The 104,585-nt window shown below is 54.6% G+C and overlaps 9 protein-coding genes across 21 annotated transcripts; 4 read left to right on the forward strand and 5 right to left on the reverse strand.

Annotated features, from left to right (window-relative positions):
- The first annotated feature begins 21,726 nt into the window (after positions 1 to 21,726).
- TNMD (tenomodulin) lies at positions 21,727 to 30,431 on the forward strand. Its single transcript, XM_009560934.2, has 7 exons — positions 21,727 to 21,843; positions 21,971 to 22,105; positions 25,359 to 25,499; positions 26,272 to 26,373; positions 28,243 to 28,396; positions 29,568 to 29,740; positions 30,039 to 30,431. The coding sequence occupies exons 1-7, from the start codon at positions 21,796 to 21,798 to the stop codon at positions 30,246 to 30,248; spliced, it is 963 nt and encodes a 320-aa protein (XP_009559229.2). The 5' UTR covers positions 21,727 to 21,795; the 3' UTR covers positions 30,249 to 30,431.
- Positions 30,432 to 33,192: 2,761 nt separating this feature from the next.
- TSPAN6 (tetraspanin 6) lies at positions 33,193 to 38,692 on the reverse strand. Of its 2 annotated transcripts, XM_054075510.1 has the most exons (8): positions 38,536 to 38,692; positions 38,255 to 38,443; positions 37,908 to 37,982; positions 37,194 to 37,292; positions 36,769 to 36,924; positions 35,989 to 36,072; positions 34,141 to 34,234; positions 33,195 to 33,929 (listed from the first exon to the last, which is right to left on the reverse strand). In XM_054075510.1, the coding sequence occupies exons 1-7, from the start codon at positions 38,620 to 38,622 to the stop codon at positions 34,166 to 34,168; spliced, it is 759 nt and encodes a 252-aa protein (XP_053931485.1). In that variant the 5' UTR covers positions 38,623 to 38,692; the 3' UTR covers positions 33,195 to 33,929; positions 34,141 to 34,165. The 2 variants fall into 2 exon arrangements, with proteins under 2 accessions (XP_053931486.1, XP_053931485.1); XM_054075511.1 differs by lacking the exon at positions 37,908 to 37,982 and having other exon boundaries at positions 33,193 to 33,929.
- Positions 38,693 to 40,307: 1,615 nt separating this feature from the next.
- SRPX2 (sushi repeat containing protein X-linked 2) lies at positions 40,308 to 45,911 on the forward strand. Its single transcript, XM_009560946.2, has 10 exons — positions 40,308 to 40,875; positions 42,708 to 42,794; positions 42,887 to 43,078; positions 43,200 to 43,376; positions 43,749 to 43,875; positions 43,977 to 44,098; positions 44,210 to 44,389; positions 44,534 to 44,667; positions 44,742 to 44,863; positions 45,117 to 45,911. The coding sequence occupies exons 1-10, from the start codon at positions 40,806 to 40,808 to the stop codon at positions 45,295 to 45,297; spliced, it is 1,392 nt and encodes a 463-aa protein (XP_009559241.2). The 5' UTR covers positions 40,308 to 40,805; the 3' UTR covers positions 45,298 to 45,911.
- A 421-nt stretch (positions 45,912 to 46,332) lies between these two features.
- On the reverse strand, positions 46,333 to 54,513 carry SYTL4 (synaptotagmin like 4). Of its 6 annotated transcripts, none has more exons than XM_054076062.1 (17): positions 54,414 to 54,513; positions 53,601 to 53,751; positions 53,268 to 53,483; positions 52,632 to 52,741; positions 52,369 to 52,483; positions 52,099 to 52,206; positions 51,705 to 51,828; positions 51,508 to 51,598; positions 51,237 to 51,340; positions 51,039 to 51,125; positions 50,534 to 50,712; positions 50,246 to 50,348; positions 48,845 to 49,006; positions 47,966 to 48,071; positions 47,467 to 47,566; positions 46,725 to 46,933; positions 46,333 to 46,604 (listed from the first exon to the last, which is right to left on the reverse strand). In XM_054076062.1, the coding sequence occupies exons 2-17, from the start codon at positions 53,708 to 53,710 to the stop codon at positions 46,462 to 46,464; spliced, it is 2,067 nt and encodes a 688-aa protein (XP_053932037.1). In that variant the 5' UTR covers positions 53,711 to 53,751; positions 54,414 to 54,513; the 3' UTR covers positions 46,333 to 46,461. The 6 variants fall into 6 exon arrangements, with proteins under 6 accessions (XP_053932037.1, XP_053932034.1, XP_053932035.1 ...); XM_054076059.1 differs by having other exon boundaries at positions 53,601 to 53,756; positions 54,414 to 54,463; XM_054076060.1 differs by lacking the exon at positions 54,414 to 54,513 and adding an exon at positions 54,161 to 54,397.
- Positions 54,514 to 57,302: 2,789 nt separating this feature from the next.
- On the reverse strand, positions 57,303 to 60,943 carry TRMT12 (tRNA methyltransferase 12 homolog). Of its 2 annotated transcripts, XM_054075927.1 has the most exons (8): positions 60,921 to 60,943; positions 60,096 to 60,205; positions 59,825 to 59,972; positions 59,557 to 59,746; positions 59,318 to 59,468; positions 59,131 to 59,240; positions 58,174 to 58,331; positions 57,303 to 58,101 (listed from the first exon to the last, which is right to left on the reverse strand). In XM_054075927.1, the coding sequence occupies exons 2-8, from the start codon at positions 60,158 to 60,160 to the stop codon at positions 57,697 to 57,699; spliced, it is 1,227 nt and encodes a 408-aa protein (XP_053931902.1). In that variant the 5' UTR covers positions 60,161 to 60,205; positions 60,921 to 60,943; the 3' UTR covers positions 57,303 to 57,696. The 2 variants fall into 2 exon arrangements, with proteins under 2 accessions (XP_053931902.1, XP_053931901.1); XM_054075926.1 differs by having other exon boundaries at positions 59,131 to 59,746.
- CSTF2 (cleavage stimulation factor subunit 2) lies at positions 60,944 to 68,234 on the forward strand. 3 transcript variants are annotated; one of them, XM_054075923.1, is made up of 15 exons: positions 60,944 to 61,036; positions 61,448 to 61,526; positions 62,249 to 62,418; positions 62,732 to 62,868; positions 62,985 to 63,104; positions 63,207 to 63,362; positions 63,498 to 63,621; positions 63,939 to 64,001; positions 65,235 to 65,294; positions 65,923 to 66,064; positions 66,430 to 66,581; positions 66,887 to 67,164; positions 67,602 to 67,712; positions 67,847 to 67,972; positions 68,099 to 68,234. In XM_054075923.1, exons 1-14 carry the CDS (start codon positions 60,979 to 60,981, stop codon positions 67,967 to 67,969), a joined length of 1,773 nt encoding a protein of 590 aa, XP_053931898.1. In that variant the 5' UTR covers positions 60,944 to 60,978; the 3' UTR covers positions 67,970 to 67,972; positions 68,099 to 68,234. The 3 variants fall into 3 exon arrangements, with proteins under 3 accessions (XP_053931898.1, XP_053931899.1, XP_053931900.1); XM_054075924.1 differs by lacking the exon at positions 65,235 to 65,294; XM_054075925.1 differs by lacking the exons at positions 65,235 to 65,294; positions 65,923 to 66,064; positions 66,430 to 66,581.
- Positions 68,235 to 68,847: 613 nt separating this feature from the next.
- NOX1 (NADPH oxidase 1) lies at positions 68,848 to 73,851 on the reverse strand. The gene is made up of 13 exons (XM_054075768.1): positions 73,716 to 73,851; positions 72,568 to 72,663; positions 72,008 to 72,118; positions 71,818 to 71,902; positions 71,595 to 71,740; positions 71,335 to 71,516; positions 71,012 to 71,150; positions 70,812 to 70,904; positions 70,409 to 70,644; positions 70,166 to 70,328; positions 69,896 to 70,042; positions 69,571 to 69,695; positions 68,848 to 69,388 (listed from the first exon to the last, which is right to left on the reverse strand). Exons 1-13 carry the CDS (start codon positions 73,758 to 73,760, stop codon positions 69,262 to 69,264), a joined length of 1,695 nt encoding a protein of 564 aa, XP_053931743.1. The 5' UTR covers positions 73,761 to 73,851; the 3' UTR covers positions 68,848 to 69,261.
- A 4-nt stretch (positions 73,852 to 73,855) lies between these two features.
- XKRX (XK related X-linked) lies at positions 73,856 to 86,718 on the reverse strand. Of its 2 annotated transcripts, none has more exons than XM_054075769.1 (4): positions 82,529 to 83,765; positions 80,354 to 80,672; positions 77,594 to 77,853; positions 73,856 to 76,026 (listed from the first exon to the last, which is right to left on the reverse strand). In XM_054075769.1, exons 1-4 carry the CDS (start codon positions 82,710 to 82,712, stop codon positions 75,281 to 75,283), a joined length of 1,509 nt encoding a protein of 502 aa, XP_053931744.1. In that variant the 5' UTR covers positions 82,713 to 83,765; the 3' UTR covers positions 73,856 to 75,280. The 2 variants fall into 2 exon arrangements, with proteins under 2 accessions (XP_053931744.1, XP_053931746.1); XM_054075771.1 differs by lacking the exon at positions 82,529 to 83,765 and adding an exon at positions 86,602 to 86,718 and having other exon boundaries at positions 73,887 to 76,026.
- A 1,961-nt stretch (positions 86,719 to 88,679) lies between these two features.
- Positions 88,680 to 94,532, forward strand: ARL13A (ADP ribosylation factor like GTPase 13A). 3 transcript variants are annotated; one of them, XM_054075602.1, is made up of 9 exons: positions 88,680 to 88,804; positions 89,145 to 89,244; positions 90,315 to 90,385; positions 90,822 to 91,065; positions 91,528 to 91,633; positions 91,708 to 91,853; positions 91,946 to 92,030; positions 92,263 to 92,885; positions 93,203 to 94,532. In XM_054075602.1, exons 1-8 carry the CDS (start codon positions 88,696 to 88,698, stop codon positions 92,626 to 92,628), a joined length of 1,227 nt encoding a protein of 408 aa, XP_053931577.1. In that variant the 5' UTR covers positions 88,680 to 88,695; the 3' UTR covers positions 92,629 to 92,885; positions 93,203 to 94,532. The 3 variants fall into 3 exon arrangements, with proteins under 3 accessions (XP_053931577.1, XP_053931578.1, XP_053931579.1); XM_054075603.1 differs by lacking the exon at positions 88,680 to 88,804 and adding an exon at positions 88,836 to 88,888; XM_054075604.1 differs by lacking the exon at positions 88,680 to 88,804 and adding an exon at positions 88,895 to 89,064.
- The last annotated feature ends 10,053 nt before the right edge of the window (positions 94,533 to 104,585 follow it).

Raw genomic sequence — 104,585 nt, forward strand, 5'->3', positions numbered from 1 at the left:
TAAGGAAAGCTTTTAATTAAAAGCAAGCGGTGCAGGTTGCAGCCCTTTGTTTGAGCGCTAATGTGAATGACTTTCCTTTCCAGCCCAGCATTTATAGCTGTCTCTCTTGTACCTGTCAAAAAGTAAATCTCAGGATCTAAAACATGTATATTTAAAGCTACAGTATCAGCAGGCTGTCAAGCTGGGGTTTTTTATTAAACACTCTTTGTGCAGGGAGTGAGAGGAAAGGACAAAGCGCAGGATGAGGCCAACAGAGGCATCACCCACACCCAGGGCAGTGTGACAGCCTCTCCTCCTGCCTCTGCCCCTGCATCTCTTGGGATGCGCTGCTGCTACAGCTGGTGGGCTTTGGAGGCTCAACCCCTCCCAACGTAGCAAAGGCTTCGCACCAGTACCCTTCTCTGGCTGATGGTACCCGAGCCACCACTCGTACCCTCCGCTGCAGCAAGGGAGGAGCACAGCCCACTCGGACCCAGCTCCCCCAGCACCCCATTTCTCCAGGTGCAGTGCACAACTGGAGAAAAAGTACAAAATAGTCTGAAATTTTGAAATTTGTTTTTAACATCAAAGAGGAACTTTATCTTCTTAATTTTTCAGAACCTTTCTTTTAATTTCACATTTCTGAAGTGTTGTTTTTCCCCCTTTCTGGCACCTTTTCCTTTTAGCTACTAGGTGAAGTAAAATAAATGATGTAGGTTTATTTTTTCCCTTTCTTTGCTTATCCAGTTCTGCAAAACTTGAAAGCTTTTCAAAGCATCCGGGTGTCGGGAGTTACAGTTTAGGTTTGTGCTTTTTTTCTTCCCCTAGCAATGTTTCTAATATCACAGCAAAGTAAAAAAAAACTGTAGCATAGAAATGGGAAACAAAGAAGTAGGAAAACTCAGAGAAAAATCCCTAGACCATTCAGCCATCAGACATCTGCCATGTGTGGAGAAAAGGAAGACCTACAAAGGAGAAAAATACAATATTTTGTATTTGGGAGGTGTTTGGAAAATAAGAGAAAATATTCAGCTTAGAATTAAACACACAATATTTTCCCCCATCATGTGCGAATTCAGTGCATGCTCATTCTCAAAGGTTTTGGAGCGAGAACAGCCTGGCCAGCTCTGCCTGACAGCCGTCTGAGAGCCAAACTTTATTGAGCATCCGCGGGACTTGCAGACATCTGTCCATGTAACTCTGTTAGCAGTTTGCACATAATGCAGATAAGAGCCCGCTGCTGTAAAATATTGAGTCTTTAGACTATAAAAAACTGTCTTTCTAAGCTGAAATCTAACTTTATTTGTACTCCCACGATTCCACCCAAGTCAGCAGGGTTTCCTGGCTGTTAGCAAGGCCAGCGTCTGGCACAGTCCTTCCACAGGAGAGGTTAAAGTGCCAAAGAGAGGACAGCATCACTCTGAGGAATTCGATAAACTCCTATCAGTCAATAGTTTAATTCACTTTTACTGATGCAGCATCTTTTATCAAAGATTACATAATGCTGAATAATCATGAAGCACATAATGCAGAGCCAGACAGGCAGTTATAATCAGATTTAAAGCCTATATTAAAAAAGTGACAGGTGCAGGGCTAATTCTCCACTCCCGCACTGGTGTCGGTCCAGAGGAAGCCCGCTGGAACCACTCCTGATTTACACAGCCTGCCTGGCGGCAAAACATGGGGAGGGGAGAGAAATAATAGGATGGGGCTTTCTGGAGATACCGAAGGAGCCAGACAGGCACATCTCATGCAAACGAAGACAGTGCAGTGCCCAGCGAGGAGCTGGACAGAAACTGGCTCTCAGCAGCCTACACGGGGCAATATTGAGGCAAAAGGCAGAGAGTATTATCAACCTCTCTCTTCCCAATGTGTTTTATTAAGATGCAAAGTGAAAAATGCAGCACGATTCAGGGCGCCGTTAAGAGGTGATGCAGCCTTTCGCCCCGCCAGCTGCTGCCAGCGTTCATTACCCAGCGCCTACTCGATGGTCTGTGGCAAAGAAGAGCGATGGTTCTCAGGCCACTTCCCAGAGGGCTCATTATGGAAAGCTACCACTGTAATCGGTATCTGTGCTGGCTGGGTCAGCTGAGAGGCCAGGGCCAAGCAGGATGGGGAGGTGTCACCCCCCGGGCAGGGGACCCACAGTGAGAGCCATGCACACTGCTGAGTGAGTCAGTCCCGCAGCTGGCACAGCCTCGCCGTGGCCAAGGTCAGCATCAAGCACCAAGCAGCATCCTCATAGATGACTGACAACCATCCTGCTGTCTGCTGCAGGATCACACCAAAAACCATGCGGCTTGGTTGATTTGATCCCATATTTTACAAGAAAAGCTGATCTGAGGGTCTGAAAAGAGCCTGCGTCCTGGGGTCGTTGCAGCACCCAGAGGTGCTGAGCGCAGCAGCGTTCCCAGGCGGTGTGGTTCCAGTGTGTCTGTGCAGTGGAGAGGAGCTGTGAGCAGGTCCTCACTGCAAAGGATGATGGCAGTGCCAGGGATAGATCCTGGCTCCACACATGCTTGGCTGCTCATACCACTGTGCCCCCAATCACATGGGCATAGGGCCACGTTCATCAAGATGCCCTATGCCAAATTCCTGCGGCACGCTCAAAACACAGTGAAAGGAAAGCAGACTCATCCTTGCTGATGCTGCAAAGCTCATGGTGCACGCCTGCACGGTCCCCACCTGGAAGCCAAGCGGGACCACCAGCCTCGTGTGCAGACTGGGGTCACTGGTCACCTTCTGAGATGTTCCCCCGGCCCCTCAGGTACAGCAGCACACCTGCATCCAGCAGCCTGTGGGAAGACACACGTTTCAGCCGTGCTGGCTAAATATTTCCCATGCAATCAATTCCAGCGTATAAAACCATCAAACAGCATAACCTTGTGATCAAATGGCCAACAGAGAAAAGTGCTTAATATTATCCACTCCAGATAATGAGCTGTATTTCCAGCGCAGGCCCCAAACACACATCACCACGCACTAAATGCCATGCAATTGCCTGCACAACAAGTTAAGCAAAGATTAAAAGCAAGGAGGAGAGAAGAGGGAGAGTAGAAAGTGAAGCACAGGGAAAATGCAATCTGTGCCATCAGCGTGTGCAGAAGCAGAGCCAGGGGAACGCTGCAATGCAGTTCAGTGCACAATTGTGTGGTGGACCTTCAGGATGGCGCTTTGGACGCCTGCCTGGATTTACAAACCGTGCGTGCTGTTACCCACACAGGTGAAGAACAGACGGCCTTAGGGTTTACAAGACAGCAATGCCATGGATGAATTAAGAGGCAACCAAACTTCTCTCTGCAGGAGATCCGCCTGCCGGCGAAGGTTATCCTAGGTGATGGGAGAATCTCCGCTCTTTCTGCCCTGCTTACAAATAGCACATCTTAATTCAGTCTCCAGGTCTTTGTATGAACAAACAGATTGCGAAGGTCGAGGGAATAGAGACACCAGGGGAAGGACAGTGATTTAGAGAAACAGAGCCGTGCAGCCTCTCTGGTCTGAACAGCTACACGGCTAGCACACAGAGGTTAGCAAACTCTGCACAGCCACTCCAGCAACATCCATTCTGCCTTTCAAATACAACTAAATCGCTTATTCCACAGTTTTTCTTTTTTCTTTTCTCCCCTCTTTGCCTTTATTCCAGCATGCTACTTAGGCTGCTGCTGAGCCCATGGGATGGGAAAGAGAGTGCAATGCTTCCCTCTTCCAGCAGAAATTAGATATCTGGCACTGGCAGAGAGCTGACAGTTCCCAAACTTCACTCGCTTTTACACTTGAGCCACAGGCCTCCTGCCCAGCATGCCAACAGGCAGGAGAAAGCATTTCTGGGATATACAGCCTCCTGCCGCAGTGCTGAATGCCAGCTGGGAAATTTCAGCAGCGCTTCTCAGCTGGCGTGATTTGCCCTGGCTCTGGAGCAGCCAATGGAGATGTGTAGCACCAGCTGAGGAGCAGCCGCGGGGCCGGGACCAGGCTCTGGCTCCATCTCACCAAGGTGCCCGTATCAGGGAATCTAGCTGTGCTTCCTCACTGGTATTGACGTAGCAGCATTCAACAGTCTGGTGTTTCAAACACTGCCTGCCTGTATCTTACACGCAGCAATTAGTCCAGGCACCAATCCTGCCATCCTTCCCTCCTCCTCCCACTTCTGCAGTGCAGATGTAGAGAAATCACAGAATACACCCATCAAAGCCCCAGCTCTCCCCCACCCCCAGCATAGCCGTGTGAATCATTTTCACCCACCAAACTGAGATTTGCACGTTATGGCACCCCACCTGTGCTATCTGCGGAGAGCCTGATGCTCCCATACCACAACACAGCCGGGCTACCAGTGGTGTTCCAGCAGAGCGCACGGAGATGTGAATGTCAGGGAAAGCGATTTGTCACATAACATTACCTACAAGAGAAGGGAGAAAAGGCTAGAAAAATGCTTAACAATTGCTGTAATTATGGCCTCTTCAAATGGCTACACGATGTCAGACACAGTGTAGGGGAAAGGGCTGGCATAGCTTATCATAACTGAACCCAGGGTGGATGCTGTTCCGAGCCAGTGATTAATAGTCTGTTAGGATTTGTTTTGGCCTGGCAAAATGGAGTGTAGTGTCTCAGAAAGATGCCAGATGGACAGCCTGGAGCAGACCCCCTGGCCAGCCGCTGGCCACTGCAGAGCAGGTACTGGCAGTGCCGGCACCAGTGCAGGTGGTCACCCAGAGCCACAGGGTGCTTGCTCCTTATTTGTGGGGTAACTGCATCCTGGCAGGGTCCGGCTCCTGCTGCTGCCTCGGTGCTCCTTGAGCTGTTCCTGGCACCTTGCAGAGCAGGCGTAATGCTAGATGCAAAGGCCAAAATGCTGGCAGGATTGCTGGCTCCTGTCCTCCGGGCAGCACCGGTGGAGGCAGCTTCATCATCACACTTGCATCAGGTGCATCTCCACCACAAATTTGTGGATCTCATTTCTGGCAGGAGTGCCAGGATGAAGCCTTTCTCCAGCAGCCCAGGCTGGTCCTCCTCCCCTTCCCCAGCCCACGGACTTCATTTGCTCCAGGGCATTGAGACATCACCCTACCGGCAGCCAAAACAGCAGCAGCAGTCCAAAAGCATGAAGCATGGTCCTTCAAGAGTACACCCCCACCCCCACCATGGAGTGGATGTCCTGCCCGGAATGGAGCTGCCTTCCCTCCAGAACCTCAGGCCAATGTGCCACCACAGCCAGAAACCTCTCCTTTGGAGGCCATGGCAGGGAGACAGCAACTGTTCCCAAAACCATCCAACCACTCACACCACTTGGCCTCTTGGAAAGCAAGAGGCAGATCTTGGCTGTGCATGTGATCAGGTACCAATATCTCAGTGTATTCTGGTGCCAACATATCCTCCAGTGTGAGGCCAAGGATAAAAGTGAGTCCAGCTGGGCCACAAGATATATTGTTTGGATCAGGCTGAGAATCACTTATGCAGTGTTTTATTAACCATAATGGATAGCTGTGCCTAGTAAAATGAGTAATAATCTTGTTTAAGGGGTTGCTCCTGAATCACACAGTGGTGTTGCCAATGCTGCAAGCTTTCCTCACTGGTCTTCGGGCCAAATTCTTTCCTGGAGCAAGTCATCCCCAGAACAAAAGAGTACGAATCAAATACGAACGGCTTCCTGCCTTTTTTTTTTCTTAAGAATTGCAGACAATATGACAGGTAGCATCCCCCATCTCACAGTCCCTCTTATTTTCACACTTCATCTCCTTTCAGTCTGTCAGGATTGCTGTCTTACCCAGCACTTACCAAGCTCGCTGCTCCACATCCAGCTCAGGTGTTTCCCGGGAACAGAGCTCTGCCTGGAGTAAATGGTCAGTGGCTAATGGAAGGAAACAGAGGAAAAAGTAATTTACATCAGCTAAGCATTTATTCTGTACACTGCTGTTTTGTGATCATCTATAATTTTAACCTATTAACAGCAAAGGATACATCTATTCTCTGTGTTTGTCTTGTTTACGGCTGATACGACCCCGAGGGACTGGTCTGCTATTCGAGGGCAATTTTGGAAATTCCATGTTTCCACAATTTTGAGCAACCCCTGAAAGCAAGGGGGGCACCTGGGGAGGGATGCTATCCTATCTGACAGAGGAGGTCTCTTTTAAGCAAGACACGCTCACGAGCAGCAAAACATGCTGCATCAAGACTGCCAGCCAGCTTTTGCAATGATGAGACACACCGGCTCTGGGTAAAAAACAGAAATGTAGAGCCAGGGGACAGCAGCCTGGGAACAGAAGGGCAGCATGCAGATCTGGGACTGGAGACCCAGGCTGGGGGACCGACAGGGAATGCACTGGGATCCCACAGAAAGCGGACACCCGGAGTGAAGCTCTGCATGCATGTCCTCCTGAAACATCCCCTCCCTGGTTCTCCAGCCCACACCCAAGGCTCTCATGAAGCCAAAGCTGCCATTCAGGGCTTCAAGCTCTCCTGCAGCCAGGGAATAAATAATCATTAAAGTTAAGGCAAGTACCGTGTTCAAAGGAAAAAGCAGCAATTACAGTCTAGACCACGTGGCAGGATTACGTGATACATTACGTGAAAAAACACTCTTCCTGGCAGAGGTTTAACATATACCCCAACCCTATCATCATAATTTACTTTAATTAGTGAGCTAATGAGCTGACGGTGCTGTGGAGCTAGGACAGGCACTGGGACATAACTGAGTGTCCTGATGGAGGGAGCCTTCACCGTGAACCATCAGCCACGCACCCCCTGCACACCCTACACGGGGCAGCCCTAAACCTCTGCTAAACCGGGAAAGGTACAGGTGGGGGACTCAGCACCGCAAAGACCGGCTCAACCACCCACTCTGTCCATGGGTGAAGGCCTGAACAACCAGCCCGTGACTGAGATCAGGTTTCCAGCCCTGAAGAATGAAAACACATCTCGTTGAAATTCTGCCTGCCTTCGCAAACAAAGCCCGTGGCTGGTTCTGGGCTGGGTGCCCCAGCCCTGCCTGCGCAGCCCTGCCCACAGCGTGGCTGGGAAATTGGGGACCCCACACTGCCAGAAACACCACTGTTCAGCCTCCTTTAAACAACAAATACAGGGAAATAAACATAAAATAGGTCTCTTGCGATGCACACAAATGCCACGGGACCCCACGTAGCCAGAAACACCACTGCTCAGCTTCCTTTAACCAACAAATAAAGGGAAATAAACATAAAATAAGTCTCTTGCAATGCACACAAATGCCACAGGGACCATCCTCTTTAACACAAGCTGGTCCTCACTGGAAGCTTCCTTTGAACTCTGTTTTCTTGCAAGCCCAGGACCGTATCTTCCCTTTCCTTGCTGCTATCAAGGCCAGCAATGCAGGCAGGCTGTCCCCCACTGCTTTCCCCAAAGGGATGTTCCTGCCTGTGCACAAGGAAACGTGTGTTCTCCAGAAATCACAGCCACCACCGGCAGCTCTGCCCGACGGGGTCTGGCTCTTGCCATCATTCACACGCTGAGGTTTTCATGGCTCCGGGCACCTGCAGAACCTAAGCTGGGACGGACGGAGTTGGTTTAGGTATTCTGCAAATTTGCAGCAATGAGTTTATTGGAAACATTTAGCCTTCTTTCTGTTCATTAATGAAGTTCAAACATACTTTGATTTCCTTCATATTTGCTCATTATTTGAAATTGCAGAGGGATGCTTTAATGGGGATATTTCAGAGCGGGGACTGCATGCCCACTGTTCAAAGGCAGGCAGGCAGCAGCCACAGCACGTCCCTGCTCCAGCCCCGACAAGCTCAGCGGGATGGAAACCTGGCACGGATTCAGGCTCCTACCGCCGCCCCCCAGACCTCCTCTTTCTGCAGGCAGACTTTGCTCCAGACGCAGAAGTGCTTGCTGAGAGCAATTTAAAAGGGTTTGCAAACACCAGCATGGTTCTTATTGAAACAAATATCCACCAATCTGTGCTGTGCTCTGAGAGCACCAGCTCTGGGAAAGAGCACATCTCCCCAGCTGGTTTGGACATGGTGCCACGGCAGCAGTGTCAGAGCCGCTCGGCCACAGGCAGCCTCCTGCCAGCCCTGCCCAGGCTGTGGGGCGCACAGATGCAATGGGACTATGCTGCCAGCACGGGGAGAGAAGGAGGGAGGTGAAGGCAGCTGGAGGGCACGAGAGGACACCCCATCACCAAAACGTCCCCTGCAGTAGGAGAACCCAAGCCAGGGGAGGTCATTGTGGGCACCAAGCACATGCTCCAATCTATACCTGCTTGGATAATAAAGCCCCATGAATGCAAGACCGCTGTGCAGGCAAGGAAGTGCAGATGAGGACCACGAGGCATCTCCTTTCCCTCCTTCTTCAGCAACCCGCCTGACCTGGTTCAGGAGGTCTGAGGTGACCCTGGCTGGTACAATCAAACACACAAACCCCTTTTTAATCCTGGTCACAACAAGGACCATTGGTGACACTGCCACATCTGCCAAACTGCAGAAGGAAGTCTCATCCCATGCATAGTGGAGCTTCCCTGCCTGGCCATGGGATGAGCAGCCACTGCAGGGATTTCCAAACAAGAAGCTGACACGGACCAGCATAAAGCTTTTGTGTGGATGCTCCCGATCACTGCCAAAACTTCTGCGGACTGAATATTCCAGATCTGCTGTGACATTTGGGTATTTCACATATATCACACAAGCCCAGTTTATTTCAGGAATTATATGGTGATGGATAGCTAGATGTAAGGAAAGGCCATTATACGCTATAAAAAGCTGCACAGTCTTCCTGCCTGCTCCGTGCTCTGTGACAAACCATCTGCTTTGCTTGCACCTCCCTTTGTTTATCCTGCTCAGCTCAGCTGAAATTAAAATTGACAAAAGCAATTTCTCCCGATCAAGTTGGAAAGATAAGGAGAGCGGCTGCTGCACACACTGCCATAGAAACCTGGGCTACTCCAGCGTTTCATCCTCCTCCTCCTCTCTGTGCAGCAGCTAAGCCTGTGAAGTGAAGTGCCCAGCTGCAGTGGGAAGATCCTCCTGCTCGTGCCAAAGGAGAAACACAGATGGATTTAGCCACGGGAGATCCATCTTGCAAACGCAGTACTGAGAAGGAGTTTTGTTTTATTCGTGCTCTGATCCCCTCCCCTTGGATTCAGAAGTACAAAGTGGCCCCTTTGATTAGAAAAGCACATTTGGACGAATTTGGAATTATTTCCCGTTTGAAGGAAGGGAGGGAGAAAGGCAGCGTATTTTCTCGGAGAACATTTCTGGAGTGCTTGAGAACCTTCTAGGTTATATTTACACCACTAAAGCACTTTTCAGCTCAAAGCGCTCTGCAAAATACAGGTCCAGGCTGCAGACACAGCTGTAGCTCAGCTCTGGCACCAAGCCTCCAGATTCAGTCTCCCCACACTTAAGCCCAGCCTCCCACAATACACCTGCATGGCGCTGTAAAAGCTGTAGGATGAGAGAGAGCCCCTCATCAGCTCTTCCCAGCTCAGCAACCCTCTGCTCAAAGGGCTGGAGCACACACATCCCCCTTTAAGCCCAGCTGGGTTAGCTCCTGCACCCTATTTGCATTCCACAGTGCCGCACTGCCCATGCAAAAGCCAGGAGCCAGAGGCACAGAGTGCAGCTTTTAAAAGACAGGGGACCTTCATATTTCTACATCCAATTTCTTTAGACATGTTAATAGCACAAGGCCTCTTTTCTCCAAGATTCAGGAGCAGCTGCTAGAGTCTCCACTGAATTAAACTAAGGGCAAGTTTTATGTTTTGAAGGGAGATTTTTGGGGTCTGGTATTTTTTTTTAAAACCTGAGAGCAAAGAGAGACATCAGAAAAACATCAAGCTGCAAGACATGCCATTTTCCCTGTGCTGGTATAACTCAGGAATAGCTGAATAAAACTGCAGTCCGTGCTCCTGACAAATTCCCTGGTGGGCTGAGTAAAGACTGGAGAAATTCTACTCCAGAAGGTAATTGCATTTTTTTTTTATTTTTTTTTTTCCTCCTGAAGTTTTTAGAGTTGTAGGAAGGCCCTGAAGCAGAAGCCCCTTGACTCACAGGAGCAGCAGACCCGTGTGTGCTGGAGCTCACTGACATGGGCTGCACACAGGGCTGATGGGCTGCAGGGACCAGTTTTTGCAGCGCAGCACAGCAAAGTAAGTTGATCATCAGATGTCACACCTCTTCTGCTCACTGAAGTCACAAGTGGAGGGTCGGGAGACCCCCAGGGCCTGAGAAGAGACCAAGGAGCACTCTAGGTGGGAGCAGGAGCCTCATCTACGCAGACCGCACTTTCTTGCAGGCATCCGTGGCTCCATGACCGCCGTTGATAGCAAAGAAAGCCTCTCACAGACCAGGTGAAAAGCAAACAGAGGGTGTCTCGATTCCCAGCCAGCATTTAACCTCCTTCCTCTATTGTGCCAGTCTTATGTGAGAAGCCCCATTGCTCTGCAGTGCTGCAGCCCGAGACACGAGGCACTCACTGCCACCAATTAATCAAGATGACCGCTTTGATTGCATTACACATCAAGGGGCAGATAACACCGATAAAACCCTCTGCAGCAAGGCGGAACCAGAGCGACAATGCCAGTAAATCGATAGAATGATTCTGGATTTGCACAGGATGCGTTACCTTACGATCTGGATCTGTTCCTGGGTTTGTCCAGGATAAGCAAGATTAGATCTGGATCAATCCCGGGCTTACTAGGGCTAAGCAAGATTAGACCACGGATCAGCCTCTGTATTGATTGTATAATTTGTCACTACCATGCTTGGGGAAAAAAATCCCCCGTGCAGCTAATGGAGGCTGCACCAGCGTAAGGGAGTGGAAATGCCAGCGCTGCTCCCCTCGCTATATTCATTAGACATGTCATTCACTCAGCACAGTCATTGTTTTCTGTGATAACTTACTTAAAATTCAGCAGCACACTCTTCCCCACATTTAAATAGAAACAGAGATTTACCCCCGGACATATATTATGCATTAAAACAGTATTTTAGGAATTGGAGTAAGAATTCACCTGACTCCTCATTTATCTGCAGCTAATGAGGCTCCACAAATCAACACTCCGTGAATGCTCCCGCCCAGGCGAGAGCCGGAGGGACCACAACACTGGGATGGCGCAAGCAGAGGGAGCAGCATGCGGTCTGGGTAGTAACTCGGGGGAGAAGCATCCAAGGAAGCCGGGTACACAAAGAGAATGGGGAATGATCCGCAACACCACCTGCTTGACAGCGTCTGCCGGCATCGGCCGATGCAATGTGATGTTTTCGTGTCTGGGATGGAGGACGTGACTTCTTCATCTAGACCTTGCTAAGTTGCCCTGGGATTTTGAAGGGTTTGATGATAATAATGACTGGTTGGGGTTTTTTTCGCATGAGCTGCTTTTTATGCATGCCTGACTGCAAGAGTTAGAAGGAATCAAAGACTTTGCAAACCTTCTGGCAGCTTTAGGGATCGCAGCCCACTGTGAGCAGGGAGGAGAGGGAAGAGCTCTCCTGGCCTCTGAAGTCTGCTCCTCCTCAGGGAGCCACGAACAGTTATTTCTGCAATATTGCAACTGGATCAGCTGAGGAGGAGATGACATGAGATTAATGAAATAATAGTGCTCTGTGGGCTGAGCAGGGCAGGGTATTGCCCTGGTAATGCTCTTGCCAGCTAGCTGAGCATAGGCGGGGGAAACCATGGACACCAGCCTTCTGCTCTAACTTTTTGCCTCCAGTGGAAAGGATTTTTTTTTCTGTCTGTATCTCTCCTGTGCGCTTGTCCCCTCCTGGATAAAGGAAGGTCATTTCCAGGTGCAGCAATGACGTGTTGCTCAGTTCTGGCTGGTGCAGTAGCTCCAAACCACTGCTTGCTTTGTTTGCAGTGTGATGAATACACACAGTGCTTGTGACATATTTATCCAAACAGAAGTCATCCCCAAAATTCCTCTGCAAATTTTCACAAGGTATCCATGTCCCCTTCTTATTGACTGCATTATTGAGAGTGTTATCTGCTGAAGAAAAGCATTCTCACATGCGTGGTGGGTAACACCAATAAATCACTGGGTGATGCTGCTGCCAGGGAGATCCTGCTAGGGAAGGGGTGGGGGGCACCTGCTGCTGGGTTTATCGCCCCCACGACTCCCCCAGTCCCCCTCTTCCATCCCAGACTGTAAGTAAGGCCAGGCTTTGCCCTACCCTGTGCACCTGGAGCCCCTTGAAGGGCTCAGCCACCTTCTGCAGATACCAGCTTCTGCAAGCAACCCCACACGTGGTGTTTTTTTCCCCGCTTATCCCAATAAATACGTTTCAGTTAATCCAATTTGCTCTCACATCGAGTAGTGTCAAACACAGCAGCTGCCAACCAAATATTAAAGATACAAAAAATAAATTAAAAATAAGGCAGCTCCAGCCTCTCGCTGGCGGTTCGGGAGAGGAGGATCGGTGTGGGCATCCGCACATTACGGAGGGCAAGCAATTCCCTCAGCCCTGCGAGGCACAGCTGGGGTACGCTGGCAACCAGCAGCAAATAACATAGGGGCAAAGGACTAAATCACATTTGTACAGCCTCCTCCCCCGTGTTTCTCTGCATTATTAAAGAGAAAACATGTTCTCTTGTAGTTCTTTATTCTTTCCCTTTTTGCACTCAATTCCTGCAGCTGGTAAGGGAACTCAATCAAATCCTCCAAGCCCAGGCTTCAAAGCAATGTGAAGCCATGGTCTGGGACTGATCCAGGTCTACAAAGATGCCCCAGTTCCTGCAGCAGAACAGAGCTGGCTCTTGGATTGGATGGACCTGGAGCAGACCTGGGTTCAGCAGAGCCAACAGTCACTCCTTGACGGAAAGCTCAGCACCCAACACTTGTAGATTTGAAAAGCAAATCTGGGTCCAAACCTTGGGGAAGAGCCATGCCCAGGGAGCGGACGCATGGGCAGCTGTCACTGACTCTGCCCAGGACCATCATAAGCATTGAGGAGGACCACAACAAAGCAAGAGACCAAGGCCACTATGGTCAGGCAGTGTTTGGAGACAAGGGCAGGCACCACACACCACTGTGAGCCCCAGGTCCCGTGTCCTCACTCAAACATCTCATTGGTCTATGGCAATTGCAATGCCACGTGAGAACAGCATCATAGAATCACTAGATTGGAAGGGACCCACGAGTCCAACCATTCCTAACACTCCCTAAACCATGCCCCTCAGCACCTCGTCCACCTGTCCCTTACACACCTCCAGGGAAGGTGACTCAACCACCTCCCTGGACATCGCACCAGGCTGTGTAGATACTTCATGAGCAGCCCATAAGCTCCTCATATCTCATCAGGGCCTTGGAGGACCAGCATCATTTCCCCCAGCAAAGTGACTCCCCACCTGCACCACCTCAGCAGACACCATGGGTGGGAGGAGGTGAGGGGGACAGAGGGGCAGCCCCACATAGGGGCAGGAGGCAGGGAGGGGGTACTGCTTCCCCCCAGGGCACGAGGTTAGAACAGGCGACAGCACCTCTATTGGAGAATGTACCCCTGCAGAGCTCAATTGATTTTTTTTTAAATTAATCTATTTACAGCAGCCAGAGCGGAGCGAGCTTCAGGTGCCATTGAAGCGGCTTTCCCGGCGCCTCACATTCAGCAGTCGCATGGTGGGATTAAGTCAGATAGGGAGAGGAGTCCCAAGCACCTCTGGGTTCTGCCACCTGAGGTCCACACACCCAGAGCAGGGTGCAAGCCACCTCCTAACCCACGATGTGGCATGCCCAAAGCATCTCCCCACCAGGGCAAGGCTGGGCAAGCAGCGAAGGAGCCCCAAAAGCTTTGGTGAGCAGTGTTGGAGGGCCAGACCCCAGCAGCTCTAGGTGCTCCAGCCCAGCAGGACCCCCAGCAGCCTGCATCAGACATCCTTCATGCTTTGGAAAAAAAGCTTAGAGCGGATGATCTCTCCTTTCTGTCATTAACCTGACATAATGTCTTTCCTGCTGACAGCTTTCAGGCTCAGCAGGTTTTTTATAAAATTCATTATCAAATATTGCAATCACAGTCACCTTTATTGGGCTCTGCATTTACAATAATTAGGCCAATAAACACCGATTTATAAAAATGACAAACGGGAACTCCCAGCAAGCAAGAAAAATGTGCTTTCTTGAGTGAGCAGTTTCTCACAGGACAAAAAATAAAGATGTGGAAAGGCAGAAACCAATCATCATAGCTGATGGCAAAGTTAAGCAGGTTCTCCTGGAAATTTGCACGTTCCAGCCAAGACATTGGAAGGGACAGACCCAAGGTGCAGAGCCCACGGCCAAGCAGCCCAGCTCAGGGCAGGGGCTGGAGCACATCTCCCATCCCAGGGGCTGCAGCCCCCTCCTGCCACAGAGCCAAGACAGCCGAGGAGTGCGGGAAACGCTGGGAGTGCAACAGGAGGAGAAAATTGTGGCAGGTGGCATGAAGAGACAAAGAGCAAGGAAAGGGCAGGGGAAAATAGGAAGGAGCAAAGCAAAGGAGGAGAGAAAAATCCGACAGAAGGGAAACGCCTCAGCAGGGAGGGGGAAAAAATCCCTGCCAGGTAATGCAAGAGGAATGCAGAGCAATAGGAGAGAAAGAGGGTAAGATGGAACTTCAAGCCTTGAAGGTTAGGAAAACATATAAGAGCCTCAGGCGCATGGGCTGGGCTCAGTCCGCTGCAGATGGGCTCTGGGGGGCACGGGCTGGGCACAGCCCCTCGAGGGGACATTGGGTGGAAGGTGAGGGCAGGCACTCCACACACAGCAGGAGTGCGCAGTCACCATCCTAAAGGCAAAGACTCACCAGGCTGAGGAAAGAGCTGAGGTGCAGCCAGCCCAGCCCTGCAGCAAGGAGGCAGTGAGTTTGTGGGGTGCAGCGTGGGGCCAGCCATGGCATCGGTGGCCCAGCACCACACCAGGCGTGAGCCAGCTCTCCTGCAAACCCCAGGATGGGTGTGAGGAGAGCCTGATCCAGGCCTGAGGCACTGGGCACCTCGCCACAGGGCAGTGGCTGAGTCACCCAGGTTTTTCCTCAGCCCCCAGTCACAGCGGGACAGCAGCAGGACAATTCGCAGCAGCTCCCAGCACCACCACACGCAGCCCTGGAGTGCCAAGAATCCTTCCACTTGCCACTGGTCAGGCAGCAGCCTCAGGACAGGGCTATCTCTGAGCACCGCTCACACGCGGTGCCCAGGGGCGGCGAAGCCTGGCGGCGCAGCAGGCGTGCAGTGCCCACGGCCCCCAGCAGCCAGCCCGCTCTCGCAGGCAGGCGAGCGGTGCATGCCACGGTACATCACCACCAATATGCTTATCGTCTTCTCTCCGCGCCCCCTTTGCAGCCCATCTGCGATCACACATGGCTGAGGCGGAGAGGAAGCTGCAGAGGAGGAGGAGGAGGAGGAGGAGAAGGAGGAGATCCCCCAGCAGCATGGCAGCATGGGCACGCAGCCCAGCCTGGCACAGGTGCTGTGCCCCTGCGGGAACAGGGCTGGTTAATGCACACAGCGCTGCCGTGACCCCACAGGTCCCATCTCACCTGCATGCCTCACAGCCTCCTCTTTGCTCCGTTTCCCATCTTTTTGTCTGCATTTGTCCTGATTTCGCCTTGCCAATGGTCAGCTTGCAGCACCCCATGCTCCTGGAGCCCCTCAGAGCCCTGCAAACCTCCTCTTCCAGCCGAGGGGCAGCAGCACAGCCCACCTCCCCCTGCAACCCTTCCATCCCCAAGCAGGGGCAGCTGAGCAGCGTTGGTTCCAACTACCTTTGCTCATGAGGACCAGCTGGTGCCCCAGGTGGAAATGTAGCTGGCTGGAACACCTCCCCAACCTTGGCACCCCCAGGGCCCCCCGGCTGCCCGTGAGCATCTGGAGGGGATCCAGCCCATGGCAGCAGCAGCTGATGAACCCTAAAATCCACAGAGTTGCAGATTCTTCCTCTGCTTTTCTCTCTTTGGGGCAGGGATGGACAATCATGCTGACTTTGGTTATTTTTTTTTTATTTTATTGATTTTTAAAATAGCCCTTTTTTTCCTAAAGGACCCTGAAGTCATGAACAGCTTGACAGTATGTATGAGAGCTAAGAGGTAGCAGCTGAGCTTGAGGCACAGGGGAAGAAGGAAAGGCTCCGTGGAAGCATCACTGAGAAAGGACTGAGCAAATTGCCACCTCCTGAGCCTCAGGATCTCTGAAGAAGTCTCAGCACACCTGGGAGGCCAGGGCATTCACCCTCCTATCACTGGGATGCTGCAGCTGCGTGTAGGCTCAGAGGACAAGGGAAAACGATGCTTGCAGCGTCGCAGCACGATTAATTGCAAAGGCCATCAATGGGAGATTTAATAACAATCAAAGAAAAATTAACTGTGTTGAAATTCTTCAGTTTAATGGATTCCTTCTTGATTAGTTGTATTCAGGAGTAATCTCAGCTGTGTCTTTACTTGCTTTAGTAAGTAAACAACATTAATACATCTATCAGGTGATAGATAACTGATTCAGTGGGAAATGTTCAATGTGTTAATAATAAATATCTTAGGCCTACTAAGCAGTGATAATCAACTGGTTATTCCCTTCACGAAATCCCAGCATCATGCAGCCATTTTTATCAAAAATTTTCTTCTTGTCGAGTTCACGATCAAGGTGAGATACAGACCTTGCAGTCCCTCAAAAGGAAACCTAATGCCTCTTCCCATGCAAAGGTCTTCTTGCTGCTGCTGGAGAAAACCGGAGCACCCATCCATCCTGCAACAGATCAACACACCTGCAGCATGACATCTGCACTTCCTCGAGAAACCCGGATGGCCCCATCCGCCTCCTTCCTTCCTCACCTTTGTCAGTCATCATAGATTTACTTGCTCCTAATTAAGCAGGCTGGCAATTTGCTGCCACCAAGGGAGCACTTGCATCCCCCTGAGCATCCATCTGCTGCCACGAACATGGAACCCAAAACCAGCAGCTGTAGAGCAGCTTTGAGCGATGGGGACCAGGCGGATGGTTACTGCAGGGCAGAGGGAGACACCAACCCCATGCTCCCCAAGTTACCCTCTTCTTGATTTCCTTCCTCATACATCCAAGAGGAGCTGTAGACTATTCCTTCAGATCCTAACAACCCTTAAACTACTTTTAATAAAATGCTTTTCGATGCGACACCAATACACACGTAGCTTTCAATTACATTTTAGCACTCCCAGTAGGAAGCAGCTCTTTATTGGGAGAAGTGACTTATGATAGTGCAAGATTATGGGTTTGGTCTTTGCATTACAGATATTTGAAGCTTGGTGAAAATAAAACCTGCTCAGCACATATTCCATAGATGAGCTAAGCCTTGTGCACAGGGAGGCATTTCTGAAGAAGTTAAGTGTTTGAAATAAAACCGTGGAGTCATCTGGTAGAACAGAGACATGAAATTGTTATTTATCAAGATGAAACCAGCATTTGGATAAAATTCTCTGGCGTTGTTAATAACTTCTGTTGATGAGGGAGTCGCAAAGGCAGAAATGAGGTAGACGTCCCCCTGAGCTCAGAGGAGTGGGATTTTTCATGGGCTGTGAGCAAGGAGAAGCATGCATCTTCAGTAATAACTTTCTGAGCGGCTCCATCACAACGACCACCACGCATTTATCTTTTTCTGTTCTCTCCAAAAGCTTTGTCAGCTTTGAATAATCTGCTGTGGCTACAGGCTGTCACATGGCCACGTGCATCTCCAACATGAAGTCCAACTCCCTGAGCAGTTTTATCATAATGATTAAGTTGCTTAACTTAAATCAAGAATGTCTCTGGAGTTCCCTACGACAATGTGAACTTAAGATAAACAATGAATGATGAATAGGCCAATTACTGAAACCTCCCTTCAGCTGAGGCCATATGTGGCTAGTTGATAAGAAGAGGTATGCATCCTCTCATCTGGCAAATGTTACAGAAAATGGGATGGTTTGAAGCAGAGACAGTTCTGCGTAATCAGCCACTGGCTAATGAGCAATTTCCTTTTATAAGTGATTTTTCCTTTCCTCTGTTTGCTGTTCGGGATGTTGGAAGTGAAGAGGGAGCCGGCAGCCTGACCAACATGCATGCAAATGCTTCACCCTGGTATAAACCATTGCTCTCTGCCCCTGCAGCCGGACCCCTTCCAAGGCACAACAGTGGCAGGAGATAACTGAGGGCTGCGTGGTGGTGCTGTACGTGTTTCCTGAAGGTGAGTAAGCCTTTCCTGAAAGACCCACTCAAACCAGGGCAAGAGACCATCTGTAAACCTACCAGCAGCTCGCTGAAAGCTTCACGTGCACAAGAGCAGAGAGGAAGGACAGACACCTTGGACATCTTGGAACACACTGCAGGACCACGGGACAGACAGCTTGAACCGTGGAAGCAGCACCCCAGACGAGCTGTAAGCCAGTGTTCTGGTGATATTTAGGGTCTGAGGCACCTAAAAGAACAAGGGAAGAGGCTTTTCCCCTACTGAGAGATCCCATAACAGCACCCAAGGAGAAGAGGCAAGGGCTGGCAGGGGTGGATCCAGAGGTTCCCCGCAGGATGCTGCAGCTCCATGTTGCTCCCCCCGGCTCTGTCCAGGAGCAGATGCCACCACTGCCACCATACCACCCTGCCGCGAGAGACACGAGGCACCATGTCCTGTGGTAAACAATATGATTTACTTACTACCTATGGAATTGCCCAATTAATTCTCTATCCACATTAATATTATGGCTCATTTTTAACTTTACTGTCTCCATCGTTCCAATTTAGTGCTGCTCAGAGATGCTGCCGCTGACCTTAATGGGTTTTTCATTATAACAAAGAGCATCATATTAATCATGATGCATTTTCAGCTGCAGGTTGCTGCCCGAACCCCACTGCTTTGGGGAGCTGCTTTTTAGTGGTTTGGGGACCTATTTTATTTCTGCCAGGCTTCTCGCCCCTGTTCACACTGTGTACAAACCTTCATGCTGTCCGGGAGGAATTTCTTGCTATTACATTTCCAGGCACAGAGATTTTATGCAGCAGTCAAGCCACACTGCGGATATGATAGATTTTTCTGGGCAAATTGGAGAAAGAAATAGAAAACCGAAAGGATGCACCAGTCATAGCCAATGAGCCTCTTATTGTCCTGTATAAAAATCAAATGCCTTTTAATCATTTCAAATGTTCTTCTGGGTATCAATTAGTCACACATTAATATCAGTATTGCTTCTCTTCCTCAGTTCACATAAGATTAAATTCTCCCCTGTCATACAGACTTGTGCTCATTAGCTTCAAGGAAAATTAGTGATTGTTCCCTCTTCATTGGTACTGATGGGAGATTTCCATCAGAACTGCTTTTTATACAGAGAACCTGATTGCCATCTTAAAGAGACTGAGGGTTTTTTCCTGCAAAACTGTTGTCTTTTCATCAAAAATCCATTATTTTTTTTCCTCTGGAAACCCTGAGTGCTGAGCTTGAGCACTGGGGAATGGGGAAAATAACCCCGTTCCTGACCAGTGTCATCTTATTGTTTCTGTCCCTCTCTGTATCCCAAGGATCTCTCTGCCCTATAGGATCCAGTGGCTGTCACACAGCCCACAACTTGGGTCTCACAGGGTTTTGCTGCCATCATCCTCCCTGGATGAAGACTGGGTATTTATACCCTCTATATGGAGAGCAACAGCAAGAAAGGGTTCCATCCTGCTCTCTGCCCAGCACAGGAGCCGGTGAGCACAGAGCTGAGTGGGCGCCGGAGCTGCATGTGCATGCGTGTGAGCCTCTGCGTGTGCATGGATGTGTGCATCTGTGTATATGGATGAGTGTGCACGTCTGTGTTTGCTCACCCCCATTGCTCCCAATCCCTGCCCAGTTTTGCAGGATGCAGCAAAACAAGGCCTCCAACCCAGCGGCAGAACCTCTCTTTATCCCCCACCCACTCCATCTCCCGCACTTGTCAAGCACTGGAAGGGGCCGACGATATTTATTGAGTTTTATTAACTCCCAGCCCTGGGAGGTTCTCACCTCTTTCAGCTAATTCAGACTCCCGACTCCTGCCGGAGTTACAGTGATTGCCATTAAAAAGCTTGACATTTACCTTACAACAGTAATAAAATAATAATGCCTAATTTGGTTTACAAGTGGTATTTGCAGTGTTTCCTGTGCTTGGAGTGGGGGATATTGTGAAGATCGCTGCTATGCTGATCAATTATATCTGCTTAACGGCACTGCTGTAATTCTTTCCTGTAATCATAACCATCTTTCAGTAGAGCTGCTCCAAAGTTTTCCTTTGAAACTGTAATTTTGACAGGAAAAGCAAATGTTTTCAGATACTTCAGTTTCCAGTGAATAACAAAAGCTTCAGAGGTGAAACTTTCTGGGGAAAAGTGGAGAAAGACAAAGCTGATGTCTGCACAGATTTTGCTGCATTTAGATTTCCAGAGACTTTCAGATGTTTTCAAAGGCTGCCTGTGATTGCTTTCCATTAAAAAGTGATTTTTTTCTCCTCCAAATAACCTGCTGTCTTTCACTCGTCAATATAATTCCCTTTTGTTATTGGCCTCTAAAATATTAAAAAACCCTGATGTGTTTTACGTCCCCCGAGCAACTGCTACAGAGTTAAGGGAAGGGAAGATGGCCCCAGAGCTGCTGCTGGACTGCAGGGTGAGGATGGATCTCCTGTCACCCTGGAGCCAGGGAGACCAACCACCCCACCGCCCCTGCACAATGCATTCCCAACTCCACTTCTGTCCTGCTTGGATTTACCCCCAGGTTGCCAGCAGTGATGCCCCAACACGCTCACAATGCCAGTGCCGGACTCACTAAAAGCAATTTCTTTCTCCATTTCTCACTCTGAGCAAATCTCGACGTGGATTTCCTTCTTTTCAGCACAATTTTAATTAGTGCATGATGTACTCTGGGTTTTTATGAGCGTAAACAGCTTGGAAAAACAGTGCATGCCAGCTCCTCTACACCAGGGAGCCTCATCCTGTTCAGACTAGAAACCTCATGCTGGATTTGAAAGCATTTCTTAAGATGGGTTCATTTTCACGAAGAAATGGTACAATTTCAACAAACGGAAATTTTTTGAAAGTAGAAAAAAAAAAATATATTAGTCAGGAAATTCCTGGCTAAGCCGACTTTGGGGCAAGGATCCGTGGGGCGGGATCCCACAGCGTCCATGGGGAGAGCTCAGGCTTCACGCTGTGTTGCTGGGGGCCAGCAGCAAAGGCGGGAGCTCTGCATGTGCATGCACAGACACGCATACACACACAGGTGCATTTGTGCACACACACTCATGCACACACATGCAAACACGCATGCACATATTGCACGTGTGTTGCACACGATTTAGTAGTGGACAGGTACAGTTGGAATTGATAAATCTGCAAGGTCTTTTCCAACCTAATGGTTTTATATGTATGCATGCACACACATGCACACCCTGCCATGCCCACGTCCCCCTGTCACACAGGCACCCCGACAGCAGATCCCGCGCCGCCCCTGCTGCAGAAGCACCCCAGCAGGTGAAAGCAGAGGCGAGCAGCCCTCGAGAGCAGCAGAACCCGCATCCTGGCAGGACCAGGAGCCCTTGTGCAGCCTGGGTGCCTCCAACCACCAATAAGAAGTGGAGATCAGAGCAGAAGGAGCAGAAGTTAGAAGAAAAACTGGGACCCTAGACCTAGCCAACGCACGCTGCACAGAGTATCCTTGTGCAGGCTTGTCTCCAACAGCATGGGAATCAGTTGCACCATGCAAACAGCAAGTGTTGCGGGAGAGCCCGGGGCCCAGCAGGCTGTGGGGGAAAGCTGGCTGCCGCTGTCATGGGGGCGGCAGTAACCCAGCCTTCCCCTCTCTATGTGCAGCCCAGAGCCTCTGTAACTCCACCTCGGCGCGGGCTGGAGTCCTTGCACACAGAGGAGACCATGGGAGGGACGGCTCGGGAGAGCCCGGAGGACTGCCGCTTTCTGGATGTGAGTACGTGTCTTGCTTTGCCACCGTGCATCTTGTCAGCATGATAAATGTCTGATATGCATGTGTACTCATCCCTCCCCGAATCACCAGCAGACCTCTGGCTATCCCTGTTTTGTCATTAATTAGGCAGAAGCATCCAAGACGCGCAAGAAGACCTGCACCAGATACCAGCTCTGCGGACTGCTCTTCAGTGCGCTGCTCATTTCTCTTATTCTGATATTTTTTGGTGTCAAATATCTCTGGAACCCAACACCCAGAAAAGTAAGTAAAAACTCTCTGATCCAGGGTTTGAGTGCCGCTTCCCCAGTCAGAGCTGTCCCCCTCAACTCAATGAAAGTTTTCACTACCCCCCAAAACCCAGGCAACTTTAGAAAATGCATTTTCTTAGACCACAAGTATTCATAGGACTATAAAATATCTTTGTATTATGCATAACTAGCTTTTACATTATACGGGCTGAGGTTTTTTCTCTGTCACCGCATTCTTTCCCTAACTGACAGTTACAGGGGATGGGAGCTACGCCACGAAGAGTTAAAGTTACTCTTATTTCACCGGCAGCAAATTTTATGACAAGTAAGAAAATATTTTCCATTTCATTTCAATTATCTTGCCAGGAACTGGTGGAAAAGTCATTATGCCACCGCATAAAGAGGAGAGAAAGCCAGGACGCAGTGGTGATTGATTGTCATGGATTATATTTCTTACTTTAATGTGTCTGCAATGTGAGGGGATGGTGAGACGGATTAGCTTTTGGAGGAGCTCCTGCTAACTGGATTGGGCTCGTTTATTCCCAGCTCCTCCGACAGACGCTACTGTAAGTGCTGAGCGTGCCGGCGGCGGCATCTCTGCTTGCTCCGGCCAAGATCTTTGCAATTCTGCCAAACCTCCTTTTTCTTTGTCCTATAACCCAAGCAAATCACTTAACCTTGGAGCTAACAACCTACCCAGCGCTCCTCGTCCTGCTCCCCTTTGAGTTTCCACGCTTGTCCAGCAGGTCCTGCTTTGCACCCTGGCGCCAGCAGGTTTTGCTGACTCCCAAGAGTCTCCAGAATTCCCATGGGCAGCCAAGGCGGTCTCTTTCCCACGGTGGCATCTCTTCTCAACTCCCTGCCCCACACCACAGCGGGGCTGGCCTGGCCAGGCTGCCCTCCCGCTGGGCAGAGGAAGAGCCCTGCTCGCCAGAAACTTTATCTTCTTATCAAATAGAAATAAATACCCTCAAAATAAAAGAAAAAGTAATAAAAGCCATATGTGGCTCCAGGCTCCTGCCAAGACAGTTATAAAGTCTCTACTGTTCCTCGAAACCCAGGGTGGATGCCAGCTGTGGGGGGAAGATAGGCTGTTAACCCCCAGAGGGGAGTTTTGATCTAAGCCAGCAGCACAGAGGCATTGCAGCAGCCTTGGAAAAGTTATCCAGGTTACCAGCATCGGAAAAGTTATCCAGGGAAGAGGCCCTTGGCATACTCACTGGTGGGCACTGTTAGACAATGGAGTCCATTGGTAGTTCCAAAAACCCTTTGCAACTCCTGATGGGCTGGAAAGCAAAGCACGAGGTCACAGGAAAGCAAAGATATTCTCACGGTGAATCTGCACTCTGATGCTCCCGGCGTCCAGCATCACCACATCTTCTGTGGCTGCAGGATAGTGCTTCTCCAGCTGGGAAGAGCAGGATGGGGGACACTGAAAGTTCCTAACACTCGAAAGTATAAACCAAAGGGAATTAACCTCTTTAAAGAACAAAAAGTGCTTTGAGTCCCTTCTTGCAACCAGAGAATGGGAAAAATCTTTAAAGAAGATTTGTTCCTCCAAGGGGTTGCCTTGGACGCTGCGCTGCCCTCCGTGTGGCAGCATCCCTGCTGGCTGGCACAGCTGGAGAGCGAAGGCGGCGAGTCAGCTAGCGAGGGGTTTGTCGCAGCCTCGCAGAGGGACATATTTCAATTATTCGCGAGCAAGTGTCGTCTTCAGCCCTATAAAACATCTCACAGTTCTCTGAGTGGCACGGAGCCGGCCAAGCTGAAATGGGTTAGCTGGCCACTGCGTTGAGAGAAGTAATTATACGTAAATGGAGAGGCACTCGAAGGTAAGATGCCACCTGGGATCCTACCCTCCTAGAAATTATTTATGGCACTGTGTGTATTTTGTCAGTCAAAACCGGCAGCCTTCCAGCCATTTTAGGCTTCAGACTATATTTTCCATACCATAAAATCCATTGACAGCCGTATATCTTTATAAAAGCCTCCTGCTGACTAACAGGAGACGCTCATGGCTGCCAAGGCGCACATTGCTCTTCTAAATTTTAAGCAGGGGTAAAGGTACCTGGCAGTTACCCGTGGCCAGTTCTGCGCCCAGGCTTCCTCCAGCAGTTGTAGATTGGGGGATGCTGATGCTGAAAACGTTCCTAAGACGCTTTGAACCCTCTGACACGGAGGGACTGTGAATCGGGACTACAGGCAAAGCCTTTGCCCCTCCGTGGGGTGTTGCTGCTGGGTCAGGGTGCTCCTTTCCTGCTCTGCAGCTGTGCCAGGAACTAACAAGGGCTTTCCCATCCCTGTGCCTCTATCACTCTCCTCTACCCTGTGGACTTGAGGGGTTTTGCACAAGCCCTTTGCTTCTGCACGGCACCGTTTGATTTAGGGAAGGAGACTCTCCAAGGCTCGCCAGCTCTCACCATGCCAGCAGGATCATTTTTGTGATTCAAATAGCATCTGCCACGACTCATCCTTTAAGGGTCAGGCATCCGCAGAGACTGGAGGGCTGCCGGGCAGGCTGAGTGCGGCGAGCACCTGCGAGGAGGAGATGGCTGCTCCCCTCAGTGCTGTTCACCCCGACTCCCCACGGGGATGAGCGCCGCCAGGAAGCCGGCTGCTATGCCCTGAAGCTCTTCAGCAGCCCTCGAGGAGGTCTTTGATCCGCAGGCAATCCCTGATCTCCTCCAGGCAGCGAGACACTTTTACTTCTGCCTTTCCAGGAAAAATGAAAAGCACAGTGATGGAACAAGAAAGACGGGGATGCAGTGATGGAGCGAGCAAGCTTGGGATGCAATGATGGACCAAGAAAGACAGGGACACAGAGATGGAGCAAGAGAGCAGGAATGCAGTGATGGAGCAAGCAAGATGAGGACAGGCGAAAATGAGGTCCCTTAGGCTCAGAACATCAGTTCAGTCTGGGATGTAAACAGGCTTGTCCCACAGAAAACACTGGCAAGAGCTGAGACACAGCAAAGCTTTTGGTGCAAGTGTGGGATGAACATCTTCTCCTAGGCTCGACACATATTTCCTGCCTAGCCTGGCCCCATCCTGCCCTCCTTGCCAGCCCCAGTACCTGGGAACTGATTGTTGCACTATCCAGACAATCGTCCTGGCTCAGAATCGGGACATGGGGAAGAAGCCAGCCCCATGGCAGAGTACCCAGCAGCAGGGGTCAGGTCCCCAGCAGCAGCCTACTCACCTGCCAGCTGGGGTGTGACATCAGGTGGGAGACTTAGGTGACCCCCAGGTGGTTTTGTCCCTCACAGGTTTATGACATGGAGCACACGTTCTTCAGCCACGGTGAGAAGCAGAAGATTGTGATGGAGATTGACCCACTGTCCAGGACAGAGACCTTCAGGAGTGGAAACAGCAGCGAGGAAATCCTGGAGATCCATGACTTCAAAAATGTGAGTGTGTCAGAGTTTGTCCCCAGGATCCTGCCCGCTGTCTTACAGCAGGACTGGCAGGATCCCTTAGGACACCGCAGGGATGCTGGAGCAAGGCACAGGATGATCAGGAAGAGCAACGCTTATATGCAGACTCTCTAGGGAAGGACATGTGTATCTACATAAGCTTCCACTCATATTTCATAGTGGTGTGGTTCAGTTCCCACAAAATACATCCTAAAACCAAGACCTAGTTATTGGATTTACCCTTGCAAAGGAACACAATCATCGTAAATCTATCCAAGCCCAATACATTTGTCTGTCTGGAGAGCATTAAAACCTTCTGACAATGTTGTAGGCTCTCTCTGAAACCTAATTAAAATTTGTAGGAAAATACCCTGTTCAGTGACATATGGCAAAATTTTCAGCTAATAGCCAAGCAGGAACTGGGGGCTGAATGTTCACATAACCATAATGGTCAGATGCTATTCTGCATATTTTTGACAACCAGAGCTCACAACAGTTATAAGGAGAAGGGAGCGGAGTACAATTTTATGACTATCTGCTTTAAAATATTTGTAAAATGCCCAATTCTCCCAAACAATAAAATGCAATATCCCTTAGGAGAACCTGTTAGTACATCTTAGCACCGCCGCTGAACAGATTTTGCACAAAAACATCAACTGGAAAAATACAACTAAACCCTTATCCAGCTGTACCCACCGTGTGCTGGAGTTATTTATCCTCCTGCTTTGCCCTGACTGCTTTTATGGTGTTTGTTTTGATGCTGCAGGGAATTACTGGCATCTTCTTTGTGGGACTTCAAAAATGTTTCATCAAGGCTCAGACTAAAGTCCTACCCGAGACGACAGAGGCCAAGATCCCTGAGCTTGAGGTAGGTGGATAAAACAGGACACCCCTCTGCCCCCAGTGAAACCCACTCCTCTCGCTAGCGCTGGGAGCGGGGCTGCCATCTCCACCACACTCCATCTGCTTCAGCTTTCCCTGAGACTCTACAATAAAGAAATAATGAGTTGCGTTCGCTTCATAAAATGATCTTATTTCAGAGGATTGCTTCTAAAAACAACAAGTGGGAAGAGACGGGATTAGACAGCCAACAGACACAAACCTCTCAACACAATACTGGAGATCAAGAACAATAATCCTGTCGTAGTCAAAAGGTTGCAAGGCAGCTCAGGATTAGCAGGCACCAATAAGTCAATCAACTTGTTTCCTCCAAGCATTGAGCCTCATGTTCTCAAGCAGAATGAGGCAGAAGTAATGAATTTAAAAGAGCGGCCACATCTAAGAAATGCGATTTGAGAAAGCGCTTGGCGTACAGCCCTGCGAGGCGGAGAGCTCCAGGCTGGGGCCACCTCCGTGATCGACACAACCATTCTCCCACCCATGTGCCTGGTCGCTTCTTACATCCGTTTAAATTTTACCCACTGCATCCTTCTGCAAGAGCCACAGGCTTTGCGTGCTGCATGAAAATAGAGTTTAACTCTATATTTCAACCCCTCTCTGACAGCGTAACCCAGAGTGATGCCTCAGTTCCTCAAAAGCAGTTGTCCCCTGTCCTTGGCTCCATCCCTGAGGCCTCAGTGGTTGCTCAGTCCTGCGGCACAGCCCTTCCATCCCCCCATTTGCAGGATGAAGGGCGTTAGCTGATTGAATCTCTCCTTAAGGAAGCCGTTGCAGATAAAATGCCAGCAGGACACATGTTTGAAACGGAGCGTGGGCAGAAACATTTCCCTGAATCATGACCCAAATTCTCAGAAGCCAATTCTTTGATTATGCCGTAAGAAGCTAATAGATCTTCTCGCCTACTGCCATAAAAGGGATATGTCTTCCTAAACTTTAGCAGAACATAGCCCCAGGTAGAGAGCTGAAATGTAAAACCCAGTGAGATAAATGTAGATTTAGGCTCCAGTCATCTCTTCCCAGAGCCCTCACACTTCCAGGTCCTTCCGGCAGCACCTTTCCAACCCCACGGCTTTCACTGGAGATCCCGAAAAGAACTCAGACTGGGTCAGGTTGCATTGGCACTTTCCTAGGACTTCCCAAAGCCATAAGGAAAAACTCTATAAAAGAGAAATACAGCTCCAGACACCTTCTGGAGAGAAAATTGCCATTTGCCAGCTTGCTCTATGGGCTACCACCACCAACATACACAATGTTGCCTCGGCAGATAGCTTAGCACAACCCATCTAATAATCTTTATATATCTCCTTCTCCAAGTGCCTGCCAAAACACACCATAGAGTAATGCAACGGCAGAGACCTGTGATATAAATTACTGAATAAGGCCGTGCAAAGAATTTCTGCAAGGAATAAATTAAAGTGTTCAATCACAAAATCGAAGTAGCAGAAGGAGAGAGAAACTAAGTAGTAAAAGCAAAAGCATAGAGGAGATGTTTTAATCTTGGGTTTTAAATACGCTGGGGTTCTTCAGAAGGCTCTTTCAGATGGTGAAGACTGTGCAGGAGAAGGCTCTTGAAGCATGATGAACAGAGGGAAGAGAGAGCAGGGTGGTAGTGGCTGGAAGTGGGCAGGAAAGACAAAGCTCATGATGGGTCTCCTTTCGTGAGCACCAGTGGGGTATTGCATGTGCACCCAGTGAGCACCATGAGCTAAGGCAGAGTAAGAGCAACTGCTCTCTGGGAGGAGAGAGATGCATCTGAGTAAACCAAGGGGAGGAGAAGCAGCCAGCAGTGGGAAGAGGGTGCCTCATTACGTCAGGGGAAATCTTGCTCTTCTTCCAGGGAGAAGAAATCACAACCACTTACTTTGAGCAGTCCGTGGTCTGGGTCCCTGGAGAAAAGCCCATTCAGAACAAGGAGTTCCTGAAAAGCTCCAAAATTTTTGACATCTGCAGAAACGTAACCATCTACTGGATCCACCCAACACCAATAGCAGGTACAAGGAGCCCTGAAATTTTCATGAGCCCCCTTGCTGGGACCAGTCTTGCCACCTACCCGTATCCCCTCTGCCATTTATCCCAGTGCAACATAGTGGGAACCCATTTCTGCTGCCTCATTATACATTTCAGACACGAACACAATGTTGGCCATGACCATGAGAGAACATGGCTAATAGGGGGCTGAAGTTTCTCACTACAAAGTGCTCGTCTCTGCTGGCTCCCCACTGCCCTGTACTTTGTAGAGTGGCCACCCTTCTCATAACATGGAAAAAAAAAAATAAATGAAGCCCTTTGTACATGCAAAGAAGCCAGCACTGCTGGAAACTGGGACGCCTAAATCCTCGTCTCCGCACGAACATCAGAGCATGAGCAGACATCTGCATCTAAATCACACAACGGGGTTGCCACCTCCAGCTGCTCACTACACAGCCCTTGCAGAGGTTGTGGCCTCTGAGATCCGCCAGTGTAATTACCCGCTCTCTCTAACCCACTTCTATCCGAATGAGCTAGTTTAAAAACCCCCACTGAGAAAACTCCCTCTGCTCTGCAGCTGCAGAGATACAGAAGCACATCTTGTCCCCCAGGGGTACCAGTCAGCTCACAGACATTGATGGTCCTGGAAGTAAGTGGGCATCAGGGATCCCCAGTGAAGAAGCTGCTGTCCTCAGTTGCTCTCACCTTTCTGCTTCCTCTCTCTCTGCTGTTAACCCTGCTGCAAAGAAAATTAATGCTGCTGTGGGTCTTACCTAAACCACCAACAGGTGCTGTAGTTGAGTGTAATCTGCCTCAAATCATGTTGCTTTGTTGGGGTTCTCCAGGACCAGAGCTCACCATGAGGACATGCTTCCTTGCACCTGCAGCCCTGTGCTGGGGATGCCAACACCACCCACGGATATCCATTACCCGTGGGCACAGGGAAGGGATGGGCCATGTGGTTTCTATCCTGTCCTCCTGCCATATTATCTCCTACAGCCCTTCACCCAGGCTTGGTAAGAGCAGGAGGCAGTGGAATACAGCTGGTTTTCTGGTGGGGTTGCTCAGGTTGGAGTCTTTTCCTCCTCTTCATGTGTCACAGCATCAAATTTTGGTGGAGATATTAATGCCTGTTGCAGCATTTTTCCTCCTGCACCCTGGTTGTTGACAGCAGTGTTTGGGCTCTTCCTGTAGCTCCTGAACTGGCTGACCTTGACGGGGCAGACGAAGAAGACTCTGAGCTGCTCGTAGACAACCAGGACTGGTTGAATGGAGGGAGCAAACATGAGGCGGAGAAAGTTGTGCAGCTGGGACCAAAGCGCCGGGCACGGCAGCTCACCGAGGAGGACCTGCCTGTCAACGACTATGTGAGTGCAGGGAATTGCATCCTGGGATTTCCCCGACGTGTTCTTGGGGTGCCCTGGCCATGGTCCCAGGGCATCCTGGCTGTGCTCCTGGAATGTCCTGATCATGTTCCTGGGGTGTCCTAGCGATGCTTCTAGAGTGACCTGGCTATGCTTCTGGGGTAACCTGGTCATGGTCCTGGGATGCACTGCCTGCGCTCCTTGGGATGTCCTGGAGCTCCTGGAGTGTCCTGGCTGTGTTCCTGGGGTGCCCCAGCTGTCCAGTCCCCCTCACTGCACTGACACTGGCTCTTCTTGGCAGTCGGAGAATGGGCTGGAGTTCCACCCCCTGTGGGATGAGAGAGGCTACTGCTGTGCCCAGTGCCGCCGTGCCAACCGCTACTGCCGGCGGGTCTGCGAGCCCCTTCTGGGCTACTACCCCTACCCCTACTGCTACCAGGGTGGAAGGGTCATCTGCCGGATCATCATGCCCTGCAACTGGTGGATCGCACGGATGCTGGGCAGGGTGTAGCATGTGCTGCGTAGCACCCAGCACTTGAGTACCACTCCATGCCTGCCTGCCGCATCGCCACCTATCCGGATGCACCCTTAAACAGCCGACACGCAGGTCATTACCTGCTTGATTGCTGGTGAGCGTGCAAGCCCACCGGCCACAGCACCTGCATGGTGCACGCGCTGCCTGTCCCCACCCCGCATCCCGCACTGCTCCCGTGGGGCCAGGGGAGGCTGTGCTCCACTGCATCGTCACTGCGCTGAGCAGCAAGAGGCAAACAATAAACGTCTTGTATGAGCGATTGCAAAGAAAATGGAAAGTCATTTAGTCTCAGTCTATGATGCTTAATGGGTCTGAGAAGTGATCTAATTGCTCGGCTGCCTCGTCACGAGCATCCATAACTCAGGTACTGGGACTGCCGGCACTTGACTCGCTCAGAACACGGAGAAGTCCCTAATTTGCTCCCTGATGGCGCTGGTAGTTGTACAGCACATCCTGACCCTCTGTTCTGGCATGCTCTGATGTGTTCGGTAGTTATTAGTGACGGCTCAGGAGTGGCACCAGTCCCTTCGGGAGCGATGTAGAGCACGGCAGTGTGCCCGCGAGGTGGAGGCAGGAGCAGGCGCAAGGAGCCCCCGGGGAACCGAGCTGCCAAAGCCAGAGGGAGCAGAAGCATGGAAGATCCCAAATGCCATCAGCTCTCCCCAACCCTGTGACCAACCAACAGGCAAAACCTGAGCTGCAGGAAGGAAAAAGGAAGTCTTTGACACTGCAGCCACCCTGAGCAGGATACGGCCTGCGCTAGAGCTGGGGGCTAATGGCCAACATCGCTGTGCTTCCCCTCTGCAGCCTTCCTCTGCTCACAGCCTCAGAGCTCGTGCCAAACCCCAGGTTCCAACTTTCATCCCAGGGAGCTGGCTGCTGCCGAGGAGCTTTGACGTGCTGCAGGTGAAACCCTCCTCACGTTACCAAGGGAGCATGCGCTGCCACGGCCAGTGCCCTCCAGGGAAATGCCTGGATGAACGAGCCTGCCCAGCCATACGCACAGGGCAGAGAACAGAGTTTGGACTCTGCTCACTGCCACTCTGCAGGCTGCCAGCCATGGTGTCCCAAGGGCTGCTGAGCCCTCCCTGTATCCATGTAGCTCCCATGGGAATGGGAGTGTGTTTTAAGGGCAGTTCCTTCTATCCCTGTTCATGGCTGTGCTGACAACGTGATTAAAACTCTGGAAGCACGGTGCAGCAGAGCTGCCTGCGTGGCATCCCAAAGCGACACCACAGAATCACAGAACGTTTGGCATTAAAAGGGATTTCTGGAGCTTACCCAGTCCAACCCCCCTGTTAAAGCAGGTTCACCTACAGCAGATTGCACGGGAACGTGTCCAGGTGGGTTTTAAATATCTCCAGAGAGGGACGTCCCCACCAAGCAGCCTTGGGGATACCAAGCATTTCTGACAAGTCCCCCGACATTTATCCCCCTGAGAGAGGAGGTCTGAATGCAGTAGGGGGGTATGAAATCCACGCAGCCACAGCTGCTGCAGGAAACTGGACGTCTGGGGCTGACCAGCAATGCTCATGTCCCGGCTCAGGCGGTCCAGACAGGTCACCAATGTGGATCCAATGCCTTCGCCAGAACCGCAGTGTCCCAAGTCTGCCTGGCATCTCCCCCAGCACACACCTGTACCTCCAGGAGCCTACTGTTGTCTCTCCAAACGAAAGCAAATTGTCTAAATAACCACTATTTAACTAGGGAAGATCTGCACACCCTGGTGGCTGCAGCAATGAGCAGGCTGGACAAAGTCCTCAGGACAAGACAGACAAGTCAGTGCTGGTTTTGCTGCAGCAGCTCAGAAACACCTGGGCTCCCTGTGCCTCCCTCTGCTGGCACCATCTCTGCCCACCTGACATCGCATACCCTGGGAATGAAGCTGCCTGTGAAGGCAGGGGTGAGCACCAGTGCAGGGTCCCTTCCCTCTACACAGGCTTTCTGATAAGGATGGATTTACCAAACGTGGCCCTTCTTCTTCCATGTTCCTACCCAGTCTCCATCCATTCATTAATTGCTGTCAGCCATCTCTTCACCGCAGTTGCCATGCTCTGATGCACTCTGCCTCTCTGGCTCAGCCCTGGAGGCTTTTGGCCTGATTGGTCTGATTTACTCACCCAAGTTAAAAGCAAAGTAAAGATTTTAGGTATTCCCCTCAGGTTCCTCCATCAGCAGCGAGGCTGCCCCGTACCCGGTGATTTGCTGCACCACAGAGCGGTGTGGTTGGGGCAGCTCACCCAGCGCTAGAGCAGCGTTTACTAGAGGGCTGACACTACGCTTAACACCTCCTTTGACATCTGCCTCCTCCCCAGGAGCAGAAACAGCAGCCCCGGCAGCTGACCAGCTGCTCCAAGCCACAGCCCTTGCGAGTTGAGTGCTCCAGACCCCCAAACCCCCCAAAATTCAGCAGGAGGGGAGTTTCATGGCACCACTGTAGCATCACACTCGCTAAGGAAAAGGCTTCCTGCCAAAACAGCCCCAAAATGATCAGTATTAAACGAACATAAAAGCTTAAATCCATGTTTCTTTCTCTGTCGGCGAGAGGCTGGTGAAGAAGGCAGCTCCAGCAGCGCTGCCCTGCCCTTTGCTCCAAGCAAGCGACTGGCAGCAGAGGATGAATGCATTTGCACGGAGCCGAAACCATCCGCCCAGCTCCTGGGCTGGGATGCTCCAGGCCTTCTGCTTCAGCATGGTTACACAACCGCTGTTATGAAGAAAATTCAATTACAGAAGTTATTTGTAAGCACAAGTGCCCCAGTGAGCATCAGAGAAAGGCAAGCTGCGATGGTCCAGAGGTTAGCGGCTGGCCCGGGGCAAGCGGATTACCTCCCAGGGAGAGTTTGCTGTTCTTTGCAGTGACTTCGAGCAGAGGAATTTCCAAGAGATGAAAAGAAAAGCCAAGGAGGTTTCATAGAGCAAAATATCTTAATATTTATTGTGTTTCAGGACAAAAAGAGTTCTACCCGATACACAAAATGAGTTAAAGCAGCATATAATACTGACAATAAAGTCACAGCTGACTCGGTGCAAGGACACCTACCAAGGTAAAGGCACCAGGAGCTACATCACCAAACCTCACTACAGCTTACAAAGAATCACTACAGCCAGTACTTTAAGAAGTAAAACTACAAAAAAAAAGTATATAAAACCCAGGGCAGGGAGGAGAGAGAGTCTGGCAACAAGCCAAGACCTTGCTGAGCTTCAGGCAGGCAGGGCTGTGATTTAACAGCACAACAGCCCCACCGCGAGAGCAACCGTGTCTGTAGAGCAAGGGGACATTGAGGAGCTGCTGGAGATGAGGGAAAGCATTGCTTTCCCAATGGAGGCACTGAAGGCGAGCATGGGGAGTCCCGTGAGGCTGCCAGCACGGTTGGCTTTGGCACGGCACTTGAACGCGCTGCCGAGGAAAGAACCAGGAGCTGCAGCACCTGGGGGAGCGCATTTGCTGTAACCACCACAACTACACTAATTATCCCACGCGGTGGCACAGCAGAGTAGTGTCAGGACAAGTCCCTGAGTGCATCAGGACAGCTGCTGCACTCATTTCTATGAGCTAGTTGAGAAGATCAGTCAGTTCAAAGCAAGATTTCACCAAGTGGCATCCAGAGGAAAACTGGAGGTGGTGGCATCCTCCCCGGCTGCGGAGAGCATACCCTGCAATGCACAAGACAAAGCATTAACAGACAAGGTTGGGCTTATACACAGCTTAAAACAATGTGGCAGGAACAGTTCTGTAGGTGCCTTCTATCCCCACGCACTCCCAAAAGTGGTACCCGCCACTGTGCGGAAGGTCCCCAGGGATGACCAGGCAGCAGCCAGGGATGCAGAGGCACACACCAGCCTCATCATTGATGGACAGACGTACCCGGCCACAGTGTGCTGGGGGCCAGCTACACCATCTCATACTGATTGTTCGTGATGTACTGGGACAGGCAGCAGGAGAGAATGATGCCAATCAACTGAAAAAGAGGAAAAAAAAATCCCATACATCAGAGATAGCCAAAATCAGAACACAGTGTTTTGAGGGAAAATCCTAACAAATTCTTCCACTTCTGTAAAATCCAAGGATGGAAAGCGGGATTTACAAACCACAACACAGGCTGCTGCGCTCTGCTTTGGAATAACTAAGAGGCTGAAGCAGAGGATCCTGGCAGGTATCACCCAAACAAGCTCTTCACAAAAGATGCTCGGCATCCCATCCTGTTGTATTTTGTTCCATGAAGCATCTACTGTTTTATGGTGATTTCAGAGATTACACAGATATCAGATGCGTCACAGCAAATTACACAGCCACTAGAGAAGAGCAGACACCTCTCCCTGTTGCAAGGACAGCAGGGAAACAAGGTTGCTGTTTTCACATCAGCATCCCAAGGACACACTACTGTTAACACAATATCACCTCCCATCCCCTATGCAGACATTTAGGGCCAGATCCTGCAGGAGCCTGACCTAAACAAGTGAAGTCAGAGGCAGATTTGCATGATGGGTCCCTGCCGGCTGCAGGACACAGCCAGGCTTGCTGCAAGAGCAATAAAAGCCAGGAACCAGTTACAACTCCCAAGTCTGGCATCAGCTGAGATAATTTCATGGCTAGGAGCGTGCAGCTCACTGTCTGCGTGTCGGTCACATCTCGGTGACCCCACAGCAAGCAACTGAGGAGGAAAGCGGGGTGAGAGCCTGGGCACAGCAGACGTGCTCCAGCTCTCGGGCTCTCCCAGCCACAAATAAAAACACTTGGTAGCACAAGCTGCAGCCAGGGGCTGTTGAGTCCCACCTCTCTCCCCTGTTCAGCACATCCATTATGGGAAAAACGCGGCAACACATTCATTACAGGAGAAGTATCTTGGCAAGGTTCCACTTTGCAGCTCGTGCCACAGCCTCCATGTGCTGGATCAAGGGGAGGTTGAATTCAAGCCCCTCCAAAGTCAATGCTGGCTGAGCTCAGTCTGCAGCTGCTCAGTGCCAGGAGTCCAGCAAGCTTCCAGCAACCAGTTAAAGGCCACACTTCCTGCAGCTCCCACTGCAGTGCATTGGAAAACCCTCAGCACCTCGGGAAACCCCACCGCAGCATCAGCGTGCCCCGTGTTGCGGAACTGGGGGCAGGGGCCTCTCATTTCCTGCTGGGATAAAGCATGCCGGAGAAAGGGCCAGTGAGCATGCCACTGCCGCGGCTCCTGCAGGAAGTGTCCTACAGGATAAAATAAAGGAGAGGTTGGGGTGCGGGAGGAAGAGGAAGCAATCACAGGGTAAGGCAGCATGCAAGGTGTGAGCTGCCAGAACAAGCAGTGGCCCACTGGTGCTCACAGGCACCCAGCCATGCAGAAGCAATGCCAAAATGCCTTGCTGATAAAAGGGAGGTCGTGGGTAGGAAAAGGATAGGCGCAAATTTGATCCTTGCCAACAGCAAATGCAGGGAGCTTGTCCAGGACAGCTTTGTTTTTTTCTTGAAATCAGTTGTTTCAGATAGGAGCTTTTTGCAATTAACCTGGGCTCACAGAAACAGAGCTGGTGGTTCAGCCCTGGGTTTAAGAGACTGGAGAAAGCACAGTGGGGAGATTAAACCCAAGGGGAATCTGCAGAATAGCTGCTCCTCCCTGGCTGAAACAGGCTGTGCCTTTTGTACACACACCAGACTTTGCACAGAAATTAAATACCTCCGGAGACATTCTAGCTTCACTCTGCACTCCTCCAGTGCCAGGCAAGGGAGATTTACCTGGAAGCACGCAATGCCAAAGGATATTCCAGCCACAACGCTCATTTTTGACTCCATTGTTGATGTCACCAGGAAAAAACAACCCTGCAGAGGAGGGAAATAGAGCATGTGGGTTCAGTGCTTTTCACGCCCCAGGAGCAAAAGCAGCAACTCCCCAGTGCACTGGCAGATCCAGGAGAAGATGCCCTCACACAGGCAGCCCAGGGCTTCTGGCTGCCACCCTCCTGCCTGACCTTGTCAAAGTCATTTCCCTATCGGTGCTGCGCCAACCAGCCTCCCAGCCTGGCCACGCTATCAAGGAGAGTGCTGCCCTTGGGCTGCTCCCAGTGAGAAGTGCTGGGTTAAGCAAAGTGATTCATCAGAGGAACGTCCCATGCATCACCCAGCCATCCCTACTGGATGAGGTCACCTGCGCTCAGTGTCAGGTGAGGACTTTGCACAGCCCCTGGGAGACTGCCCAGATGAACTTCACTGGGGAATGACTGCTTTATTCACTTGTTCTCCAAAACACACAGCCCTGACTACAAACACTTGAGTCCAGCTGGTGCTCGACCCCCAAGGAAGAAGTGAGGAGGAGCTCAGACATGAGGAAGGGTTCGTTCCTCCATGCCCTTCCCCTGCATCCACCCCAGAGAAGTCCCTGGACCACAGAGCATCTGGATTGAGAGAGCAGTTCTCCTTTCAAGCCCTGCAGGGAAGGGCAAGGCCCTCTCCACCTGCCCAGCTCTGCCTTCCCCACCTCCAGGACTGGCAGGGGTTTTTCTTCTGAACTTAACTTACATCCACAAACACTTTCAGCTTGGCTTTGCTCAGGTCTTTCAGATCTTCCTCTGAGCAGTCATCTTGGCTCTTGCAGCAGCTCCGGGGGATGCCGCTTTGAGTGAAGTACTCAGTCTTCTCCCAGTCTGAGTAGTTCTGGACCCCGCAGCAGTGCAGCTGGAGAGGGAACCATGATTGGGGAGCCCAGCCATGCTAGGATAGTGACCTCCCAGTCCTACCACCACTCCCACAGCTCCCCTGCCCTCACCTCTCAAGGAGCCACCCCCATCTTTTGCTCCCACCCAGCATCTTCACCCCAACTCAAAAGCCCATGGTGCAAAAGGACCCTTAACACTGCAACGGCGATCCCAGCAACACAGAGGGTCCCAGTGCCGAGGTGAGAACTCCCATCCGCTGCCAGCCAGACGCCAGCCTGTGGCACTCACGGTTCTCTGGATGGTGTCGACAGCCTCGCTGTGCTGGTTTGCGGTCACATTGTAGTCCCTCAAGGCCAGGTTGAGGTTACTCTCAAAGTTTGTCTTAATCTGCAAAATTAAGAAAGAGACAGGTTTCTGCGGTGGCACCGTCCCCTCCAGCGCTTCGGGACCCACAGCCCAACACCACCACAGCCCTGCATTAGTCACTGCTTGGTGATGGCAGAAATGACTCTGGCCATGGCCAGAAGACATTCCCCTGGCCACACAGGTAATTAAACGCTGTATTAAAGGGCAGACTGGGATGCACTGTGGCAGCAGGGATGCCGAGTACAACAACAAGCATTTACACAGTGCCAGCTTCCTCCGTAAACAGGCTGCTCCGCAGCGCAGGAACCCTCAGAGGAGCCTTAATTACAGAAATTATTGCAAAAGACAGACCAAAGCCAGAAATTAAACTGCAGGGCTATTTTGCCTGCTCTGGTAGACGGGCAGCGTGCTGTGCAGGTGGACCCTCCACCCATCCTCACCCTTATCCAGACCTTATGGATCCTTACAGGGACCAAGTTGCTTTTTGGGCTGGTTTAACCCTATTTTAGCTAAAGTAAGTACCACTCCCAGCAGCGCCTTTGTTTCTACAGCGACACCTGCAACCGCACATGGGTTAAAACCAAGATCAAACTCGCTCTGCAACATCAGGGGACAGTAGTGGCCACCCAGACTCACCTCGTGCCTGAAGACGAACCCCACAACAGCGGCAACCAGGACGATGAGGAAGATGAGGGACAGGAACATGGCATACTGCGGGCAGAAAGGGTGGGATGGGAGGGAGTAGGGTGGAATGGGGTGGGGTATGCTTGATGGGATGGGGTGGGCTGGACGGGATGGAGTGGATGGGATTGGGTTGAGGGGATGGGGTAGATGGGATGGGGTGGGGAAGGATGAGAAGGGAAGGGATGGGATGGGATGGGATGAGACGGGGTGGTGATGGGATGTGTCAGGGTGGGTCAGGACTGGTTGAGATGGGTCAGGAGGGGATGGAACACCTCCCTGCCCCATGCGGGGCCACCCACCAGCTTGAGCATCCAGGTGCTGCCACGGCAAGTGGCGAAGCAGCCGAAGGTGCCCAGGAGGACGACGACGGTGCCGGTGCCCACCAGGACGAAGGGGACATTGGTAGCCTTCTCGTCCAGCAGAGAGAAGTAGACGGCCAGCCCGACCCTGCCCCAGACGCCCACGGCCAGCAGCACGATGCCCGACACCTGCGGAGGGACAGAACCCACCGCGGCTCGCGACTGTCGCGACAGGGCGGCGGCGCGGGGCAGGGGCGGGGCGGCTGCCGCCCGGCGCTCACCCAGAACACGAAGGTGTAGGTGAGCAGGACGCTCTTGAGGCAGGTGATCACCGGCTTCGTCTGCAGCCGCCGCGACGGGGACGCCATGGCCGACACGGGCCGCGGCCGGGCGGGACGGGGCCGCCGCGCCCGCGGGACACGCCCCCAGCAGGCCACGCCCCTCCCGACCCATAGGCCACGCCCCCACGGGTCCACAGTCCGCGTCCCCGTCCTTAGACCACGCCCCTCGCCCTAAGCAGGCCACGCCCATATCTGAATGCCACGCCCCTTCGTGACTCACATGTCAAGCCCCGTCCTCAAGCCACGCCCCTTCACGCCCACAGACCGCGTCCTCCCACTCAGGCCACGCCCCCTCTCCTCCGCCACGCCCCCGGCTGCAGGCCGTGCCCCCACCGGCTCTACCACGCCCCCTCATCGATAGGCCCCGCCCCTCTGCCTCCTCCCCACCCCGAGCGGCGGCGGAGGGTGCCGAGCGCTCTCGGAAATGGCCGAGCGGGCGTGGAAGCGGCTGCGCCTGCCACCGAGGCGCCCCTCCTCTGTGCTCAGCGCCGCCTCCTTCCTGCCCGCTGCCACCTCCTGCCGGGTGCCACCCTGTACCTGCACCGTGTCCGCGCCTGCCTGTCCGATGCAACCCAGTCCCTGCTCTCCAGCCTACGCTGCCCCCATAGAATCACCAGGTTGGAAAAGACCTCTTGGATCATCGAGTCCAACCATTGCCATCTGCCACTAAACCGTGTCCCTGAGCACCTCGTCTGCCCGTCTTTTAAATACCTTCAGGGGTGGGCACTCCACCCCCTCCCTGGGCGGCCTCTGACAGGGCCCCATCACCATTGCTGTGAAACATTTTTCCCTGATATCCACTCTGAGCCTCCCCTGGCACAGCCTGAGGCCATTCCCTTGTCCTGTCCTCTGTCACTTGGGAGAAGAGCCCAGCTCCCTCCTCTCTACAGCCTCCTTTCAGGTAGTTGTAGAGAGCAATAAGGTCTCCCCTCAGCCTCCTCTTCTCCAGGCTAAACAACCCCAGCTCTCTCAGCCGCTCCTCGTAAGACTTGTTCTCCAGCCCCTTCCCAGCTTTGTTGCTCTTCTCTGGACACGCTCCAGAGCCTCAACATCCTTCTTGTGGTGAGGGGGACAGAACTGAACAGAGGATTCGAGGTGCAGCCTCATCAGCACTGAGTACCGGGGCAGAATCACCTACCGGCCACACCATCTCCTGCCCAGGTGCCCGTTGCAGAGCAAGGACCGCCTTGCACCACAGCACATGGCACAACTGCCATGCCAGCCAGCGATGGGCATCCTGCCCGCCATGGGGCGAGTGCCTCATCTTCTCCTCTCAGGGCTGCAGGCTTACCAGCTAGCTTTCCCCATACCTCTGCTCCTGCAGCCCAGGCAGCACCAGCTCTGTACAGTGGCCTCCCAGCAGCCTCCTCCTGCTCAGGACAGCTGTGTTATTAATTAGTGTGCTTACAGGCCTGGCCACCACATAATTAGTGCATTCAGGCAGCGTGTCCGCCCACTACGCTCTGCGCCAAGCCTCCTACCTGTCCATGCCAGGCTCATCACTCCCCTCCCCTCACCCCTGCTGTCTTGTACTTCACAGCCAAAATCCCAGGCATCCCCTTCCTCACCTCCCTCCCCGCCCCTTGGGATGCAGGACGGTGGGTCCTAACAAACGTGTTTCATTACCTCTGCCTCGCAGGGGCTGAACTTAAGTTGGAAAACAGACCCCAGCTGGAAGCATTTGCCTCCAGACCAGTTTCTGAGCCCGTCGTCAGCAGCAAGATCCCTCCCTCCCTTCTGTAAGGAGCTGGAAAAAGGGTCCTGGCTCCTGCAGTCTCGTTCTCGGTGCTCCAGGACTCCCATTCCTAGAGCCCAGCAAGGCTTGCATAGGCTCAGCTATGCTCTCTCCTGCGCCAATACAAGCTCCTGGATCTACTGCTTGCAAAGAAAAAAAAAATCTAACAACCTTTTAAAGTCTCAGAGAAGCAGGAGGCGCGCTGGAAAACGGTCGATCCTGGGATTTATTATTTTTGACAATCTCATCATTTTGGGCCTGACTCACAGCTTTTGAATGTTTGGGACAGAGAGCAGAAAGGAAAAGTAGTTTTGCTCAGCACGGGCAGCGAGGACAAGAAGGAGGGGAGGTGCAGTGACAAGGCGACGGAGGGGGCTGTCGCCCTGTTTCCAGCCCTTCTCTGTCCTCGCCGGGGCTCGTGGTTGTCCCTGGAACCAGCACAGCAGGCAGGCTGGCCATCCCCTGGGCCCCCAGGATGGCACAGGAGACAGCCCCCATCCTGCTGGTTGTCCTCGCCAGGCTGGTGTCATCCACATGGCATGAAGGTGAGCGCTGGGGTGCGTGGGCATAGTGGGGCTCCCCGGGGACAGCAGCATGCAGGGTCCCGCTCCCTTCAAGGGAAAAGGGGTGCAGAGCAAGGGGTGCCATGCTGGGGAGAGCATCAGTGCCTGCAGGGCATGGAGAGCCTGCAGTGTAGGCTGCATGGTACAGAAAGGAGCGGAGGGGGTCTTGGTAAACATCCAGAGAGAAACAGAAAACCAGTCTCTCCATCACACCCCTGCCTGCGGGAGTGTAGCTTTCTCGCTGACTCCTTGCTCCCACGGGGGCTCTTGACCAGCAGATGTTTGCCTGGACAAAGTGCTCGGATGCAACCTCCCTTGCAGCCAAGCAGCTGTGTTAAGAATCAAAACCCTTGTTGTGTTTTGGAGGGGTTCCCCTTTCCCTGCTCCCATCCCCTTGCCATGCTGCTAGCACGGCTGGCTGGGGATGCTCCTGCCCAGCGCAGCCAGAGCTGCGAGCTGGCCCCAGGTGAGAAGGAAAAGGCAGTGCCCGCACAAAACCAGAACATCACAATTAAATGGCACATCTGCCTGCGGGGACACAGCACACCCCATTCCTGGGGCCCTGGCCATGGGCTCGGCAGCCCCCTGGGAAGCAGCCGTGCTCACCGGGTCCCTGAACTGCCCACTGCTGGACCCATGGATGCCACCTCCACGCTTGCCCTGAGTCCCTGTGCTCCCTAAGGCAGCCGTGGCAGTGTGGGAAAGGCGCCAGGGTAAAAGGCTTGTGGAAATGAGTGGGCGACTTAACGGAGCTTGTGGGAAGCTGTGCGGAGTCACTCTGTAGTAAAGTTTTATGTCGGAAAGTTTTTTAATGGATCTTCCTCCCCATGACGGCGGGGCTGCTGCTTGGCTTGCCCTTGGCAGACATCCCCTTCCCAAAACCCTGAGATGAGTGAAGGGGAGATGGGGGCGGCTGCAGTGGGGCTGCTGCTTTAGCCGGGGTCCCTTCCCAGACTGAGCATCCCCACCATGCTGGAGTGGGGACTGCGGTGTGGTGGCGAGGAGGGGGCAGCGCTGGCTGGGGCTTGAGGAAAAGCAGCGGAAATGTGAGCTCAGTGCTGGGGAATGCTGTGGCCAGCCGAGGCACCGCACGGCCGAGGGGCCGTGGGGAAGGATGTCGGCCCTCTCCCCCTGCATGGCTCACTCCCTGTCTGCTGGTCTCTTGTCCATGGGGACATAGTGTGGGTCAGAAGGTGGCCTGCAAGGATGCGATCCCCACATCCAAGGAGCACAGGGCCCCCCTGCACAGCATGGATGGCGTGAGGCCAGCAGCTCTGGCCAAGCCTGTCCAGCACCGTCCCTCCAGCAGCTTCGTCTTTCCCTGGTGCACAAGTGAGGGGCTGCATCCCTGCCAGCCCCCCAGCAAGGCAGCACATCTCTCCTCCCTTGCCTTGGCCAGGGGCTCCAATGGGAAGGCAGCTTCCTTCCTTCCCTTGGGAGGCCTGGTGGCAGGGACAGTGCCACAAGAGGGGGTGGGAGGAGGACTTCCCAGCAGTGCAAAGCTGGGGGTCAGTGCCAGCCCACTTTGTGCCAGCACCCGTTTCCTGCCATAACCACAGCTGCTCCTGCTGCTGTTTAGTCTGCGGGCTGGTGCCAATGCACACCACAGTCGCTGAGGACTGGGCTCGCTGTCTGCCTGGCTTAACCCATGATAGCAGCCCCAAGCACAGCAGGATTGGTTCTGCCCAGGGATGGGATTGCTTGCTGGAAGTTGTGGGATGCTTCAGGGATGGAAGATGCAGCTGCATGGGGAGGCATCATCTCCTGTGTCACAAATTGTGACACAGCCCGGTCATCTCTCTCCTCCTTCTCAGGGTCTGGCTACTACACAGCTGAGAGCCACACCAATGAAGTGTATGTGGAAGAACTCCCTCCCGAGCCTGCCCTAGACTACCGCCGAGGTACAGCATCCAAAGCCATCCCTCGGGTCCTCGTTGGGAAACCGAGGCATGGCAGGGCTGAGCATCACCCTCACCTCTCTCCTCTCCCCCAGTGCCCCAGTGGTGTGCCACGCTCAACATCCACCGTGGAGAGGCCACCTGCTACTCGCCCCGGGGGAGCTCCTACCGCAGCAGCCTGGGGACACGCTGTGAGCTGAGCTGCACCCGCGGGTACCGGCTGGTAGGGCCCAGCACTGTCCAGTGCCTGCCCAGCCGCCGCTGGTCTGGGATGGCATATTGCCGACGTGAGTGTGCCCTGGCCATCAGCTTGCCAGCATCCCCACAGTTACTCATGGCAGTCAGTGCTCTGCCTGCCAGCATGGCAAAACAGCCGCTTCCCTCCCCTCTTTGCTCTCTCTGTCCCAGAAATCCGGTGCCATGTGCTGCCGGCAGTGCTGCGGGGCTCCTACGTGTGCTCAGCTGGAGTGCAGATGGATTCCCGCTGTGACTACAGCTGCCTGCCCGGCTACCAGCTGGAGGGCGACCGGAGCCGCATCTGTATGGAGGATGGGCGCTGGAGTGGGAGCGAGCCAATCTGTGTAGGTAAATTCTCACTCTACTGTCTTCCAGCCCCACAAGGGCAGGCCAATTTCTGTCCCTGAGGTGCTTGCCCATATCACCCCCACACCTGACCCAGGCATTACCCGGCACCAACTCCTGCACCTCTCTACCCTGGGACCCCCGTCCCACTGTCACTGAGGTGCCGTTAGCCCCGAAGCATGGGCCAGTGTAGGGCACGTTGATCCGGAATCGAGGCACCCAGGGCTGTCTTTATGGCAGGTCTTACTTGGTCCAGGGTGCTTGGGCTGTGCGCAGCATCCCTGGGGCGGCTGAATGCCAGGATCAGTGCCTGGCCCTCATAGCCCTGCCCTGGCACCCACAGGTTCCCCAATCCTGTCTCCTCCCTTCGGGCAGATATGGAGCCTCCCAAGATCCGCTGTCCAGACTCCCGGGAGCGGATAGCTGAGCCAGGCAAGCTGACTGCCACAGTCTACTGGGACCCGCCTCGTGTGAAGGATTCTGCTGATGGCATCATCAAGAGGTGAGGGTGGAGGAGCTGGGAGCACCACTGCTGAGGGCTGGGGACCACACTGAGTGCTCCCTCCCAGCATCCTGACGGAGAAACACATCTGCTGGGTGTAGGGTGATGCTACGGGGCCCAGAGCCTGGCTCTGAATTCCCTGAAGGAGAGCATGTGATACGCTACACTGCCTATGACCAGGCGTACAACCGAGCCAGCTGCAAGTTCAGCATCCGCGTCCAAGGTGAAGCAGGCTTGCCAGGGGCTGCTGGGCTGGCACGCTGTGGGGCATGGAACCCAGAGCTGGGGCCATGCCCCACCACCCCTAGCCCTCACCCTGCCTCCCTCTTTGCAGTGAGGCGCTGCCCTGTCCTAAAGCCTCCGCAGAATGGCTACCTCTCCTGCACCTCTGATGGCAACAACTACGGTGCAACCTGCGAGTACCTGTGCGACGGAGGCTATGAGCGCCAGGGCACTTCCCTGAGGGTCTGCCAGTCCACCCAGCAGTGGACAGGCTCTCAGCCCCTTTGTGCACGTAAGTGGTGTGGGACAGGGGAGGACCTGCCCCCCAGACAGTGCCTAGTGGTTTGGGGGGCTGCTGCCCAACAGGGAGAAGGGGTAGGGAAGGGGTGATGAGAGGCAAAATGGCGTCTCCCCACGCACCAGCCTCTCCCTCCAGCCATGCAGATCAACACTGCTGTGAACTCAGCCACCAGCCTGCTGGACCAGTTCCATGAGAAACGTCGTCTCCTTGTCATCTCAGCTCCTGACCCCTCTAACCGCTACTACAAGTTGCAGATCTCCATGCTACAGGTGAGGAGACCCTCAAGCCAGACCCCTTGCCACCCAACGCACCCAGCAATCTTTCATGGCTCCCTCCTCTGCAGCAAGTGGCCTGCGGGCTGGATCTGCGGCACGTCACCACCATCGAGTTGGTGGGACAGCCCCCACATGAGGTGGGACGCATCCGGGAGCACCAGCTGTCCCTCAGCATCATTGAGGAGCTTAGGTAAGGGGATGATGTCTTTCCTGTGGAGCCCACTGTCTGCAGGAGAGGAGGGGGGACGGGGTCACCTCCAGGGACGGCAAAGCATGAGGTTGCAGCTGGGTTTGTGGACAGCTGCTTCCTGAGGCCCTGAGTAAGAGCTGGGAGCCACCACCCCAGGAGGTCCTGAGCATGATTGCACGGGGTGGTCAAGCTCAGCTCCAGCCTGCAGCACCCCCAGCCCTGACAAGCAGCTTCCCCTTGCCTACATCTCCAGGCAGTTCCTGCACCTCACCCGCTCCCACTTCAATGCCGTGCTTCTGGACAAGGCAGGCACCGACCGTGAGCGCTACATCTCCCCTGTCAACCCTGACGAGCTCTTTGTCTTCATTGACACCTACCTACTGAGCGAGCAGGAGGCAGCACGGCGGGCACAAAGTGGGGACCCCTGCGAGTGAGGCAGCACAGGGGAGACCCCCCCGTCTACTGCCACCGGTCTCAGAGGACAGGTATCTTCCTTTCTGCTTTTCTAGTTGCCCACCATAGAGGAGGACCAGGCTGCTGAGGACCTCCAGGGGAAGGGGGAGCCTCTCTCCAGCTGCTCTGGCATAGAGATGCGAGCAGGGACAGGGATGAGAGCCACGTGCCAGCAGCATCCCCACTGCCCAGCGCTCAGGAGCAGCCTCCAGCTGGGCGGTGGGATGGCTCAGCCCAGCCAGGACCATGGTGGGAGACGCCAGAACCCCTCTTGCTCAAACACACAGGGCAGGGTGGAGAAGGGTGTCCAACACTGGGCTGCCAGAGCAGAGGACAGCACAGACACAGCAACCACCTCTAATACAGCAGCTCCACCCTCCCCACCCCATGCACAACCTGAACCTGCTCCCTCCAGCCTGGGGTCAGCCGTGGCAGGCAGGTGCTGCGCTTCCAGGTCCTGCCAGCAAGCCTTTAGCATCAGTAAAAGCAAACAGTCTCCCACTTGGCAAAGCCAGCAGCCATCAGCACACAGCATAGCTCTCCCGAGGGCTCACCGTCCCCACCCTGCCCTTTGTTCCCCCAGGGCACCCTTCCTGGGAACTGTTTTGGAAGTAGAATATTAACTCGAAATAAATAAATTTGTATAAAAGTGAGTGTTGGCAGAAGATGTGTCACAGAGAGGCCTGGGAAACGAATCATTCCTGGAGAGCCTTGTCCCCAGACCTCCATCCAGGGCTGGGCTGTGCACAACTGCCCCACATCCTGGAGCCAGCAGCATACTTCAGGAAGAGGGTAGAGAAGACAAGTAGGGAGCAGACTGTGAAACAGAGCGGGTGGGAGGAAGAAGAATGGAAAGAAGAAAAAAAACCAACCACATTTCAAAGCATTTTGCCAGGGGGAAAGAAGGGAGGGTCCACAAGCACTCCAGTTCAGCCTGAAGTTTAGTGCAAAGCCTAAGACAAAAGGAAAACCCTTTAAACAAAGCAAGGCCAAGAAGACTTTCTGCCCAAGCCTGTTTAGAGAAGGTCATGTTTATTAAAGCATAAGTAAAATAACAACCATGTTTGGCAGCCCTGCCAGGCCATGGTACGAGCTCAGCTCTCGAGCAGCAGTGCCAGACCTTAGCCAAGTCCCAGTGCCACAGCCTATGGCCTCAGCTTGGCCATGGTGGAGCGGAGCTGGAGCGTCCCTTCTGCCCACGAGCCTGGGTACTGGCGCATCTTCTGCCACAGGTTCAGCTCCTCACCTGTGGAGTCCATCCAGTCCACAGCCTGCCCGTTGCTCATACCTGGGAGAAAGAATGGACATGGGTAGCAGTCCCTGCCAGAGCAGCCTCCTGCTCACCATGAGGCAGCCCCAAGCAAGGCTGCTTGTTCCCAGGGTTTGACCAGATGCCAGAGCTCCTCACCATTGCCCACTCCTAGACGGACACCCCCAAGGAAGTCATTGCTGGATAGTGGCTCCCGGTCCCAGACTGTCAGCTCCAGGCAGATGTGCTGCAGGTCCTCGAGGCTGATGCCATTGTAGACAAAGGTGTGGTTGTAGTGAGGGTTCAGGGTCTTCTTCACCACAGGCGTCTTCCTCTTGGAGGCTTTGTTTTTGTGTGGCAGCAGGTAGCTGGGGGAAGCAGCCCTTTGGATTAGCAGCACGTATGCAACTGCCTTCTGCCCCAGGGACTGGGCATCTCAGCACCTCGGGACCTGGGCTGTAGTCCACCTTCCCTGACATGGCCCAAGAAGAGCCACAATGGTCTGCAAGCAGGCTGGGCTCTCTGCCCCAACTCCTGAAAAAGCAGTCGACAGACTGCATGTGATCTATGGAAAGGAGAGGGCAAGAACCAGAGCCTGCTCTCCCCCAGCCATGCTGCCAGTGGCTTGGTGACCTCTGGGAAGACAACGTGACAGCAGCTGGAGCCCTGCCCTGCATGCAGCCTCCCACTGCAACCTCTCAGCCAGGCCAAACCCATGAGAGTGTTTACTACCAGGAGCATCTCAACTCTAGGCAGGGATGGGCAGACAGTGACTCTAAGGGTACCAACGCAGGCAGCAGAGCACAGCTAATGGAGAGACTCGATCATCCTGCAAGCAGATCTGGGATGTGGACAGGGAGGACAGTATCTTCATTGCCCCCCACCTGGGACCCACGCTCACCCCTTGACAAAGCTGTCTGATGTCCCTCCGGATTTGGCAGCTGTAAGGTTCTTGGCTTCTTTGATCCAGACCTGGAGCTCACCACCTTCCCCTGTTTTGCCTGGTAAAAATCCAACACAGCAAGAATTAATCAACCTTAATTTCCATCACTGCTAACTTCTAGAAAGGTTCTGCTGAACAGCCTTCATTGCAGAGGCAGGTATAGATCCCCAGCTGTATCTCCTCTGGCCTCCTCCCTTACTGGCCTTGCCTGCTGCGGTGAAGGCAGACAATTGCTCCATGAGGGGCTTGATGGTCCAGCCCAGTCCGGCCCCAGGAAAGCACTAGGACCACGCAGCCAGTCTGAGGACACCCAGGTCTGCCCTGACCCAGAGCAGCCTTGCAGGTGTTGCAGAGAAGGCTACAGTGGCACCACCCAAGAAACCCACTCAGATGCAGCTCACGTGGCCATAAGCAGGTCCCACGAGCTACACAAAGATACCAGAGCTCCAGCACTCACCCTTTCTGCCATTCCCAGCCCCAGGGTGCTTGGGAGATGGAATGTACTTCATGGAGACAACCAGCTCCCCCTTGTACTGCTGGAGACCAGCAGCATCCGCCCCAATCTGCAAAGAGGCAAGGCTTATCAAACATTGCCAGAGAGGCCAAAGAAGACATGGTGACAGCCTGGTCTGTGTGCAGGACCTCCCCATGCTGGGGCAAAGTGTTTGGCTTCTAGAGGTGGTTTAGGTAGCACAAATGCCTGCAGACCCTCCCCAGCATCACCAGGTCAGACTCAGACCAGCTCTTTTGTGATCCTACTTTGGCTCAACCAGCTCCCTTAAGAAAACCTATTTAGGGGGTTCCACAAGCTGCTTGAGCCCCCGCAATGCCAAAGGCTAGGCCTACAGTACAAGCTAGTCAAGAGAACCAGAGTTTCAAAGCTCCACAGCAGCATCTGCTGTTGCCATCAAGCTGTATGAAGGCCGTCACTGCTCAGCTCTGCAGCCCACAGCAGGATGTCCTGGCCGATTTCCCCCATTTGTTTCCTTGAAATTGGCTCCAGTTCCTCCTGGCTGGGAGCTAGGAAGAGCTGCGTTCTTGGAGCAATCAAGCACGCAGAATGGAAATGTCTGATGGGGCAGAGATACATCCCGCAACATCCCACGGGGATTAACTGAGGAGGAAGGGGGAAGCTAGGCTCAAAGCAGAAGATCTGCCCTTCTTACTACAACAGTACTCCTGTCTGCTTCTTGGCTCTACATTTCTCTAAAGATTTGATTTGGCACAAGCCTTTCAGCAGCTCTTGGTCAAGGTCCTGCACCCCTCTGCCCACAGAGGGCCACCTCCACAGCCAGGGCCAGGCAAGGGAGGCTGCTGTGGGTGGCAGGACAAGCACCTTGCCATGTAGAGGCAGAAATTCTTCCAGGTGACTCTCAAAGTTCCAGGCATCCAGTGGGACCTCCACCTCCCCCAGGAATGTGTTTCGGCCAAAACGATCGTGGTGCCAGACCGAGAACTGCAATGTCCTTGCACGCAGGAGGGACTTGTTAATCTCGTACTAGGAAGAGAAACAGGAAAACCATCAGTGAGTAGGCAGTGCCAGGCAGGGGATAAACTTGGCATACACCATCAGCCACGGCTGTCAAGCAGGAGAGGAGACAGGTTTGAGGAGCACTGGATGTGCACAGGAGACTGTTTTCCTTTCCAAGCCTCCTGAAACCTCAGAGTTCTGGGGCAGTGGTGCAGGAGCCCATGCTCTTCAGGAAAGTGGTCCTCAGAACCTGTGCAAAGCCAGGACCAGGACTCATGGCACGCAGCCATCCTACCTCTTCACACCATAAGCAAAGCTCTGCCAGCCCACTGAACCTCAGGTGTTTTAGAACAGGAGACCTCAGCAAACTCAAGGCTGTGAGAGCCTGGAAACCAAACCACAGCTCTCACTTCCCTGCTGTTAGAAGAGAGCCTGGTCTCAGCAATATGCTGCCAGGCTCAGGGATGGAGCCAGCCCTTCCCACCACCCTGTGGTGGCCACAGCAGGGACTGTGAAGTGTAGTGCCAAGTGTTTCTGCCTTGGGGTCCAGAACTCCTTTATCTCTGCCTCTGCAGCCGTGCTGCTGGCCCTCCCACAGAATCACAGAATCACAGAATCACAAGGTTGGAAAGGACCCATTGGATCATCGAGTCCAACCGTTCCTAACACTCCCTAAACCATGTCCCTAAGTACTTCATCCACCCGTTCCTTAAACACCTCCAGGGAAGGCGACTCGACCACCTCCCTGGGCAGCCTGTTCCAGTACCCAATGACTCTTACTGTGAAGAATTTTTTTCTGATATCCAACCTGAACCTCCCCTGACGGAGCTTCAGGCCATTCCCTCTAGTCCTGTCCCCTGTCACTTGGGAGAAGAGGCCAGCTCCCTCCTCTCCACAGTAACCTGTGGAGTTCACCACTGTAACCTGCCTTCAATGGTTCAGGAGCCTTCTTCATAGGAAAGCAATGTTCAGGGGTAAGCAGAAGGCCTCTGGCTCTGGGAGATGCCACAGAAGCCAGGACACACATTCACATCTGCAATTGTGCCCCAACCCCACCGTGGCAGTGAGGGCTCGCAACCGTGGACTCATCAGAGCAGTGACCTAACCTGGGAGTGTGTTTTTCCAGCTTTCAGGCTACAGTCTCTGACCATGGGTCCTCTGCAGAGCCCATCCATCCCCTGGTTTGTTCCAGCAGCATCCCCAGGCTAAATGCCTGCCTGGCACTGCAGCAGGGAGCAGGCTGTACCCCAGCCCATCCCCGCTCACCTTCAGCAGCTCATTGTACAGGGGGTTGATGGTGTTGCGTTTGATGGTTGTCTTGCGTTTCCCTTGGCGGGATTTGTCAGGCAGGAGGTAGGTCTTCACGTACCTGAATAGAAGAACAGGCAGAATTTCACCACGGTCTCCCTACAAACAGCGTTCCAACCCCCGAGGGCAACCCCAAACCTCCTGCCTTGACAACACCCCCCCTTACAGCTCCCACCTCTGGTGGGCATCGCACAACCCTGCTGAGCACCATCAGCAGTGTCATTCATCACCACCCCCGGCTCTCACGGGTTGGAGCGCTTCTTGCCCTCGTCCCCGTAGGCCAGCTGGCGACACTCCTTCACGTGAATGAACAAGGTCTGAGTCTTCTCCTCGTAGCTCAGGGAGAAGGAAATTCCTCCGGTGACCACAACGTTGCCGAAGTCACCGGCCTCGCTGTAAATGCTGACCATGCTTCCCAGTGTGCTCTGGAAGACACAGTAGGGCTGAACCAGGGCAGCATCACTTGGTGGGTCCCTCTTCATCCTCAACAAGGCCACTTCTCATCCCTCCTCTGCACAGACCCTTTGTCACCCCACCATGGCTTGGGATGGCCGCCAAGTGCCTCCCACATGCACACAGGCTCCTGGAAGAGAGCTGGGTCTCTACATTTCGATTCCCTTCAAGGAGAAGAAGCCCCCTCACCACAGGAGCTGCCCTCCCCATCTCCCTCCCACCTAACCCATCGGCATTGCTCTTTTCCATCATGCCTTCCTGCAGCAGACCAGAACCCAGCCACACTGCAGGGACTTACCGAGGAAGTGCCACTGCGCATGCTGCCGCGGGCCACCCTCTGGCGATGGATCTCCACCAGGTTATCAATGTCTTCCTCCTCTTCCTCCTGCAAGGAGAGACGCACCAGTCACCTTCACGGGGAGCACTAGGACAAGGCCAGACAGACAGACGTCTCCTCCACTTGGCAGCCAGCTCTACAACTTGCAGAGGGTCTCACCAGCTCTATGTTGAGGCCAGGGACCGACTTGCTCCTGTCCCCCAAAGAGCTGCCTTCCCCCACAAAGTCATCCGGGCGCAGGTCGATCACCGACTTGGTGTAGTCTGCATGACAGAGAGTGAGGCATGCAGGCCTTACAGAGCCCTCCTGCTCCCTCAAGCAAGGGGCTGCCCCAGCCTCTCCCATCTGCACAGACAACCCAGGGAGAAGCACATGCCCTCCTCCTGCCAGGCTGGCTCCCAAGCTCCCCCCGTGCCCAGGCAGCTCTCACCCGCAGGCCTCACCACCCGCCGGGGATTCTTCTTGAATATTGTTTCATGGTCATCTACCAAGGCACTGCTGTGGCTCCCTATGGCAGCATCCTGCAGAGGAAGGGTCCCTTCAGAGCAGGGCAAGGCCGGGCACCCCATGGGACTCCCAGCCCCACACCCTACAACAGGGTTGAGCCTGCAGAGCAGCAGAACGCACTCTTCCATCGGAGAGAGAGAGTTTGGAACAGAGAGGGAGCGTCAGGCTGGAGGCAGCAGGTCCTGTAGGTGCAGCAACCTGCTTTCCATCTTTGACAGGGGCAGCTTTCTCCAGGGAGTTACTCCTGCAGAGGACACAGAAAGGTCTCTCCTAGGCCAAAAGCATGGCTGGGAGAGGAAGCGCTCCCAGAAGGAGTCGTCTCCCAACAAGGTCTCTGGAGCACCCCAGCCTGGGGAACAGAGAACCTGCCTGCCCAGGGCCAGGTTTCAGCCCAGCCAGAGGAGCCAGCTCCCCCTCAGCAGACTGAGAAAAACACACTTGACACAAGGTCCTCATCCTCTGCCAGGCCAGCCTTGCCAAGGACAACCCACTCCCCACCCAGGGAGCCCCTCACCTGCCCCGCACACCACCAGGACCAGGTCTGTAGCCATCCAGGCTCATGTTTTCCATGGACTCTGTGTCACTTTTGCCATCCCGAGGGTCTGAGGCATCCAGAAACAAACTGCAGACAGACAAAACCACAGGTATATCCTGTTTGGCAAGAAGGCCGGTCTGAGAGTGCTTCTGCATGATCAATGATCCAAGCGGGGTGGTAGCGTCCCTCTCATCCTTGCAACAGGCAAAGGCTGGCACCCAGAGACAGGGAGGTGGCAGGGAACCTCACCTGGGCCCCTCCTGGGGAGCTGGGGGACTCTGCTGCTGGGCTGCAGAGGAGCTCTTGGGCTCGCCCAGCTGGGCTTTCTGGAGGAGAGTTTGTCCCACAGTCTCTCTTTTGCTGGCTGGAAGGAGAGAGACCTCAGGAGGACTATTGCTCCAAGCCCACTGCGTGGGGCAGGAGCTGCTCCCAGCTAACGCCATGCGCCAGGGAAAGCTGGAGCATCCCAGAGGGCTGGGCTGCAGGAAAAGGTGTCACTGCCGCACCCCTACCTGCCGACCTGTGCCGCAGGGACAGCCGCACCATGTCACTGCCCAGCCGGTTGGCAAAGCGGTTGACCCTCTGGTCATAGAACCAGTCACCTGTTGTCTTCTTCAGCTCTCTGCAGGGCAGGGAGACAATGGGGGACTGCTCCCTGCACCCACTCCCTCTCTCCCCCAGCACTGCCACCAGCCAAGGAAAGCACAGACGCAGTGGGCATGTTCAGCAGGCAATTGTGCAGAGACAATGCACTGGACAGATGAGGGGCCCAGTTGCATCTCCAGCAAACATGGGGACAAGACAAGTTTTGTAGGACAGGGGAGGCCCAGAGGGAGGAATCTTGTGGTTCTTGAAACACAGGCTGCACAAGGGGCATAAGAAGATGCTGGAGTCAAGTAAGGAGAGGGGGGTAAAGGAGTGAGGTGGGCATGAAGGAGACACAAGACCAGGGCATGACCCAGCACACCACCACCCAACCATGGGTGCCCACCCCAAGAAGTGACAGGAGAGACAACTGCCCTGCACTGCAGAAGCCCAGCTAGGCTAAGAAAAGTTGGCCATGGGGATTCAAGCTGGGGTGACTGGGAAGAAAAAGAGAACAGGAGGAATGTACAGAAGGTCCCTGCCACTTGTTCCTGGGTACTCACGCTTCCTTGGTGCAGACTTTGCAGCGCCACGAACTGTTGGGGCTGTAGGAACGGCAGTCCCGACACACCAAGTGATTGCAGCCCCGGCAGGTGTTGGCCTTGGGGCTGATGCGGCTCAGGCTCTGCTGGCAGCGGGCACACGTCCTCTCGCTGTAGCGCTGGCTGCCCCGTTTTGCCCCCTTACGCCGAATCTCCAGGAGCTCATTCTTTAGGCGCCTGCTCGGACCCCAAGACGGGGAGTCGTAAGAGCTGCGCCCCCCCAGCCCCTATGCCCCCAGCACCCCCAGGTGCTGCAGGAAACTAGCACCTTGCCTGGCCCAGCCACATCCTCACCTGATTCTCCTCTCCTCTGCTTTGCGGAGCTCCTCATCCCGCTGCAGGACCTGTAGGATCAAATCCTTCTCCGCGTCCGACAAGAAGGACAGATCCACAGCCTCCGACATCGCTCCCCTGGGGATCGCTCAGCAGAAGGAGCTGCACACGGCTGTGCTAAGAGCAAACAGCCGCTTAGCTCAGCCCCACCACGGGCGCGCAGCCCCACAGCCCAGCTCCGGGTGTCTGCTTCCCGGGACGGTACCGGCTGCCCCCCTCAGCCCGGTTCCCGCACCCGGGACGGTGCCGGCTGCCCCCCCCCCCCTAGCCCGGTTCCCGTACCCGGGACGCTACCGGCTGCCTCCCCAGCCCGGTTCCCGTACCCGGGACGCTACCGGCTGCCTCCCCAGCCCGGTTCCCGCACCCAAGGCTCCTCCTCCGCCCCGAGCGCCCGCACCCAGCCCGGCCCTGCCCGGGGCCGCCTGCCAGCCCGGTGACTGCAGCTCCCTTGGCAGCGGGGCTGCCGCCCAGCGCCCCGGGGAGGAGCGAGCTGCTCCGGGTTGCTGCACCCACACACCTACCCCGGGCTCGGAAAACTGTTTTGCGGCCCCACGGAGCGGCCAGAGCGGCAGCGGGAGCCGATGGACGGGACCCCCCGACGGATGGATCCCGACAGACGGACACCCCGCGCGGTGCGGCGGTGGGACCCCGGCGGGAGAGACCTTCCCCGGGGCGGAGGGGACCCCGTGCCGGACCCCTTGTCCCGGAGCCGCTGATGGGGCGCCCCCGGCCGGACCGGACCGGACCCGACCCCCTCCCCCGGCCGCCCGGTACCTGCGGCGGCTCCGGCGGCTCCGCGGCGGGGCAGGGAGGGGGGTTAGCAGTGGTGCCGCCTCCTTAAAGGGAACGCGCCCGCCCCGCCCGTGTAGCCGCTTCCCCGGCAGGATCGTAGGTTGGGAAAGACTTGTGAGATCGAGCCCAACCCTACCTGTCCACTACGAAATCACATCCTTAAGCACTTCATCTACTCGTCTTTTAAACCCCTCCTGGGATGGACACTCCACCACCTCCCTGAGCAGCCTCTGCCGGTGCCTGGTGACCCTGGCAGTGAAGACATTTTTCCTAATGTCCAGTGCGACCCTGCCCTCACTCAGCTCGAGGCCATCCCCTCTCATCCTATCCCCTGTCACTTTGGAGAAGAGACCAGCACCCGACTTGCTCCACCCTCCTTTCAGGCGGTTGTAGACAGTGATGAGGTCTCCCCTCAGTCTCCTTTTCTCCAGGTTAAACAACCCCAGGTCCATCAGCCGCTCCTCGTAAGAGTTGTCCTCCAGCCCCTTCACCAGCTCTGTTCCCTTCTCTGGACACACTCCAGGACCTCAATGTCTTTCTTGTAGTGAGGAACCCAAAACTGAATCCAGGATTCAAGATGTGGTCTCACCAATGCTGAGTACAGGGGTCCAGTTCCTTCCCTGATCCTACTGGCCACACTGTTTCTGATGCAAGCCAGGATGCTGTTGGCCTTTTCAGCCACCTGGGCCACTGCTGGCTCATGTTCACCTGCTGTCACCCAGCATCTCCAGGTTCTTCTCTGCCAGGCAGCTTTCCAGGCACTCTTCCCCATGCCTATAGTGCTGCACAGGGCTGTTGTGTCCTGGGCCACCACGGCACACAAGGTGCTTCCTCAGGGAGCTCCTGGTCATAGAATCATAGAACCATAGAATCATAGAATAGTTTGGGTTGGGAGGGACCTTAAAGATCATCTAGTTGTTTCCCCCCCGTCCCCCCCCCATGGGCAGGGACATCCCACTGGCTCAGGCTGCCCAAGGCCCCATCCAACCTGGCCTTGAACACCTCCAGGGATGGGGCAGCCACAACTTCCTCTGTGCCAGTGTCTCACCACTCTCATGGTGAAGAAATTCTTCCTTCTGTCTAGTCTAAATCTGCCCCTCTCCAGCTTATACCCGTTCCCCCTCGTCCTTTCACTACAAGCCTTTATGAATAGCTCCTCTCCAGCTTTCCTGTAGCCACTTTGTGTACTGGAAGGTTGCTATAAGGTCTCCTGTGAGCCTTCTCTTCTCCAGGCTGAACAAGTCCAACTCTCTCAGCCTGTCCTCATATGGAAGACGCTCCAGCCCTCTGATCACCTTTGTAGCCTCCTCTGGACCTGTTCCAACAGCTCCACATTCTTCTTACATTGAGGATTCCAGAACTGGACACAGTATTCCACATGAGTATTCCACCTCTCGAGCTGTGGCTCCAGTGCCACAAGCTGCTCTCCAGCCAGCACGGCTGGGCAGAGCCCATCTCAGTGCCTGGCATGGGGCATCGTGCCTCAGCCCCTCAGGCTGCTCCCCGGGTGCGCTTCCCCACAGCGCTTTCAGGGAAGGCAGCTCCTCCCAAAGAGCACATAGATGCCGGCACAAAGTCTACAGCCCAGACGTGCAGTTCTGGGTGCCACACTATAAAAAAGATCTAAAGCTACCAGAGAGTGTACAGAGGAGGACACAGAGTTGGTGAAAGGTCTAGAGGGGAAGTTGTAAGAGGAGCTGCTGAAGGCACTTGGTCTGTTCAGCCTGGATGAGACTTGAGAGGAGCCCTCATAGCACTTTACTGCTTCCTGACAAGGGGAGGAGGAGAAAGAGGTGGTGATCTCTTCTCTCTGATGACCAAGGCAATAGCAGGAAGATGTGCTAGGGGAGTTTTTGGCTGGATATTAGGAAAAGTTTTTTCATTCAGGGCGGTGGAGCACTGGAACAGCTCCCCAGGGAAGCAGTCATAGTGCCAAGCCTGACAATATTCATGAAGCATTTGGACAATGCACTCAGACACATGGTGTAAATTTTGGGGTTGTACTATGCAAGGATCGGAGTTGGAGTTGATGATCCTTGTGGGTCTCTTCCAACTCAGGTCATTCTGTGATTCTGTGCCCTCCTGCAGTCCCTGTGGTGCTCAGCATGGCAGCGGGTGACAGACTGAGACCTGAGCAGCTTGGCTGTGGTGTCCTCCCATGTCTGCCTGCAGCAGAGGATGGCCCCGACACAAGGCTCCAGCCTCTGCCCTTGTCCTTCATGGGCAGAGATAGGCCCTAGCAGGGCTCTCCAAGCTCTGCCCACAGCAGCAGAGGGAACAGGGAAACCATGAGCACACGTGGCAGGACAAGGCGTGGGGCTCACATCCGTGGGGAGGTGGCTGCTTGACACACAGGATGGCAGGGCAGCATGGGAGACAACTGGGAGCAAACAAAGCAAACATAGGAACACCTTTTTATGGTTGGATTTGATGCTCCTAAAGGTATTTTCCAACCTAAAACAATCCTGTGATTCTGTGACACAGCTCTGCCCGCACATTTGGCTGTGCTCCGTGCCACAGGACAGGGGAGAGGCAGAGCTTCCCAGGCCTGAGGGAGAAGATGGGATATCTACACAGGGAAAACCCATGGGGATGCCAAAGGGCCTCCCTCAGGGGCAGAGGTGTCCCTGCCACAGGGCTACACCCACAGCTGCACAAGAGGTGGTTCCTATTACACAGGGCTTCGGGCTTGCAGGCAGAACTGAGGGAAGAGGATGCGGGCAGATGCTTTGCTCCACAAGCTCTTCCACCCACTGCCCAGGGCCCCAGTGTTCCCAGGCAGGACCCCCACACCTGCACTAGTGTTCACATTTTAATTAGACATTAACAAAAGAGATGGGAAACATCCATTTTTTTATTGCAAAATGGTAAGAAAAATACAAGATGAATGGACCTGTTTCCAGTACAATACAAAAGCACACTAGTAAATATATGCACAAAGCCTGTCCCTGACTCACTGAAAGAATCTGAGGAATCTGAGATTTATTCAGCCCTGAAGCTCTCTCCCATGTGATAATGGGGCTGAAAGTCCTACCACGTGTCCAAGATCTGGGCGGCAACAGACAGAGCTGGGGCAAGACTCAAGGCACTTTCAGCCCCAGCTTGCCCATCTTTTGCCGGGATGTGCTCCTGGAAGGATCTCGAGCTGTTGCCGGGCAGTGCTGCCACCTGGGAACGAACGGACATAATGTGCATCCAGGCTGGCAGCAGGCAATGGTGGCATCTCCTGGCCACCAGTGTTCCAATACCATTGTTTCGTGGTCACCTAGGCAGGCAGTGTTGGACGGCACTCGAGGTCCAGAACGATGTGATGCACATGGGGCGCATAGGACTTCACTGGCTCGATGTGCAGGATGTTGGTGTGCCACTGCTGCCCATGCAGCTCTGCCAACAGCCCCCGGATCCGTGCCGACGTGGCTTCAGCCCACCTGTGCCACTCAGGTCTGATCCTGGCTTCCACTGCCTCCTTCACACTGTCCCCCATTGGGTTCTGCGCCTCTCCATCAAAGCCGGCTCCCTCAGCTCGTTGGACTGGGGTCTCCACGTTGTGATGGATGTGGAGGATCCCACCTGTGTCCTTCTTTAGGACATGGCAGGCCACTGGCCAGCCTTCCTCTGAGCTGGGAATCAGCCCCAGGTTCACCCGGTCTGCTACATCCCGCAGCTCCAGCTGGAAGAAGAGGGAAAGTGAGGGTGATGACATGCAGGAATGGGGACTAGGTGGCTGGGGGGCACTGCTCACCTGCCTGCTGTCCCCGTGGTGGATGCGGCAGCGGTCCTGCACACCGTTCAGCACCAGGTTCCTCTGCAGAGCCTCCACAGCATGGCTGTTCCACTCACAGGCGTGGGCGAAGGCGGCTGCTGCATGAACCAGATACGGCAGTGTGAAATAGCCGATGCCTGGGGACAGGAGAAGTGGCAGTAGCTGAGGGCAGGGTGGCCAGTGCCAGTGCCCACATTCCTTCCTGAAGGCAGGATTGGATATAGATTACCATCCCGACTCTCTGTGTCTGTATTGCTCCAGGTTGGAACAAGCCCAGACGCTGGGAAAATGAAAATTCATCCCACCAAGCCTCTGCAAAAGCAAAATTTGTCTTGAAAAATATTTAGAGAGGAGCTTATTTTACTTTCAGCCTCTGGCCATTACCTCAAGACCTTCCCTGCTCTGTTTTCAGTGCCCAGACTACCATTTATTTTAATTATTCCACAGCAGCTTTATGAGTGCCACATCCTTTCTGCGTGGCACAAATTGGAAGCACTAGGTTCCCTAAGCATAAAGCAACGGCTCTCCAGACATAAAAACGCCTGATATGATCTCCCTAGTCATCTCACAGCACGGGACACTTCAATTAGAACCAACCTGTCAGTGCAGGCTCAGGACATCTACTGGACCTTTTCAGAAGCAGCACCAAGGGCAAATCTTTTCCCTGGATCCAAATGATTCCCATAACCAGCACTAGGTACAGAGCAGTGCTCTGCAGAGCCTGAGTGCAAAGTCATCCTGAGTGTCCAAAGGCAACACGGACACAAGAGGTACAGCAGTGCCAAGTTAGCTGAGGGCTACCAGACGGGACAGGAGCTCTAAGCTTAGGTACGTTTCACATCCGTCTGGATGCCATCAATATCTGCATCACTGCTCTCTGCCTGTCTGCCTGCTTCTACAAGCCTGCCCTGCCAAATCCCTTCCCATCTCCATCACCTGCATAGAGATCCACCAGGACCTCCCCGGAACAGGGCAGTGAGGCCACTCGCAGCTTCTCCGTGATGTTGCCCGGTGAGAACATGCACTTGGTCACGTCAAATGTGTACCTGGGAGATATTGCCAGCCTGGTAAGGGTAGCCCCTTCCCTGTGCTGACCGCATCCTGCACTGTGGCTCCTACCTACCTGATCCCATTGTCCACGTGCTCCACCCAGCCGTCCTGACCCAGCAACAGGGTGACACTGGGGGACCGCATCCCATCGGGCAACACCCGTCCTCGCCTGGCCAGCCGCTGGGCACCCAGAGCTGAGGCAACCGTTTCCCAGAGCACTGGACCTGCAACACAACCATCCTGGGGGCTTTGTGAAAGGCCAGGGCAGCTCTGCCGGCTGGATCTGGGCAGGCAGACCCTGCTCCTCCTTACCCAGCTTTTCCCATGGTGCAGCCCTGAAGCTGTCCTCGCTCAGCAGGATCAGATCCCCATGCCGCTGCCAGGCACGGGGCACATCCCGCTCCAGCTCCTCCGACCAGCTTTCACCCAGCAGCTGCCGCAGCTCATCCCGCAGCTTCTGTGCAGGCGTCCACCGGCGGGCTGCCTTGGAGGAGACAGGGTCCTGTGGGAGGGATGCGGCACGTGGGGCTCAGACCCTGCCACCCCACATCAGGGCTCAGGGCAAGGGGCCTCTCCCAACCTGGAGCTGGACCAGCCCACAGGGCACCTCCCGGGGCAGCCACAGCTGGTCGAGCTTCTCTTCCAGCACGGGCAGTGCCACTCGGCCCCCTGGCACCTGCTGCAGTCGGTAGCGCCTATCCAGGAGCTGCTCCTTTTCCAAATGCTCCCTGCAATGCCAAGGACCAGTCAGACCTTCCCTAGGCCCACAGCCCACCTCATCACAGGGAAGAGAACCCCGGGGCATGGGGCTGCCCTCTGAACTCTCCTCCTGTTGCCCTGTGCAGTCTCACCTGAGGCGCTGGGCAAACTGCGGTTCCGTGGCCAGCGCAGGGACAAGAACATCCATGGCCTCCATCCTGACAAGCCCCAGGATGTCACCGGCTGGACGGGACGCAGCCACCTGCCAGACAGGCACAGGGCATCAGGGACAGGAGGGAGCTGAGGCTGGTGGGTTTCCTGGCACCACCGCGCTGGGGGCACGGGAGCCTCGAGGCAGGGGGTGGCTGCCCTGGAGTGACCGGATGGGGATGCCCTGGGAGTGGTGTCCTTAGGGGATAGGAGTGTCCCGGGGATGTGGTGCCCTAGCAGTATTGTGCCTTGAGGACAGAGGTGTCCCAGGGATGAGATGCACTAGGAGTGGGTTTCTAGGGGAATAGGGTTATCCTATGAGATGGGAGCGTCGCAGAGGATGCCGTATCCTAGGAGGTGTGATATCCTAGGAGTGGGATGTCTGGGGTACAGGGGTGTCCCAGGGGATGGGGTGCACTGCAAGTGGGGGGCCAGGGGCACAGGGCCGTCCTAGGAGATGGGGATGTCCTACGGCACGCGGTACCCCAGGAGCAACCCAGGGGATACGGAGCTCAGGAGGGTCCTAGGAGATGGGAGCATCCCAGGCGATGCGCGGTCCTCGGAGATGTGATCTCCTAAGGCAGGGGCGTCCCAGGGGAAGAGATATTCTAGGAGTGCGGTGCCCAAAAGACGGGGAGCCCCGGGGGACGGGAGCATCCCAGGGGATGCGGTGTCCTGGGAGCGCGGTGCCCGGCACACGGAGGGTGTCGAAGGGCTGTCCCGGGAAACTCTCCCAAAGCTCCCACCCCCCTCTCCCCGGTTCCTACCGAGCAGGCGGCACCGCCCCCGCGGCCCGAGGAAGCGGAAGGGGCGGTGCGGAGCGGGATGGCGGGGCTGTCGGTGAGGGACCCCGCCGTGGACCGCTCCCTGCGCTCCGTGTTCGGTGAGCGACGCGGGGACCGGGACGGGGACGGGAACTGGGCTGGGAATAGGGACGGGGATGGGGATGGGGACGAGGATGGGGATGGGGATGGGGATGGGGATGGGGACGGGGATGGGGACGGGGATGGGGACGGGGATGGGGATGGGGATGAGGGTGAGGACGGGGACGGGGACGGGAATTGGGCTGGGAATAGGGACGTGGCAGAGGATGGGAACGGGGACGAGGCTGGGGATGGGGGTGGCACTGTTCCCCTGGGAACAGGGATGGAGCTGGGGATAAGGCTGGGAATGGGGCTGTGGGCAAGAGTGGGCAGGGGGTCCGGCTGGCTGGTTGGGCCCTGCCGCTCGGCGCTGATATCTGCACAGCCTTCGGCCTCTGTGCTGAGCAGTGGCCATGGTCTCTCTTCCACAGTGGGGAATATCCCATACGAGGCCACAGAGGAGCAGCTGAAGGACATCTTCTCTGAGGTTGGGCCTGTGGTCAGCTTTAGGTGAGAATGGCTGCTGGAGTCCCCCCCACCCCAGTTCCCCAGGGTGAAAATCCCCCCCGTGCCCCAGGGGTGCGTGAGGCTGTGCAGGACCTGCTGTGCAGAGCTGCCTCCGATGGGCAGGAGAGGAGCAGTTGGGGGTTGTCTGAGGGGGTTGTCAGTCTGTGGCAGTGGTGCTTGGGGTGCAGATGGCTGGGGTCCTGTGTCCAGGTGGCCTGGAGATATAGAGTGGAATAGTGGGAATGTGGGCACGCAGCTCCAGGCGGGAGGCAGCTGCCCTGCTGCTGCAGGTCAGTCTTCAGGTGCTGGTCGTGGTCTGTGCAGAGAGCTGGATGCAGCCTCATCCTGGTGGCTCCACAGGGAGGATTTCCTGGCTTGGCATCAGGGTTCAGAGAGCTCTCAGTTAAGGGCTTGGGAGCGCCAGGAGCCCCCTGTCCAGGCTATGACCCTAGGAGCTGCTTTTGTGGGGTCATGCAGAGCATAACGCTTGCACCAGTGGCCATACTGGACACCAGAGCTTTGGGAACACCCATTGGCCTGAATCCAGGAGGCCTTTGGGCTCTGGCTTAGGGCACACCTTGGCCTGACCCCAATGACTTCACTCTGCTTCCCAGCAGTTCTGTGTACCCTGGTAGCCCCCTCCTGAGTGTTGGGGAAGTGTGGACACTGTGCTGCTCAATGCCTGCGCTGCCCTCAGCGGTGGTGGTTCTCTTCTTGCTGTGCAGGTTGGTGTATGACAGGGAGACAGGAAAGCCAAAAGGCTATGGCTTCTGTGAGTACCAAGACCAGGAGACGGCCCTCAGTGCCATGCGGAACCTGAACGGGCGAGAGTTCAGCGGGAGGGCCCTGCGTGTTGACAATGCGGCCAGTGAGAAGAACAAGGAGGAGCTCAAGAGTGAGTCTGGATTTTGTGATGCAGAACACCCTGATGTCATGCTGTGCCTGGCCTTTTCAGCCTTACGAAGCATGCCTCTTCGGGGAGGCTGGCAAGGAGGAGACCTCTTTGAGCTGGCCTGCTCCATGTGATGTAGCAAGTGGTTTCATAGAGGGATGTGTGGGCTTGGCTCTGTGTTTTCTCTCCCAGGTGATCTCCCTGTTTTCAGTGCCTCCCTTTCTCCATAATGGTGTGGTGCTTCTAATCCCTTCTAATAAGCCTGCTAAAAACGGCCAGTTGACGTTGCGGTACAAGGTCACAAACTCTGTTGCAGGTTTGGGCACAGGCGCACCCATCATAGAGTCACCCTATGGGGACCCTGTCAATCCTGAAGATGCCCCCGAGTCCATCAGCCGGGCAGTAGCCAGCCTGCCGCCCGAGCAGATGTTTGAGTTGATGAAGCAGATGAAGGTGAGTGAAGCAGAGGGCTGCACTCTCTGCGCGAGCACCAGTACTTCCTCCACTGCCCGTGTCCTCGTAGCCCTATTTTTCCTTGCCAGAGCTCTGACCTGCATTTGTCTTCTCAGTTGTGTGTCCAGAACAGCCCTCAGGAAGCCAGGAACATGCTGCTCCAGAATCCCCAGCTGGCTTACGCTCTGCTGCAGGCCCAGGTGGTCATGAGGATTGTTGACCCGGAGATCGCACTGGTTTGTCCCTTGCTTGCTCATCTGGGGTTGGTAGGATATCAGTGGCAGCCTGTTGTGGAGCAAGGGTGGAAGAAAACTCCTTTCTCCTTCTTCTGCCCCTAGAAAATTCTGCATCGTCAGACCAGTGTTCCTCCTCTGATCCCAGGCAACCAGCAGCCAGTGCCAGGACCAGGGCCTGGACCGGGACCAGGGCCTGGGCCAGGGCCAAACGCCCAGCTGAATGCACAGAATACCCCCTCGTCCCAGCCACAGCCCATAGTAAGAGCCTACACGATGCAGGTGCCACGTGTGGGAGAGACGGGCATTGCCTGCTCCAGCTCTCCCAGCTGGGCATGCATGCATGCCCGAGTGATGGGGCTTCCCTGAGCTCCTGTTTTTCTCTCTCCTGGCTAGGGTGGGCTGCATGTAAACGGCGCGCCTCCTCTGATGCAGCCGCCCATGCAGGGGGGAGTGCCGGCCCCTGGACAGATGGCAGCCCCTGTGCAGGGCCCTGGCCCCGGCCCCATGGCTCCAGGAGGTGAGTGCGGGGGATTTGGGTAAACGGTGCTCTGGGCACAGAAGTCCTGCAGAGAGTCCCACCTCTACTTTTCCCTTAAATGGAGGTCTTGGCTCTGTGGAAAGCAAATGTAGTCCTGTACCATGTGTGCGGTTGTAGCTGCTGCCAGTGATGGTTCAGAAAGTTTGCTTATCTCTGTGGGGCACCGACACCATGAAAATACACCTTTGGATGCTCCCCCAGGAGCTGGGAGGGGGAAAGTATTTGGGGCCAAAGGAATTGGTTAGTGGTGCAGGGATGGCCAAGGAGGGATCTGAACTCTGCCTGTTCCCTCTCAGGTGGGATGCAGCCACAGGTTGGGATGCCAGGTGGAGGTCCTGTCCCCTTGGAGCGCGGACAAGGTAAACAGACGTTGGCTAGTGCTGTACGTTACGCGACCATCACTGCAGCGGGGACCCAGGCCGCAGGTGCTGAGCAGTGCTGTGCCAAGCCCCCTGCCAGTGCCCTGCAGCCTTGCCACCCCTGGTTTCAGGGCAGCTCCCACTGCGCTGGGCTGCACTTGGGTTTATTTGCTTAGGCGCAAGGCTGTGGTGGCAGCTCTCCTGCTTCTAGGGCCCCAGCCCATGCAGCAGTTTTGCTCCCAGCTTGTCCTGTGTGTGCTGGAAGCCAGGGGAGCTGCCAGTCCCCGCAGAGCCCCACAGAGCAGGATGTGCCTGTGTTTTCCATCTCTCTGTGAGCCTGTGTCTGTCCCTGTGCTTGTGTGGGCAGGCAGAACTTGCTCCTCTCTGGTTCCTGTCCTGCTCCTTTGCTGCCTGAGTGCTAGGAAGCAGCTTGTGCTGCCACCCCGTCTCCCAGTGCTCCCTACGCTGTACCCAGCAGAGGGTGCTGGGTCTTTGCTTTTGCTTTCAGCAGTGAGTGCGAGGCTTGGCAAGGAATTTCCTGGTAAGAGATGGCTTGGCTTTCCCTCTGCAGGCACGGTCTGTACGGCCCAGCCTCAGAGCTGGATTCCTTACGGTTCACAGGTTGTGTGGCTGCCCTGTCATACTGTGTGACCAAAGTGTTCCTGTTCTCCCAGTAATAAGGCGGTGGGCACCCCCGTTGTTTTGACTTGTGTCATAGGCCTCGTTTCAGGAACATGGCAATCCTCTTCTGAGACCCTCTGGTCTTAGGGATTCGGGGACAGCTGACTCTCGTTTTCTTTGGGGTGGGTACCATCTTCCTGAGAGTGACATGGTAGTTCTTGGTACCTGGAAGGTTTTGGAGAGCAGACAGAAAGCAGGCACTGGGAATGCCATGGGAAGCTGCGGGCAGGGGCAGAAGCTGGTTTGGTGTGCGTTGTGGGGCCTCAGAGAATGCCGATTCTCTCAGCAAGACATGCCCTGCCTGTTTCTGTGGTGAGTGAGGGAAGGGCCGTGCCAAGCTTGCTGTCCCACCTGTGGTGGCAGAGGTGACCTTAGTGGAAGAGACTGATAAAGCCAGACCTACAGCATGCAGTATCTTCTCTGTAGGTTTTCCATGGGACTTTAGGGAATGGAGGTGATCCTGCAGGCAGCACTGTCTCCAAGGCCGAGTGCATGTGTGCATACACTATTTACGTGTCTGCTCTTCTCCCTCTTTTCCTGCTGCTTGCCCAGGGAACCTGCAGCTCTCGCCCGTGGGACCTGCCAGGCCTGCGTCTATCGAACGCGTTCAAGGTATCCCAGCACCTGCCAGCTCCTTCCTTCTGTGGAGCTTGTTGTGGAGTGTGCAGAGAGCAGTTTTCACCCCGCTGTGCTCAGGGCTGGGGACTGGCGTATCGCTCCGTATAGCCTGGTAGGGTTAAGAGAGGAAAGAGACAGGATTTCCACCATGACCGGAGGAAAGAACAGGCTAGTGTTGTGCTCAGAGAGACACCAGTGGAAAGGGAGAGCCTGCTTGGAGAGGGCTTTTGCCTAGGATCCAGCCCCCTTTCACACCTTGCTGCCAGGAGCCTTCCAGGTCTTGCTTTGCTCCTGGCTCCACATCAGCAGGGTGTTGATGCTTGTACTTGTAGGGGCTGCCACGGGGACACCCATGCTTGGTTTGGCCACCTGATGCCATAAGGAGTTTGAGGTAGAGCCAGAGAGGGGAAGAGAGGGATAAAGTCAGCAGGCAGGGAAAGGGCTTCGATGTGCTCTGGCCTTGTGTGAGGGGCTGCTTCGCTGGTGTCAGCGCAGCTCACCCCCCATGACCTGGGAAGCAACAAGGCTGCCCTGCACCGCAGCCCCGAGAGCGCTGGGGGACAGTCTCAGTACGGCACTGCTCATGCAGATCCTCACGAGCTCTTGTGTGTCTCCCTGGCAGTGCCCATGCCAGACCCGAGGGCCCCTATGCAGCGTGGACCTCTACCTGCTAGTGGCCCGCCACCCCGAGGCCTTTTGGGAGATGCCCCGAATGACCCTCGCGGAGGGACCCTGCTCTCAGTCACTGGAGAAGTGGAGCCCAGGTGAGGGGAGAGGGAAGGAGAGGAGCCCTTGGCACCATCCCCTGCCCAAGGGTGACCTCTCACTGAGGACAGGGATGGCACCAGCCTTCTGGGAGTCCCCTGTGCCTGACTGGAGGCCTGTGTGCTGCCAACCGCAGGGGCCGGCCCGTTCCTCTGGGGATGGGGCATCCCCAGGGTGATGGCAGCAGCCCTGTGGCACTGGACTGACAGCACCCGTCCCTGTGCCAGTCTTGCTCTGCTCCCCCTTGGCCGGCTTTGGGGGCAATCTCAGCGCTCTGCCCAGACCGTGCCAAGCCAGCATCTGATTCACACTCTCTCGCTTTTTCTCCTCCTCCTGCTTTGCTCTCCTCATCTCTCTGCGTCAGAGGTTACCTTGGGCCGCCCCACCAGGGAACCCCTATGCACCATATGCCTGGTCATGACAGCCGTGGCCCGCCCCATGAAATGAGGGGGGCACCCATGGGAGAACCCCGACCGCTGATGGGAGAGCCGCGGGGGCCCCTCATGGATGCTCGAGGTGAGAGAGGGGGCATGGAATAATGGGTGGCTTAAGGCATACAGACAAGGAGTCAGAGTGGAGCCCATTGCCCTGATGAGCAATGTAGGAAGGGCATTTGGGCAGTGAAACAGCTGACTCCAGGGCAAGGAGGGACAAGTCCCACGGGGCGAGGGACTTCCTTCAGTCCTGATCCACTCTGCCTGCCCCCAGCCCTGCACCTGCTGGGCATTTGCCACTCCTCAGGCAAAGGAGGCAGCCGGCTTGCTCCCATGCTCCCTGCGGTGCTGCTTCCTTCAACAGCTTGCCTTGTCTTTCTCCTGCAGTTGGAAGAGATCCCCGAGGGCTGGAGCCGCGAGGATTGGAGCCACGGGGGCTGGAGCCTCGGGTGCTGGAGGCACGAGCCCTGGAGGCACGAGGCCTGGAGCCCCGGGTCCTGGAGCCACGAGTGCTGGAAGCCAGAGCCATGGAGGCCAGGGTCATGGAGCCCCGGGGTCTGGAGCCTCGAGGGCCTGGTCCCAACCCACGTGGCCCCATGCCTGGTGGCATACAGGGTCCTGGGCCACTTAACATGGGAGCCAGTGGCCCACAGGGGCCCCGCCAGGTACACACAATGCCTCTGTTCAGCTGGTTGAGCACCAACGGTGCCTCGTGGATTGGGGCTGGGCGGTGTGATCACATCCTGCAGCAGCTAGAGAGGGGAGGACGTCCTGCAGAGCAGCACCTCTGGGAAGCGCAAGGCCTGGGTCAGTGGCACTCTGAGGGGTTTAGCACCCCTGTCCCATTTCCCAAGGCTCTGGTCACCTGCTGGGGACAGGATGATGCTTGGATGCTCTCCACCTCTTCCTGATGCACATGAATGAGTGCAGGAGTTGGAGGGAGAGGAGAGTGTGTAAAGCACACAGTAGGCTATCTGTCTTCATGGTCGAGCATCTTCAGGCTGTCTGTGAGGGAATCCATCTGATGATCTGCTTTACATTCCTGTATTTGTATGGCTGAGTTGAGAGCCCTTGTTCCTTACTCCATCTCCTGTGCCTGCAGGTTCCTAACATGGCAGGAGGAGGCATTCCTGGGGCAGGAGTCCAAGGAGCTGGTCAGCCTGGAGGCTTTAGCCCTGGGCAGAGCCAGGTCACTCCGCAGGATCATGAGAAGGTGAGAAAAGGGAAAGGGTGAAGCACTGTAATAGCACTTCCTCCATGCCTGACCATGGCAGGGACAGCCCTTTGGCTCCGATAACCCGTGGCTGCTCCAGCAGGGTGGTCTCTGATTCTCCCCTCTCCCCACAGGCAGCCCTTATCATGCAGGTTCTGCAGCTGACAGCAGACCAGATTGCTATGCTGCCCCCAGAGCAGCGGCAGAGCATCCTTATTCTAAAGGAACAAATCCAGAAGTCGACAGGGGCACCGTGACAGGTGATGTCCTTAACCCAGCCTCACCTGGTGCCTGTTACCCTCTGGTAAATCAGAGCTGTTCAGAATGGGGCTCTGCCATGCTTTTCTGTCCGTGCTGGGGCTCACTCCTCCCCTTCCTTCTTCCAGGCCTGGCAGGGATGTGGTGGAGATGCCATCTGCCTGGACAGTTGTGGCAGCTGCTTCCCGTTGCTGTCTGAGTTGTTACTGTGTTTTGGGAGAGGTTGCCTTTTTCCCTCCCTACATTTTTCCTCCCATTCATCCTTTTTTTTTTTATTTTTTTTTTGTGTGTGTATATGTTATGTTTGAAATAAAGTGGGAGAAGAGTTTGAGTAAAGCTATGTTTCCAGCTGCCTTGTTTGGTCTCTGATGGAGGCTGGAGCGGGAGTGTTGGGTTCTGGGAGCAGTCTGGCCTGGCTCCAGGCTAGTCCAAACCACTCGCCTTCCTCCCATCTCCCCAGCATCAGGGCAGCATCTGCTCATGGGATTTTACGTGCTGTGCTGTTCACAGGAGTGTCAGGGAAGGGCAGGACAGGGAGCTCGGCTTTCTGTCCCTGCTGACTGTGTGGGAAGGGCTCCGTATCCAATTGCTGTATCGCTTACCAGACCGTCCTGCTCAGTGAGGGTGGTTTTCCCCCTCTTTGCATATCCTTTAGCAGAATTTGTTGCCATTGCCTGAACCATGTTTGAAGCCAGCCTGCACACTGGTTAGTGCCTGGTGCAGGCTGACTCTGGCAGCAAGACCCTGCAGAGAGGAGGCACCTTACCCTGCTTTTTTATTGCAGCTCTACAAGTGAGCAAAGAGAGGTTTCCCTTCGCTCCTACATGGATTTACTACCATGGCTCTTACTGCAAAGAAAGCAAGTTTAATTTACACTTTTATACAAAGGGCTGTTTAAACCCAGAGGGGCATTTTTAACCCCCGGTGCCTGCTTGGTGTATTTGTGTCCCATCCCTGTCCTGTGGTTCCACCCAACCTGCTGGGCACTCCCAACGCTTCCTGCGGCTCTAGCAGCACCATTGCAGCATGTGCCACTGGTTTCTCGACAGGAGATCAGTGCAGAGCTGCAGGCCTACTCTCCCGGTGGGCACCCGTTGTAGACCAGGTTGAGAAGGCAGCAGTCTTTGAACCTGGAGTTTCTCATGAAGAAGGAGTACCTGGTCGAATCTTGCCTTGATTCTGTGCAGACGCTCTTCGGTGTGTGCTTATCCTCAGCCACGCTGACTCGCTCAGGTGTTGAGGTGAGATCAGCAGGATCCCCAGCCTGCTAGGATATCAGCCTGGCTGCCACTTAGAAGTTCTCCTTGTTGAAGTAGAATTTGACCTTCCTGGGATCCAGGCTGGAATGTTGGTGGCAAGACTTCTGCAGGCTCTTTGCCAAGGCCCCTGGACCGCACAGGAACACACCGACCACCGACCTGTGTACAGCACAGCACTGTCAGCACCGGGCAGGCAGCTCAGGGAAAAGGGATGTAAGAGCTTTTTTGGGTTCCTGCAATCTCAAAGGGATGAGCACACCCCTCCCAAACCAGCACTGGGTGCCAGGGAGAAGGGGGTGCCTCACAGCTCCAGCACCATGAATCCCCTGCGTGGCTCTCACCTGGGGTGGGCTGCAGCCACTGCCGCAAACTCACTGTTCCACATGGGCCGCCCAAAGATGGTTTTGTGCCTGAGGCCTGTCACTGTGTCTGTAGCGGTGTCGAAGCGGAGCGCCACATTGTTGGCCTGGGCAGAACAGGGACAGTGAGGACCCCAGCGACCACCTGTGAGCCTACCTCTAGTCCCTCACCACAGAGGAGCATCCATTGCTGATGTCCACCAAACACCACTCCTGGACTTTCTGCCTGCAAGCTTTTGATGTGCTTGCCCTGCCTTTCATGCCTGACTTGGCCATCCCATGTCCCTCGCAGCCCTGGTTGACTCACAATGCTGTTGTTCCAGCCGGTGAGGAAGAGACGGTAGGTGAGAAAGTCTGCCTTGCCTGACTCTGCCATCTTCTGCTCCAGCGAGGCAAGCAGGTCATTGAACCAGGCAAAGGCTCCTGTGTCCCGGCACAGCCAGTAGAAGTAGATCTGGGATGCAAATGGAGAGGGTTTGCTCCAGGTGGAGCAAGCAGGAGTGGAAGGATGCAATGTCAAGGACTTTGAAGCCTAACATGGAGAAACCCATGGCTGGTCCTATTGGATACCCCATACCTTCTTCGTCTTGAGGGTCTGGTCATCATGCTGGAACTTGTACCAGAGGGACTTCAGAATGGAGGCAAAGGGGGTGACACCAATGCCTGCTCCCACTAGCATAGCTACCTCGTACTGGAACACATCTTCACTGGCTGTGCCAAAGGGGCCATCCACCTCAATCCTAGCAGAGAAAAGGCCTGGATAAGAGGTATGGCCTCCCCAGATCCCTGGGAAGGTCTGTTTTGGTGCTCCCCAGCCTACCTGGGCATCTCCAGCTTCTGTTGCTGGAAGGTGTCAATGAGACGCTCGGTCCAGTCGCCAGCTGCCCGGATGTGGATAGAGAAGAAATCCTCCTCGGGTGCTGAGGTGAGGGTGAAGGGGTGCCACTCCAGCAGGGAGATTGCGGGGCAGTTGACGAAGATGTACTGCCCCACCTCCATCCGGAAGCCCTTCTTCTGCATCTGCAGCTCCAGCACGCGGGCAGGGTGCATGACCACCTGCAGCGCAGGGACAGGGCTCAGCACCAGCCTGATTCTTGTCTCTGAGCCGAGCGGCTCTGGCAGCAGCCCATGGCTGCCTCCCCACAGCCACTCCAGCAACGACCTGCGGCACCGGTGGCTGTGGAAAGGACTTAGCAGCAGGCCTGGGTTTCTGCACCACCCACCTTGGTGACAACCACCTTCTGCCACGCACGCCAGATCCGGAGAATCCGCTCAAAGATGTAGAGGAGGACAGGGGCCAGAACCCACTTCCAGGACTGTAGGAATGGAGGAGAGCAAAAGTTTTAGGGGCAAGGTAGGGCCGGAGCATCTCGAGGGCAAGGGAAGGGCTTCTACTCCTTCAGCCACCCCACTGCTGTCCTACCTCAGCAGGGATGCTCCCAAACTCGGGGTCTTTGCAGCAGTCATGTCTGCAGTCCTCCTCCTTGTGTGTGAGATAATAGGCACAGCGTTGGGGGGACACCTCCTCCATGCTCTCCTCCGTCTGCCCACGCACCAGACCACTGCGGGGAGGTGAGGAGTGAGCCTGGGGGCTGGCTTCTGCCCTCCCTGCGTGGGGCCAGCTGGGCCAACCAGCCCCAGGAATGGGGAGCCCACTTGCTGGACCCACTCCGAGGTTGGCCCACCACGGGTCTGTGGCCACTGCCCCTTGTTTTCCTGCCTTTGAGGAGCAGTGAGGTGCCTTACGCGATACCATGGATGACAAGACCAGCAAAGTAGATGATGAAGAGGTGGTGTGTGTACCAGAAGACCTCAAAGTAGTTCCTGCGGATGAACTCAGTGGAGGACGTGACCATAAGAATGAGTGCCAGCGTAATGATGACCCCCGTCAGTCCTGGGATGGTGGTGAAGGCCATGTACTCGACGGTCTGCAGGGGTCGAAGGATGGGTTAGGGAGGCAGTGGACGGACGGTGGCAGGGGGTCGGATGCTGGGGCCAGAGCTCACCGTCTGGTTGGAATGGATGGGGTTCAGCCACTTGTTGCTGCCCTGTAGGTGCATCTTGGAGAGGACAGCGGCAAGGCTGCCATCGGTGGCTTGTTGGCTGTGGTTGTAGCGCTCCAGGTTGAAGAGGTGGGCGATGGTGTGCACGGCTGGGCAGGGGACAGGCGGTCACCCACCTACTCACCTCCCCGTCCCCACCGGCCCCCAGCCCAGCACGGGGCAGTACCTGTGAGCAGGGCCAGTGCATAGGCCACCAGCTTGTGGAAGGTGAGGTTGTGGTCCAGCTGCTTCCGCAATGTCCGCCTGCAGCACTGCAGGGAGAGGCAGCAGGGTCGGAGTGGGGATGGGGAGAGTGATGGGGAATGGGGAGAGTGATGAGGATGGCCATGCTGGCTATGCTGCCATGGGACACTCACCGAGCAGGTCCCGCGGAGGAAGGAGAGGAGATTGCGGCAGACAGGCAGCAGGATCAACATGCTGTTGAAGTTGAGGCACTTGGCTGATGCTCGTGCCCACGCCAAGGCAGACTGAGGAAAGGAACGGGGGTGAGTGTTGCTGTCCCCTGCCATAGATGAGGTACGTCTGCCTCCATCTGCACTGCCCCCCATGGCTCTGCCCAGCCTGGTGCTGTGCTGGGACCAGGACAGGATAGGGCGAAGTGATGCTGAGCTGGGATTCAGTGATGCTGGGCTGGGGAGTAGGAGGGAGCATAATGCTGGGAGTGGAAGAGAGCAGAACTGGGGACTGGGAGTGATGGGATTGGGTTGATGCTGAGCCAAGAGAGGAGGAGGATTGTGAGCTGGGACTGGGACAAGACAAGGACCAGCATGGAGCAATGCCAAGCTAGGGACTGGTGGGCTGGAAGAGGACAGGACAAGGAAAGGGCAGGGGGTGCTGCAGCCCCCACCCCATTGCAGAAGGGCTCCAAGGGGCATATGTGCCCGGGCAGGCAGGGTGCTGTGAGGGAGGACCTTACCCCAAGGATGGCCCTGGTGTAGAAATACCGCTCATCCCGGTCAAAGAACAGAAAGTAGTACGTGAAAAGGAAGATGTTGATGCCCAGCCAGGCTGCCTGCGGGGGAAAGCCGCGGACTTGTGACGGACCCTGGCCCAGGATGGCCCCTCACCCCGCAGCACTCGGGTGTGGAAGCAGCAGGAGAATATCAGGACAGTGCAGCCCCTCCTGCTTCCTTATCAGCTGTGGCAGCATGCACGGGGCTGGAATGAGGGGCCAAAGGTGGGGAGAGGTGTGGGAGTCTTGCAAAACCACTGTCTTGTCATCTACAGCCCTGTGCATCACCCATGCATGAGGAAGGAGGAAAGGCAGCTGCAGGCAACGCCTGCACGGCGAGAGGGCAAAGCCAGAGGGTGGCTGGGGCTGAGCGGGGCTTCATGAGGAAGACTATGGGAGGAGGAAATTGCACAGGGAGCTGCTCACCCAGACCCACCGTGCTGCTGGCCCCTGCCTGACTCTGCCGCACCTCACACTGGTCCTCTCACAGCCACTGATTTTTTGTTGAGCTCCCAAATCAAAACCACTTTGCCTGGCATTTGTTGTGATTTTTAGTGGGGGTTTGAGTTTTGTTTTTTTTTAAAAAGTGATCTAAAAAATGAAGATAATCCAACTTTCTGCAAATCCCCATTTTCCCATGCCTTTGCATCTCCTCACACAGTGCTGAACTGCTGGCAGAGTGCCGATCAGGCAAGCCCCGTTACACCAGTGATGCCACAGCACAGCATTGGCAGATCATCCCTGTGGTGCAGGCTCCTCACGCCAGAATCAGCTCTCACAGGAGCTTCCTACTCTCACATGGGGAGAAGAGGCACATGGGAAGCTCCCGGGAAAAGCAGCAGCATTTTTAAAGTTTTAAACTTTACTTTGAGTTGCATATTCCTTAAGACAAGTTTTCTGAACGCCATCCCTCCCCTGGCTGCTTGGGCTTTGCAGTTTGGCTGAGAAGAGGGACTGCTTGTCACTCCATGCAGCCCAGCGTCACGACAGACCCTCAGCCCCAATTTCTTCGGCAACCCCTCTGGGACCCTGCCCAGGCTGTGCTCCCCATAGCCCCCTACATCACCCTAGCCCCTCCCGGCAGATAAGCCCCTCCAGCACCAAACACTCACGAGGACGGCGGCTGAGAACCAGTGGTTGACCAGCCAGTTGCCCATGGTGCGATGTCCCCGTTCCTGCGTCTGCTGCCGCGTGCCACTGATGGCTCAGGGTTTTATCGAGGCAGCAGGCAGTGCGGCAGCTCCCACCACGGGAACGGCACCAGAGGGACTTTCCCTTGAGAGACCTTTGAGGAAACGCCGGGCGGTTTCAAACGCCACCTTCCAGGAAGGCTGAAACTATCGGCTGGTCCAAAACCAGTCCCCTGTGCCAGCCAGGCACGGTTCCCCACTGAGAGGTCCTCTGTGGCCCCAAAGCTGGGTGCTGCAGGGCATTGGGTGGCTCCTCTTGGTGTTTTTGCAATATTTGGGGACAAAAATGGGCTTTTTTTAAGGTAGGGATTTCCTAGTGGGAAGAAGTTGTGGAGGATCCATCCTGTGCCCTGCTCAGCACGTGACCCACCCTGGTAATCCTCACCAGCCCCCCTGCCCCTGTTTGACAACAAAACAGCCAAGGGAGAATTATCCTGGGGGAATGGCACTGTGCCAGGGCCAGGACCCAGCCTGGAGACCCATCCTACAGATCCATCCCAGGGAGGGTGAATTAAGACTGAGCAACCAGCGCTTGAGCACCATCAGTGCAGTTTGTGGGCACCCCAGGGTGCTCAGCACCCTCAGTCTGGCACTCAGCATCCTCTAAACTGAGCTGACCCCACAAATGGTTTTGGGGGAGCGTGGGGATGTCACGCTCTTGGTTTAGAGTGAGGACTCCTGGGTCCCATCAGCATCACCATTGCTGTGTGATCCACCCTTCTTCTGCCTGCCCTCTGCTGCAGGCTCCAGAGCCCTGTGGTGCCCAGCACCGCGGCATCCACTGCTCCTGCTGGGAACAGAAGCCGATGCGGGGCCTCCCACCTGGAGGAACAGGTTGGGCAGGATTGCTCTTTGCTGGCGTGCAGGGTTGCTCCTGGCCCGCAGCCAGGGCGGCGCTGACGGAAGCGCAGGATGAGGCTGGGCCCTGTCCCACCATGCTTCTGCATCTTATCAACCTCACTGCGGGGCTCCCCCATCCCCGCTTCCCGCTGGCACATCTCCAGCTCAGTGCTCATGAGTACGAGGGCTACACGGGCAGAGGGTGTGCACACCTATGTCAGCCCCGGCAGTACAATCCCCACCCTCTGCGTGAGTCACCAGCTGCCCAGACGCGCAGTCACAGCAAAGTTTCTTTACTGCTCAAAACAGTCCTGCGGGCATCCATGGTCCTGAGGTTACCATATGCACCACAGTGGGCACACGAGGGTGTCAGAGCACCCCAGCGCACTGTGCACCGCATGGCAGACAGGCGTCAGGTCGTTTACGGACCCCATAACTAGTCCTTCATGTCCATGTATATGTTCCTAAGCAGGTGGGCACACTCCCGTCCCCCTGGAACCATGGGGATGCACTGGGACCCACTGTCACTGCAGGACCAGGAGGCACCTGCCTCTGGCACAACTTGTTCTACAAGCCTGAGGGCACAGCCTGGCACTGCCCGTCCCTGTGTTCATAGCCAGCTGGAGGAGCCAGTTGCTGGCTGTGCCTCAGACGATGCTGTGCCTCACACCGGGCTCATGAGGCGCCTGGAGATGCAGAGGGGTCTCCGGGAGGTTCCGCCGGCAGCAGACGCAGTGCAGGAAGTCAGCGATGTTGTGTCGGAAGAGTTGGCGACAGGGGTGCAGGTACTGGAAGAAAAGGAGCATGAAGTAGATGCCCAGGCAGTAGCCAAGGAGCAGCTGCACCACCAGCAGTGGAGTGCAGATGTTCTCATAGATGTCTGTCTTGAAGAAGTACCAGAGTATGACGAGGGCTGTGTTTTCCACCAGCCGGGCCACGTAGTACACGACCACGCGGCCCCAGTTCTGTGACTTGTCAATGAGGTCCCTGTCGGCCAGCTTAAGCTGCACGGCCGACCAGCAGAACATGTTGATGCCGGCGTAGAGGAGGGTGAAGGCACAGAGCACCACCACTGTGCCCAGACGGCTGAAGTTCTTCTCGATGTTGTCAGGCAGGCGGGTGCCACTTCGCCAGAACTGCACCCAGGGCAAGAAGAAGACCACCAATAGGTTGGCCAGGGCTATAGGGATGATCCAGTGCTTGAAGACCGTGCTGAAGAGCACAAGGACAGCCACACGAGTGGAGATCTCCAAGCTGCGCCACAGCACGATGCAGAGGAAGGCCAGAGGCCGCAGTTGGACCTTGTAGTCATCGTACTTCACCTGGATGGCCAGGATGTTGCAGACGAGTGCCCCGTAGGTGACTGACACCAGGCAGATGCCCATGAGGATGGCTGCAGAGAGAGAAGACAGGGCAGTCAGGCAGCGCTGGGGACCGGGTTGTGTGCCCAGCCTCTCTGCTGCCCTGGGTGCGAAGCATGGGGTGGCAACCCTGCATGCAAAGCATAGAGTATCAGCCCTGCGTGCAAAGCGCAAGATGCCAACCACCAGGGCTTGCAGCAGGAGGCTCAGTGTGAGCGCTGCTGGGACAGCTCACGGCTGCGGGTGACAGACCCCGTGATGCGGTGGCTGTGAGGGAACTGCAGGAAGCAAGAGGCTCTGCTCCCAGCTTTTCTCCCTACACCACTAAACCAGAAGCCTTTGCCAAACTGAGCCTGTTCGTGTGCTTCAACCAGACTCCAGCCCCCCTGCCCTGTGCAAGAAATTCTGCTCAAGGAGGAGTGGGGCATGGCCTGTGCTGCAAGAATCTCTGCCTTCACCTGCACCAAAACCCACACCGCCATAGCCCACCATTCCCCGTGGGAGCATCTCAAGAGCTGCCCTTGTTTGGGGGCTGCGAAGCCAACGTCATTTGTAGGGAACACCGGAAGCTGCTCACATTCAGTGCAGCCAGGAAAACCGTGATGGAGAAAAAGGGAAGTGTCTGACTGGTCCCAGTTGTGCTGTGCCAGCAGTGCCAGTTGCGAGCTGTGGGGCTGAGCTGAGACAGCTGAGCTGTGAGGGAATCACTCGAAATGTGTAAACTGGGATTTGCTTCCTGCATCTGCTACTGGAGAAACGCTGGGCTCAATCCTTCTGTCTCCTTCTACTCCAACTCCCCAAAACACCCTCACAGGGGTCTATGGCCAAGGAGAGGGTTTCTCTGAGGCATGTCCCATGTTCCCCTTTCCATGAGCCCACCATGGGCACTGGGGACAAGGCCTGAGCTCCCAGCGCAGCTGAGAGAGGGCGATGGCAGCTCCTCCACGAGGCACTGCAATTGGAAAGGTGCAAGAGCACTCCCGCGTGCCCAGCTGGGGAGCACGCTCAAGTGGGAGTTGAAAGCTTGCTTTGGCACATCCAGTCCCTGAGCAGATAAACACCCCAGGAGCAGGTAAAAGAGCCTGGGAGGGGCAGCGCTGGGCTGGGAGCTTCAGCTGTTGGAGAAGACACGGAACTATATCTGGCAGAGGGAGACCAGTGAAGCCAGAGCCCATGCTAGCCTGAAAACCCAGTAACTACTGCAGACTGGAGCAGCCTGGGACAGGGACACGGCATCTTCATGGGTCAGGGCACTGGGTGGATGGCACAGCTCCATAGGACAGATCTCTGCAGGCACTGTGGATGGAAGCAAAGGCTGGTGCCTTCCCACTGGTCAGCTCTTCCCACTCTTCCCAGCCTCACTCCAAGGTGGAAAGAAGAGTGCCAGACATAGGAAAACCAAACAGACGACAGTCAAGTGCTGAACCTCTGCAGCTTGTGCTCCATGTTTAGGGGAGTTGGTGGCAGCCATGCCCCCAGCAATCCCCCTGAGCTTTGTTTGGATGCCACACTGGCACATGCAGCAGAGGAGCTGCCCCCAAGCCTGGTGGGCTCCTGCCTGCATGGCTCTAAGGGAGGCCATGGGCCTGAAACCCTTACCTCGTGCAGGAGGGATGTACTTCTCCAGGACGCTGATGTAGAGCTGGAGGGTGAGCTGTGGGGTGGAGCCCAGGAAGGCCTGTATGACCGCCATGCGCTTGAAGGCGTTGCGGTGGGTGGCCAGCCGGCGCACAGAGTGGCCCACCTCCTGCTCCATCTCCACTTCATAGCCTTTCCGCAGCCGCCGCTTGCGGGTGATGGTGACATAGGGCTCCTCCTCCTTCCCTGACCAGCAGTAAACCACCAGGGCCTCCACACACCTGTGGGGACACGGCAGCCGTCACCCCCGCCAGCCTCCCCTTTGCTCCCCAGGCCTGTTTCCAGCAGCTCCAGTCTCCTCTCACCCTCGTGCTGGCCAGACCTTACTCTTACTGGGCTCAGCCCAACTGATTTGGGAAACTGCTCAGAAGCGCTGCCGGCAGTTCCCAGCCCTGCGATGGCAGGATGAGGGCAGCATCCTGGCAGGATGAGGGCAAGGTGACATTAGGTCTGTGCATACGCCTGGTGGCTGCTCCTCTGCTCCAGTACTCAGGGTGAAATGTTGGGAGCAGGAGGACAATGACCCCAGTGAGGGGTGAAACAACTGCTGCAAGAGGTGAAGCATCTGTGGTAGGAAACCACAGCTCTGCTGGGAGCTAGAGCTACACAAAGGGGTTAATCGCTCTCCGGCTCTGTTTTCCCCATTGGCACAAAACGCATCTCTTCCTCTAAGCAAAGACAAGAGAAACCTTCTGATACCATCTTTGATCTCTCCCCTTGAGCAGAAGGCTTCTACACATTCTTCTTGGTGGGAAGGCAGGAAGGGGAGCGCAGGGTGAAGCCGGGTGTGACATGGGCTGATAAGACAGGGCTTCCGCAACCCCCTCCCTGTAGGGCACCCTCACATGCAGGCAGGGGAGGCGGTTTTCTCCCACGCTGCTCCCCACTGCAAGGCCAGCGGGTAGAGGGACCCTCAGCCCCTCCACACACAGCCATGAGGTGGGTGTGCGTGGGCCAGAGGTGATCAGCAGAGGAGGACCCATCCAACAGGCTTGGCTTGTGCCCAGGGACGAGCTGGCTCTGGGATCAACAGGATGTAATTATTTATGAACATTCACTAAGACAGCAGAAGTTGCTCTGTTTCAGACCCAAATGGAATGAGGTTTTTGGATAAATTCTCTTGCCAGATCAGGCCAGTGCTCATGGCTAATTCCAGACTCTAATGGGAAAAGTGTTTTATCCAAAAGATCTGGCTCCAAGGGCAGTTCCAGATGGCTGCCAGTGCCCTGCCAGACCTTCTCAACAGTCTGGGCTCCATCTCCACCCAAGGAGCCCCCTCTGAGCGGCTCTGGCACTTGCAGGCAGCCAAGCACCATGGTAACCACCTCAAACAGCTGTGATGAGTGTGGTGAGAGCTGCGGGACCACCACAGGCCAGCACGGGCTGAGGAGGACCCACAGCCCTTCCTATGGCTGGCAGTGCCACGATGGAGCTCCCCAGCCGCCTCTGAAGATGAACCATGGTGATGAGGACACCACTAGCACCCTGCTCGTTTCCGGTGACAGAGGAAGTGTGGTGCAGGCCATGGTGTTTTTGTAGCTCTACAGGTGTGGTGCACCCTGAAGCATGGCTGTCAGCGTGCCCTTGGAGAATGAGCCCTGCAGAGATGGTGGGTCTGCCGGGCCACCAGCTGCACCCGCTATGTAGTCTTGCCGAGCAGGATTGCTAGGCTGACGGCAGCATTCCCAGGGAGGCACCACAGCATTCCCAAGGAGTGAGAGATCTCTCCAGCTTGTGCAACATCCACCCTCTCACCCTCCTCTACCCAGTGGGGTCCAGTGGCCCCCAGCTCCTACACTCAGCTCCTCTCCTCCACAACCCATAAGCCCCACCCATCCCAGCTCCGGGGACCTTTTAGGGAAGAACCCCTGTTCCTATTCACCCTCAAGCATCAGCGCTCTCAGCAAAGACAATGGCAAAATCCAAAGGCAGAGGGAAATGCTGGCTGCAGAAAGTGACCCTGCAATGAACCTGCTGGTGGCCGAGCAGAACACTCTGTGGGCCCAGAGCAGCAGTGCCCCCAGGGAGAAGGGGGCCAAGGACTCAGCTGGAGCAGCTCTGGGCACACTTGCTGCATGGCCAGATTTCTGCTAACAGCCAGTGGCTGGAGAGTGCTGCTCAGCTCAGCCCCCATCTCTCCTCTCACCTGGTTCCCAAGCACCATGGCAGGGTCCCTGCATCCTATGCTGGGGGTCTCTGCACCCCTTGCCAGGGATCACTGCATCCCATGCTGGGGTCCTCACATCCCATGACAGGGTCTCCATGTCCTATGCTGGGGATCTCTGTGTCCCATGCCAGAGCGCCCTGCATCCCATTCCAGGGGGCTCCACGTCCCATGCCAGGGATCCTCTCGTCCTTTGCTGGGCATCCCCTCATCCCACACCAGGAGTCCTGTCGTCCCATGCTGGTGTCCCCATGTCCCATGATAGGGGTTCCCACATCCCTCGCTGTGGTCCCTGCATCCCACACCGGGGTCCCCACGTCCCATGCCAGGGATCCCCACATCCTTTGCTGGGGCTCCCTGCATCCCATGCCAGGGGTCCCCATGTCCCATCCCATGATCCCCATGCCCCATGTCAAGGGTCCCCACACCCCATGCCAGAAGTCCCCACGTTCCATGCCAGCATCCCCACATCCCACACTGGGGTCCCCAAGCCCCACGCCAGGGACCCCTTGTCCCTTGCCGTGGTCCCCACGCCCCCCATCCCAGCCCTCGCTCACCGGATGAGCGGCCCGAGCTGGAGCAGGTGCAGGAGCAGGACGAGGGGTCTGTCGCGGCTGAGGTCGCGGTGCACGAAGATGAGGGTGAGCTGCACCAGGACGGAGGGGCAGAGCACGAAGAAGATGGTGAGCGCCAGCCAGAAGCGATCGTCGGAGTGTCCGTAGGAGAAGCAGAGCGCGGCGGCCGCCGCCCCCTCCCCGCAGAACAGCGCCGTCGAGAACACGATGCCGAGCGGCGGCTTCGCCCGCGACGGGGCGGCGGGCGGGCAGCCCCCGGGGCCGCGCATCCCGCTCAGCCCCGCCGCGGCGCCATCCCGGGCTGCGGCGAGACAGGAGCCGGGCTGCGGGGCGGGGCGAGCGGGGCGGCACCGGCCCGGCCCCGCGACCCCGCACCGGCACCGCCCGCCCGGGACCGACCCGGGAGCCCCGCGGCACAGCGCCCCTGCTGCACCCCCGCTCCGAGAGCACCGGGGCACAGAGCCCCTGCTGCACCCCTGCTCCGGGAGCACCGGGGCACAGAGCCCCTGCTGCACCCCTGCTCCGAGAGCACCGGGGTACAGCGCCCCTGCTGCACCCCCGCTCCGAGAGCACCGGGGCACAGAGCCCCAGCTGCACCCCAGCCCCAAAGCCCCACCTGCACCCCTGCCCCAAAGCCCTACTTGTACCTCTGCCTCAAAGACCCTTCTGCACCCCTGCCCCAGGACAGTCTACCTGCATCCCTCCCCAAACTCCCCTCCTGCACCCGTGCCCCAACACCCCTCCTGCCCAGGAGCCTCTGCCTCAGGACACCTGACCTGTGCCCCTACCCCAACACCCACCTTCACCCCTGCGCCACGAGCCCCTGCCCCAATTCTTCCACCTGCGCCCCTGCCCCAACACCCCTATCTTTATTCCTCCCCCCAAGACCCCCATCTCTGCAAGAACCCATGCCTGAGCACACCCCACTATGGTCCAGACCCACATTCCAGGCCGCCCTGCAGCACCCACCCAGGGATCCCCCACCCCCCAACCACAGCCCTGGGCACTCTGAGCCTTTGGGCACCTCCCTAGGACTCCTCCAACATGTCCTCACCCACCTGGGCCCCAACAGCAGCAAGTAACCCAAACTGCAGCAATGTGGGGCTCCCACCTGGAGAGGTGCCAGGCAGCCCCAGGCAGTGGGACAGGAGGGGATGCCCGTGTGGGCACCAGCCCTGCCCGCATCTGCCACACCTGCCAGTGCTCCCTGCACCCACCAGCACCCCAGTTCTGGGGCTGACCCTGAGCCCCAGCCCCAGCGCAGCCTGTGATCCTGCGCTCTGTGTGTGGGAGGAAGGGGGTTGCCAAAGCAGGGAGGGTTTTGGTTTCTCAGAAGTCAAACTGCAGCAGGGACACCCCTTGGGGTCGGGTGAGCAGTTGGGGTGAGTGCGCAGAGTTGGCCTTGAGATTTGGGTAGGGTGTTAAGGGGGAGATGTGGCTCCAGCATCCTGGGTGCTCCTGCACCTGGGCGGGAGGTGGTGAAGACCACCTTGTCCCACAGCTGAGCAACAAGGTGCTTCTCCCATTGCCTTCAAGGACCCACCTTCAAGGTGATGGGTCATATGGACTCACTGACAGAGCCAGAACTTACATTGTTGAGCCCACTGCTCAGTCCCACATCCCTTCCTGTCTATTCCACCCAGGGAGACCAGTTGACCTCCACTGCTCAGTCACCAGTGCAGCGGTGGGAGCTTCCCACATGGATGACCATGGGGCTCCCTGCTCTGCCTGGGACATGCCCCGGCCACGGGCACCAGCCCTGCCTGCCTTTCCCCCACCAGCCCTGCCTTTCCTCCTGCGTGAGCACAGTCAGCTGCCAGCACGGTGATGCACACACGCTGTCTCGCCCCAGCGCGTGCTGCCTGCCAGATTACTCAGTCCAGCCTGGGCACATGCTGGCTGGCTGGGAGAGATGGGACAAGACAAGGAGGATTTGAGGTCGGCCAATTTTCCCTGATTTAGGCAGACCGGGAAGTCTTAGGTAACTTATAAAAGGCACTGGGTGTTCATTCCTTGGCAGCCAGGCCAGCTCACAAGGAGGTGCCCACACTAATGGCAGGAACGCTGTGTCCAGCACTTGCCTGATCCTGCGCAAGCCAAAAGCACGAAGCCTCCCAAACCCCACTTTCCCTCATTTTACCGGGCTGGAAGCGTTACCAGAGCTATCAGGCTTATCAGCAGCAGAGCTGGGAATGAAACCGCCTGAGACCTTGGAGGCTGAGTCTTCCCCAATGGCAGCTCCTGCACAGAAGCAATCTTGGTGGCTGCAGCTGCTCAGCGCTTTCTTTTCCTTCCAACACTGGACAGCTGCTTTGGGAAACCACAGACACCATGAGCTCATAGGGACTGGCCTGACCAGCGGGGATGGGAGACCTATGTGTGATCACTCAGCTCTGGAATGATAGTTACATATTTTCAAGCTGTTTTTAGAAAACAGCCTCTCCAAAAAAATCCAGAGCAGGGCAGAGGGCAAAGGGAACGGCGTCCAAGTGAAGGAGCCTGCCCATCAGCTGAGTGGCTCCTGCAGACGCCTGGGGTGGGAGCTGTGCACGGGCAATGGCTCCACCAGCCCTAGGGCTCAGCCTGGCTTGGCACTCAGCTGGCAACGGCACATCGTATGGCACTGCCAACAGCGCCCACACTTCTGTATTAGCAGCAAGAGCAACGTGCAATTTATACCATTTATGCAACTTCCATTTATCCAAATTAAAAGCATCCCCCAGGAGCCTGGCAGGCCACCAAGCCCTCGGCTGAGCAATGCCTGGGCTCCAACTCATCATATTTTTAATTTCATCTTTCCCTGCTTCATGATGAAATACTTAAGAGCAATTGTTTAAGCAGTCAAGAATTCCAGTACTGCGTCTGGGAGCCTCAGCAGCTGTTAGGGGAATGGAGGAATGAAACGTTCTCACAACAGTTATTATCCCATTTTCTGACCCAAGCATGGAGAGGCAGCAGGCTGTTTTCTGCTTCACGCTATGAGTCACCCCTCAAGCCTAACCCTACTTGTCTGCAGCTCAGCACTGTAAACAGACCATGAAACCTGTCTGTAACACCGATAGCATCGGCGAGCGATCCTGCTCATGCTGCCTCCGCCACTCCCTGTGCCTGCCCGCTCAGCGCCTGTGCCTCTGCCTGCAAACCCAGCACGGCTTGAGCCGCACAGACACCCTGTGACACTGCTGTCACAGAGCCGCTGGCTGACCCAGAGCTGCAGCAAGCCAAGAGGAACTGCCTTGGGAGCTAAGGGCATCCCACTCGAGTGTTGCCATGTGCAGCGGCCAGATCCTGGGCCAGCAGAGCAGGCACCTGCTGGCCAGCCCTCTCTCTGAGCCCTCCCAGGAGAAGAGCAGCCATAGTCCATACACATGAAGAGACCTTCGAGGTGATGCAGTGGAAGCGCCTATTGGGGTAAAACCTGAGGTGCCAGAGGGAGACTAGCCTGGTCTCTCTAGGATCGCTTAGGAAAGTGAGGGAGTTTAGATGGTTGGCAGGTTATTTATGTTACAGCAGCTCATGTGTTTTGCAGACCCCAGTGTCAGGAGCTGGAATAAGAAAGAAAGGCGAGAGGGAAGGAACACTGTTTTCCCTGCACAAGGGTGGCACTGTGTCACCTGAGTTCCTGCTGCATGCACTACCATTCAGTAGTCTCTCATCCAGGGATGCTCAAGTTCAGCCAGTGCATACAAATCTCAGTTCTCCTGTTCCCACAATATGTGCCCTGCCCTGGAGAGCATCCCGTTTTCATTATTTTCTTAATCCCAGCCTTCATTATTTTTTTAATCCCACTGTTCACACAATGCACTTCGAACACAGGGTTGTGGCAGTGTTGGCTGCCTGTTGTGGGAAACAAGGGATTTGCTGTGGAGTTTTTTCAGTCCTTTGCATGCCTGCAGACACGCAATGGTATTTGTGTGTGAGAGCCCGTGTTGTACGTGGGGTGGGAGCAGGCTCCCTCACTGGCTCTCACTCTGAAAATAGCCACGTCTGCTTTATACATGCCTGCCTGGCGGCTCAGCTTCTGTAAAAGGAGAAGAGAAAAGCCGTTTGGAAATGGCAGAGGCTTCTTGCCAGAGCCCTTAAAGAGCCCAGATGAGGATTGGTGCTGGTACATTCCCACAAGCTCTGCTCGCCTCTCCCCAGAGCGCTGCCGCTGCACTAGGACCCGAAGCAAACATTGCTAACAGAGAGCTCGCTGGGACATGCCAAGAGCTGCCGGCTTCCCAAATATAGCTCTGCACACAGAGGTGCAGGCAGCTGCTCAGGGTGTGGGGATGGCCGTGCTCATCCCCCATCACCCTTTTGGATCTCAACACTCCCTAGGAACATGCTCTGCACTGAAGATTAAATATTCAGCTGGTGCCACACGGAGCAATGGTAGGGACGTGATGATCCCCCAAAGCCCCCGTGTGCTGGAGGCAGTGGAAATCACCAAGTGTTCCCCAGCGAACAGGGGACACAATTGTGTCCCCCTCAGTGCAGCCACGCCGCCCTGACTGGAAGGGCTGGGAGCTTCCCAGGAATTTGTGAGCCGGGAACTTTTTACTTAGTTTGTAAATGGCTCTGCGAATCACTGATTTTCAAAGCCTAAACTGTTTGGATTTTGCATTGCTTTCTCAATAACTCAGCTGTGTTTTTTCCTGCCCCAGCAGTCTGTGGAATAGTTTCTCGTTGGAGAAATATTTTTTCCATTTGCTTCATCATGTGGCTGCTTTTGCCACTCAGTTTCCTCATCCAGCTTTGCTCCCTTATCCTGCTGGGAGAAAAACCTGTCTGCCTTGAGGACCTCATCCTTCTAAATCTCACTGCAGGCTGGAGGCTGTGCTGAGCCCACCACCCGGCTTGGTGCTGCTGGAGCCAGGATGCTCCTCTGGCACGGGCCATGCCACTACCACCTCACAGCTTAATTCTTTAACAAGAAAATAGAGTTGCCTTCCTTGGGTGCATTTATAGGTCTCTGCAATAGTTACACGTTTTGAAATCGTGTCTCTTTGGCTACAATCCCAGCTCAGGCAGCAGGTGATGCTGTAACACTAAACGAGGCAGGGAGGGTTAAAATTACTTTTAATTAACTGATTCTCCTGGTCCCACCTACTGGAAGAGTATATAGCCCCAGCAGCGTCTGTGCTTGCTTGGGCATTCTGACAGGCAGGAGGGATGGTTTATGCTCTCTTTTCCCCCCGTGCTTTGCTGCAGGAAAGCAGCAGGAGCACTGTAATGCTCTATATAAAAACACTGTGTGAGCCCAGGAAGGGCTTGTAGCCATCGCAGGGGCATCACAGAGCTGTGTGAAGCTGGCAGCTTCCCCATGCGGCAGGGAGCGGAGCAAACCCTGGCACAGGACCCTGTGCTGAAATCCAAACCTCTCCTGTGAATTTGTGTGTGGTCTGCCTGGGAAGCACCCAGTCAGAAATTGGGTATTTCATCCAGCTTTGGTGTCTGCCGCAGGTTGGTGGTGCCGATGGTGGGGGAACAAAGACAGCTCCAGAAACGCAACCTCCCTTGCTCAAAATAGCTTGCAAAATGGTTGTTGGCATGGCAGCAGGGAGCGTGGCCAGTTTGCACTGCACCCTCTGTGCCAGGCAGGCCACAGTGCAAACTGGCCATGCTCCCTGCCACCACGCCAGCCTGCCAGCAAACATCCCCCATGCCCCAATTCATCACCAACAGGTCTTCTTGTCACAGGCTGTAATTATCTTGCATTTCCAGCCTGACCGTGGGGTGTTCGTCTGTAATTAGCTCTTGGGATTTAGGAGCTTGTATGATCCGGGGTTATGGTTAGCCACCAGAGCTGTCCCAGGATTTAAAGGGACGATGCAGCTATTTGCATATATCTACTGACTCGGTGTGCTGGTGCCGTTGTCCGATGTGTTAAATAGAAAGAAGAGTCCCTTTGCAAAGCCTGTGCATGTCCTCGCCCTGTCACGGCTGCCTTTTTGGGCAGAGCTGATGTGGCCCCAAGCCATGCAGGACAGCTTGCAAATATTTCTGCCAGGACTTTTTGGTCCTTCCATCATCTCAGTTTTGGTGCCACCCCAGCTCGAGGCTCACGATAAATGCCACAGCCCCTAGAGCTCTGTGCTGCCCACTGCTTTCCCTTGCAAGCTGCCATTCCCCTCCTGCAAGCTCCCCCAACCGTCCCGCTGCCTCCCCCCCACTCTGCTCCTCACCCTGGGGCTCCCGAGCAGGGGGTCCGGGTGTGCCCGATGCCGGCTTGGGCACATACTCACTGGATCGAGGGAAGCCAAGACAGGGCAGCCCGCCAGCCCGCGTCCACCTGCGCTTCTCTGCAGTCCCTGTAGTTTCCCCTCCTTCCCTCGCCTGCGACACTCCAGCAGGCAGAAATAGCCCCAAAACACGTGCTGCCTTCCGGGAAGGGATGCCAGAGGCTGAGAAGCCCTGGTGCCCCGGGCACAACCCTCCCTCAGGGGCTGCCACTCGCACCAGCAGTGTTAGGGGATCCAGCCCAGCACAGTGCTGGGGCGCGGTCCGGTAACAGATCTGGTGAAGAACATCTCCGGTTATCCACTCAGATAATAAATTTTGCCTTAGAGTTTCTCACCTGGCAACAGTCACCACGGAAACCCAGATGGCTGCTGCGGGTCCCCACTGGCACTGCCGGGGGGTCCCTGTGGTGCTGGCAGAGGGGGCTCTGGCTGCGCCCTGGCTGGCTGGTGGCGTGGGCGAAGGGCCAGCTGCCCACACAGCAACCTAAGCCCAGGCCCACGAAAACGCCCACTGATGCGGGCATGGCCCTCATGCTGCCTCTCCAGAGACAAGTGTGGGTTTCACCAGATTTGGAGTGGATTTTGAGGTTTTCCTGACAGCTGAGCCATGTCTGTGTGCATTGGGAGGGGGAACCCGGAGCTGCCTCAGGAACCTGGGGGGTTTCCCGATCCCTGGTGCTGGACTGATCAGGGACTTTGGACACTTGTGTTAAAAGCAGTGGGGCCTCAAGTGCTCGGAGAATTGGTGCCGGAGGGAGAGTGGCACTCTCTGCTCCTCAGCGAGGCTGTGCTGCTGTGTCCAGGGCTGCCTGTTTGTAGTGCCCGTGGTCATGTCTCTTCCTGTCCCATGCCCAGTGTCCCTTGGCAGTGCCACCCTTCAGCACAGAGACAGGTACTGCTGCTCCCAGAGGGTAATTTCAGCCCCACTACAGCTAATTTTGCAAAAGCCTTCCCAGCTCTAAGCTGCCTGCAAACTGCTACTGGTCCTGGCAGGCTGCTGGCACAGGCACAGCACCGCTTGGGCAGAGGAGCAACCAGGAGAGGCCATCAGGCTGGGGACAGAGCTCCGTCCCTGGGCTATGTTAAGGCAGTTGGGGCGCAGTCCTGCCGTGTCGTCAGAAGTGCGAGAGTAAACAGCCACACCAAATATCGTTGCATGCGGCCATGATATCAGTATGGAAACTTCCTCCATTAATCATTAACCATGTGTGGCTCCTTGACCATGGCATAGCATCAGGGAAGGTCCCACCCAAGGGCGGGTGCCAGGTTTCCTGGGCTGGAGTGAGGGGCTGTGCCCAATCTGAACTTGCACTCCACATGGCCATTCCAGAGATGTAGGACACCCGGTAGTGTCTTGGCCTATGGCTGGGGCTTGCCTGGTCAAGGTAGTGCTGCTGGCATATGGTGATTGAGCACAGATGGATTTGAGCCAGCAGGATCCCCGTTTGTTCTCTGGTGTGGCTTTTGAAGGATCTCATGTCCTTATCCCTCTGGGCTCCACTCCCCCCCATCAAAAGCCGCAACTCGGACAGACCCTTGCAGCCTTGTGTCCTCCACACAGAACAGCGGTTGCATGCCGGGGAGGGCAGCCCCGGCTGAGGGAAGCAGCAGGAAACACGAGGAGCAAGATAAGAGCTTCAGAGTTGCAGATCACAGAGTTGAGGCTTTGCTGGCTCTGCTTCCTGCCCTGCCGTACAACAGTCCCCACCACCTCCCTGCTTCCAGCCAGGTGCGTGCTCGGGCTGGTTAGTATTTTTCTTCCCAGTGGCACAGGACCTGCTTCTGCTCAGGAGGTGCCTCAGGGGGCATAAAATATCAGCAGTGAGCAGTGATGTCCCGCAGCCTGGCGCAGAGGGGACCTATGGGTGGGCAGCAGAGCAGGCACATTGTGCAAGGGCTGCACCTTCCAGGGGCTGCAAAGAAATATCTATGCAGGAATTACACAGCAAGAAGCCAGGGCCACCATTCATAGAGGAGACACTAATTTAGCTGCAAGCACCACGTGGGGTGTCAGGCGATGACCCCATCGCAAGCCATTTAAGCCAGCAATGGAGGCATGAGGTTGCCTGGTGCTGCGCGGGTGCAGCCGGGTGGGTAATGCAGTGCTGTGTCGTGCCACCCAGCACGGCGGGTTGCCCCGTGGCACTCCATGTCCCAGCGGCCACCGGCCCAGGCCGACCCACCAGGATTAAGAAGGCTGTGAGGAGTAAGTATTTTAAATCCAGATTAGATTTAAGCAGCTGCTACGCAAAGGGGATGTGAGAAGGGGCTGCAAGACGAGGACAAGAAGGTGAGAGGCTGACTGGTGCTTCGGTGATGAAAGAAGGGGCTGAGAGGGCAGGGTGCAGTCCAGGGGGGTTGTGCCTGGCCAGGATATTGCCCAGGGACTGGCTTTTGCACCCCAGCTTGGCTTGTGCGCACCAGGCTGGAGGTAGCAGTGCTTGGGCATGTGATGTGGCATCACAGGTGAGATGCTTCCCACCGTGGGGAGAAAGGACAGGTAGGAGAATGAAGCATGGGGACATGCCAAGCTGCTCTCTTCATAGGTCCTGAAGAGAGGCCATTCCTCCATACCGGGCTGCCAAGCATGTTCCACCTCTTCTCTCACTGCTGGTCGTGGTTGCAGGCCATACAGGAGCCCATCAGGTAGGTCGCCATGCCTGTTCCTTGGGGCTCCCTGGGTGCTATAACCTTTACCTGCATGTTTCTTGGGGCGGACACCATTGCGGAAACACTGTGAGAGTGGTACCCGTTGCAGGGACCACCCCTAAAATGCAGAGCAAGGCACGCATGTTCTCGCTGTCCCAACAGCTGGCAGGAGCTGGGCAGGCAGGGGAGAAGGGTGAGCAGGGGTGTGCATGCTGGAACAATCCCAGCAGGGTTCCTCCTGTGCAAAGTCAGCAGCACCCCAAGAATGCTGGAGAGTATGAACTGAAATGCCTGCTGTGTTTGCCTGTGTTAGGAGACCCGGGCTGATCCCATTGGGTTGGCACTGCACCTGCCCAGGGAAAATATTGTGGCCATGAGGGGGTTTATGGGTTTATGGTCCTCTCCTACGAGCAAAGACACATTGCCGTAATGCCAGGGGTGGAACTGCACCGCCATGCAGTGTGGTCTGTATTGTTGAGGGAAGAAAACACTGTGAATGACTACTGTAGATTATCAACCACAAGGGGAAGTTTCTGAATGTCACTCTGCTGAAGCACGTCACTGGAGACCAAAGAGGACTGTTTAGCAACAGAAAAACTTCCTGTGTCTAGGCAGAAGCTTGTAAAGTGTCCTTGCTACCTCTCCCTAGCTGCGTATCCTCATAACTCACTGACCAGGAAGGACACTGAGAGCAACCACTACCTGTTTGCGTATGAGGAACAACCTTTTTGGCTTTTGCATATCATTGCTTAATCCTATATGATGTGAAAAGAAATCCTTGCCGTAGGAAGCATGTTGAAGGCTCTGCAGTGTGACTGTCCCACAGTGCCAGGACAGCTCCAGGCATCTGTGCTTGCCCTCACTCTCTCCCAGGCAATCACGACTGTCTCTGCCTTCGCTCTCAGCTCAGCCAGAGCCTGTGCCATTGTCCTATCCCTCTCCTGGCTGAAGTGCAGCTGCCATGCACAGGGTCCCTTGCCTGGGAGCCCTGGGACCAGCAGTGGTCACCGCTCCACAGGGAGCACAGCCTTTCTCTGGGATGCTCACCCACTGTTGTTGCTCTGCAGGAAGGTGACCCTCCTTGTCGTGGGGCTGGACAATGCGGGGAAAACTTCCGTCATCATGGACATAGAGAGAGGTGAGCAACAGGACAGCCCCAGAGCCTGCTTTGGCTAGAGGCAGTAGCTTTATGATAGAATCATAGAATTGTAGAATAGTTCGGGTTGGAAGGGACCTTGAGTTGGAAAGATCATCTAGTTCCCCCTCCCCTGCCATGGGCAGGGACACGTCCCACTAGATCAGGCTGCCCAAGGCCCCATCCTCCAGGGATGGGGCATCCAACAGCTTTCCTGGGTTTCCTTATTATGGTTCTTTGCAAACAATCATCCAAGCCTTGAAGGACCAAGACCCTTGAAATACAGCTGCTATGCTGTGGGAAGCGGGCAGGGCACTGCCTGTGCCCTGGGCAGCAGTGGGAGCGGGGATGTGGCTGGGAGAGGAGGAGGCACACGCTGCAGGGATGCTCCAGGGCTCTCTGTGCCAGCTCTCTGCCCTCTCCTCACACACAACGCTAGCTGGCGAGGTGCTGCCCGCGGTGCAGCCCGGCCAGACCCGCCTGCGGGTGGACAGGTTCGAGGTGACGCTGGTGGACCTTCCTGGGGGCCAGCGCTCCCGCAGCACCTGGCGCAGTCACTACAGCGCGGCCCATGGGCTCCTCTTCGTCTTGGACTCCAGTGACCTGGCACGGATGGAAGAGGTCCGCAAGGTCCTGAGCCGTGTCCTGAGTCATCCTGACGTCTCCGGGAAGCCTCTCTTACTGTAAGGCCAAGTCTTCAGGATGTGACCTGTAGGGTTTGGGGTGGAGGGAGCAGAAACCTGTTGCTGGGGTTGTGGGGAGCGTGGCTGGGCTGCTGTGGATGTGGTGCCCAGGTTGCTGGGACATTAGGATGCCAGTAGTGCTCAGGAGTTGGGAGCATCCTTGGAGTGGGGCTGAGGAAGGGGCTCCAGCGCTGCTTACGGGCAGGGGCAATGTTTTGCCTAATCAAAGCTGAACCAGGACAAACCACCCAGGGTGTTGGGACATAGGGACCTTGTTGGTGCTCAGGAGCTAGTAGCATACCTGGAGAAAGGCTGAGGAAGGGGCTGCAGCGCTGTGTGCAGGCAGGGGCAATGCTTCACCTAAGCCAAATCAGGTCAAAGCACCCAGCCTCCCCCACCATCATGTGGTGAGGAGCCCAGAGGTGGAGTTGATGGCCGTGCTCCACTCTCCTCATGCCCCAGGCTGGCCAACAAGCAAGACGCGACAGCTGCCCTGCTGCCCTGTGAGCTGATCGAGCGCCTGTGCTTGGAGCGCCTGGTCAATGAGAACTGCTCGCCTTGCCGCATTGTGAGTGCAGGGGCTTTCCTGTTTCCTGCTCCGTGCACCTCACCGGCACTGACCCCTTGCCCATCTGCCCACAGGAGCCCTGCGCGGCCAGGAGGGACCACCCCATTGGTCCAGCCCGTACCACCTTGCAGGGGCTCCGCTGGCTCCTCCGTGCCATCCCTGCCACACCGCTCCCACCGCCCAGTGCTAGGGTAGCCCGCGCACGACCACCCACACGCAGGTGGGTGCGAGGCTCCATCCGTGTGTGCCTCCCTTCCCATTCCCTCTCTTGGATGCTCACCCCTATCCCTCACCACACACTTGCACCGCCAGGGACCCACTGCCGCCCGGGGAGGATACTCGAGATGGAGCAGCGAAGACGGGGGAGCACCGGCCCATCCGCCACCTCCTCCCTGTGGTGAGTGAGCCACCCGGGGTGGGATGGGATGGGATGGGATGGGGTGAATCGGTGGGCTGAGACCAACAGGATGAGGTTTAATGAGGCCAATTGCCAGGTCCTGCACTTGGGGCAAAACAACCCCATGTGATCTCAAAGGTCTTTTCCAACTTAGTTATTCTATGATTGTATGATGGGATGGGATGGAAGGGGGGCTCCAACTCCTTCCCCTCATCCCCTTTACCCTGCCCAGGAGGAGACCACGAAAGGCCCTGGCAGGAGGAAGAGAAAGGTGAAGGTGAGGAAGAAGAGCTCGGGACAGCCAAGCCCAGTTGAGGAGCCAGAGGGACCAGGAGGAGTGGGTGACAGCCGTGCTGGGGCTGCCGGGGGGCTGCTGCCTCCCAACCGGGTGGGACAGGAAGAACCCACACTCACTGTGATGGCTACCCCGCACCCAGGTAAGAGTTGGTGTTACGGGCACTACTGGCACCAGGACCCCCAGACACACCCTATAGGGTGGTTTGGGACCCAGCAAGGTGGCAGCACGCTGGGCTACTGGTCTCTGCCGTCTCCGTTAGCTTTGCTTTCAGATCAGCTGAGCAGGGTCATGGGAATCTGACCAGGGAGGAAGAGAGGCACCTCTAAGCATCTCTGCAAGGGTTGTTGCATGGAGGTGATGGAAGACTGTGGATCCGCCAGTCCTCTCATCTGCTTTGGTGACAAACTCATACTCACTCAGATGTGGTGCCTGAAATTTCGTATTTCTCCATCTAGTGCAGGGCATGAAAAAGAAGAAGAAGAAGAAAATCAAGAATAAAATCAAGTCGCAGGATCCTGCCATGGAGCAGCAGCGTGAGGAGGTCTCAAGCACTTTTGGTTGGTATTTCCCAGGACAGATTTTGCTGAAAAGCACTGGGAGGGTCTGGCCTGCTGGCAACTGTGCAAGAGCCCTTGGCCGTGGGGTGCTGGGTGTGGGGATACGGGCACAAGCAAGTGCTGCTGCAGAGCAGTGTGGGCTGTTGGGCAGGCAGGTGCTTCTGCCTCTGCCTTTGGGTAGGCTGCAGGGAGGCCACACGAGTGCACTGTGCTGGAGCCTGGGATGTCCTTGCAGCCCTCGCTCAGCTCAGCCTGCCAGCCTGGACCCTGGAGGTTGGACCGTGTATTAGTGTCTGGTCACTTTCCTTCCTCCCCAGACTTGTACCGTCGGGCGATGCTGGCTCTGAAGATGAGGCAGGAGCAGAGGAAGCAGCAGTCTGCCATTGTCCCTTGAGCAGGAAGGCACATCCCAGGGAATGTGACATCCCAGAGGACTCCAAACTGCAGCAACAGTGGGACCCACACTTGTGTAGGGCTTCTGAGGTGCTTGGCCAGCATCCTGGGCAATGGGTTTTGGGGCATGAACAGCATCATAGTCCTCTGCACAGCTTGAAAACCAGGGATCCACAGGAGTGAAGCAAAAGTGCCTTTCTAAGATGTTATTCTAGCAGCCAGGCACAAACCTATCTGAAAAGGGAACAGCTGGACACTTGCTGACCCTGTGTTAGTATTCCATGGAAGACTCAGCCTGAACTCAGCTAAGCCGGTGGAAAAGAGGAAGATCAGAGCAAATATTCCAGGGGAAAAAAGGTCACAGCCTGGCTTGGCCTCTCAGTCAGTCCTTGTCTGCTGCCCAGACAAGTCTAATTTCATGCTGCTGAAGGTGGGAAGGCAGTCAGGGGTGCCTGCAGAAGAGTTTGACCTGGCCCCCAGCCACATCTTGCAGGGCTGTCAGGGGCTCTCTCACACCCAGTGGAGGAGGGTGATGCCCATGTTGTCTGTGCATCCTTGCAGCTTGTCAGTGAAGGCTTGCACAGTTCAAAGGCAGATGGCTTGTGGTTGAGGCCATTGGAGGCTCCTTCCCAAGAAGGGAGCATTCCTCCTGACACTGCCATCCTCCCAGCACAGGCAGTGCTGACCTATAAGTAACGCAAAATGCTCCTGTGTTGCTGACAGCCTGGCACCTACAGCCCAGGGCAGCTTCTGAGCTGTGCTGAGCTCAGCTCTGAGACAGGAGAGTAACCAGCATCCACATCCCAACACAACCCATCCATGACACACACCATGTCTGGCAGAGAACAGCTGTTGCAAAGCCGTCCTGGAGGGCTTGTGCTCCCTGGCTCCGGCTGGAAGTACACATGGAGGAAAACCAGCCATCAGCCCTGGAAATACTTCACGTGAAGCCAGGAGTGCAGCAGTTTTCCCTCCACCGGTGTGACAGTGTTGGGATTTCAGTTGTGCTCAGCAGCAGAGCGTGAGTCACCTCTCCTGCCCTCGTTACTGATTAACAGGCAATTCCTTCACAGTCCAAGGGAAGGAAAACTGGTAAAGCCCTTCCCTCAACAGGGCTGAACATGGCAAAGAAGAGAAACTCTGGCTACTCTGCCTTGCAGTCTGCTGTAAAGTTCTGTGTAACTCTGTCAGATTCAATTGTCTGTGACTATAGGGATTAATTGTAAAGAACTTGCAAATAACAAAAGCAGAAATTAATACAGCACTTTTGGTAAACCCTTGTCTCCGTCTTGGGGAGCTCCCTGTGGAGCCCGGGCTGTGAGTGATGTGCAGGGCAAAGCGGGGAGTCCCTGGATCCCTTCTCCAGGGGTGGGTCAGACTGTGAGTGCCCCCACAGGTCCAACGTGGGCTGCTGGCTGAGCTCCTGCTGCCACAGTCACAGATCTCTGCAGAGCCACGGAGAGAGAAATAAGAAAGTTTCTCTCTGCCAAACGAATGCTGAGGTGACATCCTTTCTAACAGCCGCTTCTTGCACACCCACCAGGTCTGGGAGGAGGCCAAGCCTTCCCAAACAACTGGCACACCAAACCAGCCCATGGCCAGGCTCGCTCCAAAATCCTGTGCAGTGTGGGGGCTGAGAGGGTTTGGGAGCGTCCGGCAGCAAGCTCCCTCTGGTGCTGCCCGCGGCTCCTGGCACTGCAGCTCCTCGACATGGGCACCGCAGACACATGTGGGGACGGCGTGCCCTGTGTGACACCCAGAGTTAGAGAAGACGCCCAGCAAGACAAATCCAAAGTTGGAACTGGCCCAGCTGGCACTGCTGGGCAGCTGGGTGAAACTTGCCCTGTGAGCCAGCTGTAAGAAACCAGTTGGGTTGATGTAATACACTTTCCCCTAACGTAACGATAACAAGTGAGTGCCGCAAACAGGCACTTGAAACACATTTTGAAATCAGCCCCCTTATCATGGTGTTTCCATGGCTGTAGAGCAGCTAATCCCTACTACAACCAGGAGAAAACACTGGTCTCCACCAATAAGGAACGTGGCTTTTATCTTCTTTAGAAGGTGAGCAATGACTCCATGTTAAAAATGGTTTATTTCAAAGTCAGAAACATCTCAGAAATGAGACCTTGAGATTTACGTGGTCAAAGATAAACCAAAATATAGCTATTATTGGCTACTCCATGTCATGGGGCAGTGGGCTGGCTGCTCCTGCCATGCATGGAAAGCAGTGGCTATAGCACAGGTTGCAAGCTTGGGGCGGGCAGGACTCCTTTTGCCGTTGTTCTCCTGCTATTCATCTTACAGCCTGATAGCTGAATAACCAGCAAAGGAAGGAGGTATCTGGGAGATACAGTCCTCAGCGGCGCTGCCAGCAGGGCAAGGTGCAGCTCTGTCTGGGCAGATCCCAGCGCATCTGATTTGCTGGCAGGTGCAGGCGTGGTGCCTAGCAGCGATGCTTGCCTTGTCCCCAAAAATGAGGTAGTGATGAGTGACACCCTCACATGAATCCTGGCTTGATCAGAAAGTGCCAGTGCTCCAAATGTGCTGAGAAGCACGAAGCGATGCAACAGCAACTGCCCCAGGGAGACCCATGGTCTGCCTACTGATGCAGAAAGTAAATGGTATCAACAGCATTTTCTGCAGGGAGGACAGGGCACAGCAAGGTGATGTAATTGTGCTTCAATTTAAGCACTCTTTTACTATCTAGAACAGGCTTCCAGAGGAGATGTCTCAGGAGGGTTGGGTTAGGCAGAACCTGGATCCTGCTTCCATGAGGGTTTCTGTGGTGCCTCAGCCTGGGCTGTGGTTGCATATATTGCAAACCAGTGACACAGAAGCGTGTGTGAATTTTGCATGTCTGCAGCCCACTTCCCCTTGATGGTGCATGTTCAGGGGAACCTGTGGCTGCCAGCATGGCCACTAGCAGCTCTCTCCATGTCTGTGTCCTTCTAAGCCTGAAGCATGGAGGGACAGAGGGAGGTTGTGCTTGTCTGAACTTTGCAAAAGTTGATAGATGTTTGTACAGTGCTAGGAGGAGATGAAGAGAGGTTTCAGTGATAGCCTGTGGGCATACACCTACACGGGGGCACGGCTGGTCCCACCTCGTCACACCTCCATGGGTGTGTACAATCAGATCTTTTTCCTGATGCATCTTATGACTACCAAAATTTAACTCCATGGGCTGAAATTTGGAGGGCAGAAGACAAACTACTACACTTTTGAGAAGAGAAGTGGGAAAAGCATTGCCTGGTCAGTGCTAAAAATCTGCAACCTGGTTGCATCCTCTAGGGTGCCTGCAGGTGCTCCTCATTCCCCATCAGCCTCCCTGTAATGCTCAGCAGCTGCTCTGTGGTATAAATAAAACCAGGGCAGAACCAGGACCTTCACAAGGTTGGGTGTCAGGAATCAGAGGATGAGGGAGGTCCTTCACATGTGCCTCTTCTCTCCATGTGTTGAAAGGAAGGTAGGAAACTAATGGAAGTTTTTTTGTCCTAGAGTGGCTTTGGCTGTTGGGGAGGTGACACCCTCTGGTCCCTGTTTTTCCCATCCCCACACATAAGGTATCACAGGTGCTGGTCAGGCAGCACTAAGGTGTGGTGCTTTTTCTCAGGTTATGCTCCTGCTGAAAACTGGTTACAGTGGGTATAGGACTAAATAGATATGAGCAAGGTTAGTGGATTCCAAGCCTTGGAATGGGCATTTGGGTTGATAAAAGTCTGGACTTAATGTTATTTTGAGCTCAAAGTTGCTTATTCTGAACACTTCCTCACACTTGCAGCTCTCACCCTCTGACTCAGGAGGGCTGGGTGCCAGTGTGCCCTGGTGGCAGATTCCAAGCAAGCCAGAACATGGAAGAGTTGGTAGATATTTTCCTACTTCCTGGGGAAGCACAGCAGGGCACAGCCAATTTCCATGAGATCATCCAAAATATCCAGTGGGAAGGTGCTGCCATGGTATATTGGGCAGCTTTTACCCCCTCCGGCTCTCAGGGGCTGCATACATTGGGTACCGTATAACCATCTACAGGGGTTCTTTGGGGGTTTTGTTACCAGTTGTAGATCCTCTGTTGTATTACATTAAACACCAGCACCAGGGTGTTTGTTGTCATGTACTCCACAGACTTGTTGGAAAAAAACAAAGCTTAATTAGGTGAGAGGAACTCCCTAAGCTTCTCTTGATTGTCATGGAAGATGCTAGTAAGACTTTGCAGGGAGAGAGAAGATAACAAGGACTGGAAATTGAGGAAAACATGGCATCTTTCCCTTTTCAGGTTATATGATCCTTGTTGGAGATGACACTGCTGGCAGGAGGACGAAGGCTATAATCAAATTTATTTAATGGGTGTTTTTGTCTGAGGGCACAAGGGAATGTACTGGAGTCTGAGGTGTATAGATTTGTCACATCATGTATGAAATCCACTCATGGATGTTTTTCCCCCCCTTATAAAAAGCTTGTTTTTAAGAAAGGGGAATTCTGTTAACTAAAATTAGTAGTCTTTTATAAATCATCACTCTGTAAGTTGCTGCATATTTGAATAGGTTATTTCAGACTCTAAGGGGAAAGTGCCTCTTGAGAGAGACTACCAGAGTATTAATTAGAAGGGCTTTTGCTACATAATATCACTGGATATGGGATCAAAAGCCAGTTCATTAACCAAAAGTATTCATTGTGAAGTCTTCTGTAGCAACTGGAACACAGGTCTTATCTGTGTGAGAACTTTCACCCTATTAAACTGCTTTTATATTTCAGTGCAGCTGGGTAAAGCAAGACTTTAGTCCAAATCCCTGACCTGTGGCATAGATCTCTCTCCTGCTACCCTGTTCTCTGCGTTAGCCTTTACAACCCACTTGCCATGCACAACACACATATAGGAAGAGGTTTGGGGTTGTTTTCGTAGATCTTTTGTTTTTTATTCTGGGCTCGTGTTCATAAATCACAAAGTACAACTGCTGCGCAGGCTTGCAGTTATCAGCATGTGAGCTCTGTACCCTGTTCCAGCAAAGAAAGCTGCTGTTGGAGTGATAAATTGATTAAAAATGGACTTGGTTGTGGAGAAAAACACGTGTGAATCTCCTCACTTGACAGAAACTGCAGCATGGTGTCTGCTGCTGAATCAACTTGGTAGCGTTCAGTGCAGACTCAGCTTTTGCCCCTTCGTTTTTCCACGAAGGCTGGTGGAAAGCCCAGAAAACTCTCTGGGAGGTTCCTGCTACCAATTGTGACTTCCTCAAGGAAGTCGAAAGTCCAGAGTAGATGTTTTTTTGCACAGGCTGAAAGGCAGGGCGTTGGAAACTGTCACTGCTCCAGGTCGTGTGCCTGCTGATCAGCTCACCCTGGCAGGGCAAGCAAAGGGCGATGGAGGGTGGCTTTGAAAGTCTCGAGTGTGAACAGGCAGTTCTGTCCTGTAATCTGTTGGCAAATGTGTTCTCATTTCTTATGAAACAGCATTTGTTACCAAATTGGTGAAGGATTTGCCTCATTTGGGAGAAGGGGAGGAAAAAAATGGTGTTGTCTGCTACTCCTTGGCTTCCCCCTAGGAAAGGCAGAGAAGGGCTTCTGGCATGTACAGTGGAGCAGAAGGCAGGGATGGAGCCCTTCTGTAGTCTCTGCAGAGTGCTGTGACCACGACACAAACTCAGACTTTCCTAGATGGAGATGGTGCTGTGATGTTTCTCAAGGAGGGGAGGGAAATTGCTTCGAAAGCTGGTAGCTGTGGTGGAGGTTGGCAGGCAATGCCCTCTCCCCAGTCCTCTTGCCCAATGTGAGGAGGAGCTCCGCAAGCAGCAAGTCACCAGGGAAGTCACGCCTTTACAATAAATTAACTGTTGGATTAACAAGATTTACTTCAAGCCATCACAACATTAAAGATAAACCTGTAACGCTCATCAGGAGGTGGGGTGGACCTTGAAGAGAAGTAACACACATCCATGGACTTCATATTCCCCTGGGTATTATAAAATCCATCAATCTGAAGACAGAAATTCCAACTCCTGCTCTTTCGGCGACAGCTGTCGTCCTCCAATTGGCCACACGATGGCACAAGAAGCAAAGAACATTGCAAACATGATTTTTTTTAAGCTTAAAAATAAGAGCATGAGTGTTAGTGTGTGCCCCCAAGTTAGTAGGGAGACCAGCTCCCACCCCTTGCTAAGCTACCTGCCAGGTACTGAGGTTCAAAAGCCTCCACTGCTGTGAACATTAAAAAGAGGGGTTATAGGACACGGAAACTGCTTTGTAAAGGTGTTTGATGGATTCTCCCAAGTTGTGAGTAGTTCACAGCAATCCCTTGAGTTGCTCTGTTCACTCCCTGGTTGACAATCTGCTGAGAGTTTGGCTGATGTATTGGGTAACTAGTTTTTTATGGTAGTTGAAGTGGTGATGGGTCCCAGCTGAGTCGTATTGTGCAAAATTCTCCCTATGACCTGCCCTTTGCAGTCCCTTTGCTGTGGGGAAGGCAAAACTGGATGCAGGATGGAATACCTGCTGGCTTCATGCAGGAGGCCCTTTGCTACTGCCTGTGCTGTGTGTGTTATCCGCATGGGGACTGGGGGCTTGTGGCATTAAAAGGTGCGTTAAAAGCAGATTCCTTTGTAAAAGACCTGTGAGCTGATAAGAGTTGCTGCCAAATCAGCAGCTGAATCACACAGGCTGTTTCAGGGTGTGAAAAAGCCCAGTCAGGGTTGTTTTGCTTCCTCTCTGTGGGGATGGTTTCTGCTGAAATAGGGGTTTCACTGTCCTAAGGCCACTGTGTCAGCAGCAAAAGTGGGGTATGACAGTTGCCTTGACCTCTCCTGTGAATTCATGCCTTTGGCTGTGCAGGGTCAGTTGGGAGATGGATGGATTTAAGCAGTCTGGTCCTTGACAGGAGGATATGGTTTTGCTTTGGCTGAGGTTGCAGGAGGGGGGAGAAAAAAGCCACTTGCCTGTGCCTGCTTCCCAGCTGTGCTGACTTGCTTAGACTTGCTTCCTCCAGGAGCTCGCTGGAAGAGGGTCTCTCTGACACCTTAGGTATGGTAATAGGTTAAAGATAATCACTATCAAATGCTTAATTCGTCAGGACAGTTTGTTCTGCAGTTTTAGTTCTAACTCCAGCAACCTTTTTAAGAAATAAAGACAGAAGCATTTCAAACTAAACTGCAATTCGTACAGAGTAAGAATCATAAAGACAAGTGTAGCTGCATGGATCTTCTCTGCTGGTGAGACCAACTTCCCTTCTAAATAGTTAATGGGGGTAAGAGATTATGAGTAACCGTACTTGTAGGAATATATTGTAGAAAAGAATAGGGGGGGGGGGGGGGCTGTTTCTACTTGGACAGGTCAGCCAGGCTGCCTTGGCCTTTGGAAACGTGCAGAAGCCTGGTCCTGAAGGATGCTGGTTCATCGGGCATCGTTGATCTGTTTGACACCCACTGCAGAGCACTGCAGCAGGAAAGATGTCTGAGAACAGCAACTCCTTCTAGCCTACACAAACAGGCTAGAAAAACATCAGAAAAGTATCAAGAAAGCAGTGCAAAAGCTGCAGTACACTGTTGATCCAAGTTCAGTTCTCTGTCATCTCTTTGTGGGGGAGGGAAGTTCAGAGCTGAACTGGTTAGGCATTATATTAAGGTGTTTAACAATTGCCATTCATTATTTTAAAATGTATTTAAAGCTGCCTAGCATTGTTTCCTGGTTTCCTCTGTTGTGGTCAGGCTTTTGTGTGGAAAGGTGAGTAACAGAACAGCTGCAGAGAGAATAGAGGAAAGGTTGCACTTGGGATTGAGATGAGTGCTGGCTGTCCCCTCGGCAAGGCTGCCTTGCTCAGCAGAGATGTAGCAGCCTTCACCGACCCACATACTGCTACCCAAGTATAATTGGGGTTAAAAAACTCCTGGTTGGCTCCTGCCTGTCCAACACCTAACTGCTATTTCAGTGCTGCCCAGGGCAGGCTTTCTGTGAGAACATAGATATATCATGCTGTGCAAAACTGCTGGACTGTGGGTGCTTAAGCAGAGCAAGTGTGACTGGTTTTAGCCTTAGTAAAATCAATATGGTACTATTCTTGCTTTAAAAAAGCTAAGTGAAAAATCTCTGTGTGTTTTCCAGGTCCCTGGAAGCCCTCAGCGGCTCTGTGGCCTCAGTTTTGGTGCAGCAAGGTGAGTTTTGTTTGGTTTCAAGGGAGAAGGCTGCTTTAAAATAGGTGCAATATTGGCTGCTGAAATGACAGTGGCTTCTGGCTGGTGGGGTCAAGCAGCCCATCTGTTCCTGGAGGTCCTTGAGGCTGTTGGCAAGGGACAGCCCCAGCAAAACTCCCTACCCTGTGCTGTTACAGAGGATATTGCTCCAAGAAAAGCTGGTTTATTACCTGTCAGTAATGATATCAAGCATAAATGAAAATGCAGATTTTTCTTAGGTTATATCTTATCTCTCTGAATTTTGGTGATTTATGTGGAAACAAATATTCTCATGCTCTCTGCCCTCTGGACCAGGGAGATGCTCCCTTGAGGAAGCATTTCAGCTGAGTGTTGTTTCCAGCTGTGTTATCCCAGTCCAGAGGGAAGAGGATACAGGTTGGTCTGTGTGCTGCCAAAAGGAAAGCTGACTCGGTTCAGGGGCTGTGCAAATCTGCCCTGTGGGTTAGGCTGGGCTTGCTGGCTGGCAGGCTTAGCCACCCAACAACACAACAACAAGGGTCAAATCAATATCTAAGAATAGTTTTAAGTGTGTTGTGGTGGGTGGATGTGGCTGGTAAGGTTATAAACTTCAGTACTTGAAAATGCTTGTTTCACCTCTATTCTTCAAAAGGCTCTAAGCTTGTCATTACTATGTAAAGGGCAATAACAGTGCTCTAAAACTTATGAAGACCAAATACAGGAAACCAAAGAAAAGTGAAGAATGAAATTTTCAGCAAAAGCAAAAAGATTAAACTGAAATCTACGCCACAGGTCAGGGATTTGGGCTAAAGTTTTGCTTTACCCAGCTGCACTGAAATATAAAAGCAGTTTAATAGGGTGAAAGTTCTCTTGCAGACAAGGTCTATGTTCTGATTGCTACAGAACACTTGAAAATGGTTAATAAATTAGCTTTTGATTCCATATCCACTGATTCTGTAGCAAAAGCCCTTCTAATTAATACACTGGTAGTCCCTCTCAAGAGGCACTTTCCCCTTAGAGTCTGAAATAACCTATTCAAATATGCAGCGACTTACAGAGTGATGATTTATGAAAGAGACTACTAATTTTAGTTAACAGAATTTCCCTTTTTTAAAAACAAGCTTTTTATAAGAGGGGGGAAAAACATCCGTGAGTAGATCTCATACATGATGTGACAAATCTATACACCTCAGACTCCAGCACGTTCCCTTGTGCCCTCAGACAAAAACACCCATTAAATAAATTTGATTATAGCCTTCGTCCTCCTGCCAGCAGTGTCATCTCCAACAAGGATCATGTAACCTGAAAAGGGAAGGATGCCATGTTTTCCTCAATTTCCAGTCCTTGTTATCTTCTCTCTCCCTGCAAAGTCTTACTAGCATCTTCCATGACAATCAAGAGAAGCTTAGGGAGTTCCTCTCACCTAATTAAGCTTTGGTTTTTTCCAACAAGTCTGTGGAGTACATGACAACAAACACCCTGGTGCTGGTGTTTAATGTAATACAACAGAGGATCTACAACTGGTAACAAAACCCCCAAAGAACCCCTGTAGATGGTTGTATGGTACCCAATGTATGCAGCCCCTGAGAGCTGGAGGGGGTAAAAGCTGCCCAATATACCATGGCAGCACCTTCCCACTGGATATTTTGGAAGATCTCATGGAAATTGGCTGTGCCCTGCTGTGCTTCCCCAGGAAGTAGGAAAGTATCTCCCAACTCTTCCATGTTCTGGCTTGCTTGGAATCTGCCACCAGAGCACACTGGCACCCAGCCCTGCTGAGTCAGAGGGTGAGAGCTGCAAGTGTGAGGAAGTGTACAGAATAAGCAACTTTGAGCTCAAAATAACATTAACTCCAGACTTTTATCAACTCAAATGCCCATTCCAAGGCTTGGAATCCACTAACCTTGCTCATATCTATTTAGTCCTATACCCACTGTAACCAGTTTTCAGCAGCAGCATAACCTGAGAAAGAGCACCACACCTTAGTGCTGCCTGACCAGCACCTGTGATACCTTATGTGTGGGGATGGGAAAAACAGGGACCAGAGGATGCGACCTCCCCAACAGCCACTTGAGGGCAAAAAACTTCCATTAGTTTTCTGTCTTTCATTCAATACATGGAGAGAAGAGGCACATGTGAAGGACCTCCCTCATCCTCTGACTCCTGGCCTCCAGCCCCATGAAGGTCCTGGTTCTGCCCTCGTCGTATGTATACTATAGAGCAGCTGCTGAGCATTATAGGGAGGCTGGTGGGGAATGAGGAGCACCTGCAGGCTCCCTGAAGGATGCAACCGGGTTGCATTTGCCTTGCTAAGCACCCCTTAGGTAGGATCAGTTGCACTTAATTGCCTTTACAACTCTGAATCAATGTGCAAAACTCAGTGTCTGGGATGCTCTCTCAAAATCTGCTTTCTGACTCCTCTTCTTTTGTGATTTGAGGTTAGTGAAGGAGTAAACAAAGAATCATCCTAGTCTTCACAGAGTCAGATCTTTCTGTTTTCACGTAACAGCTGGGTGCTGCTGCATGGTGCTGCCCCATGGCTCCCCAATATGCGGAGCACCCCAGGATTGGGCTCACCTTCCCCATCCCACCCCTTAGAGCTCAGGCATCCTTTGTGCAGGTGTGAGGAAGGCTGAATCCTAAAGAATGTCTGCATCCAAAGTTGGGAAGCAATAATGAGACCCACAGTGCTTCACACCCCCCCCGGAAAGGCTCATATTGGGGGGAAAAAAATACATATTCGTGCAATACAATAGTGGATGCACAGCAGTAGAGATACAGTGGCATGAGGTTTAACAAGGCCAAATGCTGGATCCTGCACTTGGGGTACAACAACCCTGGGCCGTGCTACAGACTAGGGGAAGAGTGTCTGGAAAGCTGCCTGGAGGAGGACCTGGGGGTGTTGTTTGACAGTGGCCTGAACATGAGCCAGCAGTGTGGCCAAGAAGGCCAACGGCACCTTGGCTTGGATCAGAAATGGTGTGTCCAGCAGGTCCAGGGAGGTGATTCTGCCCCTGTATTTGGTGCTGGTGAGGCTGCACCTCGAATCCTGTGTTCAGTTTTGTGTCCCTCGCTACAAGAAGGATGTTGAGGCTCTGGAGTGTGTCCAGAGAAGAGCAACAAAGCTGGGAAGGGGCTGGAGAACAAGTCTTATGAGGAGCGGCTGAGAAAG

The sequence above is a fragment of the Cuculus canorus genome, chromosome 10, assembly GCF_017976375.1.
Source record: "Cuculus canorus isolate bCucCan1 chromosome 10, bCucCan1.pri, whole genome shotgun sequence".
NCBI classification, from domain to species: domain Eukaryota; kingdom Metazoa; phylum Chordata; class Aves; order Cuculiformes; family Cuculidae; genus Cuculus; species Cuculus canorus.

Bases quoted from the DNA above. Each gene is read 5' to 3' on its own strand.
- TNMD (XM_009560934.2), top strand. From the start codon at position 21,796: ATGGGAGGGACGGCTCGGGAGAGCCCGGAGGACTGCCGCTTTCTGGAT. The intron at 26,374-28,242 runs GTAGGTGGATAA...CTCTTCTTCCAG, and splicing joins CCAAGATCCCTGAGCTTGAG to GGAGAAGAAATCACAACCAC. The intron at 28,397-29,567 runs GTACAAGGAGCC...CTCTTCCTGTAG, and splicing joins CCACCCAACACCAATAGCAG to CTCCTGAACTGGCTGACCTT.
- TSPAN6 (XM_054075510.1), bottom strand. From the start codon at position 38,622: ATGGCGTCCCCGTCGCGGCGGCTGCAGACGAAGCCGGTGATCACCTGC. The intron at 38,444-38,535 runs GTGAGCGCCGGG...GTCCCTCCGCAG, and splicing joins CCTACACCTTCGTGTTCTGG to GTGTCGGGCATCGTGCTGCT. The intron at 36,073-36,768 runs GTAAGTTAAGTT...CCTCCTCTGCAG, and splicing joins AGCTGAAAGTGTTTGTGGAT to GGTTGTTTTTTCCTGGTGAC.
- SRPX2 (XM_009560946.2), top strand. From the start codon at position 40,806: ATGGCACAGGAGACAGCCCCCATCCTGCTGGTTGTCCTCGCCAGGCTG. The intron at 40,876-42,707 runs GTGAGCGCTGGG...CCTCCTTCTCAG, and splicing joins GTCATCCACATGGCATGAAG to GGTCTGGCTACTACACAGCT. The intron at 44,099-44,209 runs GTGAAGCAGGCT...CCCTCTTTGCAG, and splicing joins GTTCAGCATCCGCGTCCAAG to TGAGGCGCTGCCCTGTCCTA.
- SYTL4 (XM_054076062.1), bottom strand. From the start codon at position 53,710: ATGTCGGAGGCTGTGGATCTGTCCTTCTTGTCGGACGCGGAGAAGGAT. The intron at 51,599-51,704 runs GTGCGTTCTGCT...CTTCCTCTGCAG, and splicing joins TCTCTCTCTCCGATGGAAGA to GATGCTGCCATAGGGAGCCA. The intron at 46,605-46,724 runs GTGAGGAGCTCT...TCTTTCTCCCAG, and splicing joins CCGTCTAGGAGTGGGCAATG to GTATGAGCAACGGGCAGGCT.
- TRMT12 (XM_054075926.1), bottom strand. From the start codon at position 60,160: ATGGAGGCCATGGATGTTCTTGTCCCTGCGCTGGCCACGGAACCGCAG. The intron at 59,747-59,824 runs GTTGGGAGAGGC...TCCCTCCCACAG, and splicing joins GTGGGCTGGTCCAGCTCCAG to GACCCTGTCTCCTCCAAGGC. The intron at 58,332-59,130 runs GTGATGGAGATG...TCCTGTCCCCAG, and splicing joins CCTGGTGGATCTCTATGCAG to GCATCGGCTATTTCACACTG.
- CSTF2 (XM_054075923.1), top strand. From the start codon at position 60,979: ATGGCGGGGCTGTCGGTGAGGGACCCCGCCGTGGACCGCTCCCTGCGC. The intron at 64,002-65,234 runs GTAAACAGACGT...CTGCTTGCCCAG, and splicing joins CCCCTTGGAGCGCGGACAAG to GGAACCTGCAGCTCTCGCCC. The intron at 65,295-65,922 runs GTATCCCAGCAC...TCTCCCTGGCAG, and splicing joins GTCTATCGAACGCGTTCAAG to TGCCCATGCCAGACCCGAGG.
- NOX1 (XM_054075768.1), bottom strand. From the start codon at position 73,760: ATGGGCAACTGGCTGGTCAACCACTGGTTCTCAGCCGCCGTCCTC. The intron at 70,905-71,011 runs GTAGGACAGCAG...CCATTCCTACAG, and splicing joins TTGGGAGCATCCCTGCTGAG to TCCTGGAAGTGGGTTCTGGC. The intron at 70,329-70,408 runs GTAGGCTGGGGA...TTTCTCTGCTAG, and splicing joins CAGAAGCTGGAGATGCCCAG to GATTGAGGTGGATGGCCCCT.
- XKRX (XM_054075769.1), bottom strand. From the start codon at position 82,712: ATGAGCTCATGGTGTCTGTGGTTTCCCAAAGCAGCTGTCCAGTGTTGG. The intron at 80,673-82,528 runs GTAACGCTTCCA...GTCTCGCCGCAG, and splicing joins TGATAAGCCTGATAGCTCTG to CCCGGGATGGCGCCGCGGCG. The intron at 77,854-80,353 runs GTGAGCGAGGGC...GTGTCCCCACAG, and splicing joins CAGCTCGGGCCGCTCATCCG to GTGTGTGGAGGCCCTGGTGG.
- ARL13A (XM_054075602.1), top strand. From the start codon at position 88,696: ATGCAGTGCTGTGTCGTGCCACCCAGCACGGCGGGTTGCCCCGTGGCA. The intron at 89,245-90,314 runs GTAGGTCGCCAT...GTTGCTCTGCAG, and splicing joins GCCATACAGGAGCCCATCAG to GAAGGTGACCCTCCTTGTCG. The intron at 92,031-92,262 runs GTGAGTGAGCCA...TACCCTGCCCAG, and splicing joins TCCGCCACCTCCTCCCTGTG to GAGGAGACCACGAAAGGCCC.